Here is a 144,179-nt window from a genome sequence, read left to right as displayed (position 1 = left end):
ATGTCCGGAACGGGTTCGTGGAGCACCTGGTTAATTGGAAAACCAGAGGCATGCTATGTGATAATTACAAACTGCTTTAAAATGGCAAGCTAATACAAAATATTGATGATCTGGTCACCTCTAATGGGATGACCACCTATTGGAAGATGATCAATGATCATTCCAGAATAGAGGGGCCAGACAAAACTGGAAATGACCTAGCCGATCAGTTGCCCAAAACCAGAGCCATCCAGGGGGATCTCCTTGAGATCGAGTCCCTGTTGGTGGAAATCCAGGTCAATGCTGTCACTAGGTCCCAGACAATGCTCACAATGAACTCTCAACTGCCCAGTGGAGTAAGGAGACCCCAGATGCTGATTTAATCAGGGCACAAAAACGGGATCCAATTATTGGAAAATGTTATCAACACATTGAGGACCCTGAAAACTTTCCTCTGATGGATATCGATTACATTCGGAAGGAGGAACTCAGAGTGTTGATGAAGTGTCCCAAAATGTTCTGAATCCAAGAGGGTTTGTTGGTAAGGAGATCCATATCTGGTTGTGACAAGTGGGTGGTACCTACCTCATTCCGGCGCCTGATGCTAAGTCAAGCTCATGATGCGGCCACAGCCAGTAATGGGGGTTTCACACTACTGTAGAAATCTTGCGAGAGGATACATACTGGCCACACATGGGGCAGGACCTCCACCAATATTTGAAGGGGTGTCTTGTGTGTGCACAATTTCAGCTAATGTCACTCACACACCAAGCTCCCCTCCAGATGAGGGGGATGACACTGCCTTGGTCAGATTTACAAGTAGATTTCATTGGGCCTGTGATTCGCTCCTCTAGGGGTTACAAGTACATGTTAACAGTAGCATGCTTGTTTACCAAATGGGTGGAATGTTTTCCCGGCCCCAAATTGCAAGGCAGAAACAGCAGCTGGCCTGATGATCAACCACATCTTCTCGCGTTTTGGCCTACCCCAAAGCATCGAGTCAAACCGAGGTAGTCACTTCACCAGTGAAGTGATGACAAAGATGTGGGAGATACTTGGGGTAAAAAGGAAACTTCACATTGCATACCGCAAGTCCTCTAGTGGGGGAGTTGAGAGGTACAATAAAACCATTATGAACATTCTAAAAAAGTTAGTGGCAGATTCGACCCCTTCTGCGACCAAGATGTCTCCATTTGAGCTAATGACTGGGCGACGGATGGTGCTACCACAGCATCTGCTCTACAGAACACAAGAGCTGACATTAATAAATGCCTCCACAACACATGAGAATGTTGGGAATCTAAGAAAACACCTTCAACATGCTTTTGCGTACGCTCAGCGGAATCTGGAAAAATCTGCAGAGGGGATGAAGACTCAATATGACTTAAAAACCACCAAAAAGGAATACTGAGTAGGACACAGGGTCTAATTGTACAATTTTCAAAGGAACCAGACCGAGGAGCAGAAATTTCTACTGAGCTGGCGCGGTCCTTTTGTAATTGTAGACAAAATTTCACCTGTCACCTATAGAATCCGCATCCCGAAAGGAGAGTTGGCAGAAGAGAAATGTGTCCATATTAATCAGCTAAAGAGTTGTCACCCCAGGCACACTTTGGAGCTAATTGAGGAGCCCAGAGAAAATCAAACAGAGGAGACATCTGGAGAATGAGAACCAAAAAAAGAAGAATCAGAAGGGAAGAGGTAGGTTCATAGAGATATTTATCTAACAGGGAGTATATATTTTTTTCATATCACCAAAAATTCCAGTAAACATCAATAATAATCTGTGTCTTGTGAAGAATTATGTGTTGTAATCAGCTCCATACTGTAATGATCATAATGTATGAGTGTCCCACTGCTGTCAACCTTCCGGGAAGGCAGTCAGTGGGAAAATGTTGTAACTGGTTCTTATTTATTCACTAGATTTGCACAAGTTCTAGACCAAGGAGGACGTCCCCAGGGACCTGGAAAGGAAAGGCTGGAGGAAAAGCTGGGGGTGTTGCTCCACACCACAAAGAAAGATCAAAAGAAAATCTGGGGGTGCCACTCCACACCACAAAGAAAGACCTAAGGGAAAGCTGTGGGTGTCGCTCCACACTCCAACGAGAGACAATGGGAAGATCATGGCGTACCGCTCCATGGTGGAAGAAGGACTCCACCTGATTAACCCCACTTTGCCCTAATGATGAATCCCTACCCTCCTTCGACAAGAAGTTTCAGAAGAGTCGGGGGGATTTGTGGGATACATTGACCCACTCAGCAGAATTCCAATCCATAACCTAGCTGCACTTCAGCAGTTAACAGTAAAATGGCTGCGCTGGCTCCTTTGAGCATCACTGCTACGCTTCAAAACGGTGTTTTGCAGCTACAAAAGGATGGCTGCACTGTTTTGCCAAGCACCATTGAGCAAGATGGAACCGGGAGCACACCAAGAAAGGCTGCCAGGGTGTGTTCTGGTGTGTACTTTAGAAGCGAAGTGAAAAAACAGTGCTGCTTTGCTGCTTGCTGAAAAGTCCCATTGAAAAGGGAATATTTTACATTAAAAAGGATGCTGCCCTGATGCTCTTTTCATATGTTCAACATCACACTGCTTTTATCAGTGAGGCCCTGCCATGCCCATCCATATTCAGATTGTGCTCCAGCAGAAAAGAGCATTATGCCTGAATGGCAGGCTGTGTCAGACCAAGTCTGGGAAATCAACAGAAGCTTTATTTTCACCCGCAAGGGAAAACGCTTGACTTTTGGGCTACAAAATATCAAAAATCACTGCTTCAAAAGAAACCCCAGCTCTAAGGGCACATGTAAATATCAGTGGACCTGTGTCTTAAACCGATTGCTGTATAAGTGAAACTGACTAGGGCTGCAAAACAGTGTTGGGAAGGCAGAAGGAAGAGAAAACCTTTTGACATGGCTAGCTCAGCAGACTTCACCATGTGTTAAAATGCATTTTTGCAAATAAAGAAAAATGCCTGTTTTAAAAGTGTAATGTTGAAAGAAGACCCTGGCCCTCATTAGGACTCCGGCGCTATTAGCACCATGGTCCATGCCAGAGTCCGCCATGGAGAAAGAGGAATTACCACCCCATTCCAAGGTTGGCGGGGCGGTAATTCTCCCTTTCTCCATGGCCTTTCCCCATTGCCATTTTTGCGGCATAGTGCTCAATGGGAATGGGGAAGGCGGCAATTACGGTACCGCAAATTGCGGTACCGTAATTGCCATCAAGGTCCCTTTGTGGGTCCCTACTTTAACGGCTGGTCCAGACCAGCCGTTCAGGTCGGGAGCCGTAAAGGGACCTCGTAGTAAGGCGTTAAGGAGTTAACGGCGCTGCAGCCTTTTACGGCACCGTTTACCCCTTAACGCCAGGGTCCTAACGAGGGCCCCTGTCTTGGCATAGCAATGTAAAGGGATTTTGCAGGGAAACTATATGGGATGTGTTATTTCAACAGGCTTGCTGCTGATTCAAAACAAAATAAAATAAAATAAAGAAATACATGTTTTTGGCTGTACTGGGAAATTTGACAAACAGGGTTCTACTATGGCTCAAGGGACAGTTGGGGGCTAGAGGCTTCCCCCAACAGGAGCCAAAAGGGACTTCTGGGACACATACGTGTTAAGTGCCGCCTTTGAAAACTTTGAATAGACCAAGAGAAATAAATTTCACATGCTCGTCAGACTTCTGTCTGGGCTTCTGCTTGAGACAATAGATCTGGGACACCTACACATGACTTCTGGAAGTGACAACAATCATCTACTCAAACCAAAGAGCTCCAAAGAAAAACTCCATGACAACCCTGGGCAAAGCTGACATTTGCTGGTAACCTGAACAAAAATGGTCCCAGGTGAAGGACAAAGGCCAGCCCCATTTGGCTCAAAATACTATTTGATGAATAAACTTTTAAGACTGTTAATTCTGTAACCGCACAGCGCAGTAATGTAAAAGTTGTACAGTTTAAATGTGATTTTTGCGGCTTCTAAACAAGATGTTGTGGCCGTCCATAGCATGTATGGGACTCAAACTCAAGGAAAATGTGAATTATGGTAAAAGCACACATGGTGGAACATTAAAAATTTATAGAAAGATGCCCTATGATAATATGCACACACCTACAATTGCGGGATTTTGGGTGAAGTATACCTCACTAAAATCACGAAAAACTATTAAAAGGGTGAAACAATGGCGTACAGACCTGGGAGTGAGAACACCATGCTCTGTATAAAATATGCTATCTGCCTATGGAATTTGCTAACGTGCCACAACTGTACAAATGTGTAATTTATGTTAAGAATGATTTTTGGCAAAAAGGACTGTGGGAAGGCTTTGCACCTCATAGAAACACAACCCCATAAACTGAGTCCCCTCCTAGAGGAGGCAACCAACATTGGCTGATCTATCTGGTTCTTGCGGGTAGGTCTAGCTCAGTTCTGCTCATCAATAAACCGGTGATGTCACCCGCTTTTAGATAAATGGTGGGAACTCACAAGGGGGGGACACTCTCTGCTGAATTTCCATCGCCTGCGTATCCAGACATTCCAGATCCACCTTTGCAAGATTCCAGACCCTACTGCCAGGCCAAAGCATTGCTGACCCTACCCCGGCAAGGCCATTGATCCAGAAACCCCACTAAAGTCCCAATAACAAAGGGGAAAAGCTGTGGTACCCTTTGGGAGCATCCTGGGACCAGACCGGCTTTTTGCCCACTACCTGCATGCCCGCTGTACCCTTGCCATCCAGTGACCAGACTTGCCCAGCTTTTTGCTTTGATGAGCACCTGCCGCGGGGTGACCAGAACCCAATTGGCTGTCCCAAATCCCCAAACGCAAGTGTGGATTGTCAGTATTTCTCCATCCCTTAGCAACACATAGCCTACCCCATCTTGATACTTGTCTTTGTTCCACTCTCTAAGTAATTCTATTCATACCCTGATAACTTGTTTGAAACTGTTCTAATTCTCTGTGCATCTTGTCCTTGATTTCCTTGTGTTAGCGGCATTCTTTCATTCACCCCACCTTGTAACTCCTTAGCAATATTTTGATTAAATTAATTAATTTTCCATCAAGAAAAGGGGTACACTGCTTGACAGGTTACAACTGCAGCATATCTTTTATATTCACGGGTGGCGTTGCCATTTTCTAGCCATTAAATCTATTGTAAGTGTAATTTGTCTTTTTAAAAAAAACTATTTTCTCTCATTAATTGCTTCATTTTACCCAAACCGAACCTCCTTTCCCCTTGAAAATCTCATCCAATTATGCAGCTATAGTCACTCTTTCACTTCTATATTGTTCCTGTGATATGCATCAATCACCCAGCCTAAAGACCGCATTCCGATTCTGTGTTTTTCACCCATTTTAAAAAAAACGTTTTGACATTTAAAACTGCAAATGTGTAAATTGCAACTTTTTAACATGTGAATTTGGCTGCACTGTGTTTTCATTTCAAGTTGCTTTTTGAACTGTATGCCTTTTGAGATACTTCATCTTATAGTTGCTAGTGATATAGCATCCCTGAGACTGTGATCAAACATATGTATATCATTATTTAAACACACATCTAATTAATTATTTGCCCAAATCTGAGTGTCATTGTAGGCCATTGCGAAGGGTTTAACATCCTATTTTGTGAGGGAAGGTCGGATTTTGATTCTGTTTGCTGCCTCATATTCCTGATTCCTTGCTGCTTCTTTCAATCCACTCAGAATTGGATTTATTGTGGTTTGAGCGAACATTGCAGGGGGAAACCCTAACTCGGATGCTATCTACCCTAATTGGAATAGTGCTCCTATTAATTTGTGCTTTGGATATGTTCTTGTAGAGGGTTAACCAAGTGTATCTCAGTAGTTTTCATTGTAATTATCACCCCATTGGTGATTGCTGCCCAATATAAAAATTGTGTGATTTTCTTTGAAATTAAAATAAATAAATATTATATTACCACCCACCGGCTTGGTTCCTGGTCCACTGTGACCCAGGGTATTTGTAAAAGGGGTGTGAGACGGGTTGGGTATCAGATCAATTCGAATGTGTAGAAAATAAACAAAAAGTATTCTAATTGAGAACTACATCAGAGGCGAATGGCAAGAGTCCTGGTCCGGTGTTTGACGCCCGATTGAACTCCTTCACAAGGTGAATGTCATCACATATTTCGTTTCATTGGAGAGTCTGCCTGAACTCTGGTTTGGGACTCTTTGTCATAGAGGGTAGTAGGGATGACCCATCGCTAGGAGACAGAGAACTAACAGGGGGCAGGACCAATACTAGAATCACAGGTTTGACAGCTGGTGTCTGAGGATCAGGTGGGTGGAGATTGGAGGGAGCAGAGTAGTTTCAGATAAAAGAAGATTTAAAACATCTACCAAGACTATGGGCATCACCACTGTGGGAGTTCATGGGGTGCCCTCCCAACAGGTGGGAGGGGGACCTCAACATACAACAACAGATTATCAGGGTACAGCCTCTGGTGAGATGCTGGTTCCAGAGAGCTGTGGGTTTTGACTTGACAGAAAAAGAAAGGGGGCCACGCGAAGCAATAAGCTCTCAGGGTTACGGTCGAACAGACCCATAATTCCCTAAAATCTATAAAATCTATATGACATGATAAACCCCTGAGGGTAAGGGTGCAACAACTGCCCTTAACTGTTGATGAAGCTCTAAAACATGTATATGAGGGTCCAACAGCCTCATAACAGTCTTAAATCACTGTTGACCAGAAAACTATGCGGGTCAGGGTCCAATGATGCTGTGATGTCTTTAACTCTTTATGATGCTTTACCCTTAGGGGTCAGGGTCCAAACAGCCCCCATATTGCCTGCACCCTTCATAAGGTACCAATGCCTGATTCCTTTTATGCAGCACTCTGAGGGTGTAGGCAAAGCCCTAAATCGGCTACTTTCAGTGAGAGTTGTACACGAGTAGATACAAAACAACAGGAGTTGCCCAGCACCACAGGGAGGACATAATCACATTTTACCCATGTGGGGAGTGGGGGAGTAATGTCCCTCTTTTATGTTAACCTTGTGTCTGGTTTGATGATTGAACCATTCCATTTCCATTCTCTTTCAGGGGGAATTCTCGAGGAGCAAGGTTTGAAATCCATTAGTACCCCAATCAGGGCCTACATCCCACTGCATCCTTGAGTAGAAGATGTACACCATCAGGCATTGCAGTGCCACACTCATGCACTGCTCAGAAGGATTGTTGGTGAGTATTTGAATATTGTGTGAATGAGTGGTATCTGTGCCTCCTTTTGATCTGCCCATGACATCCGGACTGGCATTGAGGGCAAAAAGCGTATCAGATCTCTTCAGGATTCTTTTCCTAACGTGGTGCTGCCCTTTGGCTTCCAGATAAGCGATGGGTTCTTAGCTCTTGTTTAAGTCGGAGGAGTTTATTCCACAAATGAGCGTAAATTGCCCGGACGGGACGGCTTACATTTTCACTTAAGTTCAAACAGGTCCATTTTAGCAATTTTCGTCATTTTCACTATAGAATGCAAAAGGGAAGTGTAAAAGAATGGCAAAAGCACTTTTACACATCCCTTTTGCACTCTGCACTGCAACATGAGTAATCACCACGTGCCACATGCGCATGATGGGAAATCTTTACAATGAGAAAGCATGAGATCCTCATGATAGCGAAAAAACCAAACTATTTCTGAAGATTGAGGGTAAAAGGGAGACAGAAACGTACTTCCTACTCCGCCCGAGTCCTCCGCCTTAAAAGACAAACGGCACCCCATTGTCAGTTTTTGTGTGTTTTATCACTGTTCGATTGTATATTGCTGAGTTTTCAGTTAGTCTTCCGCAGAGGCATCTGTGATTGCTGGCCCCCCTCTGGGTGATCCCCTTCACTCACTCGGGGTTCCAGGCGATCCAGCCGCGTCTGAGCGGTACAGACCGGTTAGACGGTCCTTTTCCAAGATAAGCACTTTAATTGCGATGCACTTTATTCTTATAAAAAATAAGCTAATATTCAATAAGAGCTCATGCAGATTTAATATGTATTTCTTATTTAATGTTGAAATGATAATAAAACGATTATAGTTTTTTAAGAAAAACAATGTCTTTTCTGGGTTGATCTGTTGTGTATGTTTTGGGTTTCTTCTTTTCATTCTTGGCGGTTTTGCCTTGTTTAAGGAAGTATTTGTTCCGCTTGACATGACCACTGTTTGAATACCTCCAGGCCTTAAAAAAACAATTAAAATGTCCCAGCACGTGAATGGGGGCGATAAGGCAAGCGTAACACCTCCACGCCTTTCTTTTTCACTGTAATTCATGCTCCGGGACTTCCAAAAAAAGCATGAAAATGTATTTTTAGTTTTCAATCACACCCGAATCCAGGATGCATCGTTTAAGTTAAAACAAAATAATGAACTTTAAAGTTTTCCGAATACATTGTAGCTGCTGACATGTATAAGGAGATTGTGGCGTGGTTCTGGGCGTGCTTTCCTTTACTGTTTTTATTAAAAGGCATCTACATAAACAGTACACAGGGAGTGAGCTCCTCCTCTTACCTCGCCCTCCAGCCCTGCCATTAGGTAGGTGTATGGTATGATAGATTATTTATAACGCGCTGAATACCAAGTGGTTTCTACGCGCGGACCCAGGGGGGAACCTGTGTTGCTCCATGACGTCTTGCCTCCAAAGCGAGCACGTTGCCGCTGAGCTATCTTCCCGAGACCGTGGCACGTCTTATCTAGGCATTTGTGGGGAGATCATTATAGAACTCAGCTGGCTTTTATCCACGATCTTTTCCTGAAACCGCGGCAAGCATCGTATGTTCGCGTACATCTGTGAGAGCAGAGTAAATAGCAGAAAGCAGGGTAATAAATGGGTTACCTGTTATGGTTGCCCATATGCAGCACTGGCGATCATTGCTTCGTCCTAACATTAAATAGGTGGGTCCATTTCTCCCGCTAAGAACTGATGCTGGCTTAAAAAAAGTAAGGCTTTTAGTTTCCTTAGGGTGGGCATCTGCTGCCCCCCCTTTAAGAGCAGGTGTGTGTTCCTGCTCCCTGCGCAGTGCGCAGGTTGAATGCCACCGAGCGCATGTAATGCCAGGTGCTTCGGCAAAAATGTGAGATGTCAGCCACTCACATTTTCTGAGTAATGTTTTCGGGCTCAGCATTGAAGCAAACTGCCAGAAGATTGATGCGCTGATTGTGCCAGCAGGATAGAAACTGTCCATCTGCGTTCAAATCCTTCGGCATTTTTGCTGGCACACGACCGAGTCAGCCTCTCCTCCGTGTTTTTGTTTTGCATGCGATTGCTGACGCTATCAGGTAAACCTTCACCACACGTGTGAACCCCTAGCCTGTTGAAGCACGTTGTTCTCAGGACAGGTGACTATCCAAAACAACAACCAGCAGTGCGGTCATACGCGAGTTGGCTTGAGCCGGCCATCTTACATAATATCGAGCACTTAGAAGATTTGTTCTGTGGTAGGTGCGAGCGTGAGGGACTTATACTCGAAGAATGAAGGATCATCCGACAGCCAAGGAAAAACGCAGCAGCCTGGGCAGATAACCGGGACAGGTCATATTACATAGGGTGACCAGATTTCCAAAACGAAAAACGGGGACGACCAACAACATAAAAAGGGACTACCGCATTGCAGCCCACCAATTACTGCCCCTCCACCAAAACGCCCCACAACCACCACCTAATCATATTTCCAGCACTTTTCCTTTCTATACAGTGTATATGATCTAATTTCTGCAGTTTTGCCTGTGAATTTTGCCATTATCACTCAAAACAAGCATTTGCTCTAATTGATATCAAATGGCTTGCTGTACACTCATTTCCAAGCCAGTCTCTGTGGCACACTCAGTAAGTGTTGTGACTTGTTCGACGGTTCGAGCCAATCCTCCAACTTCAAATACTGAAAGTGTTGTGAAAAAAATGACAATTTTAATTACCGTAGCTACCCAACCATGCAAACACCGGACGGGGTTTCTAAAATTAAACAACTCCCGGGACCGCGGACCGAGGGCGATTTCCCCGGACTGTCCTGGGAAAACCAGGACGTCTGGTCACCCTAATATTACAGGAATCATTGGTGACCAACATGCTTGAGAATAACACACGTTAAATATTCTCTATTGACTTTGGGCAGGGCCTGCGACATTTAAAAACAAAAAAAACATTACACTCTGTGAATTGTAGGGCTATAGAAAGAATCTCCAGGAGAAAGGTGCAGCATTTCACAATGTGGATTCAAAACCACCATGTTTGCTTGAAATATGTGAAGGGAAGGAACCTTTGCATTGGTGAATGCTAAAGAAAAAGAAAAATAAACTGTGCATTAAATACAAATTAAGGAAACCAACTTTGGTGCCATGCTATAAGTTAGGTACTGGAACCTTGTGGTAGGATACCCCAAGAATGCACAGCTGGCCCAAGTGTCTGCCTGAAGGGTGAAGAGGAGGAGACGATGCACCCACCACAGAGGGGCTTCTTTCGGAGTGCACTGGGGATTGCACATGAATGCACTTACATGCAGACAGCCTCATCCATGCAATTGTGATCATTTGCATTCCCAAGGAATAATCGTGCATGGAACTTGCATTCGTAATGTGAACGGGCGGCGTTTACACGAATTGCTATGAAACCCGCCTCCTTTGAGCAGGTGCCAAAAGCAGGACGATTCCATAGGATCCGGAGCACCTCCGTACATATCACAATCACGTGCAGGTGGAGTCGCTGTTGTATTTGTGTTGTGGAGTGGACGGGGTGGTGAATTTTGAAATTACGATGCCATACAATTCACCGAAAATCAAATGATGCCTAAAAGGTGCACACTGTGGCGTACACAAATCCTCTTCCAGTTGCGGTCAAGCCTTCATATAATCAATATGTATGTTTATGTTTATGTTTATTATGTTTATATAGCGCTTTACACCAAAGCGCTTTACATTATAACAACAAGAATACATTGAAAATAAAAACAGTAGAAGAAAATTACAACAAAACATGAATATCATATGGTCTATCTCAAAGCAACATACTTTGACAAGAATGTTTTTCGATGATTACAATTAAGGATCAAGGATACAATTAAGGATGGATGCCTTTGTGTGCTACGTTGACCTCTGAGTCCCTACAACATGTATGCAGATCTCTGACACAAAGACATAATTTGGTCAAATATACGGCCTCACTCTATGTTCCATTCATTTGTATTTGCATTTCCTGCGTAACAGAGATCTAATTTTGACCAGAAATGATGTACATAAGAAGCGATCCAGATATCAGTGGCAATCCCTGGGTAGGGCGCCTTTACAATGGGGTGAGGAGAATGTAGACAGCAGACATGCATACACTTGACGAGAGGGGCCTGAACATGGTGGAATCTACACATACTTATATTGCTGTCTGGTCAGCTCTATGCAGCTCTGAGAAATTCCCTAATGATCAGTGTATGAACAATTATTAACTTATGTTGATTTACTGATGAGTCTTATTTTGATCACATTGATTGCCTATTTCCATAGGTAGAATGCCTGCTCTTAATGTGTGCAGATGGCGACGTAAGAGATTCAGTGCAGCAGCAATCTAGATCCCATGGGTGGAGAATTCTGAATTTCCAAGGATCCACTTTTAGAGAAACTGTCAGCAAGGATTATTAACTTACCAAAATATATATTTGTGCATTTGCGTCCACGCGCTTTCATATTGCTATTATTCCATTGTAGACTTTGTGAAAGTGAAGGAGGGATGTGTAGGAGGACAATTGCCAGGGACGTCATTTCACCAAAATGACAGGAGTAGCAGAAGTGACATCACACGACCCTTGACCCCCTGATGGCATCACAGGAAGTGATGTCATTTGAACCCCGCCCGAAGTGATATCGCGGGTAGTGATGGAACACGACATTTCACCCGTTGACAAAATAGGAAGTGGCATCACATAGCATTGTACACTACGAACAAAATAGTTACGATATCACTATTTGATGTACATTTCATACAAGAATGGATCGCCATATGCATCATTAAGATCAGTGTGTAGGCCCATATTACCAAATTACTGTGTATGCAAGCAGACGTCCATGACCAAATGATAATGATGTGTTATTATATAGCACTTACGCTTAAGCGCTTTATATAGACAAAATATACACCCAATATCACCCAACCTGTGTTGGTCATTTATCAGCATCAGAAGGATGAAAGACTGAGTGAGGCGTTTAAGAACAGACTAAATCAGTGACTCACTCCCTGAAGTGTGCCTGAAATAAACATTTAATGAGCCTAGCAATTATTGTATAGAATTCCAGAAAGACACGGGTCAGTGCTGAAAGTGTTAACTTGTGACACCCCTGTTCTTATTTTTCTTCTTTTTTTTAAAGGACCTGAACAAGAAAGCCAGCCACCCCAGAAGTAAAGAGCCACAGGCCAGGAGCTTGCATTACAAAAGAAATTAAAAATAAATATATATATATTTTTTTTAGAGGTCGCAGGGGAGACCACAGAGGTCGCAAGGGATACCTCAGAGGTCGCAGTTGCGACCTCTGGCGACCCCTAAATGACGTCCATGACAATTGCTATACATTGCCTGGTGAATAAGGCATGTGCCGCACATGGGAATGTCCTATTCACACCTAGGGCCTGATTCACAGAAGCATTTTATAATGGTGCAATCCAATAGGAAACCGTTCTGTGAATCAGGCCCCTACTCTCCCTTATTTGCACACATTAGCCATTTTAACATTTGTAAATGCACATATCCAGGTATGCATTTGAACATTGTGTTTGAAACAGACATTCGTTTTCAGGGGTTAATCAGAATTATAGATGTGTTGGTATCGTCAATGTAACCAAACGCCGATATCGATTTGGGTTCAGGTCAGTTCATGGAAATCGTTAATTCACAGTGCTGCAGAATACACGGCCAAGAAAGACAAACATAGACACAGATCCCTGTACAATTTCAAATCATGCCTCCAGCCACCTAACACCGCTCTTTACAGCATTTGAACTCTATTCATGAGAATAGAAGCGAGTGAATATGACCCTGATGTAATGATGCAGTGTCATTGAAAAATGCTCTGTGAATCAGACCCTTCACCTTCTTTAACTAATATAATACCTCAAACTGTGAAGCCAGACCATCCCAGAAAATAGAGGACTAGAAGCCTAGTCTATGTAAGTAAGATAACCATGCATCTGTGATCAGTGAATACAATTAAACATTGAAAACTCTATTGGAAGCAGTAACTTGCTTGGAGGCAACTTATCACTGTACACGTAATACAATTTGTCAGCAAAGGCAGTCTTCTAAAATGATAGTGCTGGGTCTGCTGATTCAAATGTGTGAGTAAATGCTTCATTATTCTCATAGCTTTTCATGTTATTTTCTCATGTACCCGTTTGCCAAGATGGTTTCCATTTTCGGACTTATTCAGGCATTGCCTTTCCAATGAATTACATTTCCCATAATCACATTATGTGGACGTATAATTATATTCCATTTGCCTTTGTCTGCCATAGAAACCCTCCTTTGGAGGTATCTTCGATCATCCTCAGACATCCTCTTCTTAAAATATCCTGAATAGTGTGATGCTGGAAATGCATTGGAGGGACAGGGCCTCATGTGGGACTCCTGGCAGTGCAGCTCTTCCTCTTGTTGGTTTGGTGTACAGACCCTTGGGATACCATTATGGCACCCATGGGTGGGGGGTACAACCCTGTGCCCCTAGTGTATGTTTTTGGGCACCTTTGTGTGGCCCACAGACCAGGGTATGAGCTGGTGGCACCTCCATGCTGAATTTGACCGGTGCTCTGAGCATCCTCCATTTTGGGATACCCAGGCCCTGACATTGGAACCAGTTGGTTTCTGATAGGAGACAAGAGGCCCCTGTGGCCTCTTGCTTTCTATTGTCTGTTACCTTGTTTTTTCAAAAGTCCTGAGAAGCCCTGACTCTGTTCCTTCCCCCTGACTGGCTGTTGGGTGGAAGTTCATATATGGTATTGTGGGGAAGTCCAGGCCAGACTGGCTGGATCCTTCCCAGTGACTGTATGTTGTGGGTACACCCTTGTGGTAGGACCTGGGTGAATAGAGTGCATGGCCAATATGCACTTCTTGTTATGGGTGTCTAGTTTCTGGAATGTGACACAAAAACTGAGACAGTCCTGCCCAAAACTGGTATGAATGCAGTGTGGAGTGCTGAATGGCTGGGTAATTGTCCCAATACACATTCCTTGTTGTGAGTGTCTGAGAGGGAGGAGAATGGCCTGAATGCCCTGTGAGCCTGATTGGCTGCCTGCCTGCTGAATGCCCTTCTGAGCCATTGGTTGCCTGAGTGTGACCCAGCAGAATGAATGAGAGTCCAAACAGTATATCTGGGGGACTCTCACTGCTAGAAGTTGTTGAGAAGCTGAAGTCAAAACTGATGCTTGATATCGACCGCTGAGCCCGAAGAAGAGGGTTGACTGCTGTTACCTTCACCACAATCTGAAAGCCAACGTGATGTCCAGACTGATCCAAGAGAGGACCTGGCTAGGAGACCTCTTCCCGAGCTACGAGGGACCATTGTGCACCACTAACCTTCGCCGAAGCTCCCCGGAAGTCAGACCATCGAGAGTCTGCCGACCGGAGACAGGGACTGCTGAGGAGAACGAAGATAAGCAACGGACAGCCGTCCACCATCGTCAACCAGAGTTCACAGGTTTGCTATAACTGCAGGAGGCCCGTCGAAGCCTTGTCGCCCAGAAGCGGGAACCGCTTGGCGCAGAGCTGCCGAAAACCGGAGCCGCAGCGCTCCACATGATTAAGACACTTTGAATTCAAGGGAGCTCTCTGCACCGTTGACCGCTTTATCCCACTGGAGAAAGTCGAGGTCGCCGACGCGCTGAGGAGCATCCGCCGGTGGTTTTCCCACCACCCGAAGACCGCAGAGACGCCGGACGACTCAATGCCCTTGTTGGGCCAAAGTTCTTCATGGACCCTTTTGCAGCAACAAACTGTCATTGTCGAGGTACACCGCATACCTCACCTTTGCAGGACGTCCACAACCGATCATTGACAAGCACTGCCAGGACCGAAGCTGATGCCTCAATGCCATTGTTCACCATTTCTTCGAGGGATCTCGACGGTCCGTGGCTCCTGCCTTAAAGGGAGCCGCTCAAGAAGGATCCATCGACAACCCAATGTCAAACTCTACTATTTCAGATACATTGGGGTTGTAGAACTATTTAGAAGGAAATAAGACTCTTGTGAAACAATATATGGACTGGTCTTGTATTATATCTTTATTTACAGGTTGCCCAGGTGGCGGGATCCTCACACAGAACTGTGTCTAGGTAAACGGGGCCAGTATTCTGCCTATTGTTCTAACCAACTGCTTTCCTCCTATGTCTATTGTTGGTTCCCTTTATTCATTGATTTGTGTGACATTTGACCAAAGTACAGTTAATGCACTTTAATTAAATCTGATAATAATTGTGGTACCACGTAGAACTGTGTATATATTTGCCATTGTAGATTAACTGAGCACAAAATGAGTTATTGTGATTGTGTATATAACCTTGAACCTTAGTTATATAAAAACTGTGTTTTCACTAATACAGTGTGTGGACATACCTTTGTGGGTGCTTGGGGACTACACTGTGCTTAAGAACCAGCCTGCATCACCTCCTGAGAGCTAGGCCTTGATTTTACCAAATAGAGAATGTTGGCTGGGGTCCTATGTGCCTCTCCTCTGCCATATAAAGAGCAGGAGTACCGACACCCCCTCCAGTCTTTACAAATAATCCATTCTAAATAATGATTGTCCTTCTCAAAAACTCTTTCTGATCCCTTCATTAACATCAAACATCCTTGAACTTTCAGAGTATTCATGCTGTTTTCACAAAGTCAGTTAAGATCATATTTGATCAGAACATACACATAGTAGATTCCCAGGGTTCCCTAGCAGAACTCCATAAATGAGGGATGCTCCCAGTAAGATAATTGATTCAGTAAATCATGATCAAAGAGACAAACAAATGTAAGAATTTTCTTTATGCAGAGTAGTGGCATATTTTCTAATATGAGTGTTAAATCTGCTCTGGGAATTGCATAATCAGGAATAAATAAGCAACATACTGATCCAATCTAGGCACACGCATGTCCTTTAAAAGTCATATTCGTGTACAGGGGGATGTAATTTTGTTGCACCTTTATTTACAAGGCCACATATCTATGTGGTATCAATGACAAAGAATCTGACATGTTATTAGCTACTTTTTCTAACAACAATGACAATTTAAGAACTTTATCACAGTTCAGTTTGATGCCTACTCTTGGTTTCAGATAACCCATGGCATTAGCAATTCTTTATCTTCTATATCTAGAGGGAGAATGGAATTTAGTAAAATTCCTAATGGCAGGTAACAAATAGCCCCTACGGCAACTTCCGGGCCAGTTTGAAGTCAGCTCACAAAAATGTATGATAATATGTGGCATACCCTGAATTTTCTAAAATAATAGGGCACATCAGTAATAGTATCATTTCTTTCAGTGGGCAGGAAATATTTGTTGATACTGATGCCCATGAGCAATTGTCTATGATTAGTGTAACAGAGGAGAGCTTTTGCAGTAGATGATAACTTAACAGCAGCAGATTTCTTGTTAAGTTGATCTGTTAGGGAAAAGTTCAGTAGACTTATGAATGCAAGCAATGAATGAGTACCAGAAGCATGTTTTAGACTGTAAGACCCGGATGCTAATCTCTGCAAATATCTCCCCAGTTAAAATGGACTGGAACTGCAGGAAAACCTGAATCTATATAATGGGGAAGGTGCGCACATACCAATTAATCTGTGACATTCTGGACACAGGCATATTGCAAAGTAGCATGCACAAAACTGTTTTGCTCTCGATCCAAGGGTGTGTGTCAGCACTCTGCGATGGATGAAAGCACTTACAGTCAATGAAACTTTATAATCAGTAAGAAAAAGGAATTCCTAATGGCCATTTCAGCTCTGCTTCAGGTTCAGATCTTGCACAAGACATTTGGTAAAGTTCAAGAGCTCAGACAATCTTTATAGGCTTTCAAGAATTGACGAAAAGCATACAAACTAACAAGTAGAAAGAACAATGCAGAGTTAAATAGGGATTGCCATGTGGGTGTTCAAGTAGTGATGTAGGAGATTCAACAATATCCTAAAATGTTCATATAGGTCCATGAATATGCACCAAGAATAATTTACCAATATTTAGTAAGAACACCTTACTGATAATGTTATGTTAATGTTAATGTTAATGTTAAAGGATATTTGTACCGCGCACTATCACCACCAGGAGTGGTCCCCTGACACTCTAGCAGGTCTGAAAAAGGGAAAGGGGGTGGGGGGAGTTAGTGGGAATGAGCTGGAAAGTGCAAGAGAGCAGTGATGTGCTGTTGGCAGTCTCAGCCCGGCAGGTCCGTTGGCTGGGGTTGGGGTGTTTTACGGTCGGTAGTAGTTGCGAGTCTATGTGTGGTTTGTTTTGTTGTTACAGTCTAGTGAAGTTTTTGTGGATTGTTTTCTAGTAGACTTGTGGTTGTGTTTGGTTAGAGTTTGAGAGGTGTATGCAGAGGGGTGAAATTGTTAGTGGATTGGTTAATTGTATTGCTGTCCTTGCAATTATGTCTAGGTGTGATGCTTGCCATCATTCACTATTCCAGCTGAATGTGTCACTTGCTAATCTTCAATATCCTATCTATATGTGAGGCAGGCTAGTGATCAAGATTCCATCTAAGTGTGGCGCATGCTAACATTCCAATCCTATCTAGATGTGACACGGGCCAATCTTCACAGTTCTCTCTAGGTGTGGCACTAGTTAACATTGGCAAGTAAGTTAGTGAGTAATGCAATGCAACATTTACAGTCCAGCCATGAATAGATTTAGGCTGGTGGTCACAAATCTCTCTAAGTATGCATGGTGTAAGTCTATGGCAGTCTACGTTATGGAAAGGTGAAGTAGAGTGGTGGGGGCTTTCTGGAGTACAGTAATTGCTCTACACCCGACCCATGCAACACTTGCAGTTTTTGTTGGTGTCTGTTGACTTCCCCTGCTGACACCTGCAGACACGTGTTGGAGCCGCCAAAGTAGGAGCTAAAGGGGGAGTAAAGGGTGATCTTATGGAGACCAGAGATCTCAAGTTTCCAGTGGGTATGGGTGAGAAGGCAATCTGTTCCTGTTTTTTTGATTGGTAGTTTTCCTAAATTTCGAAATGGGAGGAAAAACTACAAGTCTTAAAATCCAAAAGAGAAAAAAGCATGAATGGATGACATTCTCACGCGTGGCCAGGGGAAACATCGGAACGATAAAGAGCCTGAATGAGGAGTAAGAGCGAGGTGGGGTATATTTAATTTGAGGTAGTGAACGTTAATGAGGGAAGAATAGACATTTGACAGTAAGGGGTAGTAGGGTGGGCACGATCAGGATACATTATATTCGGGAGACAGAAGTCGATTCCTGTGGTTTTTTTTCTGTCTTTTTCTAATGTGAATTGGTTAATCAAAGTTGGCAACACATACCATAGCCATGTGAAAACTTTGCATTCAGAGACTTTGTGTCTTGGGTGTCTAATGGGGAAACCCAGGACTACAAGTCCCAGAACGCAAAGTTAGTAACAAACTGGACTACTGTCTCCCAAATGGAATGAATAATGTTGGCATGTATAAATTGGCATGCTTGGAAGTTATGTGCAGAATGAAATGCTTGGTTTGACTAGTACGTGATAGCCGACATCTGGATCTCTAGAGTCCAGTAGTCCTAGCCAAAATTAATGGTGATGGGTCATGGAAATCGTTGGTCAAAACATCTAGAGAGCCATAGGTTAACTACCTTTGGTGGGTGTACTGCAAAGAGGCTTACATACACCACACCCCATTCAGTGATGCTGTCTTTCTGATTAAATAAAATGTCTGATGCACTTAGAAATGCTTAATAAGAGATTGTCTGGAAAGTTACTGGTATTGGTGCATCCTCCCAGAATGTGTGCATGACATGTAGACAGCATATTGTACATGCAGGTATTAAAATATGTAAGTACCCACTAGTATTTTATTTGGGTTTTCTGTGGTCGCGATCACATAGTCCTTTAAACGGAAACACTGTACATTTATCACAACGACAGGCAAATTGGTTCTCGGCATTTTAGCCTATTTTAATATGACAACCTGTACCATCTAGCTGAGGAATACATTGGCACAGTGTCAAATGACAGTACAGTATTAATAGCTATGCCAACACATTTTTCTGTTTATAAAAAAAAGATTTACTTTGCTGAAATATGTTAAGCCAGTAGACTTGCCTACATCCAAGGAATGGCAATCCAAACCAATAGACTGAAAGCTACTGTTATTTCAATGTACACTTAGAAACTGGCTGTTAACTCGCCTTTAGACAGGAGGCGTTCATGGGCTCGTGGCGTGTGTATGTGGCAGTGCGAATGCAGTCGCTCACTTGCAGCACCAGTATCTCACCCTTTCACACAGTCCTTCCATTAAGCATGAGGTTCACTTTAACAGAAAGGTGAAATGTGCAATTCTTAATATCAGTGACGATGTCCCGCGCCGATAGGAGCTGCGTGTCCCCACGTGCTCTGTGATACAGAACCTGGATTTTGTGTGGGGGAGTATTTCCTTCTTAATACCTGGCCCCCTAGTAAGAATGTATAACGCATTGCTGTTGGTGGTAATGAAAATAAATCTGTGACCTCTTTAAGAAGGCCACCCACCCTGCCCCTCCCCATGGGTCGAATTGTGGTGAACTGTTCTGCTGACTGATGTCATGGCTGATGTCACAGAATGCAGGGAGCACCTTTTGATTCCAGGGTTCCTCTAGTGTCAGTTGGATGGTGATCATCCTGGGCGGTGGGCGCAGCTGGTTTTCCTTACCTGACACCATCACATCTTCCATCATCTGTTATATTTAGGACTGTTACTAGATGAATAAAGAAACTTACCCCGAAAAAACTGCAGTCCTCTTCTTTGATCCACATTCCAACATCTCGTCAATCACAGGGAAATACTAGCGACTGCAGTGCAGGAAGTTCAGGATTAACACTCCCTGGCATACTGATGAGGAGAGCGTTCTCTGCAGCAGCTGCTACCTGAACGGTGCTGGTTCTGCTTTGGCGAGACTGGCCTTGTAGGGCCAGTCCAGGAGAAAGCGTGCAGCCCCTGCTAGCAAACCAAAAGCACTTTAAGTAGGAATTTAATTAAGATAGTAGCACTCAGAATCTTAAATGTGTGCAGGCCCTCTCACTGTGAGTCTGGCATAAGTGGTACAGACCGGGCGTATGAAGAGGTCCAGAGAGTGTGTGGATCTGGAGCAAGAGAGAGAGGGATTTCAGAGCGGCTTGAGAAAGGCGAGGCTGGAGGCGATGCGAGACAAGAAAGTGGTGGTGGAGAGAGGCTGAGGAAAGTGGAGGAACGGCTGAAGAGCACCAGAGGAATTCAGAACTCCAGGGAAGGTGTTGAGAAGGGGGCATAGGAAAGAGAAGCAACCTGGGCAAGACCGGCGACGTTCATAGGGGAGGAGGAAAAAGCAGGTGATGGGGCGCCCAAGCCAATCTGTACTTTCCTAGTCAAGAGATGGGAGACTTGGAGAAAAGACCCATTGGGTACGTGCCCATACACTCAACGCCCTTGAGCTAATGGAATATCAGGGCCCCGGTGGGTGCTCCATCACTGAAAGAGAATTGTGATGTCTGTTCTGGCAAGAACTGTGAAACCACGTGGCAGTACCGCTCATGTTTCTCGAGAATTTGATATGCTTGCCCAGAAACAAGCTGAGCTGGGGAGCTGCAGCCGTACCCAGGACCCTTCAACCCTGAAGTTTATAAATCTGCCAGTTGGCAAACTGTACGATTTCCCCAGAGACCATAAGTGACACCAGGGAGATAGCTAGATCATTTTGAGACATTACTTATATTTTGGGATAAAGAAAGGAATAATTTGTAGAAAGGAAGAGAGAAATAGCTCAAATGGAGACTCTCCTTGCAACTTCACCATCTTTCTCTAGCACTTTCAGCCACTTCTACTGTGATCGTAACATCCATCAGTAAGGTTTCTTCTAGATTTTGAAGTAGTTTAGCAATTTCATTCATCGATGGAACAAAAGAAACAGGTTAACTATGCCCTGCCAGGTTGGAGATTGTACTTGCAGTTAAATTCAGGATTAGGTCCTTGGAAAGCAGACTCTTTTCGAGGCTCAAACTCCCCAGCAGTACCAGCATTCACTGGGGGTGAGACTGTAGTACCAATAGAAGCTGGGAGTAAAATCTGCATTGGATATGTATCATGATTCAGAACAGCAGAATTGTAATCAGCATGTCTCCTGTGCGTCTTGTAGCCACCGAGGTTGAGTGCCCCGTCTGCCGAGTTCTCTTGCTAAACCTCTGTGTGTTCTTCGCAAAAGGGTCAGGCTCACCTGTGTAGTAATGGTTATTCACCCATTCTGTATTCTGTTTCTCTCTCTACTGCAATGGACGGTGAACTGGGCGCGCAACCTAGTCAGCTACAAGGCGTACAGGCAGCATGCTCGGTATGACTGCTTGGACAGGATATAACCGGAAGATTAATGTCAAGAGCTGATGTAAATGCAAGCAGTATGCAATAGAAATAAATAGTAACAAAAAGGAATCTTCAGGGAGAAACAGGGCCAGTCAGACATTGCTTATGTGGGGCACAATGTATGCTTGCTTGTTGAGTCAAATTTCATCCTGATGAAGGCCAGATTCTAAAATAATAGATGAGGGACTATTACCTTCTACCCGTGGGACCGGAACACAGCATGTCGACATGATTTTCTTATTGTGGAGAAGACATTAGATGCCATTGCTAGGAGTGTCATATCAAACATAAATAAAGAATGACCAGGAGGAGAGGGGACGACAGGGCTTGTATTGCGGATGAGTAAAAAATATATAAATACAAAGTGGATTACTCCACATCACATTATTGTATGACAAATTAAGTATTGCTTCCAAAATGCACTGTTTTGACACTTTTTTCACATTTAGTAACGCCACAGGTCAAATATATGTATTTTTAATGTGTTGCTGAAGACCTTTGTAGTGAATCCATAATTTCTTAAAGAATAAAAACATTTAAAAGCCTTCTTACTATGATTGTGATGTTATTTGTAGGTCCCGATGTAAAGGTGGCTTAGCAGGATTTTTCCCAGTGTGGTCAAGTAGTAGTCTCTGCTTTCAGCCCGTACGCCAAACTAGCCTCTGTTATAACATCCCTTGGGACTCACAAGGTAGGTACAAATGTCGCCTGATAGTTTTGAATTATGTGCGAAGGAGATTTAAAAAAAAGAAACCAAAATAAAAGATAAAATAACAAACACTAAATTGTATGAAATGTTCATACAAGAATACTGATTCCCTATGCTAACAAACCTCACTAAGCATAGTGTATAGATGCAAGTGCTTGGTGCTGTTCCCTAAACAGATGTGGCTTTAAGGCCCTCTGCGTGAAAACCCAGAATAAGCGTTAACAGAAACAGACACAATAAAAGAAGTATAGACCAGTCACAAATGTCAATATTTTCTTAACTAACCTCTGAATAAAACATCTTTATTAAAGTCACACGCAGCCAGTACTGGAAGCAAGAAACACCCATAAATGGGGGTGTGACTCCACCGTTGCCTCTCTCTGCTTCTTTATTAAAAGTCAAATGCAGCCAGTACTTTAAGCAAATCATCCATGAATCAATAAACAACCCTGAATGGGGGTGTGACAACACCGTTTTTAAACAAACTCACTGTGCCACCATTTCCTAATAGAGGCACAGGTTTGTTGTAGTGTATCTTTTTGTGCCTGTACCGTTTGAATCTGTCAGCACTGACATAGTATTTGTGCTTTACTTGAATGTGTAGTACTTAGCTGTGTGTTTGCTACCTAGCCTACTCTTTGTGAGTGGTATGTCATATCCATATGATGAAGCAGAAAAGCTGGATAGTTCATGCAACAGAAGCAAAATAATTAACCTGGCACATTTGGCCTGAGACATATAATAATGGAATCACCCAAAAAGACCGTATTTAAAATCCCAAATGGAACATTTGGCCGAATTTTGGCACTTTGAAAATTCTGAACGGCTGAAAAGTTCGACCAAATCTCCCATTCGGTGGCAAGGGCTATGGTGGGTGTCCCCCACACCCTTATTCACGTTACTGTGAGTAGGGGTTGCAGGGGTGTCCCCCACAGTCGATCCGGTAAAAAGTAAAAAAACATTTTAAAAAAAGAAAATGACCCTGCGGGAACAGGTGTTGCAGGGACACAGCGAGTCGGCGGCACACAGCAAAATATGCCGCCGCAAGGTAAGTAGGGGGGTGGTGGTTGGGGCGCGGGCAAAGTCACAAATGTTCTGGGGAGAGAAAACTGAAAGTTATTTTGGTCTTTTCTCCCTCGAACATTTCAGCCAAGGGCTTCCAACCACAATCGATAATAATAGCACAAGAAGGAAGATGTACTGTATGGGTATTTGGGTACCAGTTACTGCATCTTAGGTTTGTATGCAAGGTGTTTGAATAACTCTGAGTCAGAGAAAATATTCACTGTACCTTGAGATATAGTAAAGGTTAATTTCAGCGTGAATCGCGATACAGATTCTTCATACTTTGGATCGTGGTTAAAGATTTACTGTGCAAGGGATCAAGTTAAAAATTCAGTGCACCTAAGAAAAAGGCAACGTTCTACTGTACCAAAAATTTGAACTGTACCTTGGGCTACAGCAAAAACACACTATACCTTGGATCAGGTTAATGATTGCCTTTACCTGGTAGTAAAGAAAACAGTTCCTTGTACTCTATTCTATATCTGCTCTATATCTGCACCTCTTGCCATTGTAAAGGGCAGAGGGTGCATATTTACAGCATGCTGGGCGATGGTAAAAGATTATTTGACCTTGTATGAATGTTATTATTTATTTCGCTTGCTTAGAGTAAGGTTTTACTGTGCATTGGACGAGAATATTTTACTAAACCCTGTAGTCGAAATAACTATTTGCTTTTAACTTGAATGGAGATTAAATACACACTGTCGCTTGGAAAAATGTAACACCATAATTTCGACCAAGGAAAAACACTACCAGACCTCAGAGAAACACATGTTCATTCTACCTTGTTTCAGGGTAATGAAGTAACTTACTTTAAGGTCAGGCTAAAGATTTACTCTACTGTGGGCAAAGTATAAAGCAGTGCTGTCTTTGGTGGCCATAATAAACATGGATAGGAATCTTGTTGAATTCATTGCCTCATTTTAGCCCTAGCTTTATCACCACTTTTTGATACAACTTGCTTTCCACCAGGTTGGAAGACAATGCTGGAAGATCTGAATACCTGCACTACCTCATGCTGTGGGTGCCAGCCATACCATGGTACATCCCTCTTGCTGCATGGAACCCAGACTCTTCCATATTGCAGAGTCTAAACAAATATCCACACAGCTGTGTCCATCTTACATTAGCATGAAGACCAGTGCCCTGATACATGGTAGTGGGTTTTGGTGAAGTTGAAGGGGACACAAATGATTGCCATCGTGGAGCTATGAGTGGGGTGAGCTTTTGGCTGCACTATGGGGATATAGTGAAATGAATGGATAGTCAGAGACCTGACTTTGGGTATTTCCCCCACGGTCCTCTTCTCCCACACCAAGATTCATGCTCCCCCCACTTAATGATGTGCCCTATTCTTGCTTATGAGTACGTTCTTGAAACTAGGACTAACTTGTTCCAGCCAGCGACACCCAACTCCTTATTCCAGAAGATGAATATTTCAATCACATCAAGAAAAGGGTTCCCTTTCAAAATGTTTGTATCTCTGGGGATGCCAACACAATGCTCCATATTTTCTCTGCACAAGGACAGTTGGAACATATAACCTTGCTGTAGAGGGTAGGTCCAGATCATTCAATGGGAAGAGGTCTTGGCCAGAGGTTAAGGGCTGCACAAAGACATGGAAGATAAAGAAAATACTAGATAGCACTGAGCGACCACAAGCTTTAAAAAGATCTATATCAATAAAAAGGGCTGAGAAATCTTTAAAAAGCAGCACTACGAAGACTTTACATAAATAAACCCCAACTTGAGTCCACGGCAGTCGATACTTGGATACCTGAATGCATTACAAATGGGTCAAATTGAGTGTTCATTTCCAAAGAAACTTTGAAGAGGACCACATGGCACACCCGTGGTTATCGCTCTTTACTGGGGAACCCCACTAGCCTAGAGAGTATTGTGTTGAGTGACGTTTTCCTATTACAAGAAACTTGGTGCACACAATCTCTTGCCATAAATGGCTTTCAGATCCTCCATAAATTCGCCAGACCATCTCAAAGAGGTCAGCCAGAGTTGGTTTGACGATTGGCACTAAGTTGATACACGAACTGACTTGCTATATACAAACCTAAGCAAAATAAGTTTACATCCATATTGATTATTAATGTTTATGATCCGCCTAGGGGGCATCCAAACTAAATAGATACAAACTAAAAACAATGACATCATTTTAAGATGGCACGCCATCTCATCTTCTGGTTTTATTATCATGGCTGGTGATTTCAATACGGGGAGTTTGTGTACCTATGTCTCTTCAAATCACATTTCTAAATCTCTATAGCCAAGCTTTGCAAAGGCCCACTACCTGACACAATTACCCCTTCAAAATCACTTTGAGGGACAAACTAACTACACATGGACAAATGATGTTAACAAGCCACACTTGGATCATGTCATGGCGGACTTTGCTTCAATATCCAAGTGCGGTACGATCCAAATTCACTTTAGTAAACTGAGCGAACATGCAGTGCTAAGCTGGGATTTCAGCTTTGATGCCGCCAATGTAAATATGATACAGAGCGTTTGCAGAGTCGTTTGAAGTGTCTTTCTGGTCTTTGGCGTTGTGAAGGAGGAAAGCAGTCTTTTAACACTGTTTTGTTTACCAAAGGGGAGAAGCAACCTGCATATAGACACAGACTCAACGCAGAGCGTTCGCAGAGTTGTTCAAATAGTCTTTCTGGTCTTTGGTGACTTCGGCAGGTGAGGAGGCAACCAAGAATTCCAGCGCTGTTGGGGGTAAGAGGCGCCAAGAGTTCTCCATTCATACATCTTCATATCCTCAATGCACGAGCTGTCTTGCTCAACCATCTCGATCATATAACAAATGAAGCGATCAGCCCTGTGTGTGTTCATCAGTTCTGTTCTGAGTGTCTGAGACTGCATTTGTCCTATTTGGACTTGGAAATTGGAACGCTTAGATCCCGGGGACTGTAGGGCAGTACATTCTTCTAGCATCTCTTGCTGTTGAAGCCCTTTGAGCCAATGGCATACTTGGGGTATTTGGCATCGGCAAGTGTTTGGATGACTGCGGAGTCGAATACACTATCATTCCATTTGAACCCTGCACACACCTCACGATTAGACAGATATCTGCTACGCGCGCTCACTGTGAGAAGGTGCCATGTACATTGGACAATTGGAGGGCTGCTCACATTCCAGTTTGCCCAATCGGTGTTTGCGCGAACAGTATCTGCCGTATAGTGGCTTTTCTTGGATTACGGTCTCTCTCTACTGCCAGAATAGTGATAAATTAGACATTTTTGCGAGACCTACCTCTGGCTTCGATTGCATAAACACAAGTGAGCCCCCATTTAAACGTAAAGGGTAAGTAACACTCCTCACCACCAAAAGAACCCTGCAACATTTTTATATCACTCCTTCATCATAGCTACTGTGTAAAACGTAAGAAGTGCTTTAATGAAGGATGATTTGCGAGCACCAAAATTGGAAATTTCACCAAATAAGCAAATCTTGCAAAACAACATACTCAAGCCAGCTCCTACTCCTCCCACAGCATCCAATCAGAGCTTAGTAAGCCCTTTTTGTCAGACTGAAAACATTGGTCCTTTTAATGGAGACAACAGTGAACTTGACATACGTGAAATTTCTCCCATGCCGAGACAACTGATTAAAGAAATCACCTCTGTAAATCTAGAATATACCATCTCAACGACTACTATGAAAAACACAATTTCCAACTTAGCTGGAAGTAGACTCCTGACTAGGAGTCTCGATATACCAAATAATCCACCATGTGAAACTCGACCATCACAACAATGTCCGCCCACCCGCACAATGAAAACTAAATTCAGATGAATAGAGGCAGATGAAGAGATCTCTACATAAATATCCCTGCAAGCGTTTGATATATGATGCAGAAATTGGAAGCTTACCTTCGCTACTGAAAACACCACAGAATATTCAGTCTTTACCTCTGAATAGGAGCACAAATTTGAGAGAAAGCCTCACGATATCAAATTCTCAATATACCACTTCCCAAGGTCAAACCATAGTAGAGAAATCGTATGATTCTACCTTGACAGCACTGACCCTTGTAATTAATTCCATAGTCAACATGTTTGACTAGTTGAAAAAAGAAGTCAACACATAATCAGGAATTCAAATGGAACTATCACGAGAAGTGGGCTGTTGTGAGTCATCCTTGGTAGGCCTAAACATGGCAATAAATACTCAACTAAAAAAAAAACATTGATACACTTCAAATAATGGGTGAAGAACATACATCAATTCTACAGGATTTAAAACTAGATCTTAATTCTTACCAAGACCGCAGTAAGTACATGGGGGAAGATCTTGAATCCGCATTATCTGAATTTAAAAAACCTGCCAATGAAGAAAAATAATTTGTAGCATCAACCTGTGATCAACAATTCTATGGAGATGATACCCCGCTATCGTCTTAGCGCTGGAAGAGTTTATGAGGTTAGCTCAAATGGTTTCCAATCAAGAACTAGAGCAAATAAGTGAGCAAAAGGCAGGTGCAATTATTAATACCAGGCAGTTAGAACAAGATCCTGCTCCCGCAACTGATGGAGCAACTAATAACACAAAGGCAGCGGAAAAAAACCCAGAATGGAAACAAAAAAATGCACAAAATACCACAAATGCAAGGCAGCAATCAAGAAATAATATAAAACAACAGATCACAATAGAAGACTCAGACGATACCTCACATTTCAGAGATCAAATAAAACCAAGAAGAAATGGTAAGAAAACAAGTAAATAAAATGTCTTTAAAGCCTTGAATAAGTGGACTGAATCTGATCAAGTAAAAGCAAATGAAAACAAAACTACCATCACTATAACAGCTTTGAAACATGCAGAAAAAATAAAAGGTGCAATTCAAGATGACTCTACAAAAAGTATTGATGTGCATCCGATTTCGGCATTATCAGAAAGATCAAAAATAAGAACTAGTACTGGCTGCCAGACAGAAGAGTTTGCGATAGAGCCAAAAGCTCCAATAAAACCTTTGCGTTTGGCTCCAATCTTCTGAAAGACAAATCAAATTAAGGCAAAGGATCTAGAGGAAAATAAATTGTTCAAACAAAGCCCTCTGAAGTCCTACCAGAATTTCTGTATCAAATGGGAATAAACTCAGACTCGATTCAACCATCATGTGAAAAAGAAGCTAAATTGATGCAAACATCAATAATAAAAAAGCCATTCGCTGCACAATAACTATGATTGAGACAACTAAATCAAAGAACAGGACAAAGGGCACTTCATCGTAGTAACCTTCTGTCATTCACCAAACAAGTCCCAGACCTTTACTTGTTTTCAAGCAAAGACATCGAACGCATTTCTTTTCCACACGAAAAATGCACATTCATTGTGGAACTTATTTCGAAAACAAATGAAGGAATGAACGCTTTACTAACATGTTCTGAAGAGCTAGTGTACTTAGGCATTGAAGTATCTAACAGCTTACCATTGGTAGTATCCCAAGAATCTACAAATAGATGACAATCTGCACCAATGACCAATTGAAATCCCACCCCTCTAGGTGGGGAACATCAAATTCATCAAAGAGAACTGCAAGAAACATCAGTAGTGATAATTCGTCCAAAGAAAAATCTAAAATGTGAACGCTACTTCCAGAAATCCTAACAGAAGTTCTACAAAGGCTAATTGTCACTGAGGAATTACTCTAGGAAAGAAAGGAACGGCAGATATTTAGCTGGAATTCAAGAGACCCTTCACTGTATAAAGATTGTGAAACGATCAAGGCCATATTTAATAACCACGACCTGATTTTTCTCGAAGAGACATGGTTGATACAAAATATACACATGGATGGATTCTCTCTCGAAACCCAACTTTCCACATGTCTGAACGGTGGAAGACCATCAGGAGGTCTTGCGATAGGGACCAGAAACACCATCGCCAGCAACATCAAGTGTCTGAGGTCCAATATTGAAGGCATCCTGATAAATGTGGTGAAAATTCAAGAGGGCTGATCCTGATTAATGTGTACTGGAATCCAGTATCTAAAGGCATTTTGACTTTAAGAGAAGATCTTTCTACTATTCTTACTAATATAAACATTTCATTTTGTGAGGATCTCTTCATCCTTGGAGGTTAATGCCTATTGTTTGGGTACTGGTAAACATAGACCAAAATCTAGAGTGAATTGCTTTAATGGCGATTTATTAGAGAACTTATTCCCTGATTGGAACCAGACAATTCTGAATGTCAGTACATATGCAGATTTGATACATGCTTCTATATGGAAAAACGGGAAAGCAGAATCCATAATTGACTACATAGTAGTATTTTATGAACTGTTTCATAGTTTTATACAGTTCACAGTGGTCCAGATGAAATATAGTGACCATCTCTTGCTTCAGGCCTGCTTTTCCCTCAACTGCTCGCACATTCAAAACTAATACCATAGGAAACTGCAAGTACAAGGTAATTGTGCAGTAACTTTTCTCAAGCAAGGGAAAAACTTAAATCTTAAACTGGGTGAGATAGTAAACAAAGGTCTTACCCTTGACACAAAAAGCCTATATGTTCCCAGCAGTTATGTTGAATTTCTATGGGATCTAGATCCCCCCAAGCAAAAAAGCACCTAATTGTTAAGTCCCATCTGCACAGTTTCGACTCAATAACCCATATGAAAAAGAAAGAACTAAATAAAAATATGTCAGCTCTCAAACATGAGGGGTTAGATAAAACCATCTTAGAAGGGAAAAAGAAGGTGCTTCGCAATAGGTACCATCATTGGTCTCGTACCCATACAATAGCTCACAATATCAAAGAGGGCCAAACCATGCTCCAAGCCTCACTGCCAACACAAACTAGGAATTTTTGGTTGTTAATTAATGACCAAATCATAACTCAGAATTTGTTGGAAACAACCACAATCACAAGTGATGTGTGGGTGGAATTTTTTACAGAGACCAATATTACACCAAGTGGGAAACTAACAGCCTGCAAGAAAGGAATTATATGGTCTCTCACGCTGTCCATCGAAGAGATAGAGTGTCTCATCACCAAATCCTCTAGATCTAGAGCCTCTCGCCCTAATGGCCTAACCAACACAATCTTAAAAGTAGACCAAAAATCCTGGTCTAAAAACCTTTATGGTCTCTTCCAAAATATACTATATACTTCAACTATACCCGATTCGTGGCACCATGCCATCATCATTCCTATTTTTTTTAAAAATGTGATAGAATGTACCCCATAAACTACCGTCCCATATCCCTTCTAGACTGCGATAGTAAAATCTTTGCAGGTCTAGTACCAAAAGATCTTGAAACATGGGCCGATAGTAAGTCAATCCTTGCCAAGCAACAAACTGGCTTTCGCAAAGGTCTCCCCACCACACTCAATGTCTTCATTCTTTATACCATCAAAGACCAAAGCATATATAATAAATCTAAGCCTGCATATATAGCACTCATAGATCTAACGTAAGCTTTCGACCTAGTTCATAGGGCCAAATTATGGACAAAATTAAAGACATGGGAATTTCCGAAGGATTGCTTGCCATTCTAATAGCTCTTCATCAACACACCTTAATTCGGGTTAGATTAAAGTGAAGCAGAGAATTATCTCTGGATATTTCCACCGCTAATGGAGTCAGACAGGGATGCATTCAAGCTGCCTTCCTTTTGAATTTTTACCTTTCAGATCTTGAAAATGTTCTACTTACACACACGCTTGCATGCCCCAAAATAGGAAAGAGCCCTGTCCACTTCCCAGTCTATGCCAATGATATTGCCCTGATTGATCACACTCCGATCAGGCTGCAACATCTAATAAAAGCAATAGAACAATCTGCTGACATAAACTCATCAGTAATCAACCCGAGTGAATCGAACATAATGATGCTAGGATCAAATACAAATCAGAAAAAAACTACTCAAATGGTGCTTGAAAAACCATACTCTACCTGTATTAAACAAGATAAAGTATCTTGGGTTTAATTTTAGAATAACTAAGTCATTAAAAGATCTTACTGTGGAATTATAAAGTTAGATCCCACAATTTTTGAGTCAGCAAAAAAAAATTACTAAACTCTTTGTGTAGATTCTCGAAAATACTGTTGCTAAAATTCTATAAAGGGAAGGTAATCCCAGCAATCTTATATGGGATGGAACTAAATCCAGTTGCCTGGCAACTTAATTGTTCCATTCTTGAAGGCCGTTTGTGGAAAAAAACTTTGCCACTCTTTATGGCATTAACAACAGTTAGTCTCAGATATGAACTCAGATATGAACTGGGCTTACATTACACTCATTACAACCACAATTTGATTGGAAAATATAACTTTTACACAGATCTATTTTAAACCCATGCAAAAACTCGTTATATGAAGATATACGAGATCACACAAACTCACAAAAAAGTCAATACTTGAAACCCTCATTGAAAATCCAGACAAAGCAAAACATGCGCTAACGAGAACAGATTGGATTATGACTAGAGCCTCATTCTGCGATCTTAAAAACACTAGAAATGTTTCTGTCTGTGAAAAACCCAGTAAATATGTTTTGGCTTATTTAAGGAGATTTTTAAACCATATATATATATATATATGATACGTCGCCCTGAAATCATCCCCAACACACAGGGTAATCAACTTTGTTGGACAGAAACTGTCATTAGGGATTTAAATGTTTCCTTAGATCATGCCCAAAAAGAATAAATTCATATTCTGTCCACTGCGAACTGGGATTTAGAACATATTATCCGTATGAGAACACAAAGCATTAGTAAAAATGTAAACAAAATGGTAAATTACAAGGACACAAGACCCTCTTTGATCCCTCGATGGTGGAACAAAAACAATCATATTCCAAAACAAGTGAACTAATTAAGAAAGACCCTTTCCCGAGTGATGGCAATAAACAGGTCCTTATTAAAAAAAAATCAACCAGATATAGAAACTGGATAAAACAGCATGAAAGTACCACGAACAATGCAAATTGGACATTACTGTTTGGGTGGCTTAAAATGAACAACACCCAAAAAGGTTGATCCCATTTTATTGATCATAAAAGGAGTCTCTAACCTGTTGACCAAAACTTTGTGCCTGAGGACACATGGTCTGCATATATTATGGAAACATATAATAAATGTATCTCCACTAACACAAAAGAGACCTTGAAATATGCAGACCTAGAATTGACTTAGTTAGACATTGAGGAAGATACATTAACAAATATCATCACTAAGCTAAAGAGCTCTTGTGCCCCGGGACCTGACGGTATACCTAACATTGTGATGAAAGCGAAACCCACTTTATGGGCGAAAATATTAACAAAACTATATACGAATGTAGAACAAACTGGTCTGATACCGGCCAGATGCATCAAATCTGTGCTGGTGCCAATCTTTAAAAGGGGTAATAGATTGGACCCCGAAAACTATCACCTCCTGGCTATGAACGACTCCAGTCAAAAAATCTTCGCCACGGGTTTCTGAAGAGAATTCACCAGCTGGGCTGAAAGAAACAACCTTTTAAACTCATGTCAGACAGGTTTCCAAAAAGCTTATAGCTCGCTCACCGACATTTGCACCCTTCAATATCTGATTGCTGAAACCAGCAACAAATTCAGATCTAATTTGTATTGCTGTTACATCCATTTCAGCAAAGCGTTTCATTTTGTATCCTGTCCTTTACTTTGAGGAAGTTTATGGATTGGGGCATAAATCCAACACTATTAGTTTTCATCCAGAAACTATACGCTGACTTCAATCACAGTTCGATTAAACTGCTGGGCTACATACAAATTATTATTGTACAAACCGCGGATTGAAGCAAGGCTGTGTCCTTGCTCCTATAGCACAGCTAACATGGCCCAAATTCTCTGCTCAACCCAAAACTTTCCTCCTAAAATGAACGGGGTACATGTACAAGGGCTTTCCTACACAGACCAACATTATATTGTTTGACCAAACACTGATCGGACTCCAGCATTCCCTGGATGCTTTGGCCGACTATGCTGCTAGGAACGACATGATTATTAATATGCATAAACCATAAACAATGTCCCTAGGAACAAAGGGAAGCAATGGATGGAAGCTAAAAGAATCCCCCTCGGAAAATGTTAGAGAATATATTTACCTGGGCTTCCCCATTAGAGTAAACCCACCCCTCCATTACTATGAGGAGCGAGTTACTGACATAATCTGGAAAAAACGGCTGGCTATAATACATTAACTAAGGCATTGCAGCGGTTATAATGTGCATGGTTTGCTTGAAATCTACTGCACAGCCATCATACCTGGCATAATATATGCCCTAGCGGTGCTGCCATACGTACAGATAGAGTGGCTTGACAACCACACGGGTAGGATTGTACTCACTGTTATAAATCTCTCCAACTTTGTGCCGGTTGAGGCACTTAAATTGCGATTTGGACAGATGTCCCTCTTGACCTCTTGGCAAATACAGAGAGCCTTACCTTATGCTAAAGTCATGCAAACAAATCAAAACTCGAACCAATTGTACAAACTTTTGAGCCAAAAGATTAATACCAGTGAGGGGAATGGCTTCATCATAGAGCGGAAACGCTCTGTTATGAACACCTTGAGGCATTAGACCTCAAGATGGACATTTTTTCCACTAAGCCAAATTTTGAAATGATAATTAAAAAGAAATCAAGTGATGGGATAGGGCCAGAACCATTGATACGTTACACATTAAGAAAGGGTATAATTTATTCTCTCATCAGAGTTTCCCCATATATAAACCATGCAGCTATTTGACTAAGCTCTGCTCCATGGAATAAAAACGTTTCTTATTGCAATTATGACTTAATTTTTTACCAACAATCGAGTATATCGCTAAATGGCAAAACATCAATTTGGCTGACAGTACTTGCCGTTTTTGTCATCTGGCGGTGCAGACCCGTCGACATCTATTGACAGACTGTATACTTTTAAAAGAACATTATCACAAACATTATTTTGAATAAGTATATGAGGATATCAGCAATTGAAGCAGAGTCTATAGTTATTTCCGCAGTGGCACTTGCAATATGGAAAGAAGCACAAAGGAGTTTTTGATTTTATATATCCTAGATCACTATTTTAATGGTTTTGTATATTTGAAATCTATATGTATTTTTTCTTTTTTTTCTCTTTCACTCTTATTCTTGCTGTTAATATATGAATTGTGTAGATTGTTTTTCTTTTAATGATTATTTTATATGTGCCAAAAGTTTAAAATGAACTATTGCACAATAAAATAAAATAAATATAAAACAAAAAAGACATGGTGGTTCTGGAATCTGTGTCAGAGATGTGTTGTGTAGAACATCAGTAGGCTAAATCACACACTTTAGTTTTAAAACATAATGCTAACACCAACAAGGACATAGCTTGATCACTATTGTGCAGCCCTTTCCAATAGTCAGCAGACAGATTGTCGTTACACAAATGAACCAGAACATGGCAGTTAGGCTGACCACTGGCATTACAAAATGTGATCAGGTATCTGTGGCCTTTGACTGGTTACAACTAAAACACATTATTCAGATCAAGATATTATGCACTCTGGGGCACTTCCCCTGTTTATCTGACCAATCTGATTCACCCTAATCTACATTTTAAAGCACTCTGTTCGATCCATTCAAGGTTAATCTCCACCAGCGATGTCCAGCATGTCTCTGTATGGCGTCCCACACCCTGGAATATATTCCCTCTCTACCTAAGTCTTGAACTCATCCAACTTCAGTTCAGAGTTCTTCTTAAGACCCTTTTGCATCAGGTCAATTAGATGATGACCAGCATCCAGAGGAAATCTAGTTTGCAGTTATTTTTCAAATGATCACACTCACTCACTCACTCACTCACTCACTCACTCACTCACTCACTCACAAGAGACAAAGAAGATGGCAGAATCATTTTGACTTGATCACACTGATTAGTCCCATTCTATTGGCCCAAATACTGATCATATCCGTGCTTAATCGCTCCTTCCTGCTATGACTTTCCCGTGTCCGTAACGCACTATTTAGTTCTTGACATCACAATCCTTGCATTCTGGGATGCATTTCAGATTTTGGCCTATTCTGTTCTTAGTCCTAAATGCTGATACTTATATCTATGCAGTAGTTCATCCATTTGCCTAATGCTTCTCTGTGTTATTTTCCACATAAGAGTCTCTATTTAACCCTATCCGTCAATGTATACTCCTGCATGGTCTTAATTCAATACTGTACTCCAAATGGGAATTGTAACAAATGTGTAATTAAGCGGAATGCAGTAACAACGTGGAATGCTTTACCTTAGGTCACGTTAAAGACTTAAACAGACCTTGCTTTTTTGTAAAGTTGTACCTTCACGTCACTGAATGAAGAGAAACAAGGTAAATATCTGATTTAAATGTCCCCCAAACAAATCTAACCTATGACTATGGCTCGGCTCCAACTCAGTTGTTACTTCCGATTAGCACATGTATGCTGCATTTCATTATGAAATACGATTTACAACATAATGCATCTATCTCTTTGTTTTTCACATTTGGAAAAATATAGTTTAAACATACGGATTATCGACAGCCCATCCATTAACACGATTTTCAAATTCAGCACAACCACTGATTCATTGCGTGTCTCAATCCAAGCGTTTATCTTTCCACTTCAACGTTTCAGCAATCAAGAAAAGTCCTTTCTACTCTGGCAAATTCATGGCAACTCTGTCTATAGCTTGGTTGTTTAACTTTATGGCATCTGATGGTGTAGCTTTGGGTCCTTGATAACACTTGTGTGCAGGCGCGTTATAAATGACTTATCATATCATATCATAATTGCAAGTCCTTCTGCAGAGATATGGCACTGCTTGTGGAGTAAGAGATTTAGCACACAGGGATAACGAACGCACCAAAAGCTCAATAAATGTTGTTCCATGGATACATCACATTGTGGTTGATTCCTGCTAGCATTTCTCGGTGACCACAAACCATATGTGCATAAAGCATATCCAAGAGTCAGTGGAATGTGTCCACAACATTAGGACGTAAAATCACATCACCCCAAGGGAATCATTTTTGCCTAACTCGGGGGCACTTGCAGGTTCCACTTCTCCTGCTTTCTCAATCACTGTACTAATAGCTGGATATCATGCTTCTGCCACGCATAGCCTTGGGACTTCTGTGAAGAGATCAAAACCTATTTTTGTTTCTGAAAGGGTAAAACAAGTCTGTACTTTCCTTCTATGCCACTCCCTGTTAAATGTGGGTGACCTTTCTTACTCGCGGGTGCTGCAGGGGCCCTCATCAGGAGTTCCCTGGGTGCATGTGGAGAAATCTAGTCCGGGGAGTCCCAGTTCTGTTCTGCTCCTTGTCTTTGGTCCTGAAAGGACATTGGCCAGTTTCTCCAGAAGCTCCCATCCAACCTTTTCTTTCAATCTGTGCACTAATTTGCAGATGTTTTATACTTACTGGTATTCGCTCAAAGCAGAGTGGTCTCTCCTCACTTTCTCTTATCTCCAGAAAAGTTATTGAACCGTTTCCAAGATGGCAGGCCTCTCAAGCATGGCCAAAGTATTTTGTGTATGTTAAGTGTTCTACATGGAATTGACACCCTGAGAGATGGCTGCCATGGCAGATGGCTTGCTTTAGGGGATAATGTTGCAGCAGACCCCCTGGATACCTGTCTATTGCAGCAGGAGTGATACAGGGGGTGAGATAGAGGCAATAAGGGGGTGGTGATCATTGCGGTTGCGATGAGGGTGTGGGCACCAGCGTGAGGCTGGAGGGCACACTGGGCATGAACTAAGCACCTAACAACCAGCCATTGTAAGCCGCTCCGCATATATATTCAGCAGTATGATGGTTTTCACAAACCAATTGGTAACTGGAATTAAAACAGCTGCTCGGGGACTGTGAGCTACTTCACAGATTTCCAGTCCATTTTTAATCATGTATAGAAGCGGAACCTATGTTCAGTCTCCTTTAATTCCACTGAGAACGGTGTCCTATTCCTTGCTACCAAAAAGTAAGAATACTATCAATCCATTGGGCAAGTCTGAAGGTTTGTTTAGGCTTGGATGACGTCTACACCCTATCTTCTGCTAAATCAGGGTGAGTCAATCTGTCACCCCAAGGAAAGATGCTGTATTAAAGACACATACTTTGTGTCCGGTAGACGACTGAGAATAACACTTTATTTTTGGAAATATGGTCATGTGAAAATAAGTGGAACCACACCAACTGTATTAGGGAGATGCTACTCAACCCAGAAGGAGTGATGGGAGGAGGACCCGAACAAAATGGCTAAACCCAATTGCTTGAGAAGATCTGCACCAACCACGAGGTTCAGGCGAATCTTTGTATTATCGGAGGTAAATCATTTGGAAAGCTTCTCAAAGGTAATCAATCACCTGTATTGGCAGTAAGATGCAGGAGCAACCATGAACCTGATGGACTAGGACATTGGGGTCATGGAAGACCTGGTGGGCTCCCTCATGTCTCCTGTGTAAGTGACTTTTTCCTCACCATGAGCAAAACATTTTCAGTGATGGCTTCTAAGTGACACACCTTTAATTCATATAATTCTTTACTCCAAAGGAATCTGATGAAATAGTCTCAGTCCATATATTCGTATTTCATGTGGTTGTTCACCTCCTTGCAGAAGGAGCAAGGCTTTCCTTCTTTTTCAGATTTATCCTGTAACCTATCTTGTCCAGCACTAACTGGTAATGTTGAAAGAAGTGCTTCCAAGGAACCGTCTAAAGAAGCGAGACACATCCACCATGGCGTGGTTCAGCTCATCGAGGCCCCTCCCAATACCAGCACCCTGACCATCAGCACTGCAGTCAGGGGAAAGTCTATTCATTGATGCCCTTTGTTGGCTTCTGCAGCTAATCTTGCTGAAGGGAAGTTCTTGCACAGTCTAAGTGGAGGGTCCCCTTGGAAAATCTTCTAGTAACCCTGGGGAAGGTAATGATGCTATGTAGAAGATCTGCAGTGCTGTAACGCCTTACCTATGGGGCTTGACAGGAACACGGTGAACCCCTCACTAGCTCTACCAGACTGCACACTCTGGTAATAACATAGGGTACAGCCCAATGGAGGGAGTGGGGCTGGTGTGTGGAGGGTCCACTGCTAACACGCAAATGACCTTGGTCCATCAATATGATGGTACCAGCAGCCGGATGAGAGAGGGAATGGTATGATAGCTGCTGTCACACAGTACCCCACTTTATACCCCCAATCCCCTGTGTGTATGTTCCCCTCTGGCTTTCTGTGTGTACCCCTTCCTTAAATACCTGGAGGGTGGAAGAGGTGTTTTGCAGTTAAAGGCAGTTAGCTTCACTCATTGGCTGAAGAGATCAACTTCTTCAGGCGCACCCTTCTGTAGGCAGTTCAGAGTTACTTCACTGAGAAGTCTTGTGATGCTTCGGTTTGGATATGATGTGTTCTGTAGTTCTTACAATGTTCTGTTCTAACATTCGTTTTGTCTTCCTTACAGGTGGCACAAGGCTGGCGAGCAGAGCACAAACACACAGTGATGACCACAATCAGGTAAGCAGTGTTGTGTGTTGATGAGGAGAGTAACTCCTAAGGAAGCACTAATCTCTTTATTTCCTTGCATGTGGATACGCTGCCTGGTGGTTAGCGCCACAGGCTGCAGCAAAGGAGCAAGAGACGCTGTGGTGCAGAGTGGACATTGAGTGGAAACGGGTAAGTCCTTGGTCTCTGGAGTTTTGTTGTAGGTATGTCTCAGGGTCACGAACAAGGGCCTGCAGTCGTGGAGTGAAGCACCAGCACATCAGCAGAGAGCTGAAGTGGCAGGGCATCTGCTTTGACGTTCCTTGCTCTTGGATGCTAGTTGATGGTGAAGTCAACATCTGCAGAGCAAAGGGTCTATCCCAGTTGTTGTGCTGACAGCACCATTGTTGATTTCTGGGATTGCAAGTTTCGATGGTCTGTGTAAATTCTAATATGATGTTGTGCACCCAACAGGTGGTGTCTCTATTCTTTGAAGGCAGTCTTAATGGCTAGTTACTCTTTATCCATCAGAGAGTAGTTTTTTTCCAATGGTGAGAGCTTCTAGGACCAGTAAGCGACGGGGTGTAGAAAACCATCAGTTGGATCTCTTTGGGACAGCACAGCTCCCACGGCAATGTTAGAAGCGTTGGTCTCAACCACAAAGGAGAAGGCAGGTCATAGGTGGGCCAACACCGGGTGGTAGTGAACTGGTGCTTTAGTGAATCGAGGATAGCACAAGGGCAACATGCTGGTCTTGAAAGCATGACCACACAGAGCAAGATGTTAGAATCCTGGATCCGTGATTAGAAACCGAACTCAGGTATGGTATTAGGCGCGTGATTAAAAAAATTAAAATAAATAAATAAGTTCAGCAAAGGCTTCTTGTGCTTCCGAGTCCAAAGCAAACGTTTTTCCTTTTTTTAACAGACTAATGATGGAGGTACAATTTTTGGAGTTGAAAAAACCTAGGAAGCTTTGAAGCCCTTTTACAGATGTTTGGCAAGGGCAATTGCACAACGGCTTCCATCGTTTGGTTATCCATGATGATTCCCTGCACAGTCCAAACGGCATCACATGGTATTCGTATAGTCTTTATTTTGTACACAAAGTCGTTTTCAATTTATCTCCGGCCTTGACACAAACTAAGTGGTATGCCCCACGAGTTCCAATTTGGTATAGATAATAGCGTCTTTCACCTGGTCCAGTAACACAGGGATCAAAAGCAGGGGGTACCAGTTCTTTGCTGTTATCTTGTCCAGTGTGCCGTTGTTGATGCATGCCCTGAGGTTCCCTTTCTTTTTTTGGATGAAATATGACAGGGAAGCTGCCAGTGATTTGGAGAGTCGCATTAAACCGTTTGCCAAGTACAGGTCTAAGGAGATTCTCAAGTGTTTGTTCTCTGGAGCAGTCAATGTTAGAGGCAACTGCATGGAATCGGGGTGTGAGGGATTAGGTCTATTTGGCATCTGTATGGTTGGTGAAGAGGTAGTATGTTGGCTGTTCCTTCTGAAAAACAAACTTAACATCATGGTATACTTCTGGCACGTCTCCCAAGAATGCAAGGGGTGTGCCTGGGGTTTCCAGGCAAACCGAGGAGCAATAGGCTTGTGTTTCACCTGGGGTCCCGGAATAGAAGTGTTCTTTGCATAACATCGGAGAGAGGTCCACCACTCTTTTTTGCCAATCAATAATTGGGTTGTGTGTGGATAGCCAACATATACCCAATATCAACCAAAATTGCGGGGTGTCTATGAGGTCGGATTGGATCTCTTCACAGTGTCTGTTTCCATAGAGGAAGACAAATGGTTGTGTGCACAACGCCACAGGCCCAGAAGTCAGTTCTGAGCCATCTACGGCACAGACGTTTTCAGACATCGTCTCCTTCTGGGTGGGTACGTGCAGATGAGCGATGTAGTTTAGAGCCGTGTAATTTCTTTTGGCTCCACAATCCACATTAGCCAAAACACACACCAATAGGGCATTTTGTAGTGCCAGGGTCACTGGTAGGGTGAGATGTGAGGTTTTACACCGAAGCCCAGACAAATCAACCTTCAGCGTTGTCTGGCTTGCTAGTTTTCCATCTCTTAATGAGAAACGCAGACTGGTCTCTAACGCCCAGATTTTTATGATGCATTTTGTGTTTCATGAGGCAGTCACGCAGGAAGTGACCCAGCTTCCCACAATACAACAAGCACAGGTCTAAGTGCAGATGTCTCTCTCTTTCGTCCCTTGTAAGTGGTCCTTTCACCCCACCTATCTGCATCAGTTCTCCCAACAAATCGGGACAAGGCACAGAATTTTCCTTAGGTCTCACATATAATGGGTGAGGGGCTCCCCTACTCCTGTCGGGCTTCCGTTCGTTCAACTGATGATCCAACTGAACCACCAAGTAAATGAATTCCGTGCAATCGGTGGGTGGATTTAAGATTTATGCTGTGACGTCCTTCTGCTTGATACAGTGTCCTTTCTAGAAGAGGGAGGATTTCTTCTCTTCTGGCCAATGTGTTTCAGTAACCAACCTTTTGAAGGTAGCGATGTAGGCTAACAAGCCTCAACCCCCTTGTCAGAGAGTGAGCAGCTGGTTGTCTAGTGGTTTTGTGTGGGCCTTCTGCACCTATAATTTCTCCATGGCGATCTGGAAGCCTCTATGTCTTGTAGGATAGGGTCCTCCCCTTCCACCAGTGGGCGGGACAGCTCAGCTTCATGATCTCCCAGGTACGATAGGATAAACTCCACCTTGTTACTGTCATTTGGGAAGGCATTGGGGCAACATAGGAAGAGGAGTTTGCACAGATTTATAAATATGGGATACTTCTGGGGTCACCATGGAAATGTGCGAGCAGTGCCAATTGTACCTTAGGTGGTGTGATGAGAAGAACATCCGGGGATGGGAATTGTCATTTACTGTTGAATGCACCCACTCCGTGGAATAGAACACATCTTGGACAATTATTGTGTTGATATACATTCAATGTGGATGAAATGAAATGATAAAGACTATGTGGGGCTAACTAATGAAGTGCTACTACATATATATTGCACCAATAGTTTGGTTCAATTTTTATTGTGATTGAATGAGGTTGATTGACATGAGTTGCAAATGATGGTTTGATTGTTGAGGAATGATGGTTGTGTTAGGTTGTTTTATAATCTGGTGTATTATGCTCTCCTGCAATATTTATGTAATTTAATGTGTGCATTCATTGATGATTAATTCATTGTGGAAAATAACGTATCTTAGCAAATACATTTTGATACCTTTATAAATTAAAAAACAACCTCTGGACAATTTTTCAGTATACTTTGTTACCTATTACCCTGGTCCAGGGTGTGGGGTGTTCCTGCGCCTTTCAGTATGCACACTTCTGGGGTCACCATGGAAACGTGTGAGCAGTGCCAATGGTACCTTAGGTGGTGTGATGAGCCTGCAGGTCATTAATCCTTTCGGATAAGGCATTGTTCTTGATCTGGCTTGCCTGGAGCTTGGTCCAACGCAGCCGCAGAAGGATCCAAGTAAAGCATGGGCTTAGCATTCTGTAAACCGTTACCTGTGGGGTTTGATGGGAATGCTGTGAATCCCTCGCCACCTCTACTGAACTGCACACTCTGGTGATAACAGCCCAATGGAGGGAGTTGGTTGGTGTGTGAAGGGTCCTCTGCTAACTCCCCAATGACCACAGTCCCTCTATACAACGGAACCGGCAGCCCTATAAAGGAGAGGGAATGGTATGAGTGCTGGTGTTAAACAGTGCCCTTCTTTTCACCCCACCCCCCTCAGTGTGTCCCCCACTGGGTTTCCTGTGTGTACCCCTTGCTTAAATACCTGGAGGGTGGGAGATGTGTTTTGCAGTTCAAGGCAGTTAGCTTCACTCCTCGGTAGAAGAGATCAGCTTCTTCAGGCACCGCCTTCTATATGCTGTTTTCCCAGTTCCTTCACTGAGAAGTCTTCTGATGCTTCGTTTTTGGATATGTGTTTTGTAGTTCACACAATGTTCTGTTCCTTTATAACGTTTGTTTCATCTTCCTTACAGGGGGCACCAGGCAGGTGAGCCGAGCACGGACGCAGGTGATGACCATAATCAGGAAGGCAGGGTTGCACGTTAATGAAGAGAATAACTCCTAGGATACATAGCACTCATGTGTTTTCTTCCTTGAAGGTGAATGCACCTACACCGTGGTTAGGGCGACACGCAGGGGCAAAGGAGCGAGAGACCTGCAATGGTGCATAGCGGACCTGTAGCAGAATTAGGTGGGCCTTTGTTCTTTATAGCCTTGTTGTAGGTGTGTTTCAGTGTCGCGAGCGAGGGCCCGCAGTCATGGAGTGGAGCACCGTGATGTCAGCGGAGAGCCAGAGAGCCAGGGCTGCCTCCAAAATGAGAAGGTAAGTGAGACTGTTTATCTGGAGTTCCTGTGACAGCGGGAGAGAACTGGGGCATGGTGCTGGCTACAGCGGGCAGGAGTCCCAGGTAGGTCCGGGGCGCAGGAGCATCTTGGAACTGATCCAAGGTGCAGGAGCAGAGCGGGGCTGCCAAGCACGTTGGTTCACTGAACACTGAGCACGGGATTCTGGTGAGCCTGGCTTATATAGCTTTGCCTACAATATGGCCCTTTGCTACCTAAGCATGCTGGATCATGTTGTTTGGTCACCAGTTCTCAACCAAGACAGTCTGTCTAGGAGTACCTGAGCTATGAAGGCCCTTGTGGTGGTTGAGTCCAAGGACAGAGGGGGAGGAGGGCATGACAAATACCTTCAATGTCTTCATACTCTGAGCATGTATTGAGAGGTTAAAGGTAAGCACACCTTGCGGCTATCACCACTGTACCATTCTAGGCACAGGCCTCCAGCAACAAAGAGTCAGAGAATTGTGGTGGAGAAACGCACCTGGGTAATATATCCCAACTGAAATGTTCAGACAGCTCAACCCACATTTCCATCATGCTTAATTGTATATGATGATAAAGACATATTGTTGTCAAACGCTGGTGGAATGGTGGTGCCATGGATTTTTTTTATTTTTTTTTTTATTTAAAGTGTAGTATTTTAGTTTACATTTAAACTTTTATCACACTTTCCGTTTCAATTCTATTCCTCTTTTTTCCTTTCGTTTCATCGTGACTATCTTTACGTCCGTCACCTCCTAAGGTATATGTTTGTTTGTTCACTTGATGTGTCCAGATGTTTGCAAGTTTTCCTCTGCTAGTTCATCATCTTTTTCTTTGAGGATTTTATCCAAAAAGTTTATACCCGCACATGAGAATCGGGGATTGTGTCCTTGAATAAAATAGTCCCATCGTTCCTCATCGTTGCGTTGGGTTGTTTTTGACATATACCTTGATAACAAACGCTTTCTGTCCTTTGAAACGGTGATGCAGTTCATCATGAGATGCATCGGAGTCTCTAGTTGCCACTCTTTTTGACAAAACCTGCAGCGCCCTTCATTAATACCTCTTCCTCCGGTTCTATTTTTATATTCGTTTGTTGGGTAAACTCCCAACCGGATTTTTAATAATGTTGCTCTATGTGCGTATGATGGAAATTTTACTAGATACTCTGGAAGCACATTTCTTTTTCTATGTTCGACTGCCATGGTGTTTATGTTCGTTAGCTTCATTTTGGCCTCTCTTGTTGCAATCCAGTCCTGTCTCATGAGCTTTTCTTTTACTTTGTTGGGGTTTGTAAGCAGTTCTTCTTTAGATGAGTCCATTTTTGTTAGTACTTGGGACCATTCTCTTTTCCAATGGTTAAGGTAAGTTGAGCTTTTGTCTACTCCTTTAGTAGCCAGTATTTTATAGCTCTCGGCCGGACTGGTTTCACATATTTTTCTCAACAGGCATAATGATTTCCATTTCATTATGGCTTCAAGAGACTCGAGGCCCAGTTCCGCTCTTATAGCCACTATCGGAGTGCACCTTGGAAGCTTCAATACTGGTTTCCAAAATCCACATTCCAGTTTCGACCATATTTTATATGATAGATTCAGACCGGCTTCACTTCCGTATGCTAAGGACGGCAGGACTTTTTGAACATAGAACAATCTTACTGGTGCCAATGAAAATTTTCCATATTTGCCATCTAGGACCCTTCCTTGTGCACTTAGATTTCTGACTTTTACAAGCAGAGTTTCTACCCAGCTCTTTTCCACTGTAGAGGCGTTGAGTCCTACTCCTAAATATTTTATCGTCTGTATTCATTCAAGAGGTTCTCCTGCTATATGCCATTTAAATTTTTTCATTATGGCGTTGTTCTTGCTGTTTATAGTCAGGATCTTTGATTTTCCCACATTGATCATCAGGTCATTTTTTTGCATGTAGGTTTGTAGGTTGTTTATGAGTCGTTGCAGCCCAATTCTTGTTTCATCTAGTATTACTATGTCGTCTACATAGCATATTATCGCCACTTCCTGATTGTTAATTTTCGGACTGAAATGTCTTGTGCATGATGTTATTTCTGGAATGTCGGCTATAAACAGTTTGAACAATGTTGCTGCAAGCGGACAACCTTGCTTCACTCCCTTGTTGATTCTGATGTTGGCCGTCAAATCCCCTCGGTCGTTTACTCTGATTTGGGTGGTCGTGTTTTGATGTAACGCCCTTATTGGGTTCAGTAATTCCGCAGGGCAAGACCAGGATTTTAACTTTTCCCATAGCTTTCTTCTGTTTACAGTGTCAAATGCTTGGCTTAGATCAATAAAGGCCAAATGTAGTTCTTTTTTGAACTCTATTGCGTTGGTTTTTAGCATAGATATGATAAACAGGTTTAGATCCGTTCCTGTACGCTTTGTGAACCCTGTTTGGCGCGGGTCGATGATGTTATTCGTCTCTGCCCATATTGTCAGGTTTTTCTGTAAGTCTGCTGCAAAAAGCTTTCCTGTTGATGCTAGTAAATAGGTCGGTAATTTATAGGCAAATCACGTTGACCCTTTTTATATATAGGCACTGTTATGCTTTTTGCCCATGTTTCTGGGATCTTTCTTTGTAGTACAATTCTCTTGAATAAGATGTTTATTATCACTGCCCATGATTTTGGGTCTTTCTTCAGGTGGATATTCGTCAGCCCGTCAGGACCTGCGGCGGAGGAGTCTTTTAATTTCCGAATTGCAATTTCAATTTCCCTCTCGTCCATCATTTTCATCCAAGGAAGTGTTGTTATCTCTTCAGGTAAGTATATGTTGTCAGCCCTGGCAGCGAAGACTTCTGTGTAATGTTTTATCCAATCATTCTCAGATACTCCACATATTAATCTACTTTGATGGTTCAGGGTACAATTGTTTATTAGGTCCCATGTTTCTCTGGTATTGGACTTTTGTAGGGTTTTTAGCATTGATTCCCCTTGCTCTTGAAGTCGTCTTGTTTTAAAGTCTGTGAGCCAGTTTTTATATTGATTTCGGAGTACTTTGATGTTCCTTTGTTTATCTATATTTGAATCTTTTTTGCTTTTTTTACAAGCTCTTGTTTCCTTTCTTAGTTGTTTCCTCCTTTCAACTAATTCTCTGCTGTATTTGTGCTTATGTGTTAATGCGTCAGTTTTAAGTCCTGAGCTCGTTATTTTATAGGCTTCTAGTAATATTTCGTAATTGAGGTGTCCCGTCAAATTATTTTCTGGTTCTACGAAGACCTCTTTCAGCGAAAGAATATTTTTCATTGTTAGCCTTATTCGATTTGCCGACGGATTTAAGGCTAGGTTAGTGCTGTTCCCGTAAGATTTTAAATTTTTCTCTCTCCTCCATGATGTTTTAAGGATGTTATGGTCACTGTCATTTTGAGGTAGTATTTCAAAGTATTCTATTTCCAACATCAGGGGTAGAGAGACCCAAATGTAATCTATTGTTGTGGATGCTTGGCCATTCGACCACGTGTGTTTACCTGGAATATCGCCACGTGTTTGACCATTTAGCATATGCAGGTTAAAACCTTTTGTCATCTGTGCCCATCTGGCCGCGTTTGAGTTTCCCATCTGCAGTTCTTCTAACCGCGGAAGCCCGTTTTTTGTCAGACATTTTATATTTAGATCACCACATAAGATTATTTGACAAGTTGAATTCTGTTCCCTTCTTTTGACTATAATGTCTGTAATTGCTTGCAGGAACTGGATGGTTGTTGTTCCTGCTGGGTTCCAATTGGTGCCATGGATTTCCCTGAACCATTAAGAGTAGAAGAGAATATCAGATGCCACCCCTGCATACCCTTAGTACCCTGGTGCGATCTTGTGTCCCATTGGTCAGACTTCGCAAGGGCAGCAGCAGGAAGTGAAAGAAAACGGTTAAAAAGGAATGAGCTCCCCTGCCGGCCAGGTACCTTCCAAAGAAAGTACATTACTTGAAGTCTTTAGTTCAGCCCAATTAGCTTTCAGCATACAGTGGCTCCCAAAGTTGTGTGCACCCCTCCTTCAGCGTGGCACGGTCAAGGGAAATAAATCACAGCAACACAGAGAATCAGACGCGGGTGATGTGTGTGCGTGTGCGTTCTGTGAATCTATTTAAATGTGTCTGTCTCATTAACAATCACGTTCTTCCACATTTAAAAACAAAATGTGCAACAATGTTTAGATATCCAATAAAAAAATATTCATGGGCTTTCATTTAATCGTGTATCAGGGGAAAATATTGGCAGGTGGGATGAAGCACTAAAATAAACATTTCTGTAAGGAAGAATGTTATTGCGCCAGAAAACTGGGAGGTCAGATAATCCTTCGACCTTTTGGACACTTATAAAAAAGATGACACCTTCATTAACATTAGTTACTCAAACTCTTTAGTGCTAAGGGCGAGTATGTTAGTCTTGAATTCCCATAAGAAATCATTGTAGGTTGTGCCCACTCCTGCAGTTAATTGTTAATAAGTGTCCCATTTCCGGGTCTGGCTGCATAGCTGCCAAGTGTGTATTGCATGTTGGTACTTGTAGTCATAGCATGCAAAGAGCAATATGAGGACTAGATGAAGGCGTCATGCGTTGCATGGGGCCATGTCGTAGCAATGAGTCTCTAATCCAATATGGCAGCTTCACAATACGTCATACAATACATTGAAGCCAATGGGAAAAGAGTCAAGTACAGCACCAGAATAGGTGCAACCAAAGGACCTCTTGCAAAGTACAGTACATCTCATTTATAATGTGCAATGATAGATGTAATGTGGATGGGTGCTTTGAGATGGTGCCCCTGCTTTCCACAATTCATGATTTTTGACATTATGTCCATCCAACTTATTGCTAGGTGCTTTGTGCGGCGTCCCAAGGATGAGGGTTAGGAGGTAATTTATAGCAAAGGTTTTGGCCTTGGCAGGGAGGGTATGATGGCGTCACCTAGAGATGAGTAGCTGCATCTTACATATAATCACTAGAGCAGTGTATGAGGCCTCATCTGGTATTAGATAGCGGTACTGGGGCACTCGTGGCTACATTTGCATATGATGGCAGCACCTGGACAAGTGACGACGTGCCTTACATATGGCGACTACAAGAGACATACACTGGTATCCGAGTGTTACCGGGACATTTGAGGCAGCACCTGCTATATGATGATATGATGTCAGCCCTAGACAAATAGACATTCTTAATGAACCCTTCTGAAGGAGCGAGAAGCATTGCACTGCCACAAGAAACTCATTTATCCTCAAAGCATTGAGTAAACAGCGTAGAAAAGCCCCTTGACCGTGTATTTGGGTAATTTCCATTTTCCATCCCCGATGCATGCCTGGGTATGGCTTAGTAAATCCTTAAATGAGGGATTTGGGAAGCAGATTCCTTGCTGAGTCAACACTTAGGAAGTACCTTGCGCTTTGACTAGGAACTAGCAGTGCGTGTGAGTGAGTCTGTGCTTTACACATGGTGGGACCATACCAGGCCGAAGAGGCCGTGCCTGGCGTAAGATCTCACTACTGAGGCATTTGTGGTTTGGCTTGGCATACAATGGCCATAATGTGCAACGTACCTTATACATGGCTTGTGAGGCTGCACGGGCATAAGGTGGCAGTACCCACACATAGGAGGCAATGCTTGGCAAAGTGTGAGACAGAGAGGAATGTGGGGCTTTTTTAGCATACGATAAAGGTATAAATGATATAAAATGACAACAACTGGTTCTGTACAGCTGTACTACTAAGTCAAGGTAGTGCCCCAGGGATACGTTCATCCTGGTTAGTGTTTCCCTGGCATGTCATGACCACACTCAACACAGATAAAAGGCATCACCATAGAGTTAATGCATGGTTGGAGACTAAAGTAGCCTTTTACCGGCTGTTGCAGCTCTTTGCTATTGTATTAATTGTATGCGCATGTTCAATGTTTTTATTGAGCGTTCTGAACTTCGTTTCCACTGATGTCATCGGGGTCAAAGGTCACGCAACCTCACTTCCCGTGGCGTCACTGGGCAGATATTTGCCCTATCCCTGGCATTTTGGTGAAGTGATGTGCCTCATCTGAGCTGTTCCTTAACAAAGCCCACTTTCCTGTATATTTGCAGTTAGTAAGGTGAAGCGTTTGAGATGTGTTCTCAGAAAAAGCGGCTGACTCCTGCCAAAGCACGCGGCTGCTCGGCGAATAACATATTCCTGTCTAACGCCCTACCCTTTCTGCACACTTAGGTTGATCCTGTGGACACCTGTTTGATTTGGCACAGAAAGAGACATTCTTTTACCAATACCAGTAAACAATGTAATCAAAAGGTACAATCATTTAGCAGAAATATACGTCAATCCTGGCATTCGACAGTAAATCATGCACGTGGCCCGGCCCACAGAGCCGTGCTGTGTCCAAGAGCTGGGTAGGACATAAACCTAACATCCAGATTTGTTGTAGGCTGCTCTGGCACACATATTGGGCAAGGATATGTTGGTTTTCGCAACTAAGTTGGCAACTGGAAATGAAACAGCTGCTTCTCTGTGGAAAACAGGCTTTGCTTCAAGTCCAAACTTCGGCCAGTCATCCTCTGGGAGCTTCAGCATAACTCAAAAACCTGTGCTTTCCCCGGTCCTGCGACCCATTCTTTCACAACAGAATTTACGTGAAAAAAAGAACAGGCGGCATATACAAGACGTCCGGTATGAATGTGCTACGTCGCACACATGCTGCTGCCCTACCTTCAAAGCTTAGTACATAAAAAAAACAAGTGTGCTTCTGAATACATTTAATCACTTGGAAAATCATGATAGGCACGGTGCCATTTTACGAAGTTTGCAGTAAAAAGAAACCTCGACAGTGAAACAGCATTATATTGAGCCAACAAGAAGCAGACATTTTAGGTTTTTAAATAAAATTTGAAAAAAGTATGTTCCTTTTTTAAATATTATATTCGCTTTTAATGTACTGGCTGTAAACAGCTGAAATATGTGCTGACAGCCAGCTACTGATCCCTCATGCTGGGGCGTATTAGGTGGAGCTGCTGTAGTTGACCTACTCTACAACAAGATCCTGCATCCCTGTCCATAGTGATCAACATGAGCTTCGCCTACCCCCCGCCCTAGGGTCCACTTAAAAAAGAAATCAAGCCTTCACATTTCAGTCTACTTCAAATTTAAAAAATTGTGCCACGTGGAACTGTTATCTTCAACACAATCCTGCACTGAGTTTCGACCTCTGCATTTATAGGCAATGGCAGAGTCGATGGCCCGGCTGCTCCGGGACCAGCCCTTCTCATAGGCTTCACAGGGTGGGCACATTTGCCGGCGAGAAGACTTCTTGACTCTTGAAGGAAGGAACAAAGAATAAACAGATTACAACAGAAAGCAGTGTAATGAAAAATAGAACCAATTGGAAACTAGCATCTGGAAAGCCAATTTTTTAATTTTTTTATTAAATGATTTCGTTTGTTACAAACATTTCATTAATTGCACTCAAATTCTTAGAAAATCAAAACAAGGATACTTTTCATATAAAAATCTATCCCACACGTCGCACTCTCAAGTGTCTGTACATCTGACAAGAACATCATTTCTCTCCAGAACTGAACAACTCTAAAGATGAGTTTTTTAATGGTCTCCAATGATCACAATAGCCCAACGATCTTCTAAGGATAAGGGAGAAACATCTGCGGGTAGCATGGCAGCATATTTCTTTCTTATGGGTCATAACGTGTCACAGACCATCATTAAGTGGTGTCATGTTTCTTGTTGTGTGCTGTCCTTACAAAACCGACAAGTGCTTGGTTGGTCCATCAGTTGTTTTGCCTTTGCCAAGGCCTCTCTCGTTGGTAGAATATTGAGTCTCATACAAAGGAACAGATCACGTGTCTGCGGACATGGGAAGAGCTGTAAATATACAGGTAATTGGTTCAGTGCCCTGCTTTCTTGGTCACAGTTAAGTGCTAGTTTGTACTGACTCTTTTGTTGTTGAGTTTGAATCCAGTCATTACGCTGTATTTTTATCTTCACAGATTGGGGCCGTTGGATTAGCACTCCAAGTGAGCAGTTCAAATTTTCAATCCATTGTTCGCATATTGTTTTCCATTTGTCCAGGATTACGTTTTGTGTCGCAAGAAATCTTCTTTTCAATGTATCAATTGACTGTATTTTATCTGTAAGAATGGTTTTCCTAAAGAGATCTAATGATTTCCATAGGGTCACTGAATGAACGGATTGCAGTGCAAGTTGGAATCTTATTTTTTGCACTGGGTACGTTTTTGGAAGAGATAGCACTTTCCTCCAAAATATGTCTTACAACAGATCCCAAGTTCGCGGGGTCAAGTTAAGCATTGTTTCGGCTCTGTAGGTTAAAGATGGAACTACTTTTTGTTGGCAGTATCCAATTAGTGGATGGAGTGAGAACTTTCCATATTGTTTATGTAACATCAAGCCTTGTCGGGCTAGGTAATCCGCTTTTATTCTGACATGTTTCTCCCACCCATGCTCGCAAACACTGGGGTTCAGCCACACTCCAAGATATTTGATTGTTTCGACATGTTCTAGTTTTTTGGAGTCAAGGTAGATCGCAACAATGTTCTTCTTTCAGCCTCTCTGGCCTAAGAGGGTCATTGTTTGGGACTTTCCAATATTTATAGTTAAATTGTTGGCTGCGAGATATATTGCTAATGCATTTACTCTTTGATGAAGACCAACTTGCGTTTTGACTAGTAGGACAAGATCGTCCGTGTCGATAATCCACGCGATGGTTAACCCATTCAAAATTGGAGGGAAAGCTCTTGCTTCCTCTTATCTGTCTGCAATGTCTGATATTTATAGGTTGAAAAGGGTAGCTGCTAAAGGGCAGCCCTGTTTCAACCCACTCCACGTGGGTATATCGTTTGTGGTTTCTCCTCTTGTTGATAGTGTCACGCGTACTGAGGTGTTGGAGTACAACGCTTGGATTCCTGTGAGCTCATCTGGTGGACCATTCCAAGTTTGCAATTTCTTCAACAACTTGGTGCAATTGACACTGTCAAACGCAATGAGGTCCACAAAGACAGCATGTACTTTAGAGTTCGATCTTTTAGCCTCTAAATTTAGCAGATTCAGGACCATGAAGTTGTTGTTTGTACCCACTCCTTTGATGAAACTAGTCTGACATGGGTCTCTTCTGTTGGATTGAATTGACCAGGCAACAAGCCGTCGTAAGAGGAGTGTGGCAAAAACGTTTCCTATCGGATCAAGGAGGGCTATCGGTCGGTAGTTGGCCGCAGACGTCCTCTCGCCTTTCTTAAAGATAGGTATAAGAACAGCGGTTTTCCATGAACTGGGTATCTGTTTAGATTCCATAATTAAGTGGAAAATCAGATGGCAAAGGTCGGCCCATGCGTCTAGATTTGTTTTTAGAATTGTATTTGTTAGCCCATCAGGGCCTGGGGCTCGAGATGTGTTAAGTTTTCATATGTGATTGTATATCTCGTCACGATCCCATTCAATGTCCCACTTGTGTGTCATTGGATTTCCGCTTTAGTTCGTTGAATTTCCTATTTGTTCTTGCCAGTCAGGTTTTATTCCATAAATAGTAGTGAAATAGCTCACCGAAGCTGCTTCTGTTACATCCAAGATTAAAAGATCAGCATGTTGCGAGTGGCCATTCAAAAGACTCCAGAGATCTTGCGTGTTATGCTGGGATAAGGCATCCAGCATACACTCAGCATCTTTTTGGCAACGAAGGGAACGTGAGCTAGACAGCCAGTTTCTATGAGTTTGTTTGAGTTTTTTTACTCTTTTCAATCGCTCTTCCAGCGGTAAAAATCTCACAGCTTTCTGTTGGATTTGCAGACTTTTTTTCTTGTCTGCAAGTTCTGCATTTTAGGCATGATTATGTTTTGCCAGCTTATTTGATGGATTCGAATTATTTTTTTTGTAGGGGGAAAGGAACCAATCATAATTAAGCTTCTCGCTCCCAACTCTCGAGGTATTTGCAGTAGTTGGGCTTGCTTGGAGGAGATGCGTAACCAATTTTTCCCATTATTCAATTGAAGTGTTGGTAAGCTACACCCGATTGGTCTTTCTTGTTGTTCATTCCAGGTGAGGGTAAGCATACAATGATCACTGTTAATAGTAGGAATGATCTTCATTGAGTTCAGGGTTCTGGCTATTGAATGTGAGGGAATTTAGTCAAGATACGCTTGTGCATGCCCCTTCTGCCAACTTGGTTTGGGTAGAATATCTTCCTTCATCTGCCCATTTAGTAGTAGAATATCTCTTCACTGTAGTTCTTTCAGCCATATTTGGGCCTTAAGCAGGAGCAAAGCTCTTGGTATTGGTGTTCCTGTTTTTGTAAATGAATGAAGGTTTAGATCTCCACAGATTAGGAAATTCATAGATGTGTGACATCCATGCAGATCATCGATGATTGAAAGTGAGTCATCCATAAAAATATGATTGTTAATGCCTGCGGGGTTCCAACATAAGTTGCAAATTCCTTGAATATTTTGACATGAAGAAAGAGAGGGAGAGGTAACCTTGCTCTCTTCAATTACCGTCACCTCTATAAAAGGGTTGGAGTTTAGACACTCAATACCTGAAAGGTTCACTGCTGCTTTGATTAAAGTCAATTGCTCTTTTGATCGCTGGATTGAAGTACGACGTGTATCCATCACAAAGAGGTTTATTGCAGAGACAATTTTCTTGTAGACATATAATGTCACAGTTTAGTATGACTTGATTTCCTTCCTTAAAAAAATGTGTGAAGCCTCTTCTGTTCCATGAGCAGAGCCTCCATGGAAAGGCATCTGGTGGACATAATGGCTAGTGTGTCTTAGCCCCCCATAGATCTGAATTATAGATTTTGTCTTCCGTCTAAGTGAAGGCTGCCTCTCCCTAGTTTTTACTTCTCTAGGGATGCTTACATCGTTTGAGTCAAATTGCACTTCTATTTTTCCAGGATATATAGTTCTTTGACCCTGTGATTAGCTATATCTCTAGTTTGTTGCCCATTTGGCATATTTCACTTCCGGTGGGTGTAGGTATCACAGTTCATATTCATTGTATCCTTCATATGTTGATTTCGGTGCAACTATGTTGTTGAACAGGTTAAATCAAATCCGAGGGGAAGGAAAGCAGCCATGTGATCAAGTATTGTCCTTTAGATCCTGGATGAAAACAAGTGTAGAACAATGAAATCTGTTCTGTTTTCTTTTACAGACTCGACAATTTTTATATCAAGATCTAATATTGTGCAAGGTGTATTACATGTAACAGTCTTAAGATGTTAGTCCGATTGAGGATGAAGCCATCCGTATGGTCTGTCATCCTTTCTATCATGATAGTATTTCCTGGAGTTTTCCTCTGTGGATCCTCAAAAAGCAGTAATTTTATTACCCCCTTCCTTATAGGACTTGTTAGCTTCATCACAGATGGTTGTTCTTGGAACTTCGATAGCGAGGTTCATTTCTAGGCAAGAGTCTGGAAAAACGGGCCACGTGAGGGAGACAAAATATCAAGTGGATATTCGGTGTCTATGTTTTGAGATAGATCAGTAGCTGAGCATTCAAGCTCTTCATCCGAAATGTCTTCACACAAGAAATCTGTAACCAGTGTGGGTGCTGTCTTGTCACGAGAATCTTCCTCTGCTTCATATACAGAAAGGTTTAGAAGGATTTCTCTTTCTTCATGTTCTTCTTTCAACAGTAGCTGTTTTCCCCCTTGATTATTTTCTAGAATATCCAGGATTTTTTCCTCCACAAGAGCTTTATCAGATTTGGATGGATGGCTGTACAGGGGTGGAGCTGGAATTCTTATGGTTCTAAGAAACACTCTCGAACCCTCAGTTCTTGATTTGGCATTCCTGGTTGATTTTTGCTTTTTTGTTGTGCAGATTTTTTTTGCCTGAGGATCAGTTGTGCTCTTCTGCATTGGAAGGCTATGTAATAGAGGAAAAGCATGTTTCATGGCAACACTTAGTGGAGCTAATGGTCGGGTGTTATTTCCGTTAGCTCTTATTTCTATCATCTCCATATTGGGCAGCATCTGAATGCCTTCTGCTGTAAGCAGTGAAGAGGGGGTAATGTTAGGTACCTCCTCGGTTTGATGTGTATCTATGGATGGATTCAGTCTCACAGCCTCTGGAATAATTGATGAAGTATTTTTCGCCATTTTTGGTGGCGCCTGTTTGTAAACCTGTGGATTTTCTTTCCTCCGTCAAGGATCTGGTAATTTCTGTCACTGGAATCTCCGAATTTAGTTTCTTGGCCCCCTTTGCAGTAGAATGTTTCTCATGTTCCACTCGCAGGTCCTCATTAACAATCACTGTATTCCTGGGCCTGGATGGCCCATCTACATTCTTTTGTTCTAAGTGCAGATTTTTAATGATTTCCAGCAGTGTTGTCATCATGCTGGATTTGTTAGCATGGTCACTCCTTGCTGCATCAAAGAGCCTCGCCTGCCATTGTGCTGAGCTCTCAGCTTCTATGTCCAATCTAGCATGTGTTTTGTTGACAAATGTTTCCATATGGATCTGCTTTGTAGGAATCATTGCCAGAACCATGGCTTGATCCTTCATTGCTTCGCTTTATGATTCATAACGTTTAAGGAATGATGTTAGTGAGATTGTAGTAATTACCATTAGGCAGTTTTGTAGGTCCGTCATTGTTGTAGGGTAGGGATTGATGGATAGGGTTCTGGCTCCTTGGGTCGGCAGTGACAGGAGGATGTTGAAGTCGTGTTCTTCGTTTCTGCATTTTGAACTATTTCTGAAGTGGGGGACATTTTTGGGTTCTGAAAGATGTCTTCTTTAGTTTGAAGTAGCTCTTACTGTATATTAGCTTTCATTTAGCCAATTGTTTTCAATACATGGTTCCCTCCTACTTTATGGACATTTCTCGCTGTTGTTTGCAATGTTATCAATGGGGAAACAGAGGGCTTACAGCCAGCAGAAGTAGATATTTGAAGAACAGACCGATTTCCTCTTTCATTGGTCTCATGTAACGCTGGAGTCGATGTCAAATCATATCTTTCCCCCATCATAAGCAAAGGTAAAATAAGACCAAAGACTGGTTGCCTCTTTTTGTGATTGGACTTCAGAGGTTCAATCTCTGTGATGTCCAAAGAAAGTCTTGCAGCATGGCTACTTGCATAGCATGGGACACGCTGGACAGTCTCCACATGATTTCCAGGCAATGGATTATATTGAGTCCCCAGGGAGTGCATTAGTCTCAGGAGATTTTGCACAGTGTCGTTAGAGAGAGGAGGCATTTCTTCCACTGACCAATCCATAACGTGGTCCTCAGTATCTTACCCCACTACATTGGTTTTGCTTCCATCTTTGACTTCAGAGTTGTTTCCCAGCTCCCGTGATGTATTTAAACCAGGGGGCGTGTTTGCACTCTGGTGAGGGGAGTATAAAGCATGCTTGTCCGCTTGATCAGGCTCAAACAATGGTAGGGGCGCATCGCTGTTCATATGCAGAGCGGTGTTAGCCTTGTATGTCTCAAGACCATTCTGGGTGAGGTCAGATACATCTAATTTTTGCCCGGGAGTCAATGGATCATTGTGTTCTGATCATCGTGTGCTAGTTTTGGCACTTGCAGTTGTTCTTTGCATATTACATTTATAGTCATTCATTTGTGTCTGCCCTATGAAGAATGGGCACGGCTCAAAGAGCATGCAAACTGAAGGGTGGGAATCTCCCTCGAACAGAAGAGACAACAACCTAAACATGGGCACTTATTCCTGACTTTCTGAACCTCAAAACATCATCTTGGTGTTTTAAATAGCAGCATGCTTCCACTTTTGAGAACTTTCTGAGTCTCTACCAACAAAACACTCTTAGCTCAGACATTGCGGCAACACTACCTTCATTCCGGTAAGAATCATGACCGTGCCCCTGCCCCTAAGGAGAATCTCTCCTTAACTTTGGCAAGCTACATATTTGGCAGCCCCTCAATCGCCTCTGAGCCACAGCATTATTGTAAATGCTTCTTTTGTCTTCACTGCACTGTTACAGCGTTTTTGGGTGAGCTGCCTTTGCATATATCCACCTTTGGAGCCCCTCTCTCCCATGGAGCTGTTTCTTTACCTCACATCATCCAGCCCAAAGATCACATTACTCCCCGGCTTCAAATTAGTATAGGTGGCATACTCGATAATGACACCTGGTTACCAAATATAATATTGCACTCTACATTTTACTCAGTTTTCTTCAGTTTCTGGCATACTACAACTGCTTCTTACTCACAACTATGGCTGCTAATACCAAAATATTTCCCTCATCAGATAATCTGCCATTTAACTCTGCATGGAAAAGAACTTAGAGGAATTCAGCGATATTTGTTCTTCCATTTCCACACTTGACTGCCGTTTCTCCAACCTAGAAGAAGAAATCAAAGGCTTCAAAAATGAAATAAAAATGTTTTCTGGCAGATTAGATGAAGCAGAAGAAAGAAGCTCTGTTGTTGAGGATAGGGTGGAAGGCCTTGAAAACATGCTGTAAACAATTGCACAACTAGAATTTGATATTGCAGAATTAAAAGACAGAAATTGTAGAGATAATCTATGCTTCTATGGGATCCCTAAGAAAATGGAAGCAGATGACCCCATACATTTTCTTACCAAATGGATCCCTTCCACATTAGGTATCACGTTTACTCCTCCATTGGAACTGCACCTTGCTCATCAAATAAGGCCGTGTTTCTGTGGCAACAACTCTACACCTAGACCATTAATTGCTTGCTTTCTAAGACACAAACAAGCACGCCAAACTCTATTAGCTGCTAGAAAGATTCCCCCATTCTTTTTCATAGGATCCTCATCTCTCCAAACTTCTCCAAAATTACTCAAGCCAAGAGGAAAATATTTCTTGATATGAGAACTCTTATGAACACCCTTGACATCAGATATGTACTACCTGAACCTGCAAAAACGATAATCACCATTCCAGATGGACCTACTAAAGAATTCATGGAACCCAGCGATCTCTTCAATTTGCTACAATCCCTTCAATGTACTCTGATGGATACTACTTCCTTACATTCAGCATCCAACTCCTATTAGTCAGATCCTCAACCTCAATTAGCTTCATTCAGAAGGGCAAAGAATCAGCATACCAAGTTCATCTCTAAACACGGCAAATCTGTTTCATCAATCCCTCATGATCCTTCCTCTAATCCTCCTCATCTGAGAGACAAATTGAGATCACCCATTGAAACCACAGATCCTACTCTTTCTACCACACAAACTTAATTACAATACTATTCTTGTTAGACTCTGCCATTATTGAATCAAATCAACAACTTGTCTTATGCATTTTGCTCATTTAACTTTGATATTATAACTCAGTTACTTTAATTGTCACCCAATGTGCCCATATATCTATAACTTTGGACATTATCTTTATCTCCTGTTCATTAGTTCTCCTTCACTTTCGCTCCATTCGTCTCTGTGCACTTGTATCCCCCATCATATTCCTTTTTATTACTGTTCTAACTAAACTCACCTCACTCCTTTTGCTATTCTTCATGTTTATATCAACCTTAATATATCCTCTACTTATTCTTACTTGTCTTTTTCCCTCTTGTCATGATCCCACCCTTTTGTTCTTCCCCACATACACCGGTGGTACCACAAAATATGGACGATTTTACTCCACTGGTTCATTACTTACTTTAGTGGCATATATATTATCTGTCTCTTCTAATGCATTCATTTCTACTGCACTCTTCAATTTTGTCATCTACAAACCTTTGATTGCTAATGTCTATTAAGTTTGTTTCTTCGGAATGCATCAGGGTTGATTTTTTTGCTCTACAATTGGAACTTTCCTGCTAGTGAATATTTGGTGCTGGATTACATATGCCAGCTACACTTGATCGGCAGCTGAATGGCTGCATGACTTCATGGAATACTCTAGTGCTAAACTATGGTGAGATGTATTTGTTACTATCTGTCTGTAACTGGGCTGTGAGTCGAAGAAATTGATTCTTGCGCCCCTTATGGACCCATCAAGATGTTCAGGTCTTCAATCAATCAAGCAGGAAAATTATGTAATGTGATATATAAGACCTGAATGTCATTATGTGTCTATATGCATTCCTTTTATTTGGATGTCTAACATTGGAAGTTATTTTCTGTGTCCTGAGGAAGATGATCATCAGTTCTTGTGAATGAACGTGGCACTCACCTTGTCTGCCCAAGCCTTTGGTATACCCCCAAGGGTGGTGAAAAACTGCCACACCCTTGACTCACGCCGGGTGCTGGAGCTAGGCTCTTCCTCTACCTCATCTTCCTCTTCCTCTTCATTCTCTTCTGCATCACCACGCTTGTTCCCCTGTCTAGGCCCTCCAGGTTGTTGTGGTGGCCCTTTGGAAGGAGGAGGGATGGCCATGGGTGAAGCCATAGATGCAGGCAAAATTATCTGCAAAGCAGCTGCTCCTTTTTGGTGCTTGCTCCTGGTCTGCCAGATTGAGAATGAGTAAATGTAATGGGTGGGTCCATTCATAGTAACCGTGTACAGATGGCGTGACTGTCTGCGGACTATTGTGTTTGAAAATAAGCCATGAAAAGTTGTATAAAGTTGACACATCAACAAAGAATGGGTCTAGGAGCTCTGCAAGGATACACATTCCACTTGAAACATCCTAGATTGTCCAAAAATGCAGTTTTAAACTGTCCGCGTGGATGGACACTGTTCACTGACACACCGTCATGCCACACGGGTGCGGTCACATGATGACGTCCCCGGACATCCGCCGAGGGAATGGCCATCTGTGGATACCATCAGATGGGAGAATGCCGGGCGCATGTACATGGCTGTCTGCAAATGGGTGCACTGTCCACAGACTAATTAAAAGTGCGTTATGCGAGAACGGACATGTCCAGACATGGCACGATATCTTCAGACACCCTATTTCATAAACAAACACCCCGACAGACTTATGGACTATTCATTGGGGTTTTAAAACAAATTATGACAAAAAATACAAGATATTTATAGGATAAAAATAGATGTATTTATGAAAGGGATGGGTACCGGAATTGGAAACATAAATGGGAGAATTTGGAATTTCTATACAATAATACAATGATCATCAGGGGAGGAAGGGAGTGAAGTTTCATCAAAGTGACTGTCCTTTATATTTTGGGAATTTGATGGGGCTGATTGCTGGGTGCAAGTGGGACAGGTACAAGAAGGACAGTGATAATCAAGATTTCATATAACATGATTTTAAACATTATTTAAAAGTTCCTTAAAGTCATTGCTAAATTCATCGAATTTTGCAGACAAGATCATGATTTCATTATGCACAGTTGGGGAGAGGGATTGTCTTTGTGATTCTTTGGATTCTCCATAATTAAATTGGGGTGTTGTTTCTCTTGTAAAGTATGTGCTATAAGAAAAGAAGAAATTATTATTTGTCTGAGTACTGTATAAATTACATTGTTTGTTTATATTAAAAGATGTATTGTTTACCATTAGAGAGGTTATCATCACTCATTCTGGTAAGTTTTCTTCCAACCACTCTAGTATGTTTGCCATTTCTGTGAATATTAAGTGTTTTGCTTAAAAGAAATGGTTATGTAATGAATGGTAATAACACAGAAACAAATACAGTCTACTTACTATTTCATAAGAGGTTGTTTTGGAATGAGCGCCTGGTGTTTGTGAGTCTGTATGAAGAGTTGTACTGAAGTGATAATGTGAGGTGTACAGTTATGGTTTGTGCTTGGTACATTCCATTATATTGTGTGCTAAATGAAAAAATAATTTCTACATTTTCAAATGATCATTTTGTACAAAATAGTGTATTTGGGTGTACTAGATATAAGTAATGGTGTTTTATGTATATGTGTTTGGTGTTTGAAGGGTAAAACATTTTTTGTTCTCCCCTGTGCTTCTGGGCTTTGTGAATGCTACCTAACGTCCACAGACTTTCGTACTCTCCACGGATTCTGGAGCTGCTACATTGCGAGTGAGTACATTATAAGGAACTGGTAGCAAATTAAGGGTACGCTGGTAAAAACCTATGAAATTCAGTGTCAAACTTTGGTAAAGGGAAGTTATGGTTACAAGTAAAACTGAAATACCCTTGAAATTCACCAATTATGGTAAGATAAGCAACCATAACTTGCGCCACCACCATGCACTGCTAAGAGTAACAACCAGGACATCAGTGATGACATCACAAATGCCATGGATGACATCACTGATTACGTCACATATGTAGGCCTCTTGTTTTCATTCACTGACATATCTAGGCCAGGTGTTTTTGTTCCCTGACAGTCAGAACATTAAAATGCAAAAAGGTGCTATATATGTAAATGTAAACCTTGTCGTATGTTCTTAAAGTACTTTGCTTAGGGTTTGGTCTCAGCTGATGGTGCATATACATGGGGCAATAATCAGGCCTCAAACACACAACAAATTTGTGTGCATGCAGATGAACTTTAATGTTATGAAAATGTTCTGGTGATGTTGTTTCTTTCTTCCTTACTTTAGTTTCCCTGTATGTGCCTTGGATTTGAATGCATTGTGGGTTTTTATATGTATTGTTTGTACTAACACAAATGTGTAGTAAGCCTTGAATTGTTAGCTATTTGTTACATGTTTAACATTACAAAAACTCTGATTTGGTACAATTTGTTATTTTACTATCCACAATTACCAGCTCAAAAATATTGTACTTCTAATGCAGCCATTGCCTATGTGTATGATTGATTAGGTTCCTGTATTAACAACAACACTCCAGTATAATGTTTTGTTTAGATGACTACATTCTTTAATACATTAAGTAGTTCATGATAGGTCTCCCAATCACCCCTGACATATTGTTACCAACATTAAAAACACAACCCCTTGTAGGGACTTTTCATCACAATTAATTTCATATGTGATGTCATCAATGACATTTGTGATGTCATCTTTGATGTCCTGGGTGTTAGTCTTAGCAGTGCACGGCGGTGGTGCGAATTACACTTGCTTAATTTACCATAATTTACCACTTCCTTTGCCTGGGGTATCTCGTCATAAAAATCTGAATATGCTATGCAATCATGGACATAATCATCATTGTGTACTGGATCTGCTATGAATTGTGTGGGATTCACTACATGAAATCTGACAATAATAAAAAATGGATTTGTTAAGATGACCTCATATCCTGTGGATCTCTGTGTAGCCAATATGCTCTTGGGTTTTCTCAAGTATTGCAAAAAAGAGCATGTTCAACATATGATATTACCATGCAACCCATACTTACTGAAGACAATGTCTCAATTGCAAAAGCTGCTGCAGCTAAAGCCTGTTCAGTTGGGTGTTATCCTTTCATTACTGGGTCTTAGAGCCCACTGTAATATGCCAGAGGCTTGTATCCCATTGACATATTTTGTGTGACGACAGTCTTCATCACTACTCTATTATAGTGGGAGAATACAAACAAAATCTTCTTTGTCATCTGGAATTCCTAGTGCTGGTGCTGTGCTTATAGCCTTTTTTATTCATCAAATGTTACCTTAATTTCTCTTGTCTGCCGTATAGGCTCTTTGTCTTTCTATGCTTCCTTTAGCCCTTCTAACAGTGGTCAGATGTATGAGCTGTAGTCAAAAACTATTGTAGCTCCTTTACTTTGTTCTGGCATGGTGTGCTAGTGATGGCTCCTGCTCTTTCAGGCATCACTCTCCTCCCTTCTCTTGATATTATCTGGCCTCAATAAATTACTCCTCCTGCCAGTATTGCAACTTTCATTTTTGTAGATCAATCACTGTGAAATGGGTAGCTGTGGAAGATATGTTATACAATATCATGGCATTATTGGGCGGTATTGGAAATTCAGCCTCAACAATATTATTCAAAGGGCGTACATTTGTATGAATCTCCACGAGCCTCCCTTTCTTTTTTTCCACTGGGTAGACAACAGTATTGAAAAGGTACTCAGATGACATGATAACTCCCTGCTTCATGAGGGCTTCTATTGTTTCATACCTGCCCTTGTCCTCTTCTTTCGACATTGGGTACTGCCTCACTCTTGGAAAAAAATGCCCCCTTCTTCAGTTTTAATTTCACTGTTCCAATCCCTTTTAACAACCCCACATCATAAGGGCTGGTTGTCCATATTGTGCTAGGGACCTTTGCCAAATCTTCCTCCATAAACAATGGTACTTGCTTAGCTACCATTATCCTTTGTGGCACTTTCTTGTGCTCTATTGTCAACTGGTAAGGTAGGTATGGAAACTTCAATAATCACCTCATCTTCAGAGTCATTGGGCCTCATTACGCGTCCGGCGGTAACCGCAGCGGTAAAACCACCTGGTTACCGCCGGACTCGTATTACCATTCCGCCTCCGTGATTCCCGGAATTACCGGGGCATTACAACCCCGGTTTTCCGGGAATCACGGAGGCGGAATGGTGTTAATCCCCATTCCCATTGAGTCCTATGGGACTCGACGGGAATGGGGATGATGGAAACACCGGCAGCATCTCGTAATGCTGCCGGTGTTTCCTCATCCGCCTGCAGGCGGGCGGTGTTAAACCCGCCAGGTCAGACCTGGCGGGAACATCACCTCCCGCCTGCAGGGGTCGGACTCAGGCGGTCCGGAAACAACGGTGGCGGCGGGTTTACCGCCACCGTTATTTCCAGACCGCCTCGGTCGTAATGAGGCCCATTGTCTTCAAACAATTGATCGTCAGTCAGTCTGTGTGTCGCTTCAAGGGCTCTCACTGTGTGCCAATTCATCCCCTCCTCATCAGTTCCCTGTAGAATCACCAGTTTATAGTGATTTTTTTGAATTACATTTTTTCGAATGCCAATATGTTGAAAACAGTTTGCCTAAAAAATATTTCGAAAGTCTTTTTTTTGTATTTTTTTCCGCCAAACCCCATGTTTTTTTAACCCTTTTTTTACTTACGAAACAAACAAAAAAACTATAAACTAAAAAAAACATTAAAAAAATTCAAAAAAATGTTTTTGACATAATTGTATTTTGAAAAAATGTTTTTTGAAAAAATGACCCGATACCAGAATCACCACGTGCCCTTTCACTACAGTCACTTCCAATTTGATTGTGATCATTTTTCCTTCTCCTACATCTGTAGGTACCTCTGTGCTAAACAAAAATTCTGTGTGTAGGCTCAATAGGTGTCCTGTACCATTAAGGAATATTTCAGTATTTGCTGTCACTCCCTTTGCACTTTCTGCCCATAAAATGCTCGTATGCGTTCTCTTGCTGTCTGGAAGTGTATGCCTGGTTTTGAACATGTTACCCAGTCCTCTGTGAATTATATTGTCATGTTTAACTTACTCATAAACTCTCTTCCCAATATGTTAACAGGTGTCTTTCAGGAATATAAACATGTGATAGCTACCGTCTGGTATCCTACTGTCACAAGCAAGCTTTTAGTGAATGAAACCATACTTATCCCCCCAGATAATCCTTGTGTGTCCAAAGATATTCCTGACATTAGAAATGTCCCCTCTCTGACACAAGATGTTGTCCCATTGGTGTCAACTGAGAGATAACCCTGTCCCCTTTATTTACTCCCACCCTCAGTTCCTGCTCAGTGTCTGTAGTTACTGATAGGATAGGGAATATCAAGTCACTCTTTGGGCTGCCCTATTGTGGGTACATATTCAGTCCTGTTCCGTGAAAGGATTCCCTCCAACTACCGTCACTCCTCCTATCCGTGGGGTCTGTGCCTCCAGTAAAATGTTTCCATCGCACTGTGTCATTGCTTGTTGTGGTTGTACTATGTTCTGTGGTTGCTGTGGCATCTCTGTCTGTGGTGGCACTATCTGTGGCTGTGTCTGTGGATTTGTGGTTGCTGCATTTGCATTGGTTGCATCTGCTGTGCTTGTGTTGGGTCTTGTAGATGTTGTGTGTAATCATAATAAGCACAATTGTGCAATGATGCACCATATGGTGGTGTGTATGCCACCCCCCCATCTTGGCCTATATAGCCTCCCTCCTGGCTGCATTGCCCCTCTATTTCTGCACACTTGTGAAATGTGTCCTACATTCCTACATTTCAACATAGTGCTCTGTGGGCCCGCAGGCTTGCCGAAGTGTGACTTTCCCCACCAAACCCAAATCCTCTCCCTCTCAGGCCAAAACATCTTCCTCCTCTGGGATAAAAGTTGTTCTCCCCTCTTCCTGCAAAATGTCCACAAATGCCTTGCTGCGGCCTGTCAGCTCCCTGCCCATTGTTCCTTTCTACTGTATTTGTTAATACCGCTGCTAATAACCACCATTTTAGATAATTCTTTATGTAGCAATGTTTCTTCCTCTTTCTTCCTATCTACAATTTTCTTTTGGTCTTTCTCCAGCCTTAACCTTCAATGGTGGACAATAGCCAATTTTATGTCTGGCCACCGTCTCATTTCAATCCCCAGAATCTTTTTTTTAGCTGTCTCAGTACTTATTCGGGGAGGCCCGGACATAAAATATGATGGAGCACATGTATATTTTAGTCCCAATGATCTTTTGTGTCTAAATGCCACTGTTCCTTAATATCCTGAATATATGCAGCAGGGTCTTCACTAGGTCACATCTTTCTAGTTATTATGGTGCTCATGTCTGAGTGGTCTGGAAATAGCATCCACAATGATATCCATAAATTTGCTCTGCAATTATTGAATGGTGACCCGTCATAATTAGTGGTGTTTTGTCCTGTCACTGTGGAATAGCCTGCCTGCTTCACATGTCCTCTGCCTGCTCAACTAAAATGGACGCAAATAGGCTTTTCATGTCACATATAGCTAATACAATTCTAGCTGTTTCTGGTTCGAGCTGGTAGATCCATTTGCCTGCCACTGTAGTAGGTGATGCCAATTTATCCATTACATTATTTGTATTCATCCGGTGCCATGGCGTATAATGTGGCATCCCCGATTCCTTATGGAGCAGCAGGAATTGTGATATCCCCTTTATGCGAGTGGGTGCAGCTGCGCCAGTCCTCCTTCTCAAAGTCTCAGCTACATGGCTTCACTGGCATGCTGACAAGTCTTACAACAAATATGGTGATCTACACTCTTCGTTTATTGGGAGTACTGATGTGAGGGGTGGGTATATGCTTAAATTTTTCCCCAACAAATCTGCCATCTCCTCTGCTGCTGGTCCTGTGGTATCCATTGGTGTGGCTTGCCCTACCTCTCCTTTCTTGTCATCATCACCACTATCGTGTACGCAGTCTCTCTCTCTGTCACTTTTTCCCCTCCTCCCATCCTTAATTATAGCATAAAAGCTAACTCTCTTAAGAAAATATCTTGTATATATGTTCCACTCATTATTTCTGGCACCAGATCCCTACCTCTTTTCTCTTGGGTTTCTGTCCAATTTTCGTCTCCCAAAAATCCTGGCATTCTATTTCTGGTCACATTTTCACTCATGTCCTTCTCCTCTGTTCAATTTCTATCTTTTCTCTTGTCATTTTCCTATATTTCTCATTTAATCTTTTACAGACTCATACCTTTGTCTTACCTCCCTTTAACTTCTCTGTTTTTTCTGTTCTTCTCTCTGCACTTTCTCTGTCACTTCTCTGCATTCCATCTTGTTCCGTCTCCTTGTATTTTGCTCTTTGGCCTCATATGTCTCTCTTCTAAACTCCCCTCTCACGTCTTCCTTCCTTTCTTCATACTCTACTACCTTCACATAATTATTTTCTAACTCCTTCCCATCTAGTTTGAGTATGATCTTTACTCCTACTGACTTCTCTCATTCAATTGTTTTCTCTCCACAATCTCCATTACCCGTTGGTATGCCTCCCATCATTGATTTCTCCCCATGCCCTGTCTGCGTGCCCCTTACTCTCTGGAGCTCTTTCTTAGCTTCTCTTAGTTGTTTTTCTAGGCTGAACAGCACTCTATTCGCCTCTTCATCTTTTAGCTGTGCCTCTAAGCTATGTTGTGCTCTACGCTCCATCAGTGCTAATGGCAACCTCCTTTTTACCACTGTTACCCTCCCCCCTTGTGCTCTCATCATTGTCAACATTGGGGATTCATATCTGGAATTGCTATATCCGGCTGCTGCCTAGTTTAATGGGTATATTCCTTGGATAATTGAGGCCGGGAAGTTCTCCTCATAAGGAGGTGGCACTGTGGGCTGTATGCAAACACTGGCTTCAGACGGCAGTGGTGGGCTGGGGGCTGTACATGAGCACACTCCTTGGAGGGAGGAGACAATGGTGCTGTGGGCTGTGTGCACCCTTCCTGATGGACATTAGTCATCCATTCCTTCTTAGGATCCCTATTTCTTCTTCAAATGCTCTACAATTCAAGTATGCCTACCATGTTTTAGAGCTTCGTGCCCTTCTGTATGGCATGTAAGTATGTGCACATATGCTGTAGTACATACTCTGAGCTAGTGCCCTCTTTTGGCCATGGCATAAACAGTTTACCAGCTGTTCTCTCACCCACACAGTATGATATTTGGTGATTTTTGTGTGTTATCTAGGAAACGCCTTGTATTGGTGTAGGATAGGTGTATCAGAGCGCTGCTATGGGCAATGCACAGCTTTGCACTACATAAATAAATAATGCAAACAATATTCAGCTTACCAATAAACAGAACAACATTTTTTCTTCACAATTCTATCACACTTATCCCTTACACCCCCTCTCCTTTTCAAATCCCCATCACAGTTCAAACAATCGTCCAAGCCTCAATGCTCCAATTATGCTTTAGGATCCTTGCTGCACAGCCTTTTCCAGGCCTTGCTGGAGGTTTTCCCTTATTCATCTTTTCACTTCTATATTTTATACATAACAACACTACTGGACACCCCACCAAGCATATAACATACTCACATTTGTGGTTCTTTGAGGGTTCTTGGCATCAGGGTTTCCCTGAATCTGCCTGCTCCTCTTCTGAGTCCAGCAATGGCCCATGACTGGGGTAGGAATTCATTCCAAAGCAGACTCATGCTAACCTCCTGTTCAGGTTTGCACAAAACTCCATTCTCTAGACTGATCCGCTGTCCACAGGGAAAGTGTGACTGGGGCTCCCAACAATCCACCAAAAAAATGCCTAAAGAAACATCTGTTCTGCTACCAAGATGTACAACAGGGCCTAAAAGTGACACAGCCCTTGATCAGGTATTTATCAATAAAGCAGGTGACACAGAGGGGAGGGAGTATGCTGGATGCAAGGTAAGCCCCAGCTTTATTCCCAATACACAAAAAGCTAGGAGAAAACAGGATTAACAGGCATGCTCTCACTCAACTTCTCCACGTTTTCCATAGATGACAACAGTTTATGAAGTGCTGATTTGTCAATGCTGATGTCATGATGACAAACACGTTGCAAAACCTATCACTAACAAACATTGGTTCACACTATCAAGCTACATATATTTCATACTGCACGTGTCCTGATTGGAGGGCCCCTTTCTAATAGCTCCAACCTGGGGGTCACCCACTTCAGATAACACATGTGCTACATAACCACTTATAAGCTCCATTGGTTGGCACTAATCTGGGTTAGGCATGGGCCTTCATTGGTAAACAGTGTGGCCAACCTTGGGCATTGACAAGGTTCGATAAATCCGGGCAGAGAGATTATTTCCAATTAAACACCAATTTTCATTGTCCCTGTGCCATGTCTGCAAAGATCAAAGTTTGTCCTTGGAGGTCTGACTGTGAGGCACCCCTTGCAGGTGCATTATCTCATTCTATGTCCCTTTTAACTAACAGCTGCTTTAAATCATGTGCATCTGGACCGTGTTTCAACTTTGATTTATTTGGATTTTAGCTACCTCTGCTCATCTGACTGACAACTTGAGACATCCACCATTGTGTCAGCAGTTTTTTTTTATTTACTTGCTCATGTGTGCACCTGGACACCAGATTGTTGTCTGACTTGCACTGCAGCTAATTAAATTTAAAGGTCGAATACTTGCCAGCCTGTGATCAGTTTTCAGTCTTTGGCGGTCCTGTGAAAACATCCCTTTTTGCTTCCTGCAACCTTGGCATTCCTTTCTGGTGAGCGGATTCTGAGATTTATTTGCTCCATCGCCCATTTGAGGTCTATCTCGATTTGTAAAGCCTGCCTGTCTTGCTGTTCGTTGTCAATGTATAAAGATGACAATGGCTGTATCACTTGTACTCTTCATGCTGATGTTTACTGCTTTATTTTCCTAGGATGTAATTCATTTTCTACCATATACAAAGTTTTCCCTGTAAAGGTATGCCGCATCTATCCCTGCATGGATTTTAATCTGTTCCTGGCAGTGAAGCGAGTCCCTCCCTCTTGTATGCTCGAAACTAGCTCCTCCCTATCCTGGTGTCAAAATACTGTGCTCTATTTTAATCTAGTTTTACTTACTAAACTATGTCTGTCTTTATGGCAGCTACATGTGCATTGTCTATTTAAATGCATCAAGTCATGGATTATACCTTAGTGCATGTTTTCTCTTCACCTTTATATTTCTGGAATGGATTAAAATTGTCTCAGTTTGTAATGTTTGTCACCTGCTCAGTACTGGCGAGTGTTAGGGGCAGTAGCTGGTACTTGCATGTTTATCTGTACCCTTACAGCAGATAGGAAGATAGATAGATTGATAGATACAAAGATAGAGAGGGGGAGAGATTGAGAGAAAGGGGAGAGAGAAAGAGAGGAAGAACTGGAATGAAGGTGATGGAGAAGGATGTGGATGATGCTGAAGGACTGGGATGAAGGAGAAGGGCTGGAATGAAGGAGAAGTACTTGTATGAAGGAGAATTTGGAATGGTATTAAAGAGAAGGAGGACTGGGATGAAGAACAATTAATGGAGAAAGGGAGAAGAAATGTGATAATAAAGAAGGAAAATAAGTAGGACAAAAAAAGGAGACGACTGGGGCACTTTGATGAAGGAGAAAGACTGTCTGGGATTAAGGAGGCACAGAAGGACTGGGATATAGGAGAAGAAGAAGGACGGGTCCAAAGGAGAAGGTCTGGTATGAAGTAGGAGTCTGATGAAGGAGAAAGTATGGGACAAAAGAGAAGTGGGATAAGGGAGAAGAAGAAATACTGGGAGAAAGGAAAACGGAAACAACTTTAACAAAGGAGAAGAAGAAAGACTGCAATGAAGTATAAAGCCTGGGATGACACAAATGGCGGAGGACTTAGATGATGGAGAAATACTATGAGGAGGGAAAAGGACTGTGAGAAAGCAGAAGGATTAGTTCAAATGAGAAAGACTGGGATGAAGGAGAAAGACTGTGATGAAGAAGAAAGACCTGGAATGATGAAGAAGAAAGACCTGGAATGATGAAGAAGAAGAGTGGGGTGAAGTAAAAGGATTGGGATCAAAATGAAAGACTCGAAGGAAGGTGATGGACTGAGACATGGGTAAGTGGAAGGATTGGTACAAAAAGAGAAGTGGAAGGATTTGGTCTTGGTAGAGGAAAAGGAGTCGGATGAAATAGAAGGAGGAGGTCAGTCAAACGTCAGTCAATAAAATTATACATCCATAACACATACAAGCTAGTATACAAGATTAAAATAATACCAGATAAAATGACATTTCTTTTAACATGTTATTTATTATCCTTAAAGCTGACTTTAAATAAGATGACAATGTCTTTGCTACTAAGGCACCATCAGCCATTAAACTATAATACATAGTTGGTCGACACTGTGCAAAATTAAAATTCCTCAATGGAGGCCTCAATGTATGCTTACAAATTTTTGTGTAAAGCCATTCAAAAGAACAAAAGTGCAGTAAATGAATGTGTGGCATTACTTAATGCACAGTTTGCCTCAGAGGATCACAAAGAGGACTATTTGACTGTTATAGCTCTCAAGGGTAAAGCATTGAACCAGGCTCTTGTAATCAGAGAGTATACATGAATGTTCCTGCAAATAATTTTGAATTAAACTAGTTGTTAAAATCACAAATTATCTATTAAAAGGTTCCATACGTTCTCTATATTTGATATCTAAAATAATGTCCTCCCCCATCCTAGCATTGAGAACAGAGACACCTGGATAATTGACAAGGCCAGAGTCTTTAAAATAAGGTGTAGCGTTAACCTGTCACAAAGAATAATTTCCAAAAGACAGCCATGGAATTGACAAGTGGTCCTCTTCTAATGCCATCCTGTGGGAAAGAATAGAGTGGGTTAAAGACGCTTTTTCATTGATCCATATTCTAAACTGGAGTGACAGTGGTACCATTAAAATGTCATCTTCCGAAAAGGCAATACCGAATTTCAGATGCACAGCAAAGTTTTCAGCTGAAACAGGACGCCTTCATCCCAGTCCTTCTCCCTCCTACCAATCCTTCTCCTTTTGATTAATCCCCATCCTACTTCTAGTTATTTGTCCTGGTCATTCACCCCAGTCTTTGGTTGTAGTTTTTGTCCCAGTCCTTTTCCTCATCCTAGTCTTCCTCCCTCATGCCAGACCAACTTCTTTGTCCGGATCCTTCTTCTTTCAATTCCTTGCCCTTCTTCCTTTTTTTTTTAGAATGGAAGATGAAAGGAACAAGCCACCTAGAGTGGTATGGTTTGATGTGCCATATAGACTGGCTAAATGGAATCTATTAGCATTACTGATGTCATCTACTAACAAACAATGAGAAATAATGTCTGCCTGGAAAGGGTACAAAAACACCATTGTAGCACGGATGAGTGCCTTGGATAATGAAGCATGGGAAGAATTGTTAATGGCAGCAGGTTCAAGTAACTCGACAGCATTCTGGAAACTAATCAGCCATGGCACTAAATATGTGTCAATTCAAAACGAAAGTAATGCCGAATGTACAAAACGCAGCTTAGATTGATAATTTCTCTGTTTTGTAAAAATTGAAATCACCGAGAAGGGTGCAGGGCCGGGGCTGGGCAGAAATCGTCCCTGGGGTGTGGGGGCCAGTTTCTGGCCACTCCTGGGACATTTTGGGGAAAAGAAACACCTGCAACGTGCAATATGGATCTATACACACAGATATTAATGATACATATGGTGATCCATTCTTGTATGAAATGTATATCACATTATTGAAATCATAACCATATTTTTCATAGTGTACTTAGGAACAATGCTATTTGATGCCACTTCCTATTTTGTCATGGGGTGAAAGGTTGTGTTTCGTGTATAAGGTTGTGAATAGAACCATATTGTCAAATTGCTGTGAATGCAAGCAGACGGCCAAGTCTGATACAAATGATAATATGTTATTGTATAGCACTTACGCTTAAGCTCTTTTTTTATAGAACAAATATGCATACAATATCACACAACTTGTGTTGGTACTCATTTATCGACCTAAAAAGGATGAAAGGCTGAGATGGCCTTGCTGGATTTTCGAACCTGCAGATCACATACACATCGCAGCAGCGAGCGCTCAACCCACTGAGCTATCATATTGGCTATAGTAAAATGAGCAATTATTCTGTAGTGGATGCCATTAAACTGGTAACTGAGATTTAACAGCATACAAGTTAAGTTAATCTGCAGGTCTGGTGCAAAGTTGGCCACATGTTAAGCCTGCATGCATCTACTTTCAGGCTTCCGAGGTTGGCTCAATATGGAAAGCAGTGCACTCAGAGGACATCCCATACTCTGAGCACTCGTTACCTCATGCATGCAAACAAACATCCTGAACAGCATGCCAGGGAGATGGGAAAGATAGACACATTACAACAAAGCCTTAATTGTGGCACAATGAAGTCAATGGCCACTTGATGTGCTATGGTCAAATATTTCTACACTGTACAGAAGATTTTAGGCACAAGGATTTTGTCAAGTGACCGAGGACACCGAGATGGAATGTCTTGTGATGATCGTAACAGAGACAACGGCAGAAAGACAAAAAACATGCTATTACTGCTACTTGCGAAAGGCAAAATACATAGTCTGAAATGGATGCTTATTCTACTCTAAAATTGGTATTTTATCGCTAACATCACTAATACATATTTATCACTAATACAACAGCACAGCCACTCCAGGGCACCTCAACTTTGCATGCTGCAGCAGCATGTGAATGATGCATGCATCATAATTTGTGATGCACACATCATGCATGCAAATCAATCATCAAAGCAAGGTAACATGTATTACCTTGCTTTGATGAATTATGCCGTTGCAGGTTTTTTTTAAATTCCACTTGATTAATTTTACATAACAAGAACACAATGATCAAATCTAAGAAGCATTCAAGGTCGCTTTTGTTTACAAAAATAATTCGAACAATTATACCTCATGGAACTTAAATCAACTATAAGCCTTTTCCCCCTACACATAGACTGAGTTAATTGTTCAGAGACCATGCCCACATTTTCACTTGATGTGCCATATATTATGTCCTCAGCTGCTCAACTGAGAAGAAGTAATCAGTCGTAAAGCAAAGAGCATAATTATTCAAATAATTGTAATACACGCAGCCTTTGCAGACATAATCCAAGCCTGTATTTATTCACCCAAAAATGTATGATCGTTCGCTAATCAGATGAAAACTGGGCCTATTGGCCCATTATTGAAAACGTAACACTTTCCACTGGCAGTAAGCCCCAGAGCTTCTGCACCCATAAGTTAAATGTATAAGCGTCTGACCTCTTTCACCATGCTGCTATCACCCTTCTAGCAGTAAGCACCAATGTAGCTATAATTTTCCACTCTTAGGTTGTATGTTCTTCCTTCTCTAGATCTCTAAAACACGTCATTAATATCACTGGATCCTCAGGCACATAACTCCCCAGAATGCTTTGGATTGCATTTGGAATCTCCTTCCAGAAAATGTTTAGGATCAGGGAATCCCAAAGATTATGAAACAAATCTCTAGGTCCCCCACATGTACTCCAACACTGATAAGAAATAATGGTGTACATCGGACGCCATTTGCTGGGAGGTCAAGTGCCACTGATATATCACTTTTATCCATGCCTCCCTGTGTTGCATAGATCTAGTAAACCTCGGATTATCCTGCCATAGTTGTGTGCAGATCTTTTCCTCAATACCCCAACCCAGACCCTCCTCCCAAGAATCTAGAAATGTTCATCTAGGGCAGTGGTATTTCAACTTTTTTGTGCTGAACCCTCCTTGAGTAAACCTTTTGTTGCCGAGAACCCCCCAACCCTGCCACCAGAGAAAATATATTGTTGCTGGGCCCTACTAGATGCATATCTGCTTATAATATCTATTGAAAGCAGACTCCATGCTCCCTTTTCAAGAGTTTTACCCTCCCGCGGACCTCCTCTGCGCCCCCCTATGGGGGCCAACCCCATAGTTTGAAGACCACTGATCTAGGGTATCTGACCCCTGCTTTCATTTGTTTATATAGAGCTGATAGCAGGCCTTTTTATCCTGAATCCGTAAGACGCAAAGTTGCAAAAGGCTTATTGTTCCTAGTGGCCACAGGCCTAACCATGCTGTGCGGTAACCACTGCCTCAGCTGAAAGTATTGGAATCAATCTTCTTCCCCCAACTTCGAATCCCTTTTAGAGCCCTTGATCCCCCCATTTGAAACATATAGGTCAATTTCTTACAACTTGATCGTCTTCACTTTTAAAAAGCTAGTTCAGTTGCTACAGCGAGAAACAGGGGATTGTAACATATAGGAGCAAAGGAGGATTGGAATGCACTCAGTCCATATTTAATGGGCAGTGTATCCCAAGTGTCTGTCACTAATTTTGGAATCGAATATTTATAGATATTTGGAAGCCGGTCCAATGTGTAGCCACAGGATATAAGCAAGCTACGAACCCATAGCATTCTGAGCCATCAATGTCCATATTTTCCCTAAGAATGCCCTAAGCCTGTCACAGATGGTTCCAAGTTGTGCAGCATCATAATAAGCTCCAAAGTCTAGACATGCAATTCCCCCTTACCTGGGTGCAGACAGTAGTTCACTTGAAATCCTTGTGTTTTTCCTTTCCCACAAGAAGGCAAAAAAGAGTTATTCTTAGGTACTGGGAGCGCTTGGAAGTAGTACAGCAGGGGAAGAAGTGTTACCATTTTGACCACCTCTATTTGTCCTAACCATGCGTTATCTGAAGGACCCCAGTTACAGAGCTCTGGTGTTTTTTTTCAAAACATTTGTTTTTTTTACATTTTTTATTTATTTATGTTTCTTGTTCAAAACCGGCCCAGGCATGGGCAGAAACCGGCCCCCCACTCCCCAGGGATGATTTCGGCCTGGCCATGGGCTGAGAGGCCGAGGGGCCAATCCGACCCTGCCTGGAAGGCATTCGAGTGTGATGTGAACAGTTCAGAGGGGCTGCAAACTTGACCAGGACCCTGCTCAGATGCAACACTGGTTAGAAACGTAAGCGTTGGACAGAGTCTCAGAAGTGAGAGAGCCATGCTGTGACCCGCCACTCCCCACACAAACTTCTTCTTGGAAAGGGTTTTGTGGAAGCTTCATTCATGGGCCAGTCCTGGGGGGCGGTAATTGAATAAAACACCTCACACATAGAGCTCTGAAAATCATAGATGTATTGAGCCCCAATCTTAAGTGAAGTGCAGCCCCCCCACACCTCGCCCCGTTAAAAAAGTATTGAAGAAGAGTCATGTATCAAAGCCTAGTACATTAAGCTGTTATGTTCAGCTCTGGGTTGTGGGGTACAACATGTGGTTGCTTGTCATATAACTTAAAGATAAATGCACATGGAGGCAGATGGCCTCAGCTTGCACCCGCACAATATGTTTCTTCTATTGTACTGGTAGTTGACTCATTTATAACCAGGGAATTTTAGTGATACGAAATCTTGGTCAATGATTTAATTTTCAGGCCTTACTCATGCAGCATTTTGCTCATAGGTAAGCACACAGCACACACACCTACCCACGTGCTTTTTTGGCTTATTTAACACATCAATGCCACAGAAAATGAGTACTTCTGTGTCCATTGATGTACAGATGTTTCATGCACTAGCTGTAGCCTGCATTTCCATTACTCTGTCACAAGTACTGCATTATGTATGTTTTACAGATAGGCTCTATGTCGAATCTGAAAAATGACATTGCCCAAATGTGTGATTGTGGGCAAATCTCGCCTCCCTCTGTGCCTTGGTTCTTATATCTGGCTAAAATGAGAGTGCCTGGAAACACGGGTGTTGGATGCATTTGAAGGTCATGTGCCATCACGTCATGTGTTGTCACTTGGGGGCGGGGTCAGATGATATCACTTTCTGTGATGTCATCAGAGGTCAAAGGCTGTGTGATGTCACTTCTGCTACCCGTGGCATTTTAGTGAAATTACACCCCTGCTCGTCAGTAGACTGGGAGAGGAGGCCAAGCAAGCAATCCACTTGTCGCCAGAAAGGAGGCAGTGCAGAGGGGAAATAAAGACACTGCCCTACACTGTCCTTGAGAGTCAAAGGAATATGGGACATACTTGGCAAGAGGCAAGGGACAGGCCGAACGTAGACAGGCTGCGGCTTTTTTTGCAGCTCCAGTGAATGCACTGACATTCACAATTGGAATTGAACACGTTTCAATTGATTTACAAGTTACAATTAGTTTCATCCGAGGACTTGTGATTCAAATGTTCACATTCCAAAATAATCCAGAGATATATACTTCAATTCAACTTCACGATACGCTTCTTTACCTTTTGCAAGTGATAAAAAGAAGCATTTCAAATCAACACTGATCAGTAATTATGTATCTATGACGCGCTCTGATGTAACGCAATTAAAGGGTATAGTATTGCCCTGACTTATCTTACCCAATAATACATAAATAAGTCTCTAATCAGCAAATGTGAAACACAGCATCAGTTTCTGTGTGAAAGATGTCAGTGTCGATCCAGAGATCGCGAAAGCATGTAAATAGATAAACTACTGGGCACTCTTCCAGGTTTAAAGCCTGCCAAGCAGACGCAAACTTTCAATAGCTATACTTACATGTACTTCCCAGCCAACATGAATGCCCTGTCCCCCCAGCAATGCAAATAGCTTACTGTAATAAGGAAACGGATGTTCCCCTGGGATCCAGGTCACATGATCATCGTTTTATACCAGCACCTGTCAAAATTAAATCCAGAAGATGGGACGGTTCGTTTGTTCAACTACTATTTAAAGTTGTGTCCGGAGCTCCTTTATAAATATTTGTCAAATTCGATTTTTCTTGTTTTGGGGCCTGAGCACCTTGTCGCTTGCCTAAGGGGTGAAGTCTACCTTTGAACCAGTATTGCATACCTCAGCACCATTATTGACCTCTTATTTCTATTTTGTGCACTCCCCTCCCAAAAAGGTCTCTGAAGTGGCTGCACAGCAGCTTGAAGCCTCTCACAAACCCTTAGTAAATAAATGATCAGGATTACATTAATTATTAAACATATGTATATTTACTCCTCCAAAATATGAACCACCAAATATACCAAGACAAGGCTTCAAAAATTCGGGCTAGTGATTTTGATGCAAAAAATAAACACTAACATTAAGACTAATGAAGTGATTGCATCCCACTGTAGGATCCTTATATCTTCTAAGCAGAATAAAAGTAAACTCTGAGGTTAAAAAGGTGGCAATTTATATGTTTAAACACACTTTCAGGCAATGAAATGGTCGCCACAGGGGACCAGCCAGCAGTTCATCCATTTCTTCTGGGCAATGGACTCCCCATTTGTATTTGTATTTATTTATTTGTAAAGTGCAGCCAAACCCCGGGGCATCTGGGCGCTGATCTTACAGGTTACAAAGGCATGAATATACTAGCAATCTTACAGGTTACACAAGGGTTACACAGGCATACATGTACAAGCAATAGAACTATTAAGATATATGGTACAAAAAAATACAGGCAGATATTGTGCAATTTGATACATATATACAGCAGGCAATGGCACTTGAATAGCACACTGGTAAGTTGTGCAGATTGATTTATGAAGCGGACGGGTTATTGTCCTGCTCATGGAACCAAGCTTTAACCTTGCTACGGAATAGTGAAAAGGAAGGTTCCTCTCTTATGGAGATGGGGAGAGCATTCCATTTCTTAGCAGCAAGGACTGGGAAGCGGACTCCGCAAGTACGTTGTTGATTGAAATGATGCACTTCTTAATGCTGGTCTTGGCATAGCTGCATTTGCTGCTAGGTATGGAGGTTATGAGATGGTCTGAAAGTCGTCATAGTGCAGGACTCCCAGAGCATAGTATACAGGACAGGGCCAAGAACCTGTTCAACCCGCCCACTTATAAATTAATGGATTCACAGGTTGTTGTGAGCCTCAGATATGAAGAGGTTCTAGGAGACTATGATAAATGAAATTAAATTGACCAGGTTAACCACCATTGATCCAATGTGCCTTAAATTAGACTTTACATATTCTCCAAATGTACATAGCTGCCAAGTGAACCCATTTCACATGTGACACCTTGCAGAAGAATTGGGTTTCCACTTTGCATGTTGGTACTTGTAGGCCCATTCGTTTAATGAAAAAATGAAACTACAAATCTAGCATGCAGTTAAAAAGGCAGGACTAGTTCAAGGTGCCACACATTACATGGGGCCACGTGGTAGCTATGAGTAATGGCAGAGTTGACATTGCTATAGACTGGTGTAAACTAAGTGTCGAACTTTGGCTTCAAGTAGTCATTCGTAGAATTCCAACTGAAAATATCTATTTAGCTTCTGCCAAATTCTTTAACGCTGTTCGATTTCAGCCGAATAGCGTTGTCCTTTCAGTTGATTTAATTGAAACAACTAGGAGAGGCAAATATGGATTTCAGACTGCAACATTGAAGGGAATTAAACATTTTGTGACACCACGATTGAATAAATATCGGTATCAGGTAATAATATCCCCATATATATGGTCGCCGTAAATAATATCGCCGGGAAAATGTTGTGGCGATATTATTTGGGTGACCATATATATGGGGACAGGGGCAAAAAAAACAAAAAAAAAAGTTTAGGGGTTGCAGGGGTGTCCCCCGCATGTTCCATGAAATAATGTCGCCACAAAAAACGGCCATTTGTCGGCGATATTTTTGCATGGCGAGATTTTTGTGGCAACATTATTACATGGAACCTAAATATCAGACTAGAGGGTTTGTGTGTTGGTGACAAAAAGCGGTGAGGATACATAAAAGACGAGCAGGGTTTGTTCCTATGGAGAAAGGCCTTAGGGGGTAGGGAAGAACTAGAAGAAGAATTCACAACATATACTAGTGACTAGTAGAGGGGGGCTAAAGTCAGTTATATGTTAGGAAGAGTAACATATCTGTTTCGAGGAAGATTCTCAGAGGAACAGCTTTAGTAAAAAGAAAATCTGCAGTTCTCCTATGGGGCAGTTTGCTTGAAGAGTTATGGAGTGAGAAATCTGTTTGCATGGGACATATTCAAAACGCCATGATCTTTTGGTAAAATTGGTAGAAGGGGGGCAAGCGGAGGTGGACTTGGATGTCAGGAATTTGAAAATCTTCCAAAGGTGATAGGGCTGGGTTGAAGATGTGTCCAATATTTTCTCATCCATAGGTCTATAGGAAACTGCTATGTTAAGGTCTGCTCCGGATGTGGCTGAGGTTCCCGGCAACTGCCGTGGCACCTGATGGAGTGGGGAAACTACATCTCCCAATGTGCAGTGCGTCAGTCAGCTCACATGACATGGTAGTGCTGCAGCATCATGAGCAGAGTCAGAGAAGGGGTTGGTAGTGTGGGTCTGCATATTGCAATGGATTCTGGTACCTCTGGTAAGTCTCTTGTGTGCCAGCCCCAGCCTGTTCGACCTGTTTTGCCCTATCACCTCCTGCGTCGTACTGGTCCTCTTGTGTGTATCTGCCTTGAATGCCTGACCTTCCATCTCAGACAACTTACAGGGTGGGTTGTATTTCGTAGTGTTGTTAGACTGTCTGTTGTGATTAATAAAGTAGATATTTGTAATACAACCTTGACAGGACACTCCTTTTAGCATTGGGTAATAATTGTCTTTTCGCTGTGTTGCAACTAACCAACAATCCACGACCTTTCAGAGATAAGCCTCTGCTCCATACACATTACCAAAATTGGACAAGGAGGTCTGTAATTTGCTTGTTATTCCAATCTGTTCAGATCCCTTCTGGTGTATCAGAGGTGTGGAGCTGGTTGATGGTTTAGAAATCAATAGTCATCCCTGGGCCACTGGTACCCTGGAAGTTGATTTGTCACAGTGGGCATGATTACGAGGTTGGTGGTAACCCGCTGGTAATACCTGTTTTGCCCCCTGAGATCCTGGTGCCACCGGGATATTACACGTCCCGGCGGCCGGTGATGTCAGGCAGCGGAAACTGTAAGTACCCATTCCCATGGAGTCTGACTGGCCAGCTGTGGCCGCTAGAACAAAGGGGAGACTGGGACCTTGCTGGCAGACCACCCCCCTGGCCGTGGCTCTCAGTGACAAGGGTGCTCATGCAACCAGGAGAGAGTCGGCCTGCAGCCGCGAAAGAAGAGAGGGTGAGTGCCTGCCCCTCCCACCCCCCGCAAGCGGCACAGTTGGTGGGTGTTCAGTAGAACTGCCAGACCCCCAGGAGCATTCCCTGGCCCACCAGCAGTGAGGGCAAGTGATAGAATCCCTGTGAGATCCCGAGCCTCCGGCAGTGAACATGATGAGTGGTCTGGTGTCAGAGCTGCAAGACTGATGCAGTGCTTCACGTCGGAGTAGGCATTTGTGAAGAATGAAGCCCTCCATGTCGGAGTGATGAAACATTAACTCTGCGGCTGCCCACAGACATGTGCAATCGACTGAGGCACAACCATATGCTCCAGCCATGCCGGCGGCCCCCACAGTGATCCTGCACTCTAAGTAAGAGGTGGAGTCAAAGGATGTAAGTGGCTCCCTGCACGTCCCAGGCCTTCAGTGGTACTGTGTTCATGCTCCGGACACCGGAGCGAAGAAAGTAAATGTAGAAACACCAATGGCCCCAAAAGATCACACACCATCGGCAGTGAGTTCCTTCTATACCTCGAGGTCGGAGTTCTCCACTATGCCAATAAGAGTGCGTGGCGGTGTCCAGACATTTGGTCGACCTAAAACTGGTCGAATGACATTTGGTCGACGCAATTTGGTCGAAAACCAAATGGTCGAATTTTTTTTTTTAATTATATATTTATTTTTCGGGTTTTCGTTTTTTACAAAAATGGGTTTTTAGAAAAAAAAGGGGGTTAGGGGGGACCCCCCCCCCAAAAAAAAAAAAAAAGGGGTGAAAATAAAAATAAAAAAAATTCGACCATTTGGTTTTCGACCAAATTGGTTCGACCATTTGTCTGGTCGACCAATTTTTTTCGACCAAATGTCTGGTAACCGTGCGTGGCCACCTGCGCTCATCATGACAAAAGCGTGCCCCGCACCAGTGACGATGCACGCCGGCATCTGTGGTCTGGCACTGTCCCTACTTCCTCAGGCATAGTGGCAGGGACCGTCAAAGAACAAAAAAAGCAGGTAGATAAAGGTGAATGTGCCGACCTGTGCTCCTGGGCCACGGCTGCAGTGGCATCTAAAGAACTCCGTTCTCGGCTATGCAAAAAGTGTAGTGCTTCAAGCCAGAGCGACAGAGTATCCATGCTTTAGCTGTCCATATTTCAAAGACATCATAGCCCACTATCACAGCTGTGCTGGTAACCCTTCTCGCAGGGTTCCTGGGCCAAGAGGCAGTGAAATGTCAAGCAGCAAACGGAGTGACTGGAGCTGTCAACACTCCATGTTGTCGAGGTGCAGTGTAATAAAGTAGATGGCACTGTGAAGTTACTCGGCCATGCAACATGGGAAGAAAGAAAATGCCCGTGATTGGAGATTGACAACTGGAACGCGTGCTTACCAAGGCAGTCCACAAGACCTGCCTGGGGGAGTTGAATTAAAGAACTCGGTGCGCACGTGCATCCTTGAGATTGGGAAGGGCACGTGTCGTGCTGGGAGGCTGACTGTTGAGAAGGGGATAGCAGCAGGTGAAAGAGAACACTGACAAGAACGTGGGGCCAGACGAAGTAGGAGCAATCTTGCTATGCCCCGGTACTGGGGTGTTCAGAATGTTATGCTCTGAATATAAAGACATAGCGGACAATAGCCAGTGCGCACCCATATGGCATACGGTACCATTCAATCACCAAGCCTGGCTTGTACCTACAGCGCTACAGGTATCAGCGTGAACTGCTGTCCATTGAAATCCAGCAGTGCTCCAGAGTCCCTCTGAGCGGCAAATTGTGTCAATGAAACAAGAACAGTGCCCTGAAGAGAAAATGAAGAACTGGACTAGCCCATTTCCAGGGCAGTATCATATGAGGGTTGCAGCACAACATTGCGTGTGTGTGAGCCCTCTACGGCTGGCAGTGTTTTGCCAACAACCCAGCCACCAGTGTTGCAATGCCTGCCGTACCATCCCAGGACTAGGCCGATGTGGTTTGGGTGCAAGCTGCTACCAGCCCCTGAGTTGGGACATCACCGCCGCAACAGTACTGCAAGGAGAAAGAAGTTGTGGACTTGCATCCTGCCACCAGAATAGGTTAGCTTCTTGCCCTTCCAGTGACCAGGTCTGCCTGCACCTACCATGCGAGCGCTACCCCTACACACTGGGCTGTGGATGATGAATGCCAAAAAGAGTAAAATGAATAGAGGGTGTCAGTGTTTGTCGAGGAAGGAAAAAGGAGCAAGCTGCCAACCATGGCCGGCAATGTGGCTCTGGCCTGGGGGAGTAGAAAATGGGCCTGACACCCCTGCCCTGTCGACATCCTGTGGTGAAGATTGGACGCCCGGCTATCTGCATCTCACTGCCTGCCCCAGTGTCAAGGGACTAAGCCAATGTGGCCCCTGGTGCCCCCAGGTGTGGTTTTACCAGCCTTTGAACTGTAACATCAACAGACCTGGACCCGTGGAAATGACTATCCTGAACGGACGCTGGAGCCAAGTGAACTGGTCTCCTGCAGTCCTGCGAGTGCTCGGAGAAGACCCTGTGGACACGTGATTAGATGCTGGGGGCCTGTGTGGAAAGTATGTGCTTAAAGTGGTCCCAGTTAAATGGATGTGAACCTGTGTTCCCGTATGTTTGTAGGCACGCTCTAAATGGTGCCAGCAGCTAGCAATGGCGTCATTCAGTGGTGGAAGTTCCACTGACCCCCGGTTAATAAAGGGTTGTTGTAACATGTGGTCGAACTGCCAACATTCCACCAGCGGTTTTCCAACCGCAACTGTCACCCGCGGGTTCTGTGTAGAGTGTGTTAATATGTGTAGTATGTCTGTGACCATGTGAGCCCCATGTGTGTAGTCATGGTATACCCTATTTGTTGTTGATCCTATCATTCTGAAGTAGCCCAAGTAATGTCATTGTGTAACGAGGGAGGGGATCGTTTATGGTTTAGTAATATTTGTGTGTTTATTATGAAAAAGGAGGAGTGTGGTGTGTGACGATCCCAAGTGTGGTGCCCCTTTAAGGGAATGTATCCCTCCCCTGTGATTTGCCCTTTTAACATGGGCCATGACTGTGTCATGTCTCAAGTTAATAAAAGGAGCCTCTGCAGACATGTGCACTAGAACAGCTGCAGACTCCCAAAGAGGAAGGACGAGTCCGTCTCTTACTTATTTAGGCCTGCAGGCTCACACCGTGGGAGCCCAGGCCTGCAGGCCGTGATGCTGTGGGACCCTCCTTCCAGTACTGTGGCAGAAGTCCACATGGTCAGGGGCCTGGCTCGCCCTGTCCCCCACTCCAAATGGTGCTGGTGTCCCATAGCACCAAGGGGCCTGCTGGATATCCGTAGCAGGCCCCAACCCCCAGAGGCACTGGGCCTCAATGGTGCCGATGTCCATAGCACCATGGGGGCGGCCTGCTGGATGCCCCTTTCAGGCCCCCCACCACACTACCCATCTCAGTTCGTTTCTACTGATAAACACAACCTGTCAGGTCGTGAGATTAAAAATATGGGCACACATATTTCCACATATTAGAAATGTTGTTTTTTTTCCCCAATTAAACATGATTGATGAATGGGAGGCTAACCACCTTGCAAGACTTCGTCCGCCAAGATATCGGTAAGCCTTTCAACAAAAATAAATATATCAAATTATGTGTTTGGGTTCACAGTCTGCCTATCTCAAGGCTGTAACTTCTAAGCGCCATTAAAACCTTCGGTGACCTTTGAAACTGTTGAGCATGGGAACTCCTTCAGAGGTGGAAATACCACACTGTTTGGCCTTTAATGATTAACTTCTTTCCTTCAAGCGCACGCGGATTTCGTCACCATGTCTTTAGTGCAGTTCGATTAAACCTTGTGTTCTTTTGGAGTGCGTCATCACTCAAGTAATGCGGCCTAGTCCTCGCGCATCTTTTCCTAGAGTTCCAACAGGAGAAGCCGAGCAGCAGAGGTTTGGCATGGCCTGTTAGTGTATGAATACAACTCGTCGCTGTGTCTCTCTGCCCCTTTCATTTGCTAGCAGGTGGCACACCAACTACTCTGTCAGGTGTGGAATATAAAGGCCGAGGAGTGGCTGACCTTCAGGCTCGCGCTTGCATAAGGCAATCGGGCCAGCGCAGCAATCTTAATGGGCTTGTTTTTTTTTGGGCCAACGTATGCCAGCTTGACGAATTACTGTCCTACTTGTAACCACATTTACTAACCAAATATGCTACACGATCCTCTATTCTAATTTTATGATGAAATACTGTGTTGTGTGATCATCGTATGCTTTGTTTTTTCATTAAGGTTTATGGTATTGGATACCGATACAAAGCTGTACTCAACTGAGCACTACAATGCACTATTTGTAACTAGGGTTCCCAAAATCTCCCCATCGATTAGTGCTCAGTCTGTCTCTTAAAGGAACATGTTGCAATTTGGGATTTTGGACCACTTTTTCATTGGGGGCCCAGGCCAATTTTATGTCCTAGTCCAACTCGACTGCCCCTCCATGAGCAAACAGCGAGCATTGCTGCGCAACGAGCAGACAACTCCCCTTCAGTGACTTTTGTACTATAACGGAACACTAAGGGCATGATGTACAAACATGTCTTCAATGGGACTTTCCCATGTTCCCATCCCAGATGCACACGGGTTAGGCGCGCAAATAACAAAATAAATAAAACATGTTTGTAAATCAGGCCCTTACCCTCGTCATCTGTTACTATGCAGTTCAGTAAGTACTCTGCCCCAAGCATTGTTCCTTCAGTTATTGACGTGCAGAAGGGAAACACTTTCTCATGACTCAGTGATGAGACGCATCACTTGTGACTGAGTGGAAAAGTCAAACTTGCAAAACTGGTTTTCCTGCAAGAAGAAACGGGATTTTGGTGTTGAAGTCTGTTCTGTAAGGGATTCTGGAGGCGGTGGGAAGCCCATTGCAGAAAGCGGCCCCCAGATGGATAGAGTGAGCAGCCCAAGGCAAGTATGTGCTGTTGATAACTGCATTGCAAAACTGGTTGAACTGCTGACTCTAGTTGGGAATGTTTTTTGTTATGCATTGTTAAGGTGGATTTCTAAACTCTGACCTGCTGCGCAGAAGTTTAGGAGGCCCCCCTAGTTTAATGGACATGGGGAACCTTCTGGACACCAGACCAATCAATGGTAGCTTGCCAGGCGGTCAAGATTAAGTTACCATATCATATCATAACATAATGACCACACACAGTAAAACTCCACAGATTACTCTTAGACAGATATATCAAAAATACATTTATTATAGGCCTTTATAATCAAAACACAATTAGACCACAGTTATGAAGAAACCATACCACACACGATCATTCACTAACTAACATATATGCACTAATGCGATTAGGCTAAGGCTGATGATGGGGGAAGACAAAAACCACAACTTGTAACAGCAAAGGGGTTAAATCAAAACAGATATCAGTTTAGGCAGCCCTTCATAAACAGTCCCTAACATATGTAGTCTAGCCCTACATGTAGTCTAGCCCTACGAAGAGAGCAGCCTAGCACTCAAAGTACAGTTGTGCGTTAACAAAACACAGTCGTGCGTAAACGTAAAAGGGGATTCTCTTCAGGGGACTATAGCTGCTCAGGAAGGGACTTGAGGCGATGAAGAATAAGTTTCTATTCCTAGAAGAGAGTCTACCATTGCGGATAGAGTGACCTTCGAAGTTTGGAAATAGCTGGACAGCGCAGGCCATCCCAGCCTTGGTGAGTGTCTTTTGAAGGACACTTGTGCATACAAATGAATTGATGTGCCAGGGGGCCACCTGTAAGTTAGGAAAGTACTTACCGACCCTCAACACAATCCAGACCAAATGTTAGCAGTCTAGCCCACTTTGCCTGCTGGCGTTAACCCTGCAGTTTCAGGACGTTCCAGCTCTCCCTGGCTGCGGTACGGTACGAACTTCCGTGATGGGACGTTCGCTTTTTTTTCTCACCCTTGAAGGGGGAAAAATGTTCATTCTGGTGCGGCTCATCTCAAGACACAGTAAGCAAGAACTGCAAGCTCTTTCAGTGATGTTCACCACAGCGGGGCGACACAGAGACCGAATATGCTTGTGGCATAGCGCACTCTCATTTTGGCGGGTGAGGGCCCAGGACCACGAGTTAGCGATTCCCTAAGTCTTGTGTCTGAACTCAGGACGACTAGGTTCCTGTGCGCAGGGATGTTGCTAGGTCTGGAAAAGATCCGGGGCTATGCTAATGTCTGGATTTACAGGACTTGGGGCTAGCTGGCCTTTTGGTTGTAGCCTCTGAGCTCCTATCCGGGCTACAACCAAAAGACCTAGGGCCATAACCCCCTCAGCGCCCCCCCCCCAGCGACACTTCTGCCTTTTCGATACCCTGCGTTCAAGCTGGTCAGTTCATTGGATGGCCCAGGAACACTTCCAAAGAGGTTCTTTGCAAGGGTAAGTAGGAGAATCCAAGAGTAGTTGTTCCCACTGCTCCAAAGGGGTGAAGTGCCCTTGCAAGCCTTCTTGGTACGATGAATAAACAGGGGTCAGATGGAAAAACAGCAGGGTCAATGTGCCAAATCTTCGAAGCACGTTCTGGCAGTTCCTTGAGTCTGCTTTCTTATTAAGGATACTTGGCTCCTTATGGGGTTCGGTGTGAGCCTTAGTAGATCGACCTGGAATGACTGCAGAGCCCCTTCTCTTATCCAAGATTCAGTTTGTGCTCAAATCTCAGATAGCCAATTGATGATCTGCTCTCTTGCATGCATGCCAGGCGTGGGCCAATCGTGGCCCACAGTAGCTCCAGTCATTCATGGCTACCAGACATACTGGCACCAGTAGTGTGGATGGATTGGGACCAGGCAGTCCCAACCCTCTTCCTGGGCACTAGCACACGTGACATGCAGGAGCCCGTGAAAGTTGCGTTTTTTGCGGGAGGCTGCATGCCCAAATAAGGAATACCTGGGTCTCTGCCTTAAAGATAAGATAAGAAATGATTCTGCGACCCGCCTATCGCTCCCTGACCATTATCCCCAGTCTATAACCTTCTGCATGGCTTCTCATCATATCCTTCCCTTAATATGCTCTCTTTCCAACTGTATCCATATTATTGTATCCTACTGCGGTATCTCCTTGTTGCGTAGAGCTTTGTTGCGCGCCAGCTGGGTATTGACCATATAAAACCCAATAGATACTTGCACAGATACATAGATACTAAAGAAACAAATGCACAAAAAGCTGGGATGCACAGAACATCAAAATTACATAATGCAAGCACTCTCAATTGAAACAAAAATATTTTTACAGATAAAAAGCTAATGATAACTTATCACACTAAATAACCTCCACTATCAATTCACTAAGCTTTCAACCTGACCCATCTTCTAACCAAATCATGAATTTAGCAGTAGAGAAAAACAGACTTTGGAACCTGCATCAGAAATAGTGATAATTAAATCCTGCACAGCCTGAAAAATGATTAAAATATTATAAGCACCCCTGGCGGGTATGTCCAGCTATCACATTATTCTGAACCTGTGCTGAATCATACTATCAAAGAAACACTTGTGTACAGGCACATTATAAATGACATGTCATATCATAAAGCCAAGCATTGAAGACTCCTGCCACCATAGTCCCTCCCACTCCCTGCTCTCCCCATCAGCCAGCCCAGAACCACCCCATCTCTGACACCGTCCCTGGTCAGCACCTACTCACCTGATGTTGTGCCGCCGCACCTCCCCCTTCAACCATGACCACTATGCAAATTGAAGATGGGCTCCGTGTAGAGCCCTGCCCTCCATTTCCATGGTGGCCATGATAGGTGAGGAATCAGATGCCTTTATATGAATCAACCGGTCATGCATTTGCTATGACCCGTTGATTCACACAAATGTAATGCAGTTCACACCCCGAAGGTTAGCATTGGGGTGCTAATAGCAATACGCCCCCATTCGGGGGTCTTGGTCGGTGTTAATGGTGCTGGGACCCATTGATAAGGCCCTTGCTTAGCTAGGGCCTATAACGTATGGCCCCGGGCGATTATCACCAGATTTAGGCTTTCCTGTCAGTAGGATTTAAAAATAGTTTCTTTCTGCGTCAATAATTGTATCCAATAAATAATAAATAGATCATGAGTTATGGAAATATCACTCTTAGTACACAACCTCATTTACGGGTCCTAGGATTCAGGGACATCTCTTATCACCGCTGCACAAGATGGAATTGATAAACTTCTGAATGCAGATCTATTCATTTTAATTAATTTCGAATTTTTGTGAATACATTTGTCTTTTTTCAAAGAAACAATTTAATGAAATTAACCTATGTAGATTTCAAATATTTGATCACATGCCTGTGGAAGTGAGAAGGCGGTCCGTAACAGATGGTTGTTTCATTGTACCAGAAGCCCTGGTCCATGGTTCTGAAGCAGTAAAGGAACACACACCCATTAAATCCAGGGCACTCCTAAGGATGAGCATAACTATAATCCATTCCAAAGGTAGCAAAGGTACAGATATATTTGTTTGACTTTAAAAACACCAAAAACAATTTCATGCCAATCAACTGATTTGAGCACACACAATATATATATCAAGGTGGCTTCGATGCACTAAATGCATTTTGGAGAGTCCCAGAGCAGACATTTCCATACAAGAAAGATTGTAAAATGGGATGGGGAAAATTACTCATGCTTCTAACACTTGTGCTCATATTCAGTTTCTCATTGAACAATACATCGTGATATCCCTGCCTTTCTATCTTCTCCAGCCCTCATTCCATCCTAAATGGTTTTCTTTGTTAGTATTAAATATTTCCATCATTGTATTAGCATGGAAGTACTTGGCAAAGAATTTTAGTTCACCAACCTCTTTTATGTCACATACAATTTGAGAAGTGAATATGTTATTACCTGATCTGACAGACTGTTTATACAAAGTAGAAATATATTAAATGGACTCCATGTGTATTAGTTATTTTAGGCTCAGCGAACTGATGTCACCTATAAACAGCCATAATGCACTGAATAGAGTCACAAACTCAGAAAATATGTTTTCCAACATCAGCAATTGAATACAAATGGAAATGAGTACTCCAAAATCACCAAAGAAACTAAATACAATGCTATCATATTTGTACAACACAGAGCATGGTGAAAAAAGAACACAGATGGATTAGAGAGGTATATACAAAAATAGACTCTAGGGGCCTGATTCAGGTATATCAGTTCATTTTCCCGCAACTCCAGCGCGAGCCGAGGCACAAAAAAAAAATGCGCTCCCCTTGTATTCATGGATCCAAAGACGCATTTCTAGCCGTCACGCAAGTAAAAACAAGCTGTGCGAGGAATTCCCAAAATATCCCCCCACTCACACCAAAAAGCAAGCAAAATCCCATACCAGCAGCAACCCTCCTTGTCCACCCATTACCCACCATCTAGTACCCCTGCAAGAAGGCGCGCCCTTCCTCGCAAGCCCAGGCTGCACCCCAGCGAAAACGCGGGCCTTCCTCGTAAGTAGAGACAGCACCCCAGCGAAATCGTGCGCCTCACCTTGCAAGCCCAGGCTGCACCCCTGCCAGAACGCACGCCCTCCCTTGTAAGTGAAGGCAGCATCGCAGAGAAGTCTTGTGCTTTAACTCGCAAGCCCAAGCTGCACCCCTGTGAAAACACGCGCCCTCCCTCGCAAGCCCAGGCTGCACCTCAGAAAAAACACGGGCCCTCCCTCGCAAGCCCAGGCTGCCCCCCTGTGAAAACGCGTCCCTCACTCGTAAGTGGAGGCTTCCTCCTTATGAAAACATGAGTCCACCGCCTACACCTTAGACACCACACAGTAGCCCCCTCACCTCCAACACCACCCCAGGCAGCCCCCTCCAATCTAGACACGACCCACCAGCCCCCTCCAGTCTGGACACCAATCCCCTCACCTCCAACATCACCCCAGGCAGCCACCTGACAGTACACTTTCCTCACCACACCTCCCTCACCTGTGACATCACCCCCATTCAACCCCCTCCAGTCTGGACACCACCCACCAGCCCCCTCCAGCCTGAACACCAACCCCAGGCAGCGCCCTCCAGTCTGGACACCACCCACCAGCCCTCCTCACCTGTGACATCACCCCAGGCAGCCCCCTGACAGTACACTCCCCTCCCCACACCTCCCTGATATGTGACACAACACCCAGGCAGCCCCCTCCAGTCTGAACACCCCCTGCTAGCCCCCCCAGTCTGGAACCACCCCCTAGGCAGCCCCTTCCAGTCTGGACACCACCCACCAGCCCCCCCTCACTTCCGACATCACTCCTGGCAGCCCCCTCACAGTACATTCCCCTCCCCACTACTCCCTCACCTGTGACACCACCCCCAGGCAGCCCCCTCCAGTCTGGACACCACCCATCTGCCCCCTCCAGTCTGGGCACCACCCCAGGCAGCCCCCTCCAGTCTTGACACCACCCACCAGCCCCCCTCACCTCTGACATCAACCCAGGCAACCCCCAGCCAGTACACTCCCCTCCCCACACCTCCCTCACCTGTGGCACCACCCCCAGGGAGCCCCCTCTAGTCTGAACACCACCTACAAGTCCCCTCCAGTCTTGACACCACCCCCAGGCAGCCCCCTCCCGTCTTGCCACCACCCACCAGCCCCCCTCACCTCTGACATCACCCCAGGCAGCCCCCTACAGTACACCCTCCTCCCCAGACCTCCCTTACCTGTGACGCCACCCCCAGGCAGCCCCATTCAATCTGGACACCACCGCAGGCAGCCTCCCAAGTCTTGACACCACACACCAGCCCCCCTCACCTCCTACATCACCCCAGGCAGCCCCCTGACAGTACACTCCCCTCCCAACCCCTCTTCCATTTGTGACACCAACCCAGGCAGCCCCCTCCAGTCTGGATACCACTCACCAGGCCCCCTCACCTCCGATATCACCCCAGGCAGTCCCCTCCAGTCTGGACACCACCCACCATCCCCCGGCATCTCTGACATCACCCCCAGTTAAACCCCTGACAGTCTCCCACAATACCAGTGCAATGCATGTCTGCAGTTCACCTGAACCTATGTGGTCTGCCAGCACCATGAAGTGGACCACTAACATGTCGACCGCAAACACGATCATCAGGAAGCACCGGAGATCCATCCAGGACTGGAGCATCTGCTGACACACCCTGCCAGACCTTAATCTGCCCACCCCATACCCATGTGCCAGATCCACAAACAATGGCGAGGCTCGTCACAGCCTGAGCATCAGTGACCTGGGTAGAAGGGGTGGCAAAATCCCTGTCAGGGAACAATAACAATAATATAGTATTCGGAAGGGTTCCTGGTTACTGCCTTGCTCTGCCCAGGTCGGTACAATAATATCAACAAACGAATGAGCAAGGTCAGGTCGATCTCTGCTGAAGAGTAACCATTGCTACACCCTGAGTGGGTAACCCCTTGTGTGGGTGGTCACAGAATTCTCATGAAACTGTTCTTCTGCACAAAAGGGTTTTATTTTGAAGTGCAGTGTTGTAGTAATACACTGGTATTTTCCAAAAACATAGGACATTCACATTTGAGGACATGCAAAGTGTAGTACGAATGATCAAGTAGACAACAGGGTGTCTTCCCACATAAGAGCCCATCCGAACTTTACATATTCGGAAGACCATTGACAAAACAAGGCCAAGTGGCTCAAAAACGTAGTTTGGAAACCGAAAGGTTTGGCTCCAGCCAATTTCCCTGACATCAAGGATTTTCTAATGGGAAACCAGACAGATCACCGTCGTTATTGGGACAGGGACTGGCCTCCAAGGACACTCAAATAAAGTACTTGGCCTCTGGTAGCCCCAGGAAAAATCTCACAGAGTTTACCATATATACTGCTGAAGCAAAGAGTGTCTCTGCCCCAGAGCCCTCAAAGGAGCGGCAATGCCAAAGGGCAGTTGAGACGGGAGATAAATACCCCAAGTCAGAAAATGTGGTGATGACCAAACAGGTTTTTGGAGCACACCGGTGGCCCTGCAACCTAAGCTCAAGGTTCCATAACTTGTCCGGAAAAGGTCCCTGGTCGAAGACCCAATGCAGAGTGGCCTTTATGATACGGCCCACAAAAAAGCGAGAAGCTCTTCTGGAATAGGATACTCAATTCATACTCCAACTGCGAATCAGAGCGCAAAGTTTGCCCTCGGCCCAGGGGACTTCTGCAAACCCTTAGAGAGGGACTTGACAGATAAGGATCTCTTATTGGACTTGGCTGCAGCCTAAATTGAGGAGCAAGTACCACCGAAACCAATGATAGACACCTGACTCATAGCCGAATTTACCATCACGCTGGCACCTTTGATGAAGCTCTACGAGAGCTTGAGCAAATAGATTAAGGCTCAAACAACGGTCATGGTAATGCTCCATTCGGAAAAATTATATTCGTAGAGGGCTTCATCACGGCCATCCAAGGCAACTTGGAAAAGAACACTGAAACAAATGCCGAACAAATAACTAACACACTATGCAGTATAATCGAACCTTTATCAACCATAGGAACCAGAGAATAGCTGAGCTAGAAAAACAGCACAAGGACTTAGTCAGTGACTTGGATTCCTTAGGTCTGGACATCCCTGTCCTGGATTCCCTGACCCTTAAAAGTAATGTGGGTGATTGGGCTCATCCTTCGGAAATCACAAGGGAAGAGGACAGACCGTCGCAATTGGACAACCCTAATATTAGGTGCAACATGGATGAACATGTCCCGCCCCTTGAAATCATAAGGATTGAGGATAACTCACCACAAGGGACTCCTTCCCCCTCTGTTCTTCTAGAAGCTTTGAAGAAGGGAATCACTAACAACACTGGTCCCCATGATAAGGTCACCGAGCCCACAGCTACTTCATCTATACCGACTAGATCAGATACAGCCAAGTCAGTGCAAATAAGCCAGCCCGCACCGAAGGCAAGGGCCCAGGTTAACTTACCTAAACAATATATAATTATTTTCCAAATTGGAAACAGCACCTAAGACCACCCAAGGACCAAAAAGGTCACCTCACTCAAGAAGAAAGTTATTAAAATCTACCTTATGCAAACAAAATAAACAGTGGCAAGTTGCCGATGGTGACTCTCAGCCATCAAACAACTACAATTGTAAATTCCCCAAGACCAAAAACTCCTTAGTGAGAAACTTAACGATCCCAATGACAAATACTAAAGGCGATAACATGGAGCTTGCAACATCAATGGAACAAGACACGACAAATCAAGGGCAGGCGAGGAAGACAAGAAGACACGCTATTAATTAGCCCATTTCATAAAATCAAGAGGCTGAAGTTGAGAGTGGGGATCTAATAAATCTCTCAACGTACACATCAAAAGACGCCGTCAGTCCCCTTACCAGGGCAAATGAATTTGGACTATCCCAGCAGAGGGTGGACAGGTGTGGTAACCAGGAGAATTGGATGGTGTCAAGTGGATCTGAGTCAGAAGATGAATTGGAGGAAATGCCACTTGGAGAGGAGTACCAGTGGGGTAAACCCTCCAATACGCAAAATAGTGTGGCATCCCAGCAGAGTTCAGTGGAAGCAAGGCAGTTACTGCACTGGTCCATGGTGTGGAATCTTACCCTCTGGGAGGGTGTAGAAGAAACTAGCACAAAAAACAACTTTGTTTAAGTCACTCAAGCAGAAGAGACACGGGTTGGCTAATAAAGCACCAACAGCAACTAGCACCAGCCCCTTGGGAACAACAGGGGTGAACGGGTTCAAACACCAGCCGGCTAAGGTGCAAGCCAATGTTAAGGACACCTTTCGAATTTCACTGGAAAGGATGCTCTGCATAAAGGACAAACTCATCCTAAATAGAACAAACGTCCTGGTCTTGTCTTATTGTATACCTATACTTAGGGAACTCAAGTCCAAGAGCATTCTCCTGATTGAGTTTCCAGAGGAAGCAAGAATAGACAAAATGGTGGTCTACCTTGACTCTTCAGCTAAAAATCTGCTGCTACTTGCTGCGGGTGATAAACTGCTGCACATGGGCTTTTTCTTGAAGAAACTCAAAATACAGGAAGCCACTTTGCAGAGCCCCAAACAATTGCCTCTACGTATATCCCAGCCTAAACCCTCTCTAAGTGAATGTACAGACCTCCAAGCAATAGGGAAAGAGGGTTAAATCCCCAGGTGGGCGGGCCAAAAGGGCCCCTTACCATGGGCAAGGATTACAGCCAAACCTCTGGATAGTGATTAAACCTAACTGAGTCAATGTACCGGTACCCGGTCACAGAGGTTCAGAACCAAACCCAATGGAAAAGGAAGACTGGAGTTGGTTAGGTGGAGGACTGGCATCTGGTTCCCCTTGCTCATCATGTTTAAAATCAGGGGGGGAAGAGAAAAAGTCCAGATTGTTATTGGGAAGCTGGAACATGCAGGGTCGCGCCTTGAAACACTTGTGTATAGGCGCGTTACAAATGCCATATCATACCTCTTTGGTAAAGGGGACCTTGAATTTGACCAGTATGATATAATATTTCTCCAGGAAACCTGGCTCAGGGAGACCACTGCCCTGGAGGGCTTTACATCTCATCAGAACATAACTGAAAATGGGCATATGGGTCGACCACTGGGATATCTAACTGACCTTCATCAGCAACAACAGTGGTCTCAAAGTTGTTTCATCCAATAATCCATCACCCTTGACACAGGCTCTTACCATCAAAGAGGTTGGAAACAGGGAGTATCATCCCTGGGTCGGTCTGCTACTGAATCTATATTGGAACTGTGCTTCCTCAAGTGCTGGGGGATTCATTGAGGAAGTCATGACCCTAATAGATCAAGCTTTTGTGATTGTGTGCGGGGACCTGAATGTCCACGGTTTTGATGATAATTTCAACTTAATCAATGACCCACTTCCAAACGCGACTTTGCAAATTGTCAGATGCTTGCCATTGAGAGACCAATTAGCATACAGAAACATCAGGCTATTGAATGGGCATATCAATGGAGACTCCCCACCTGCAGCGACATGGAAGAGAGGGGATGACCTTAAAATACTGGATTATATCTTTGTTTCGAATAGATTTTTCAACAATTTACTACGCTTGGATACTCAAGTCTCTCACTTTAGTGACCACAACATCTTAAAATTGACTTCCAACAATTGGATTACCTTCATAAGGGACTTGACTGGGGTCAAGCTCAATGTGGCTCTGGGGATAAATAGGATTAAAATCAACCAGCTGGAACTCAGAGCATGGACTATCGCACTACAGGGAGAACCCTTTTATAATGTTACCCCACAACAATGGATTAATATGTAAACCTGTTAGCTTACACGGAAATATCATCTTTCGGGTCAAAAACACAGTTCCACACTCGTCACCCCTGAGATAGCTGCAAGGAAAAAGCTACTACATAGCCAAGTGAGAAAGTGGAGCAAGGTCAACTAATTGGAGGTTGTGGAATAAAGAAAACTGAGACAGACCTACAAGAACTAGTCAAAACAGCATAGATTCCAACTTCTCCAACAAGATGCAGAGTTTATGCTAACAACTATGGCATCTAAAAACACCTCACAAATGTGAAAGGTTCTGAATGACACAATGGCCCCTCAGAACGCCCTGATGGTAAATCCAATCTCAGGAGCAGTGTGGGAGGAGTATTATGGTTGAACATTTACGGTCTTGTCAGACAATAGAGAATATCAAGTTGACCCCCACCTGGGACATTGGCGGTTGAAGACGGAAAAATAGGATATTCTTGCCTTAATTTGATCTTTAAATAATTCTAGGGCACCAGGCCCAGACGAGCTTACAAACTTAGACCTCAAAAAGTACCCGGAAGAATGGCCCGTATTCATGGAGGTATTATTTGAAAACATTAAGATTATCAAAAACGTCCCACCATCATGGACGAGCTCCATAGTAGTCCCAATATTTAAGAAGGGCGATAGGGCCAACCTTGGCAACTATAGACCCATCCCCCTTCTAGATGTTATCGGGAAAATCTTCGCTGCCCTTATCATGAAGGAGATAACTGACTGGAGTACCCTTACTAAACACTATGACCAGTGGCAGGCAGGTTTTGTACAAGGAATCGGAACAATGATAAATCTTTTCATCATAAATGTCTTAAAGACCGGGGTCAAGAGCAGGAACCAAAATAAGATCTACTTGGCCTCTATCAATCTGGCCCAGGCCTTCGACATGATCGATGAAGGCATGGTCCTGTCCCCAAGACCTAAATGAATTGCTAAAGGCCTTATACTGCAACACGTCTCTGAGAGTAAGGCTAGATAACCAAGGAAATCTGTCAGACAACATTCAAACATCCAGAGGAATCAAGCAAGGCTGTCGACTTGCACCAACAATTTTCAATCTCATTATTTCAGACGTAGAAGCAGCGTTCAAGAATGTCAGATGTTTCTGCCCTGTCTTGCGGGTGTACCCTTTAGTAGGCTATTATACGAGGATGATTTGATTCTATTGGATCAGATGCAGGTAGGCCTCCAAGTTCAACTAGACGCATTGGCTGCTTACGTCGAGGCCAACTCCCTCAAAATCAACATCACAAAATAAAAAATCCTTTCTCTGGGACATAAACAGGGAGAAAGATAGAAACCGTACGCAAGGTGCTTACAAGGTTAGAAGATTCGGGAAGTCTCTTGCTTGACATACCTCAGCATTTGCCTGAGTGACTCCCTCAACAACTCATATAGAGAGACCACCTTACGTACCAAGGCTAAAAACTTGGCTTCTCAGGCTAGCCTGATACTGGCTTGTCATTGCAAATTCACCCTGTTACCAGTCGTGGAGTTGTACAGATTGAAGGTAACCCCGATTCTAACCTACCGGGCAGAGACATCAATTCTCCTTATCTGCGGATATCTGGCCAAAATTAGAAGGCCTATTTTGGAGAAAGGTTGTAGCGTTTCCCAATGGTACTCCATTCCAGGTTATCAGAGCAGAACTAGGGTTGACATCACTGTAAGCTATAACCGTCTGGAAATGATTATCACTTTATCATAAGTTGTAAGTGGTTTCAACCCAGCACTCCAACCAAATCAATGCCTAACATGGGATGCCCAATGGAAACCCTTATTTATATATTTTTATGTCAAAAGTTCTTTTATTTCTGGATGATGTACCCTTATATAACGCCCCTCTCTTTGAATCCCCCGGTCTCACTGAACCAAGAAGAAGGTTGCTTTGCAAAGTTAAAAGATTTATTTGAAGAATTGAACAATATATAGATTACACTTTGATGAATATGAATAATATCTGGATATCACACTTATGAATATGAACAATGATCAGCAATGGGTAATATTACAATATCAACAATCTCTTTAATCAATTAGGAGTAGGAATAGGAAGAACAATGTAGCAGAGAATACTCTGTATGGGTTCAAGAAATTGATAGGAAGGAATGCAACACAGAAATAAAACTTGATATGACTTCAATCAAAGACAAAGGGATCACTCTTTCCCTCTGTTACTACTCACTCCCCCCCAATATGCAATATGAAGAGATGGAATGAGAGCACACAGGTTTCAGGAAAAACAATCAACAATTGCAGTTTCAATCCCGATTCCCCCCCAGCAAGCTTAGAGAGAACAGTAATGATTTTAAAACAGGTCAATTGCTTTTAAATGTGGGTTGGATTAAATGAGAAAAATGCTAACAATGATCCTAGTTCGCTTAATGAGATTCAGAACTAGTGAGAGTTGCTTTGGATTGGTTCAGGGAAACACTAGCAATGATTGTAGGATGATCTGCAGATGGAAAACGAAATTCAGAAGTTGAAAGCAAGAAATAGCTATTTTATATGGAGCGAATATGGACACACTATAGGTCGACTGAAGGCTGAGGATGTTAGCTTCGGAATGACATTTAAATTTTGTTTCTAGGACGTACGGTTCAAAGGTTACAGAGGTTTTAGTGAAGGTAGATTTTTCTCAAAAAGGGTCAAGATTTTAAGAATGGGCTTATACTAAGGGGCTATGAAGATGCAAGATACCCAACAGCCAGCCTCCAGAGCAGCAGCGCCTCTGCTCCGACTTCTGTCTGCTAGGACACTTGACTTTCTTCAGAAAATATATTTAGCGCAAGGATGATTTATCGCTACAGTTATCGCAAGACTATATAATGAGAAGGATTCAGGATGGACACAAGATTCTATAATGCAGTTCTGGATAGGTTGAAATGGATTGAATAGGATTACTTTAAACTAAGAGATGACTATGGACAGTTCTATACTAAATACTCACTACTTTGGCTTTGGAATGGAATGGGCCCATCAATGATCTGGTCAAGGGTTTGGACTGGACTTCGCCCACCACTGGATAGGATTCAGGGCACCTGGACTCTGCTCTCAGCAAGGTATTCTGGTCTGCACGGCCTCTTGGACTGGATCTGATGGGTTCTGGGTTGCAGCTCTTCTGGACTGATCTGGATCTTGGGTTCTAGCAAGGGTTCTTGGCCAGAAGCAGCAAAACAGCTCAGCCAGGCTGTTGAATGGTTTAGGCCCCGTGGAAGTTTAGGGGTTAAAATCAGGTTGCTAGATTTTAAAGGCCTGCTGAAAAGGGTTCAGCTTTTTGGGTTAGGCCTCTGCTGCAGGGTTCTGGAGTCTAGTTCTTGAGTCTGGTTCTGGTGTCTGGTTCTGGAGTCTGGATCTTCCTGCAGGGTGCTTCGCCAGTATATCAGTTGATGAGTGAATGTGTGTGTGTCTGGGTCCTCAACAGTCCCTATTTATCCATCTTCCAAAGGGGTGGGGAGGCTGATTATACAATGCCCAACCCTCTAAGAATCTGATAGGTCAGAGAATTCCCCCTCTCCTGATTTGAGAAGGGAACAGTGTGTCATGATGTGTCATCATGTGTCAGAGTGACACAGTGTTTAGGGTCCAGAAAAAATTCCTCCCCTTTGTTCTTACCCTGAAAATCTATTTTTCCCGAAAAACACATTTCCAATATGCACAACTTGTTAATAATACATAATTACATGACAGATTGACTACGGTACGTTTCTGTCAAAATCTTATCTTCCTACGAGTTTTGGTTCATAAATGACAATTTTTTGCGCTTTTGGTTGGTTACACATTTTCGGATCTGTAACATTTTTTACACATACATGCACATACCATCTGGGCATATTCCTGTAGTTTTTCATGTTCCTAACATAATCACAATAGCTAGAATATGAACTTTTTCGTGGTTCAGTCTCTGAATGTCGCACAGATTCCATATTAGTTTTAAACTGTGAGCAAATTTTTCATTTTATTTTTGGCAGTTCAGTACAATTTGTTATAAGTCTTTTTCTTAAACATACAGTTTCTTCAATTTCAAATCCACATTTTCAGTCTGGCCCGCCTCCAAAGCTTGGCTGAGTCAGAGAGTCACATGGGCCTGTCTTCCTGTACAGTTGGTGTCAGTCACACCCGAATTAGCATTTTCATTCAGCTCAAGGGAGTCCTTTGTCTTCACTCAGAGCAACATGCCAGAGTGCTCATCCCATTTCCTTTCACACTTGCCTGTCAGATACTCAGCAGAGCACAGGGGAAAAGATTCATTTGTTTAAGGAGAAGGTGTGGAATGTGTTTGAAGCTCAGTGTGGGAAACCTCTTGGAGTTTAGCTGAATCAGGTTACCTTATGGTCAACTGTGACATTGTTTTTTGTGGAAATTAAAGTTACACATTTTTAAATAAGCAAACATATCTTCAATTCCAGCCTTTTTCAACATGAAAATCAATGTGTGGCACCCCATATTGCATTTGATGGAAGTCCCTTCTTTGGCATATTTAGCTTTTGAGACACAAGTTTCACCTGTCAGATTTAGAGATCGCCAGCGTCTGACAGAGGCGAGTAACGGTATTGCACCCATTTTTGACATATTTCTTTCCAGCAACCATCTTCAAAAGTGGATTTTGTTCTGATAACATATACTTCTGCTGACATTATATTTATGTGGATTCTTGAAGTAGAATGATGTTCAGCACCCAACAAGGAGGCTGGATCTTTTGGGTGGTTTGTGAGCCATGATTTTTGCAAATTTGACAACCAAGAAAAACAGATTTTCACACAGCTCTGTGTTTCTTTTGCAATCAGCCTTGCTTTTTCAAGTAGTTTAAGGCTGCTCTGTGGGTAGCCAAATGATGGGTTTTGGCAGCCGTCTCCTGTGTTACCATTGACATAGGCAAAGGTGGATGGCGGCCTATTTTTCAGATCTCTCCTGCGCACTTCTGGGTGATTTATAGCAAGCAGAATACTTTCCGGCGGCCATTCTGATGTTCCTGATGCAAGCAGCGCACAGGAATGTTTCAGGGCCTGGGCTAGTGGTGTAAAAACATCCCACAAAGTGTCTAATGGGTCAAATCGAAGGCGGCTTTGGTGCACTTAAAAGAGATTTGTCCATCAATAGAGAACCATTGTTGAGGATCTGGAAAGCGGTTTGCATTGAGATACTAACCAGTGTGTATCAGACAGCAGATACATTGATTATTAACCCAATGCTGGTCAAGCAAAATCTATTTGAGATGGATTGGACAGACACACTAGAGACTAAAAGCAAGTTCAAAGTTCTTGGCAAACCGTGTCTGGACGAGAGATCAAGTGGATCTCTTACCAGCTACTTAGTGAAATTTCCCTGTAGCCATCTAAGGAGCTAGTTTTTGCAATTCGGCTTGAATTTTTTCCCCACTAGACAAGTGGTGGAGCTTTTGAAAGACAAGTCACACCAAGACTTTTCCTGTACACGTTGCAAATACACCTGCAAATCTCTGTTCCACATTACTTTAATCTGTCCAGCTTTGAGTTCCCTTTGCTTAAAGAATTTGGGAAAGTTCTTCGAGGAAACAACTACCCTCTCAGTTGAGGAATGGTGGAACCTTGATCAGAGGTTCCAGGATTTCATTGACATTGGCCCTGCTTGTGTTCCTGAAGGAGGCATTTTTGATTTTGTAACCGGATACATGAAACATGACCGAAAGTCCTAAGCAGTCTTCATCATACATTGGAATGAAATGTTAATTTCTACCTATAGAATTTAACATTCTAGAATTCTGTCTTTGTTTTTCTGCTACTCCTATTTTTACCCTTGTAAATTTGTCTTCTTTGTTTTTCTTCTGTATTTTATCGATAAATAGCTAAAAGGTTTCAATTGTAAACCATGTGCTTAAATAAAAAAGAAAAGAAAATCGAATAATGTATCCACCACCACATGTTTTGCACTATTCAATCCCTCCTCCCGCAATCATCACAGCAACAGCCACACACACACAGGCACGCCACAACACACATGACCTGCAATGGAGAAAAGCAATGGCTGAAATGTGTGTCTACAACAATGAAAGTTGCAGACACACAAATGAACTGCATGAAGCGTGGGATGCAATCATAATAAATGTGTATTTACAAAAACAAAGTTGTTTAAAAAAATGAAAATGAAGGTCCAAGTCATCCATGTGCATGTAAATACAAATAACCTCACACCTAAAGAACTATATACCGGATAAACAGGAAAGGAAAGTCATAGTAGTCTGGGGAAAACAAAATGAAAACAAGAAGTGAAACCTACACCTAAAAACAATATACAAAGGCAGCAGGCTAGTCCTCATCTCCAATATCAGCCAAGCTGTCCGCCAGGGCTGAGTTGTATGCCCTCCTCCATCTGGCGGGCATCCATAGACTCCCTGAGGGCTTGCAGGGTGGAAAGCATTAGTTGTTCAGTCTCTCGCGCCGCCCTACAAGTGGCCTCCAGAACGGCAGCCTGCCTACTTGCGCAACGCAGCGCAACCCCAGCCCTGATCACCATCACTCTTGCTTCCCGTGCCCGCTGCCTCTCTTCCATCAGCCGCCTCTCATAGCCTCTGAACACGTAAGACACAGCACGCATCTCAGCCACATGTTCCTCCTGCCCCAAAGATGCAGCCTGCCTCCCTGGTGTTGTATACCCCGTGACTGAACTCCTGCCTCCTCCTTGTTGCCAGATGTTGCTGCTGTTCACGGTGCACGCTGCATAAGTACACCCTCCGACTTGATGATTGTGGGGGGCATACCGCACCAGCACTGCTCAAAGGTGCCTGCTGTCCCTTCAATGCCTGTGACCCTGTCGGTGCATGGGTAGGCACGGCGACGACCTCTGCTGCTGTGCCTGGGACTCCCACCTCAGGCAGGGATGTGAGCTCCACCAGACAGGGTGTTGTGGGTGATACTGGCGCACAGGGGGCCCAGCTGGTATGTTGGCCAGAGGGCACCCTGGAGAACGACTGGTGCACAGAGGAGGAGGATGAGGAGGTGGTTGCAGCAGTGAACAGCCCATGGAGTCCACAACGGAACAGGCCTGCTGCAATCAAGGCCACCGGGTGGTATAGCTCATTGTGGTGATGGGAAAGCAGACTACGAGTAGCCTGCCCATCATCACAAATTACACCTGTCTGTCTTGTCAACTCAGCCAGCAGGGGCAGCACATGATCCCGGATGGACACACCAGCTGGTAATCGGGTGTCGGTCTAGGTGGACACACGAGTCAACAATTAGGTGTCCGTCTGTTTGGAGGCATCTTGGCAGGCGCACACTGCTGCATTCGACGGCCCAGGGACAGGATTTTGCACAGGCACCTCCACGGTGGCCTGCACAGCCTCATGCTCCTGGGACAGGACTGCAGCAAGCACACCCACCTCAACACCCCCACCTGACCCATTGGGCAGGGCTGGGCTGAAATGCCCCCCCCCCTCCATCAACCTGGAAGGCTCAGGGGCGTCTTCCGCAATGGTGTCAAAAAATCCATGACTGTTTTACATGTAATGTTAGACAACATCAAAGGACTATTGCATCTAACCCTATTAAGTACCATAGGAGTGGTACCTCTTATGCTGCACAAAATCAGACCGTCAGTGGCATTGAAACCTATGAGGATGGGACTTTCTCCTTCAGGCAGGTTACAGTTGAGTATGTACTGTCAACTGTGGAAAAATGAAAGCCTACCTCTTGCAAGGGAGATGTATTCCCTGCAACCATGTTTAAGGAATTTTTCCTAGTATAGCATCTCCTATTACTTCCATTGTGAACCGCTCCTTCTTGGAAGGGGCTGTTCCTGAAGGCATCAAGGAAGTTTGGATCACCCCACTTTTGAAAAAAGAGTGTTTGGATCCGGAGGTGCCTTTTATTCTGAAAATCATGGACAAAATTGCCTGCTCACAATACAGTACATATGTGGAGGAGAAAGGCATTCTGTCCAGCAGATAATCTGGTTTTCGGAAAAACCATGGCACGCACACTGCGTTCATAAACATTATATCTATGCTTGCTGGGATAGTGGACCAAGGCTGAGTGGCTATTCTGCTGTTGTTTGACTTGTCCACCACCTTCGATCTTGTGGATCACGTGAGGTTGGCGGACAGGCTCATAGAAGTGGGCAGATGCTCTAAGTCTGCCGTTGATTGGTTTTAGCTCCTTTTTGGGACCTAGCAGGGCCAGGGTAGCTCACGGAGATTGTAAGTCAGAGGAGGACACCCTCAATTGCGGAGTGCCTCAGGGTTCTAGTGTGTCCCCATTACTATACAACATCTACTCCAAGCTATTTGTCGATCTATTGGATAGTATGGGAGTGAGCTATGCAAATTTTGCTGGCAACACACAGATAGTTATGGAACTTACAGGCTCCTATGAGGAAGATGCGTAGCTGGTTTCTAAAGTCTTGCATGCCATTAAGGCCTGGATGACTGATAATTTCCTAGCCCTTAATGACAAAAAGACAGAGATTCTGATTGTGGGCAGTGTGGCCAAGCTTAAGTCCCTTGACTCTCGTTAGAGTGCTTTTCAAGTTGGAGGGAGTACTGCTGAGGTTTCTAGTCAAGTTAAGACCCTGGGAGTAATCTTTGATTGTAATCTTAATTTCAAAAAGATATTGTGCATATAAATTCTGGCTGCACCTATACAATCCTTCTTCTATGGCAGATCAGATCCTTTCTTTCAGGAAGGAAGCTACATTGGCTCCCCGTGGCTCAAAGAATCCGGTTCAAGGCCTATAGTCTAGTCTATAAGTGTATTGCTGGCACTCCCCCCCATCCCCGCATTGAGAAACTACCCTTCGGACATACTGTTTGGTCTAATGACAAAGATCTGTTGCAACAACCACGATTCAGATTGAAGTCGTACGGGGACCTTAGCTTTAATGCTTGGGGACCGGAGGTTTGGAATGATCTCCCAACTGCCCTTAGGCAATTGCCGTCATATGGTTAATTTAGAAAGTCTATCAAAACCAGTTTGTTTGGCGGCAGAGTTGTCTAGTTCTAACCTTCTGACCGACACCCGGGAACCTTGCATCGATTGGCATCTGGATCAATCTTAGTATACTGTAATGATTGTCTTGTCTCTTCTATGTTATTTGTCAGTGCTTTGAAGCCTGTTGGTGAACTAGCCCTTTACAAAAGTTATATAGATTAGAATAGATAGAATTGATGGACTCTGTGTGGCATCACCTGGCCCCACCACTGCGGAGGAGTCCCCTCCAACCTTCACCTTCTTGGACTCACCCCCAGCAGCCATGCCCAATTTCACTGGTGCTGCCACAGCAACATCTCTCCCAGAAGATGAGCTGGCACAGGGGCGTGGCTCGGGCCTGTGCTTCTGTCCGGTGGAGTTATCCCTGCATCCATGCTCCACAGCACTGCTTCCGCCCTCTACATCAGATACAATTGTGGAAAAGGAGACACAGAACAGCAACATCAGTGAACTGCACCAAAGCTGGTGTGGCATCACCAACATTCACAGGAACATGATTGTCAAAAGAACAACCATCAACCGCCACACCCACACACATGGACATGCAATCCACATCCATGCACACAACAGCATGGACACAACAACCCAAGCACGATGTGAAAGACATATATAACACATCCCCATGTAAACGCAGCACAATGTGGCCATCGAACAGACACATACCAAGATAAATCACATGACCATAGGGGAAGGTTGACCTGACCCAACTGCAACCAGAGGCATATCTATGAGAGACATAGCACATGGGTGGGCAGGCAGCTAACTGGAATGACATATACACACATAAAACATTGGAGCACAGAAGTGGCCAGCCACCGCCGTGGACATACTGTGTGCAAGGCACACAGTTGAATCAGGGCCACGAGTGGCCAACCATACTGGCACCACTCCCAGCATGGCCATGCAGACACCTGGCTGGCCATAACTCCACACAATCACATCAAACTACATGCCACTGTCAGAACCAAGCAATTGTGCAAGCACATGTTGGCATGCCATAGCACCAAGTACATATACATGTCATGCACACACATCAACTTAAAGTGCCCAATCAGTGCCATTATCAATCACATCAGAGTCTCTGGGACTGCAATGCCTCAACGTGATGAAGCCAGATATCCGAATGCACGTGTTGCATCCAGACGTGAGTGATGCCCAGTCGCACATTCCCATTGTGGGCACATACACATGAGCATCATGCATATACATGACGTGGATAACACTACCTCAACTTGTACACTTGCCATCCTGGCATGTCTCAGACACAAGTACCATTGCATGTGCACGGTCTGCAAGACAACACTACAAAACACAATGCAAGTAAGAGCACATTTCAAAACCGCAGATGTCTGAATGCACACATGGGAAGCAATGTCTGGGGCATGCATGCAGACATCCGTCTCAGAAACATACTTGCTGTAAGCCTAAGGGGGTCACTGCCAACATGCAGGCACATGCACAACACAAATGCACCGTATAGCAGTGCGCAGCATGCCTACTCACCAGTTGACTCCAGACATTGTTGTAATTCGCAGACCTGGAATGCAGCAGCGGGTAGAACCTCTCCAGGACCCGGAAACTGTTGCTCGACAACCTGCCCCTGCGTGTACGGTGCCCCTCTGTGCTAGCAACAGCCTTGATGTAGCGGAGGGCCTTGCTGTGGGGCCTGGATTTCAGATCCTCCCCATATTTATGGTCTTGAATATGTGGACTGCCACCCCTTCTGTGTTGATGCCATCCGTGATCTCGTTCCAGATCTGCTGACGTCTTTCATTGCTGCATTGCATCACTGGGTTGAAGAGGGCGTCATGATGCTCCAAGACCTTCACCAACAGGTTGTCAACTTCACTGGCGCTGAAGTTAACAGCCCTCTGCCTCAATGCCATGTGGTCAGATGATGATGGTGCTGACATGGCAACCCCTGAGGCAGGTGTCGGTGGGCACAGTGGTACTGGAGATGGGCTGTGGAGCAGTGATTGTGGAATGGCACGGTGGGAATACAACAAACCATCTGAGATGATCACAGGACCAGAGACAGGAGCATAGGCAATGGCTGGACAGCAGGTACCCCAAATGCAGTTCAGGTGGGCAGCAGGTACACACACTGTACAGGCAGCAGCAGATGGCAAAGGTGGAGGCAGCACAGGGCAGGGGGAGGCAGGTAAAATGGCATGGAGGCAGGAGCGTGGGTCTTCCGTGTCCCACAACGAAGGCAGCTGGAAACAGAGTGAAGGGACTTTGAGCGTGAAAACGTAAAAACGGAGAAAAGCATGGACATGTGAAAACCGAGGAAAGGCCCTCAACGCGTAACTTACGTGACACGTGCTGGGCGCTGGCATTGACCACACCATGGTCAGGAATACATAAGACATGGAAAAGCAACTCCAAAGGGGATGAGACTGACGAGTGTAGTACATGTTTATTTTGGGGTGCCCCGTATTCTGTTCACTTCAGGTACAGTACTTACTTGTTATTTTGGGGGGGCTTGGCCTCCGCATATACGCCCATTTATTTTGTTTTTTGCAAGGCCCAGGTTGAGTCACATATGCATTCTTATCTCTGGGTCCCCCTGTGCATCGCGTACCACTATTTTAAAATTTCTTGTATCTTTCCGGGTTTTGCATAAGCATTTATTTTATGTGTTGGTTGGGTGCCACTGCGTATCGGGTAACTTTTTTTATTATTTCGGAAGCTATCCTGATATTGTGTACGCATTTTTGTTTTTGTTTTCTGGGTGACTGTGCATTACACGTACTGTACTATCCACATCTGGGGTACATTTGAGCATTGCTGGACCACAGTATACTTCTCAAATCACGTAGACTGCCCCCTCACTCATATTGCCCAGGACAATAACTTGGCGTGCCTTCCATATTTCAGTTACACCTGTGACATGAGTTGAAAGGCCCCAAGAGGGAAATGGGGCAGATGTGATGTGGGTCAGGGAAGTGCTTTAGAAGCAGCTGTCCAAGGCCCAGGGTATGGTCAGGGATGTCCTGTTAAAGCATTTGCCCACTCCACAGGGGGTCAGGGATGTGCTGTGGAAGCAGCTGCCCCAACCCAAAAGGGTAAGGATGTGCTCTGGAAGCAGCTGCCCCAGCCCAAAAGGGTAAGGGACATGCTGTGGAGGCAGCAGCCCCAACCCAAAAGGGTAAGGGACATGTGTGGAAGTAGGGGTCCCAACCCCAGGGGGTCATGCCATGCTCCAGGCCACATTTGGTCTGATATCTGGCCCCCAAAGTGGTCCCAGCCACACAGGGGTGGCATCAACACCTTGTGCCTCTCGTGACAAGAAGTAACAGGCTCAACCCCATGACATGGCACAGGACACTGGCATGTTGAGGAAAAAGAACTTCCATGATGATGAAGAACTCCATATCCTCATGGGCTACATGATCATTCACCAACTTGGCATGTGCCTGCATCCGGGGAGCACCCATACAACTGCTCAGCGTATGTGCATTGGCAGCATGTCACGGACGAGATCAACACCTTAGGGTTTGAGAAGCGCCCTGCTGCACAGGTAGTGAAGCACTGGAATGATCTCACCCGTTGCACCAAGCACAAGCTGAGTGTCAACCTGGGCTCTGCTATGACAACTGGAGGGGGATCACCAGAGTAGGAGGAACTGACACAGCATGAAGAGGCAAAGAGCCAATTCATGCTACTGGAGCAGGTGCAAGCCGTGGGAGGCCTGGAAAATTACAAGGACACGTCCAGTGAGTGACCAACATTGTGCATCCTGAGTATGTGAAGTAATGCATCACCAAGATATATAATTGTGATGCACACTGCCGTGGGTGAACCATGTCATGGGGCGGACTGACTCCTGTTCAGTGGACACAATAGTGAATACAAACCATGTGTACATCAGTGGAACATGTCAGTGTGATGCTATTCATCCCCCACAAGCATAACCCAACATCTGCAACATGATACCACAACGTGCAGAGTTGTTTGCTGCATCCTTGATATGAGTGACTATGCTCTGCTAGACATTTGCATGTGTCCTAAATCCTAGTTACACTTGATACCATGCACAGTATTGAATCTCTTTTCACACATGTGCGTATGTGCTGCAATGCTACATAGGCCATCCAAGCTGACACATAACATGCCTTATGGCGTGCCCTGAGTGAGTGTGGATATGTTCAGACTGCACACATCCCCGCTGCCCCAATGGCAATGACCCCAGAGGCAAATCATTGTGACGAATGCTCCCTGTTACCCTACAACACTCAGTCCACACTCCATGGGCCCATGCCCCACTCCCTCTTGTGGGTCACTGTACCTTGTTCCTAAATTAACAGAATGGTCCCATTTGCACCAAGGCCTGATTAATAATTAACTGGGCACTAATCATGAATTTCAGAACCACTTAATGTTTTGCAAATGTCTTTAATTTTCAAATATTGGGTGGGCTTTGCCAACACGTGTTTTGACCTTAACAATCAAGGTCCTCTTCAGGGCCAATAGCCCAGAATGCAAACGTTCAGGTGTAGATCACTAGTATTCAACAAGACTTTCAAAATTTCGAATTATCAATCAAAGTCGCTTTGTACCAAAACTTCCAATAACCAATCACTGACTTCAGAATAGTCCAAACGTTGCTTCTTTCTCACCAATCCTGTACAAATCTTCCCATTCCTGAGATACGTGTTTCAACCTTAACAATCAAGGTCCTCTTCAGGGCTTTTGCCACTACAACAACAGTAACATAATGCAAGAGAAATGTATAATCAAAAATCCAGACCAGTGGCAAACCATTGATGGGTTACAAGGTTGTGGAGCACGGAAACATTGCATGGTAGTCATAGTAAAAAAAAAAACACAAGAACAGACAAAATAAAAATGAATTGTAGGAGCTGGGGGACGAGTTTGATGCTGCTAGGGAGGAGGTTCCATAGTCTTGGGGGGTAGGCGGAGAAGGCTTGTTGTCTAGTCCTTTCCTTTTTGCAGCAGCAGATTTCAAGTCTGCACATGTCCTGTATGCTGGTGGTGCGCTGTCAGCTGGAGATGCTGATGTTCTCCGCAAGGTAGCTGGGTGACTTGAGGCTGACTGTTTTATAGAAGATGCAGCAAGACTTGAAGGTGATTCATGTTTGCAGTCGGAGCCAGTGAAGGTTGATGAGGGCTGGGGTGATGTGGTCATATCTGCATAGACCCTTGATGAAGCATGCTTCCACGTGTAGCACACGTCTCAGGGGCACAAGGGAGGACGACGGGAGGCCATTTGGCTTTTGCATCCAGAGTAGACCAAGGAATCGCCCATCTGAAAAATTCAAATCCTCAACTTGAGGTTAGAAGCAGCAACAGTTCAATACAGTTACATGCCAAATGCCAGAGGTTACCATACAATTCCATATGAGAAGGGGTGTCCCAGTCAGTATTACTATAGCATGCAAGAACGAGATCACCACAAGGCCAGCCACTCTCAGTGCAACATAAAACAATTATTGGTCACTCATGAGAGCGGCACCCATGCTTGTGAAGTAAAATCAGTCATGCTCTGGCAGAGAGGTTTGTACCCAGCTCCCATTGCTGCTCCCTTTTAGGGTTTCCCTGTAATGAATCACTTATTTTATATCTTCAATTTTAATTGTAGGGTATTTTTGATAGGTTACATTTAATTAATAAGATTATTACAAAAGTAAAGTAGAGCACTGGTTGAGAGGTTTGAAAATGCATCCATTTCTTCCATGGCTGCTCGCTTTAAGAGCTTCTCCGCAATGGGTCCTGATTGCATATCTTTAGTGCTTTTGTACTCTGCCAACCAGTTTACAGCACATATCAATCATCCGTGTTTTCCACAACATAGTGTCTTTTTATTGAAAGCTGTTTTAGGTCTAAGCGTTTATAATTACACAAGTAAAAGTAATAAAAAGGAAAGTACTAGCTGAGAGGTTTGAACCCAGATCAAAAAGTGGGACATCTTCTTGGGAATGGTATTCAATGCCTTATATTGCAGGACAGTACTGTGGATAATGGGGATTGCTGGGTCCGGCAATGCCTCATGTTTGGGGAGTATGGTGTGAAAGTAATCTCAAGGGTGAGTCCCTTTTTAATGTTCCTGTCGAGCTTTGGGACAATGCTGTTAAGTAGATGGCACTGAAGATAAACTGGCAGATAAGTGTTTTTTACTTAGAGCATGTGATGGAGCAGCGACCTGCAGCCTGCTCACTGGGTGTATCAGGTTTACTTTTGCCCAGCAAAATTATACCTGATACAAATTACAAATCCATTTCACTCATTTAGATATTTATAATCCACACCTGATTTGTTTAATGTAATATTTGAACATTTAGAGTGGCTGGAAAAGTGTTAAAAAATGGTATTTATATAAGAGGGATACACTGTTGAGATGCTCTTCTTTTGCCACTCACCAACAAAAATATTGTATGTTTTGCCAATTATGAGTTTTATTTTAAAACTCATTCATTCCACCTGCTTTTGTGTGAGGGATATTTCGTCCATACAAAAGCATTACCACATGTGGTATGTAAGCGTGTGAAAGGAGGAGACTCACACACAGGAGGCATGATTGTTATGAAAGACATTTATTAAATAAATGAGGGTTGGGTTCCTTGTCCCTAACACTAAGAGTGGTTTCCCTGCCTCAAAAGAATATTTTAATGAGTCTGTCAGGATAGTCCAAAGAACAAGTCCACCCTTGTATGAAAAATCCTATTTCCAGCACTCACACTGAGAACTCATACTAATGTGAACGGGGGATTTTCTTTAGTCTCAAGGTTCCTTTCCAGCTTACAAAACAAAGTTAAAAAATGGCAGGTAAACTTCAAAAGAAAGAACAACCTTACTCCCAAGGTTGCTGCACCCTCATAATGACCAATTAGGGTCTTCTTTCTTTCAGTGTTCCAAAATTGTCAACAAAACAACAACAGAGGGTCTGTGCTTCCCTTCCCTTGGTTTCCTCTCCTGCCTCATCCAAATGTTGAGGGAATATCTCTGTTTTCCTGCCTTTGTCTTGTATGCACAAATTACTAGCGAGGACGCTTTCCTTCCCCAAGTTTCTTCCCAGTACATCTGACAGTCAACCTGGCTCTTGTTTCTTCCAGATACAGTGACTGTGGAGATTCTTCTTGTTTTCTCCTTGGTTTCACAGCCAACCTGGCTCTTGTTTCTTCCAAATATTGTGACTGTGAAGATTCCTTATGTCTTCTCCCTGGTTTCACAGCCAACCAGGTACATCGTGCTGCCAGGTATGTGAGTGAGTCACATGCTTTTGCATTTTCTGCGCTTTTAATTGTGGTGTTCTAATTTTACTACTACTATCCTGCCAGGTACTATGACTATGAAGATTACTTTGGCTCTCGCTTCACATGGGTGCAAATCTCAGATTTGCTGTTTCTGTATTTACGGTGGTCTTCTTGCTTTGCTACTACTTCGATGGTCACAGCCAACCTGGCATACTATCCTGCCAGTTAGTGTGACTATGAAGATTGCTTTGGCTCTCTCTTCGTATGGGTGTGAATCCCAGATTTGCCTTTTCTGTTTTTTTAATTGTTCTTTTCCTTGTTTTAATACAACTTTGTTGGTCACAGACAACCTAGTACACTATCCGTATAGGTACATTGATATTGAATATTGCTTTTGGAGACCTTGATTAGGTTTGTGGGTGCAGGTCCCAGCTTACCGGTAGTCTTTGGTTGTTTGCGGGTGCTTTGGGCCTTCTTGACTTCCCGCTGTGGCTTCCAGGGACAGCAGCAGCTCTGCGCTGACTCCCAGCCTCTGAGCTACACATCCCAGCTTCACCACCTCCTCCAGGCTTCCCATCTGGCTGGGGTTCTGGCTTCTGCTCCTCTCAGGTGTTCATCTGTGACAGATGCCTTGGGAACGCCTCTACCAGTGGGAAAGCGTTCTGTTCCTTGTACCGTTAGTGTCCCGTCTTCTCCACTGCTGCTAGGATACACATCTCCCACTTCCCCCTGGGAGGGTTTCTCTCCTCATCAAGTCCATCTCCCCTTTTCATGTTCCATTCTGATTTGCTTGACACAAACTGACCAGTGCGTTTTAATGTTTCGGTGGCTTATTCCACATTACTCCACACTTCTTCCTCGTCCCAGTACCATAGTCATCCCTGTACTCAATGTTCTTCTTTGTCTCACTATTTTTTAGGAAGTGACACTGTCTACTCTTCAGACATACATGGACGTAGGCCATGCCCCCAAGGATCTGGTCAATGACCACGGCCATATTTATATGTGCATAGTAATTATAGGTACTTTAGGGGAGTATATAGTATTTGTAATATGGTGGACTGATATAACTGAAGTGTATATGGTATTTATGATTGTAACAGAATTGAGGATAGTGCTTATGTAATCTCTATTTGATTCTTTGTGAAGGACAAAAATAGGATAATAGTTACATATGGTAATAAAGCTGAAATCGCTGGATATTTTTTCTGTGAAAAAAGGGTAATTTGCTAAACAAGATAGTTTAAAACCTTTAATTGCATACAATTGTACATATAGATTTACTATTTTGACCCTCATTAATAGTACATTCTATGTACTATGTTTGGTACAACATTAGTGTCTGGCACACTGTTGTTGTATTGACATGAAATAATCATTGGGTTATTGGGAGAAAAAACATCCATAGTGGATTAAAAAAACCTTCGGTAATTACATACAGTTTTTAGCGTTTACATAGTTTTAAAGAATGGACCTGCGTATTCTAACTATATTGGACTTTACAAGATGTTTTGTAGTAACAATAAATGTGGAGTGTATTACAATTAAAGGTATTTTAAAAGTATTTAGATACCAGTTGGTGAATTCTAATTGTCTTAGATTTTGAAATTACTATTGTAGTATTATGGATGTAGTTAGATACCCGTTGGTGTATCCTAATATTCTTGAATTTTCAAATCACTATTGACATATTATGGATGTAGTTAGATACCTCTTGGAGTATTCTAACTGTCTTGGGTTATAAAGACTATTGTACTATGGATGTAGTTAGATAACCGTTGGTGTATTCTAACTTTGTATTCTACTATACTTTAGTGAGTACATTTGGGTTGGAAGAATATTAAGTAGGCATTTTTTAGATTTGCTGGTCACCTCAGTTTTGTGAAATTTATACCAACCACCTCTTCTTTTGAGATATACAGTATAGTGGCCAGAGGTGGTTGTGGCACCAGTGTGGTAGATTATGCCTACTATTGTGAAGGTTTTCTTGCCAAGAGATACTTGGACGTGTATAAAGCTAGTGAGCTTGCAGTTATTTGTGGTAACATCGGCATTGTATCTTAGAAGCATTAGTATGACACATTGGCCATGTGAGTTTATTTGAATACTGGAACGATTGTCACAATTCAGAAAAGGGCATAATTTGCCATGATTTGCATTATGCAGAAGCTGGTGAAATGGAATGGATTCACAATTTGGTATGGATACATACACAAATCGTTTATTATGGATGTGCTCTTGTGAAACATGGTAAGAGTATGTTCCCACAAGTTTGAAATCTGGAAGATTTCATTTACAGGGCTGTTTTTGGTTTGTAGTACTTGTAGTAAGTACATTAGAAATGTGTGTGGCTCTTCCTGTGTGTTTAATGTGAATTTTACCATTCCTGTACCGTAGTCCAATTCTTGCCTTATACCTGAGACATTGGCCCTCATTACGACCCTGGCGGTAAGTATCGGTCATTACTGGCATGGCGCAATTATCATGTCCGTGCTGGCAATAGACCGCTAAAAGCGTCCCATTATGAGTTCACGGGCACGAGCTTAGCGCCATGCCGGTAATGAAATCACTGCCATGCCGCTAAAGGCCGAAAAATCCCACGTAACGGCATCGTATGCAGTGCAAATAGCACCTCCGGCATCCTAGCTATCGGCTTTAGCGGTGACCGTAAAAAGGCGGATCCGGAAGTAGCGTCATCGCACAGGAACGGGAAAGAGCACGGCGGCCATCTTTAAAAACACAATCCATTGTCATCCACCACAACCAGGACACACCTGACCCCCAGAACTCCCACACACCACAACCACCACCTGTCTGACATCAGGATGCCAAAGGTTGTGAAGAAAAGTAGAGATCGGCTGCACCAGGAGCGCTTCTCAAGAGAGGAGCTGACCATGTTGGCTGAAACCCTTCAGGAGCATGCAGATGTTGTGTTTGCAACAGAGATGACCCGACCAGCGCTGCTGCGGAAAAAGCAGATCTGGGCAATGGTAGCCCAGAGGGTCAGTGCTGTCGGCACAACACCCCGCACCACAAAACAATGCTGAAAGCGATGGGACAACCTACGTCTCGCGTGAGGAGCATTCTGGCGGCAAAAAAGGAGTCTTGGGATGGCGACAGGTGGAGGTGCTGAGTCGCCCCTAAAACTCCAGCTATGGGAGGAGATATGTGCCTCCACCATAGGCATGGAGTCCATAGAGGGAGTTGGGGACATGGAGAGAGGAGCCCCGTCATCAGCCGATGCAGGTAGGTGTCTCAAATCTAACTATGCCAATACCACCACGATGATGTCCAGATGAATGGGAAGTGCAATGATGCACACCAGGGTCCACCAGACACATAAGCACAAGACTGCCTACAGGCAGTGCAGAGCATCACCTTGTCCACATGCATAATGCACCCCATTTCTGTTGCTACCCACATGCCTCCATGCATCACCCACCCAAGAGTGAGACAACCTGTATGTCACTCCCTCCAATGTGACTCGTCCACCGATCCATATCAATGCAGCCACTACAATGCATGCTCAATGCCCGTAGACCCATCACTAACCCTCTCCCTCCTTTGGTCCCCCACAGGCACTCAATCAGACAGCGCCGATGAAGACACCGGTGCCACCCCAGCTAAGAAGGCCAGGGCCGAAGAGGGACAACACCAGCCCTCCACTTCAAGGGGCATAAGGAAACCCCTACAACACAAAATGGCCAAGAGCACACCACAGGCCACAGCACCAATGTGCTCCACGTCCACAACTTTGGCACCAACAACAGCCAGCATCAGCCAAGTGTCGGCGGCCGAAGGAACTGCATCAGCTAGAAGCAGCATCATTGGGGAAACAGCTGCCACAGCAGCAATCTCGGATGACGAGGAAGGGGATGTGCTGCATGTTGATACTCCCCCCACTGGCCCCCTGCATTCCCCCCACCTGTCCCCATGCAGCCTGCCCGACACCAGCATACACGGGCTATCTCCGGTTAAACTCGTGGCCGGCAGCTCCCAGCCCAACCACACCTGTGCAGGAGGAACACAGTATTTTGGCCACCCCTCAACCATCCACCCCAGCCCCAAACACCCAATAGGGGATGCAGGACATTATAAGGCGCCTATAGCAGCTCACTGGCCTCTTGACACAGCAAATTACAGAATGTAGTAGTGCAAGGGAGGAGATGTGTGAATGTGCTGCTTCCCTGAGGTCAGCTATTGTGTGCGGCACGTACTGTCCGAGATGGTGCAAGCATCCATCCAAGCAACCGAGTACATCCTCGGCTGCCAGTTCCACCAGGACCAGCACCGTGCGCAGGTCGGGCAGGAACCTGCGGCGATCAGACAGGGGTGCACCTGGTGCTGGGAGAGGGGGATGCCAGTAGGCACAGCCTTGTGTACTGGTGCCACGTGGTCCACTGGTGTACAGTACTGCACACCATGTGTAGGGGAGTTGAGGGGGGAGGGGGGAGTGGGTGTGTTGGGGAGTTGAGGGGGGAGGAGGGAGTGGGTGTGTTGGGGAGTTGAGAGGGGAGGGGGGCGTGGATGTGTTGGGGAGTAGAGGGGGAGGGGGAAGTGGGTGTGTGGGGTGGAGGGCCTGTTCACTTAGTTTTGCTTATTCAATACACTTTTTGGTTAATCAGAATTCACATGTGTGGACATTGCTTATTGCGTACGTGTGCTTAATTGGTTAACAGTCTACAGTGTCCATGTCCTGGACACACCCTGTGCCCCGAGTGCCATCTCCATGTAACCCACCCCGTCCATGTCTGCTAGAAACATTGGTTGATCAGAGTCTGACGCATGGCACTTCCCTCCTGTGCATCGTTACGTCACTGAGGTGCTGCCCCATCCCCGACCTCCTCATCCTCATTGTCAGGTGATTGCAGTTCAGCATCAGGGGGCAAGGGCACATTCTGTCTGATGCACATATTGTGTAGCATGACACATGCCATGACGATCTTGCCCACCTCCTGATGCCCGTACAGGAGTGCCCCACCAGACCTGCTGAGGCAGTTAAAACATGCCTTCAAAAGGCCAAATGTCTGCTCAATCACAACACGGGTATGTGTATGTGCACGATTGTAGTCCTCTTCGTGCCTGTTCTGCGGGTTCCGGACTGTGGTAAGGAGCAACCTCTTCAAGAGATAGCCCGCATCATCTGCATGTGGCCAACGATGTATGTGTAAGTTACCACATCATATTTGACCTCATTGAGTGACAGCATGGCATGCATGTATTTCTTATTTTCAAGCCCATTTCCATGCCTGGATGGAGACACACGATGTGACTGCTAAGTGTGTATTCCTCTTATGGACTGGTTTGCATGCCATCTACTAGTGGGCGCAGGGGGTCAAGTTCCTTGTGAGTGCCCATGCACTGTGTTAGTGTACAGTGGTTATTTCTGTGATGTTGCAGATGTCCGGTGATTTGTATGCTTTCATCCTGGCACCGTTGATGTCAGCCTCATGATGATCTCACTACGCACAACAAAAGGTGTCGTTCAATTCAGTTGGGCCTCTGTGTCAGTGTAGTGGTGTATTGATGTTTTTGACCCTCATGTGACTCCTTTGTACGCAGTAATGGGGGACTGTTCTTTCAGTTGATGGTGTTTGGTGCTGTGTATTGGCCATAGTTATTGCTTGTAGCTGCATTTTGATGAGAAGGATGCAATCTGATTTCGTACAGTGCACATTGAGATGGCGGTGGAATGGTTGTGACACTGCTTCATTTACATGGTAGGGCTGCTTACATCTTGCATTATGTGGTCATGTGTCAAGACCAGTCTGGGCTGCTTTGGGGCATGAGCATGCTCCATAACCTCTGGCACTCGCAGCCAGGTGAAGTATGCATGTATACGTCAGTCACCTACCCACATCACATTACCATGGGCATGACATGCAACTCGCCGATAAACCAGGATCTCTGCCCTGCATGTTGCTCCATGTAGTGTGGTACCGTCGAGTTCCGCAGGATCATTGAATCATGGATAGATCCGGGGAATCGGCCACAACAATGTGTGCTGATCCTGTTTGAGTCACATACCATTTGCACATTGATTGAGTGGTATAGCTTACGGTTGCTGTACGCTACCTCCATGGCATGTGGGACCACCAATTGCACATGGGTGCAGTCGATGTCGCCAATACAACTAGGTAACCAGCCAGTGAATTGGAACCTACTTTGGTGTTTGAGATATCCTGGGCAGACCGTGGTAAGGAAATGTGGTCATCTGTGTGCTTGAGGAGGGCATCAAGCACTTGGTTCAGCATACGTGACAATAATGGTTGTGAAATGCCATGCAAGTACCCCACTATGTGCTAGTAGGTGCCTGTGGCCAGGAAGTGGAGCACAGCAACTACCTTCAGTAGGGGTGGGATGGCGGTGCGTGTTTCATTCAGGCTGACAATGTCGTCATGTATCATGTCCCCAATGGTGGTGATGGTGTCCCGGTCCAGACGGTACAGGGTGTGGATCTGCTCAGCGGTTAGGTTGAATGGACTGGCTCTGATGCGTGGGATTGGGGGCTGCCTGTGTGGTGCCACTGGCTGTGCTGGTAGGGCATGCTGGCCCTGCCTTGCCCTCCTTCTCCTCCTGCGTCTCCTCTGTGCTGCCTGTTGTTGTTGTTGTTGTTGTTGTAGCACTTCCACTGCAATCAGGTCCTCCAGCCCCAGCATTGCTAGTAGTATTGGGATCATTGTGGAGTGTGACTGGGTGTGGGAAGGGGTGGGGTGTGCTCCTTTTGTGCTTGCCCAGTCTGTATAGCCTCCACCTTTGCTGATTGTGTGTACCTGTGGCAGTTGGGAACACTGCACATGGCCGTTTACGGTTGGTCCACGATGGCGGTATTAGCACCATGGCGGTAAGGTACTTTACGCCCTTCACAATGGTGTTAATTGCATGTCCGCCCGACTCGTGATGTTCCCCATTTTGCGCCGGTTTTTATGGCATGGGAGGTTGCATGCCCGCGCCCTTGGCGCTTTTAGCGGCACCGTTAATTACGGTGCCGTTAATAGTGCATTGTCAAGTCATAATCGGCCGGAGTGGTAAACGATGCAGGGAATCCTTTACCGGCATCGTTTGCCACTTACCGCCAGGGTCATAATGAGGGCCATTGTAGGTGCTGTCGGGATTATTTGTGGCATTTCTATGAAGGATGAGCATCTGCCAACATAACTGGTCTGAGCCGTTTAAGTAAATGTTGTGAACAGTTGATGGCAATTGGAAGAGAAGATTGATTGCAACATTTGCATAGCAATTTACTCCAGTTGTGTTGCTGAATTTAAATGGACCATAGAGGTGTGCCTCTGTAGGCTTTGATGGGCCTGCAGTTGTTTTTTGAGAAGAGAAATGTGTCTCTTTGTCTTCTGATGGACGTGCAGTTGTTTTGGACTTGAGAGTTTTGTGGTTGTATTATTTGATGGAGGATCAGTTGTTCTTTGGTTTTTCAGCAGTATTGCTGGGAGATCTTTTATAGGTTCTGTTTGTTTTCCTTTTTGAGGTACAGGGTACATATATAGATGGGGGTGTACAGTGCACATAGCATGTTGCATTCTAGGATGCAAGGAAGTCAGAGTTGCATCAAAGTTAACTAGGAATACATTGTGCTGCCAATGTCAATCAATGCTTTATCTAGGGTTAGACCTTGTGATTTGTGAATAGCAACAACCTATCCAAGAGATAGAGAGAATTGTTCTCTACGTACGTGCATGTCTTTGAAAAGAAGGAAAAGTGCTATTGTGCTGCCAATTTCTTTTATCTTCTGCAGGGTTTGTCAAAGTGGATGTTGACAAACTGAATGTTTGTGTAAAGTCAATATGTTTGGAAGCCAACAACTATTACCAATTGCTCCTTTGATTAAACCTTGTTCTACATCAAGATTACATTTTAGGATTACTCTGCAGTTTAGACACAAAGTTAATACTTTTTCTAATCCAGCTGTGTTGGAGATACATTTTTCTAAGCTATTTAGTCACACTGTTGCTTGTTGACACATATGGAGTGACATGCTGTGCATTTCTACTTTGTCTGTGGAGCTGAATGCAGTATGGGTTGCATTTCTTTTGTCAACATTTTATTGTGAAATTGACTACAGCTTGCAAGCGTTGGCATTAAGGGCATGCATTTTAAATTGTATTGAGTTAATTGTTCCATGATGTCAGGGTTAGATGTCTTTTGCCCATATAGCTCATGGAATAGTCTAGTTTTTCAAATGGATGTTGCATCTTGAGTAAGCAGACCAGTTCTAACGCTTTTTACAATGTTAGCATAGGTGAGATCTGCAGAATGACGCATGTTTTGAGTTAGTTCTCTGTAGCGAAAATGCTGCCAGATATTTACAGTTCCAATTTTGCGTAGTGTTGTATGGCATTTTTCGTATCCTAATGTTTTGAAAATAGGTTGACTTTTTACTGGTGTTAACTGTAGGAGGTTTCAGAAAACAATAATGTGTTTTCCTCCAAACAGTTCTTCATAGTCGGTTTTTAGGATTTCTTGCTTTCTGAGATGAATTAAAGCCAACATGCAGTTGAAAACCATGCTTACTTCATCTATCCGGAGCACTTTCATTTGCATCTGAAATCTGCGTATGTCAGTAGCAGCTTCTTCTCATAATTTGCAGTATTTAATTTGTTTTTGTGTTCTAATGGGAGAAGAAGTAGTGTAAAGTTACACCTCATATGTAGTAGGCAGCTAAACCTGTGGGGCTGTTACAACAGCTGAAAAGTTGTTGTTTGTTAAGTGTTTTAGAAATGTGCTGATTATTTTAATTAAGAATATTTTGCCAGAACCAGTTTCACCACTTACATACAGGAGCATAGGTTTATCATTTGTACAGGTATACATTTTAGTTTCATGTTTAAAACAATGTTCAATTTCTTCGGTGACTTCTAGATAAATGGTGAGTTCATCATTTTAGCTGTGATTGAGCACTGACAAGTCTTATTCAGATTGTTTCGATTGATACATGGCATTTTCGACCTCAGTCATGGCTATTCCTGCTTCATTTAGAATGAGTGGTTCTCAATGTCTTCCTCTTGTTGGCGTTCATTGTCCAACATTTGTTTGGATTGTTTAAAATTGACATATGGTATACTGCTTTCAAGTGCATTGAATGCAGCTTCAAATGAGGCATGGCCACCTAATAATTCTTCTTCTTTACTCAAAGGTTTAAAAAGTTGCATTAGGGCCACGTAATAAAGTTCTCTATGTTGTGGAGATTTAAATGATATCTTTACATGATTAATTAGACTGGACTTGGTAAGTTTTACTAGGCTTCCTTCACAGGATGAGACTAAATATTTACCAGTTGTCTCATCTGGCGTGACATTGATTTTGTAGGATTAGTTTTGAGCTATGTCGTACAGACACGTGTTTACTAAAGCAGTACTTATATTTGGGTAGTATGTGTTAATTAAATATTTTTTTTTTAATGTCCTGGCTGTTGGGATCATTTGTGGCTATTGTGTCTATCTCTTGGTAGGATTTTAATATTCTTTTTTGTGATGAAGCTGGACCAAGGTTTAGCTAGACAATGTTTTCAAATTTCCCATATAAGGGTGCACCTGTTAAATTGTCTGCAGCTTCATAAAATCTGCATTCTCTATGGGAAAGCATGTTTATACCAAATCTGTATAATTTTTGCGACAGTATCTTTTCATAGGATATGTCATCCAGAGGTCTTTTAGCTCTGTTTTCTGAGCTCTGGTGAGATAGGCTGTGACAATTCTTGCGACTACAGTGGAATTATCTACCATGTATTGTATTTCTATATTTGCATTCTACAAGAGGGCAATGATTACATTGTAATCATTGATGTACTTGGATGCGTCATCCCTTTTAATTTGCATGTGTTTGTATGCAATTTCCCTTTTACACTGTGTCTAACAGAAGACATCAAACTATGTACTTGTCCTTTTGTGGAAATTGGTCTAGGGAAGACAAAGCACCATTTGGTATAGTATTTGCCTTTGTTTTTATATCAACGTCAATGTCACAGATAATGTATTTTTGAATAAATTGTAAAATAGTGACATCACTGTCATGGCCAAATATTGAGGGCATTTTTTATCCACAAAAGCATGTGGATATGTGGTGCGCCTCGGGTTTGGTATTCATTTCTCCAAAAGAAGTATTCCACTTCTTCGAGTGAAGGGGTATTTTTATTGCAGATGAAGTGCGGCATGGCATTAAAGTGATGGTGAAAATACCTTGAAAAGTTTACAGGGTCACGAGCACAGAGTTCTCCTGGTGTTTTTATACATATTCCCTCTTTATTTTGGTTTACAGTGCGTAGGAAGTCTTGCCATTCATCCAATGCATATTCAGCACAACTTAAAGTAACAAACAATGTGGGTCGGCCTAGGTTTCTTACAATACAACATACATCAGTGTGACCTCAGAACCAGTATTTGTTTGTACACTTGTTTGCCAAGAGATATGTGATACTTGACTGCAAAACTTCATCTTTGTCTTTTATCTTTTGAAGCAGTTGGGTAGCAGATATGTTTGAACAATTAAGTGCCTGTTTTCTATGTGTCTGCAACTCCATAACATAGAGTTGCTAATTCACTTTCAAACAGGAGGTGGAAAATGTACTCTACATTTTGTCTGAATCTGGTGTCTTCAGAATACATTTGTAAAGAGCGATATTCTGATGCACTAATTTGTGTGGATCTTTCTTCATATCTTCCTCCTTTTCTTGTGGGAAAGAGTACAGGAAAAAAAACGTGCTTCTACCCTTTTCTCCCATATGATCATTGGGGAGCCTTTGGCCTGAAGCATTTGATATGTTTCTAATGCATATTCTATGGTGCCTTTGGAGTGTAGTGGGTGAATTGTATACTATTCTAAAATATTAGCTGTAGTAACAGGATCTACACGTTCAAATTAGCCAGTTTGTGGTGAATCATGAATTATTTGGGTGGTTTCTCTTACGTTTTCCTCTATGTTTATATCAATGTAGTCTTCATTGTTTTCTGTAAGATATTGTAGGGCTTATCTAAGTTTGTTTTAGTTGACAAGTTGTTGCCAAATGTGTTTGTCTTTTGTTGGTAAACCATTAACTAATGTAATCAATCATTGATCTATTGGCCATTGTACTCCTAGAGTTTCCACATTTTCTTTAAGATCTAATGGCAAATAGACTATTTTGCCACAACTGCCTTGTAGTTACTCAAATGGAGGCAATTTAACAGTTTTCAGTTGAAGGCGTATTATAGATTGAAATGGGTGTTCCGATTGGATTATAATGCTCTCATACAAGTTAAGTTGTTGGAGATCTTTTGGAAGTGGGAAGATGTCTAAATTATTAGTGATAGCACATGATGGCATTTGGTTATTGTCAGGCTTTGTATTGCAGTATGTGCAAACTATTGAGGGGTCAGTTATTTTCTATTTATTTTCTGCTGTTAGGTATAAGCTAATTGCAACCATTGGGATTCCTCATTGTCCTCTATTTTGTAGGCCTATCTACTATTTTTGTGCACTTTTTATGAACGTTTCTGCGACAAAAGACACATACGTTGTCTGGTATTTCAGCAGATGTGATTTGAAACATAGCTATTTTTTGCATGTGTTTTTAAGGTGGCAGGTGTTTGTGGGGTTTTTGTTTTGCTAATGTTTTCTAAAGTTACTGAGTTTTCTAAATCAACTTCAGTTCCAAAATATTTAGTTTGGATGTGTTCTATTTCTCCAAAGGAGCTGTTTGTTCCATGTAGGAGAATGTTATTTAAATTCTGCAGTTCTAGAGCTATACATTTTGCATAGTACAGTCTATGCACAAGATTTCGTATAGCAGAATGGTGGGTTGCTAACATTTTGATGTGGTGGAAGGTGCCTTTGCAAACAGGCTAATGAATGTCTTTGCAGTCCAGTGTGGATGCACACTGGGCAGGAGTCCATGGTTTGTAAAGTTGTTATTCTACTTTTGTTTTTTAATTTCACATAGTGATTGAGTAATTGTCTTAAATATTTAAAGGATTGTTGGTGTACTTTACATATTGAGCTGAACATCCATTTGTACACTGAACAGTTTGTTTGGTCAAAAGTAACATTTGGTTGAAAGTTTGTTGGGGATGTTTTTTCTATAAGTGTTTCTTTTGCCGTAATGGTGTCCCCTACCATTTCATACTCTCTGGCATGATTGTCTATGGCAATTGTTTATTTTGTTCTTGTTTATTGTTGATTGTTTCTAAGTTGTTGGATTAGAATTAGAACCTCATGTGCACAAGGCTATGCAATATTAAGGAAGCAAAATTGTGGTATAGATGTTGTTGAGAGATGGTTGTGTTGCTGGGCAGTGAGGAATGGGTGGTTTATTGAATAAGGAGCAGTGTTTAGATTGGAATAGAAAGAGTGTGAATGTTGCAATATAATGAGTAAGAGTGAAATACAATGTTGTTGAGTATAACCGAATACTCTGGGCTAATATATAGTAAAGGTACATTGTTACAATTAGAGAGATATACATGCTATATTCATGTACTTACTTTGTTGGATGTGAAGAGTGTTCTTTATTCAGTAGCTGTCTTTATCAATCTTCAGATTTCTTCTAATTGTAAAAGAAAGTTGGTGGGTATATGTGGTACTGGTGTAGTTTTTTTTAGTAAGAGAGGTTGTTATTTATTAAGGTAGGAAACATTTTTGGTGAAAAGAGTTAATACAGTTGTGTTATGGGGGGTGTACTAAAGTATGTTAACTATGTTGTTAGAACAATTGTATTATGACTAGTGCTGTTTGGGACATTATAAGGGTCAGGGCAAAAATGGGTGTGTAAAAAATATGCATATCTAGGTTATTTTTGTGCTGGTGATTTTAATAGGAGGAGTGCTGTGTTTGTGGTCCAATGTATTTGTAATGTGTTGCAGTGATTTTAAAAGAATAGAGAAACTGTGCCCTAGTGGTAACACAATGGTACATTGTAGTTGTACCAGTATTTGGTCTCTTATAGTAGGGGTTGGATAAGAACAGTAGTTTGTATGTAAGGTTAAGTGTTGTATATAGATGTGTTGGCAGTAAATACTCTTGTGAGAGCAGGTGGAGAATGTTGGCACTATAAGGGATGTAAAGAGAAAGTTGGAAATGATGACATTTACCTGCAATAACAATGGAAAATGCTGCACGTTTAAAAATGTTTCTTTTTAAGAGAATTTTGTTGAAAGTTTAAAAAATATTTAGTGCATTAAGAGTACCACTGTGTGTAAATTTTTTCTGACAGAAAGGAAAAGCAGATGCAAAAGATTTGGAGAACATTTTAAGTGGCACTTGGTGTGTGGAAGTTTAATATGTTGATAGTACAACTGTCTCTTGATGTGACCGGTTGTGATGGTCTGGAGGGTTCCCCAGGGCAATGGCAGAGGTTAAGATTAATTCTAAACCTTCCAGCCATCACCTCTTTTGTTTTGCTTAGTCACCCTAAGTGGGACGGATATGCCCCGAAGTGGGTCCCGTGCCTGCTGGGCCTAGAGATCCAAGCTACTCCTCACTGATGAGGATCAACAAGGCTGAAACATTTTTGGTGATGCTCGTGGTCTCCTGCAGAAGGGATGTGATCAAGCAGTTCGGGCTGGCATGGCCATTTTGTGGTGGGACCAAGCCTGATTTGCCCGTGGTCTTTCCCCTTTTGTAATGGCTTGGCAGGTGAAGAACGATGGTCTGGAGTGTTGCCCAGAGCAATGCCAGAGGTTAAGATTCATTCTAAACCTTCCAGCCATCACCTCTTTTGTTTTGCAGAATGCAGTAATACATGGAATTTCATAGATTGGTAAAAAAGAGAACATGCTTATTGCAAAGGTTTTTGCGGTGTATGTGGCAGCAACCCTGTATATATATATTTGTAAAAGTGTTGAAAAAAAATACTTTAAAAAATATATATAAGGATACCTGTACTATGTCTTGTTAGATGCATATGTTGTTGAATCTGGAAATAGAAATCTTGGAAAGTTTCACAGTAGTTTTTTATGCAGGTGGCTGTGAGTAACTCTGAGGGTTCAAACATACATCTGAAGTGTTGAACTGAGATGACAAGGTTACATGTAGAGTTTTTGGATGTGATTGGTGGATGGATGTGTGACTGTTTGAAAGCAGCCAATAAGGGAGTGTTACAAACATAAAAATAAAAAGTGTAGAAGGGCTGCCCTGTACTATCGTGTCCACACATGCCATTCGGGATGCCAGGCTAGGAAAGGGGACTGCAGTGACCACAGATGACCACACAGAGGTTGGCAGAAATCGGGGGATTAGCCAATCATGTTTTGTAGTTGTGGTGTGCAGGAAGATAGGGTAGCAGATGTTCTCTTTGTTGTGTGCAGTGAAGATGGCTGTGGCTATGGCTATGAAGACACAGAGTGTGTGGATGGTGGAAGATTCTTCGATAAATTAACTGAAGGTTCACACGGATTTTCAAGGCATTTCTGCTACTATTGGACTGGAAGAAGTGGAAGTTTCATGGTATGCAGTTTGTGGGTTAAACTGGGTGACCTTATTACCATTTTGTGAGAGTATGGCTCATTTGAAATGGCCAGATATTATTATTGTGCATTGAGGCAACAGTTTGGGCTATGTGTCTCCAGTATCTTTGTAATTTACCATGAAGGATATGATGAGAAGCCTAATGGAACTGTCTCCAGCTGTGAAGATAATTTCTGAAATCAAAGGCAAATATAGAGACGTCCAAATTTGTTTTGTCGACATGTGGAAGAGGCTAGGCAGCATGTCAATACAGGTGTGTGTGCATTTTTATATGGTTTACGGATGGCATCTTTTGACAATTAAAATATCAAGTTGGATGTTGTAAATACTTTTCGGAGCAATGGAGTGCATTTGACTGATGTTGGTAATCAGATTTTCCTTTTGAAAGTTCAAAATGCATTGAAAATGTTTCCGTGAGCAAGTTAAAAGGGAAGATGTGGAGTGTATACTAAAGCATTTTTAGTAGGTGTAGGACATTAAAAAGGTTGAAGCAGTTTTTGTAGAAGTTATAAAAACAGCAAAAAACAGGGTATTTTTAAAGAAACCCAATACAAACAAAAAAGGCTCTTTTAAAGCAATGGTGCGGTCAGAAATATTATTGTCCCTATGGATCGGCCATGTGTTTTTAATCATAAGTCAATCGATCGTACAAAAATTTCCTGTGCACCTTACCAGAGTTTTCGTCTCTTGAACACAAGCGAAATCAGGCAGCAGGGAGCCGCCATCTTGTGATAATCTCATCACTTGCCACATCGCCCTGGGTGACCTGCCTTTGCGGCACTAAATCATATCCCCCACCCCTGAGCCTGACATCACCAAATCATTGATATTCTCCACCTCTCTGCGTGACGTTACTGGGCAGCATAGCCAAACGCGCCAAGTCGTCACCTACGCGACTTGACCCAGAACCCAGAAAACAACACACATCATCTCACAGCACAGCACGTCACAATTAGGAATATGAAACTGTACTTTAAAAGGAAACAGCAAGACTGTACAATTGGTAAAGTACATTTATTTTGCATTAAATGTTTCGATAACATTCGGCGTCTGACATATTCAATCAAAATGGAATTTTTTTCTTTGCTCTCGGTCCGCAAATCCTCAAATGTTTATCGTGAGTCACACGTTGTTCCTTTTTGTTACACAGGGTGTTCGTTTTGGGTCGCACAGTGAATTGCAAGGCTGGTACATCAACTTGGCACTAGACCACCGTAAAGGTTGTTATGTTGCTCCTAATCACTGGTACAGCGTACGGACATATTGGTCCTTGTCGATCGTCCCAAAGAATAGTCAAATAAATCCAGTGATTGACATATAGCTGATTGAAGAATCCATCCTTCGTGGTCTGGAATAGATGACAATCGCAGAATGACACAATGTACCTGTTTGCAAAACATAAAAATATAAATGTGTCTCAGTAGCTGATCTTTATTACAATTAATCATTTTCTTTATTAGCGCAGAGGTGACACAATGTGAACCGAGAGAATACAACGTGGAATATCAAAGTACTCCGCTATTTGCTTTCGAGGATAGTGCAATGGAGTATGTTGAGCTCTAAACATAATGCGTAAACTGAGGCATCAATTCGGGGTGTACACACAATGTAATGATTTATTAGCGTAGAACCAGGGGGAAAACAGTGGTGGTCTACATGCGTGTCGATGCTGGACTGGCCATGTGCCCGGTAGAAAGACCAGCACACAAAGGTTGTACTAGCACTTTGTTGCAATATGCCATACAGAACGAACGAGTACAATGTAACCCAGCAATATTGGTCGGATATTTGCATTTCGACTAGTTCTGGTATAAAATCATCTAAAGAGAAACTTACATTATATTCAGCATTTCCATTCTCTTGGCATAATGCAGACCATAATGCAGACTCCTCCGTTCGTGTCAACGATTTTTCATAAACTGAACTTACATCTAACTAGGTCCAGTTTCAGAATGGACAACCTTATCATATCATATGTTATTACACCCCTCCTTCAATTCAATCTCTTTCGAAATGGTCCCTGTCTCTCAAAAAACAATAGAACCTTATACTGTGTGCACGAGGCGTGGGCCTCCCCAGCTCCCAAGCAAAAATTCAAAGCTGGTGACCTTCACTCACAATGAACACACATTCTTACTTTACAACATCCCATGTCAACGCATCCATGAGAACTTGAATTTTAAAGCATGGCCCTGGAGGAAAAAATTGGGGGCTGTCACTGCTCGCTGTTCGTGGTGCTGCTGAGGGGTAGGGGAAACTTGCCAATGACAGAATGCCCCCTACTCCAAAATTATATTCGATGTAACACAAAAACTCAGTCAAAGTGTGCCTAGTAATAGGCCCACCTCTGCTTATCTAACAGCCTCCTACCACATGGCATGTTTTCACAGTCAGTACTTCTTGCGTGCCTAGTATGTTATGTAGCCTAGGTCTAATCCCTTTTGTGTGACGAGCAGATGTTCATCTTTTTCGGGAACTGTATGGCAAGGCAACAGCCAAAACCCAAAGATTCTTATACACTGTTCTCCATCGGCACTAACACGAAAAATTAAGGTGCCACAGTAGCTCGACTAAACTGTGAAATGTGAAAGCAGTGTTACATTGTATGTCAAGTAATAATTGTACTATTTTTTTTTAAACGGACTAAGAGGATAGATTTCAAAAGAAAATTTGCATACTTTATTTGGACACTTTATAAAAACATTTTTGGCAAAAATAAAAACAAATGGTAATTATTTGTACCGGGATTTGAACTGTTCAAGGAGCTCTGCTTTGGGTGGACATGGCACGTTGGCAATGTTTTGTGGCAATATATGTGTGCTCTGAACAGATTTGCGTACAATTCCATGAGTATGCATCTCTACGACATTAATAATAAGATCTTTCACAAAATCAAATTCCATTTCCTCATATACTGGTTTGAACACCCATTTTTTGCTTCTTTTCGTAAAGGCCATAGTGTATCGAAGCATCCCAAGATTCCTGCAGTCCTCGATTGTTCACGGCCTACATTCTCGTTATGCGCTAATACCGCTAGTAATGTCCTATATATCATCCCTTGAATGCCAAAATGCAATCTCTTTGGCCTGTACTTTAGGCACATATTGTGGAACACCTCCAAATCTTCTGTGTGACAGAATTCTGAGTCCCTTCAGATCTCTTGATAGAGTTTTATCAAACACAATCTTCTCAAGGGCTTTGTGTGGAGGGGAAGATGGAATCAACCACTTCTTCTTCCGTGCCTGCTCTGGGGACAGAGGGCCATGTTCACATTAGTGGAAATGTTGGTTTTCTGTCCAGTGGTGAACGTTGGAACAGTGGTGCATTAGTGACCGCCATTTCCCCAGTAGAATTTCCACAGACACATCACATGTTTTGGAGCTCCACCAAAGATGGTTGCTGAAAGACTGGGACCACTGTGAAATACTTTCCAAACCTTTTTTTTTTCCCTGCAGCTGAGATTTTTTTATCGATGGATTTGGCAACGTGCCATACATCAAATTGTTGGCGAATATTTGGAAACTGCTCTCTCATTGTCTTGGTTATTGAAACGTGTCTGTCCATGGCTATGAGGTCGATTTGCATTCCCCTCGATTGTAGATATTCCAGTGATTTTATAAAACCAAGTTTCTCCATGGCCACTGAAGATTTACATTGGGACACCTGCCCGACCACCGAACTCACAATTTTCTTACTTTCCATGTCCTGAAAATGGTATGTGCAGTACTTAGCAGAAAGTCTGGGGTTGTCACACTGTTCATCGCCAGCTAGCCTGAACCGTTTGTCGGAAAATGTACTTTGAATAGACCATTTTTCAATGTTCTAAGCTTCACTAATGGCAGGGAATAGATAATCATGTTGGTATTTGTAGTACTGCGCTTTAGAAATGAAATGGAGTCCCACAAACTGAAAGAAACTGGATAACTTTGTGAAACTAGAGCCACTGAAAAGCTGCTGCACACAGTAAATTGCCAGCTGGCAGTTTCCCCAGCATCGTTTCAGCGGACCATGGAAAGGTTTTAAGTAACTTTTCACAGGTGGCATGTATTTTGAGGTTACTGCCTTGTGTTAGACGAGTCACATTCACCAATGGCTTCCCACATACTTCCCCTCTCTCTGAATGCACACATTTTAGCATCTTTATAATCTCCATCAAGCTGCTGTCGAATACTATGTATTTGGCCTCTTTTATTAGACTGTCATCCTGCATCACTGTTGTTTTCGACTGAACTGTTGTGGACATATCAGCCCAACTGGACATACTATAGTTGATATCTTTGTCTATTTGCTCAGTTAATAGTTTAAATGCTTCAATCTCTCTCACATCTGTTACTTGACCATGTATAGGAGAAAACAGCAATGTCGACTGTTTTTTGGGGGGGATTTTTTTCGGCAGGTGTCGATTGTGTCAAGTGCTCTGTGAGTTAGTAAAACTATCTTCTATACATACAGTTTCATCTTCATCTGTCGGAGCAGTCGCATTGTAGCAATGGTCCAAAAACACTTTGCTGAATTCGCCGGTCACATTAAATTCATTTTCAGGCCATTGTACGAAGGCATCTCGAGTGTCAACACGCCGCGCCTCAATGAATAGTTCCCCCATGGTGAAAACAGTTTGGCAAGCAGCATCTCTCATTTGTGTGGCTGTCTGTATCTGCATAGTCTGTACTCCTTCAGGCAACTACAGGACAGATAGGAAAAGGGATGTTCAGTGTAAATCCAACATACGGTATTGTACAATTTACATTTTAAAAAAGCATATAATGAAGGCCTCAGCACAAAACAATTGCTAAAAATATAAACTGTTTATAACTAACCTTATTTTTCTTTCTTTTCTTTGAAAGCTTCTTTACTCTAACATCACCATCAGCAAGCTGGTGCACCAACTCAGATCCACGTGCCTCCTGTTCAATATACAGATCTTCTATGCATCCCTAGAAAAGAGTATCCATTTAAAATAAGTCATTTGCATTACACATAAAATTAGACCGACTTTCTTTCATTAGAGGGTACTGTCAGTACGCATACCTCTGGCTCCGGATCAACTAAAAGGTCTGGTTCCAGAACAACTACAAGGGATAATGTAATTGTAGAGGAGTCTCCGGCATCTCCCTGAAACACAGTACTTGCATTAGTATGGATCAAAATATTGGAAACTGGACACACACTTTGGGAAGACGACAAAGGTACATATCAATAGCAAACCACAAATGAAACATTGTGTAAAACAATGACACGATATGTAAATATGATCAGATTATCTCGTTCGATGGAACTGTCATAACCCATACATCTGGATCAACTACAAGGGATGTTGTAATTGTAGAGGATGCTCCAGCATCTCCCTGAAACACAGTACTTGCATTAGTAAGGATTAAAATATTGGGACACATACTTTGGAAAGATGACAAAGGTACATATCAATAGCAAACCATGAAATGAATCATTGTGTAAATCAATTACACGATATGTAAATATGAGCAGATTATCTCGTTTGATGGAACTGTCAAGACCCATACCTCTGGCTCCGGATCTACTACGAGGGATGTTGTAATTGTAGTGGATGCTTCAGCATCTCCCTGAAACACAGTACTTGCATTAATAAGGATGAAAATATTGGAAATTGAACACACACATTGGGACGCGGACAAATGTACATATCAATAGCAAGAAGGAAAATAAGTGGGCACCACTTGTTGAATTGATGTTTCTTAAAATTTCTGTATGTACATAAAAGTACAGAATGATCATTCACGAAAAATTCACGGGAGCTGGCTTCGATGAGTCTGGAGACACCCTGACTCGAAAAGTAAGAAGTCCAAAAGACCAGCTAAACAAACCTGGGCACGTAGCCGCTCTCCGTATGTGTCCAAAAGAGGACAATATTGTTAAAAAAAAAGGAGTTATGTTGAAAGTAGTAAAAGTTCACTTTTGTTTACAAAGCAGGATTTGGTTGCATAAATGAATCACCAGTCAAGGTGGAGGTGAAATTTGTTTATAGAAAGAAAATTTCAATAGTAATCACTAATTTAGTCTTAGTGAAGGTGCGGCTGCCTTCTCCCACAATTATAATCGACTTATTGTGCCAATGCATTTCGGAGCAAACTGCTCCTTCATCAGGGAAAGTCTCCAGGGAATGAGGTAGCCAGTAGTGCAGTGATGGACTAAGTCTGGACAATCAAGCACACGAGGGATCGGTGGTATGGGTTACAGACCCAGAACGGTGTGGAATATGCGCACGCAGTCCCTCGGGTGCACAGGAGCTGGAAAGAAACCCAGTTTTAACAATATTGTCCTCTTTTGGACACATACGGAGAGCGGCTACGTGGCCAGGTTTGTTTACCTGGTCTTTTGGACTTCTTACATATCAATAGCAAACCACGAAAATCATTGTGTAAAGCAATGACACGATGTGAAAATATGATCACATTATCTCAAATTCCATGCATAAAACAAGTCTGGAAAAGAATAGCTAAGTAAGATTACCTGATACGCGCTTGAAGTGGTTGATGACTCCAGGCAAGACATGGATGTTGAATCTTGTTGCTTCATATTCGGTGGATAGTCATGGAGTTGTAAAGGGAAAGTATTATTTGATTTAGAAATGCCAACATTAAGAAGTGGCATGTAAGGAGACTGAATACGAGAAAATTATGCTTATGTAAATGCATAATATAGCATAGTTATATAGCATAGTTATCTGTGCCCATAAATCAATTTTCTATGAGGGTTCTAAAAACAAGGACTGACGTTTAGCAAAATGGTCTTAATTTAAAAAGATATTCAATCATATAAATATCGAAAGTATTATAAGTGACATTTACACCTAAAATACAGGCCTAAAGCTAAATACGGAAGCGTGACTCACCTGTGGTGGCATGTGAATGAATAAAGTCGGAATAGCATTTGGGAGCAATTTTTGAGTTGTTCTCAGTTGATTCTTCTTTGTGTACAAGGATGTGTCGTGCATATTCGGGGTAAAGTGCAGGCTGCAAATGCGGTATCGATCACCCCGCTTGTCCTACAAGACTTTTTGGACTCTACTTTCAAGCTCTTCCAGTGGATATCTGCAATATCTGACCCATTCTCTTATTCGATCCACAGTCTTAGGGAATACATGCATTGTAATGCCTTCAGATTTGCCATGGGTCTTCGAAGGGCAACCGAAAACAGAACATGCAGGCATTGTTCTAAATTCTGCAAAATAAAGGTCAACATTATTCAAATTTTATTTTGCATAAAAATGTGAGGAAGAAGGAATTAGACCATACATTGTTCAATGCACGCTTTCTTTTGGGCACCAAGCAAAACCAGTGCAGCGTGGGCGGCTGTATTATAGGATAACTTTCACAAACAATTCATTGCTGTGTTGAAAATCAGGACATGTTACTCGTCCCGTGAATGTACTATTGTGCATTTAAAGGAAACATGCTTATATTATAGACACGGTCTGCGAAGGATGAAATTCGATGCCAATTGACACTGATAAAAATTGATATATCGATAACATAACAAATGAAACTCAAAGCAATAGCAATGAGACAAATGAACATAGCACTACTGAGTATGTTACTTCGAAATAGATAGAAATTTACAAATGAAGGATATATGATTAGGATACATGCCCTTACCTTGACCAACAAACAGTTAGGTTCAGCAAGCAGAGTAGTTAGTGGCAGGAGAACAGGGAGATGTTCACAGGTAGCACACTGACGAGTTCACTCGAAGCGGTCACAGAAGTTCACAGATAACACGACGAAGAGCAGATTAGCATCGGTCACCGGGATTCTCCGGTAGCACGTTCACAAGTTGACTTGCAGTGCTCAAAGATGTTCTCATGATAAATATCAAGTGGTTTATAAAGAATCACAAAAAGGGGTGTGGTTGTGAATGAATGATGTGTATATGTCGTGGTATTATGTGGATTGCAGGGGCGCGGCCTGCTTCAAGGGGAGCCTGCCTGGAGACCCGGGGTCTGAGGAGGCCTTGTGCAGACAAGGCACCGGAACACTGCTGAATGGAGACACACTTGATTCACTTGAAAACTGAAACAACCATTGATAAAAAATATGTTGTGTTTTATTTTGTTTCTTATTTTGATGGCACAAAACTACTATACATTGTAAAGGTCTGGTTACAGCACAGCGAGGGAAAATCCCCTGTACTGACCTCTGTCACTGGGGAAAGTTTCTCTAATGGCACCAACGACACAGGCGGGTATTACTCGTCAAATGCGGTGTCCAAGCCTCCCATGAAGCCACCATGTAAAAGAACGATAGGCCACCAGCCGGTACCACCTGTGAAAGAGAAAGATAGAAACTGTTTTTAAATTACCAAGATAAGTTTATTAAACCTTAGTTGTCAATGACAATTCTAGTATCCAATGGCATTTTTGCCAGAAGAAATGATAACTAGACGCTGCACAATATTGAACGACTTTTATACGACTATTACTAGAGAATTGCAAGACTAAATTGATATGACAATGATATATTGAAGTTACGAGAATATCGGAGAAACCCATGAAATAGTAGTGGCTTAACTGACATCACAACAAGAGTATACTTACTGGTTACTTGAATTACAAGGGCGAACTGTTGTGCGAAGTTCGTGCATAAGCACCATCAAATTCCTCAACACGGACTGTGTGAGACAGGCTTCCCTGAAGTCTAGCAGCTCGGTAACGCATTGTGGCCGTGGCTCGCCTTGCGATATGTAGGACAAGCATCCAGAGTTTTCTCGGCAGCAGCAGTTCTCCTCCTCGGTCGGCATTAGCACGCACCGATTGCAGGTACACCAGGTGGAGACGCCGTCCATGCGACTAGGCCCAGGCTCTTGATCTGTTGAATCATCCTCCCAACTGCCGTCCGAAGCCCCATCGTTTCCGCATCTTTCTCTTTTCAGTAATTCCTCCTCGGAATACTCGGGCTCGTACTGGTAGGGCATTATTGTTGCTATTGTGTGGTAAACATACGAAAATAATTTATAGTGATGGTACTGGTATCTGTTCACACGGGCTACAAGCAACGAAGGTAGCTGACCAGAGCAAAGAAACGAGTCACCGAATACTCAAAGAAATACAGTGAGAGGAATGGAATAGAAAATCTGCTGTTGTGTGTTGTGAAACGGTCGGTTTATACCTATTGAGGAAAGAGGCGTCCTGCCATTTCCATGGTGACACGTCATTAGCAGAAGAGCATAGAATGTTGACACAAGACGTGCTTTGGTGTTATGAAATGGGCGGTACGCGTCTAGTGATGTCAGGCTCAGGGGCGGGGGATATGATTTATTGCCGCAAAGGCAGGTCACCCAGGGCAATGCGGCAGGTGATGAGATTATCACAAGATGGCGGCGCCCTGCTGCCTGATTTCGCTTGTGTTCAAGAGACGAAAACTCTGGTAAGGTGCATACGAAATTTTTGTATGATCGATCGACTTATGGTTAAAAACACATGGCCGAACCATAGGGACAATAATACTTCTGACCGCACCATTCCTTTAAGAGCCTCCATTGTAGAATAAATTATTCGAATTGAGTTTAAACCTCCCAACCCCCTTCAACTGGCCATGCCATCCATGGACAAGGTGATACTCTGCAGACACCGAACATGTCATCCGGATCTTTTAAGAATGCCAGACATGGAAAAGGGACTGTGGAGACTGCAGTTAGGAACGTCCACGAACATCGGGGGTCAGTCAATCAGGTTTCATGGGTGTGGTATACCGGAAGACTGGGTAGCAAGAGTTATCTTTGTTGTGTGCAGTGAAGATGGCTATGGCTATGGCTTTGAGGAAGTACAGTGTCTGGTTGGTGGGCGATTTCTGGGTCCATTGGCTAAAGGTGTACTGTTAGCAATGTGGATTACCTGTGAATCTTGGATTTCAAGAAATTGAAGTTTCCTGGTATGATTTTCGAGCAATGAAGTGGGCGGAATTGCTCCTGTTTTGTGAGAATATGGTTACTTTGAAGCACCCGGTTATCATTGTTGTACACTTTGGACGCAACAGTTTGGGCTTTGTCACCAGAATTTAATTACAGTTTGGCATGAAGGATACATTTGCAAAGTTGATGGAACTCTTTCCACATTCAAAGATTGTTTTTTCTCGGATAGCTCAAAGACAAATGACGAAGCGTTCTAATTTATTTTGTCCACAATTCGAGAAAGCAAGGCTCAATCTAAACAAAGCTGTATGTGCTTTTTTGCAGGATGTTGGAATGACATATTTTCACAATATCAAATTTGATATTGTCAACATTTTTTTTTCTCAAAGAGATGGAGTACATTTGACTGATATTGGCAGTCAGACTTTTCTTGAAAATGTTAAAAATTCATTGAAACAGTTTCTGTGAACACATAAAATATGAATTGAAGTATTTTTTGTAGCTGTCGTAAACAAAAGCAAAAACAGTAAAAAAATCAATTAGAATCCCTTTGTATAAACCCCCCATTTTTTTTATAAAAAAAGGGGCTCCATTTTGGAATGAAAAACAAGTTAATTGATTTTAATTTCTGCACCCACCATCTGGAAATTTTCATGTGTTCCGTTAACTATGCAGGCTGTAAAATGTCCTGTGATTTTTTTTGTTAGTTCTATTTTTGAACTGTGAAAGGTGGCTCCAAAAGGAACCTTTTTTTTTGTCTTTCTGGCTTTTATTTTTTTGGAGGATTTTGTTTTTTGTGTAGGAGAGGCATACAAGAAGGTAAGGGAGGGGAGGGTAGGGAGGAAGGGGTACCAACCACAGATACAGCGGGGCAGGTGGGGAGGGGAAGATGTTGGGCGTGCCTTAAATCTAAGGTAGGTGGCAGTTTTTCTCATGTTCCTTTACTGCATCCTCGAAAGCAATCCGAAACAGCCCCCACCGCAGACTGTGTGTCGCAGTACAGAGTACTGTGATCCTCGAAAGGTAAGGATCAACAACATTCTGTATGGCCGGTGAAGCAGCCCATTGGGATCCTCTGCCCCACAGGAGTAGCCTGTGTGGTGGCGGGAGCCGTTGAGAAAGATGGGGTAGAGGAAGATAACCTATTTCTCCCTGAGAAAGGAACAGCCTTTCTCAGAGCACCAGGGTGGTTGGAGCAAGTGTAGTGGCGTATGCAGGTGGTCCCGAAGGAGTACTGCCCAGGTTGTCCACAACTGAGTACGACCCCGCACTCAGTGAATTTCACCTGGGCAGTCCTAGCCTTCGGTACACCCCCAACGGTGGTAAATAAACAACAAACCCAGGACTCTCTCGGGCGCTGGACGTGTGAAATTTCTCTACCTCATCTTCCTGTTCCTCGTCGTCCTCCCCTGCATCATCGCACCTGTTCCCCTGTCCAGGCCCTCCAGTTGGTGATGGTGTTGGCCCCTGAGAAGGAGGGATGGCCATGACAGATGCCATTGGAGCAGGCTGCAAGTTTGATATGCAGGTGCTCTTAGGTGTTTTCTCCTGGATTGCCAGATTGAGTATGGCTAAAAGTAATGGGTGGGTCTTTCAGAGGAACTGTCTGTTGACCGCGCAACTGTCCGTGGACTACCAAGTCCAAATAGGCCTTGGAAAGTTGTAAAAGGTTGACAGATCAACTAAGAATGAGTCTAGGAGCTCTGGAAGGGTAAACTTTTAACATGAAACATTATAGAGTGGCCAGAAATGCAGTTTCAAACTGTCCGCGGTCACAGACACTGTCCACCGACACGTCGTATGGGTGTGGTCACATGATGAAGTCCACAGCGGTGGTGGATGTCTGTGGACCCCGTTGAGCGGATGACGCCAGGCGCAAGCACAGCGATGTCCACAAACAGCTGCGCTGTCCACGGACCAATTAAAAGTGCATCAAGCGAGACTGGACTTGTCCGGACACGGCATGATGTCTGCGGATGTGCCATTGCGTAAACAGACCCCCAGACAGTCCTGATGTCTGCACACTACTAATTGAGGTTTTAAAAAAAATAAGAATTTATCACAGAATAATATAATATATTTATAGTAGAAGAGGATGTGGTATCAGAATGGGAAACATAAATGGTAGAGTTTGGAATTTCAATAAAATCATCGTCAGGGGAGGGAGGGACATAAGTTTCATCAAACCATCTTTGATTTTTGTTTTGTGAATTTGATTGGGGTGATTGCTGGGGGCAAGGGAAACAGGTACAAGTAGGACAGTGATGATCAACATTTCTAATAACATGATTTTTTCACATAATTTAGAAGTTCTTTAAAGTTTGAAGACAAGATCATGATTTCATTGTGTACAGTTGGGGTTTGGGATTGTATTTATGATTGTTGGGATTCTCCATAATTAATCTGTGGTGTAGTTTCGTCGTTTAAACTATGTACTATAATAAAATAAGAAATAATTATTTCAAAAGAGCTCTGTTTATACATTATTATAGATTATTTGTTTATATTGAAAGATGCATTGTTTGCCATTACAGATGTCATCTTCACTCATGTTTCTTTTGCCATTTATGTCAAAATAAGAAATGGTGATATTTTCTTATGAAAAATGTTTACAAAATGAATGGTAATAATAGAGAAATAAATATTGTGTACTTACTATTTGGTAAGAGTTTGTTTTGTAAGGAGCTCCTGGTGTATCTCAGTCTGTATGAAGGGTTGTACTTAACCAATAATGTGAGGTGTATAGTTTGTGCTTAGTGAATTCCATAATAGTGTGTGTTAAATGAAGAAATACTGTTTACATTTTGAAATGTTGAATTGTATAAAAAGGTATATTTGGGTGTATTAAATATCAGTAATGTTTAGTGTAAATGTTTTTGTTGGTTGAAGGGTAGAACATTTTCTGTTGTCTCCTGTGCTTCTGAGTTTTGTTGATGCTAACTGCTGTCTGCGGACATTTGTACTGTTCATGGACTCTATAGCCTCTAAATTGGGGTGCGTCTGATGTAAAGAACTTGTAGCAAATTAGGAGGGTCTTGTAAAAACCTGTGAAATTCAGTGAAAAAACATTGTTAAAGGGACGCTATGGTTACAAGTAAAATAAAGAAAATCCCAGAAATTCACCAGTTATAAGCTAAGCAACCATAACTCGTGCCACCACTGTGCACTGCTTAGACTAACACCCAGGATATCTAGGATGACATCACAAATGTCATCTTTTTGCTGATATTCTACAGTTTCCGCTGTATCTGTGGGCTCATCGCGGTAGCATTTCTTTGTTTGTGGGTTCTTTAAAATGATTGGCCTAGTTCTGTGTTTGGAACCTGAACCGATGTTGGGTTTTGAAAATCTGTTCCTCTTATAGATTTGATCACTTGCATCACACGAGACATATGGACTTCTGCGACCAATCTTCCCATTCCCCACGTTTTTTCTTAGTGAGCATGAGGTCCTGCCAATCAGAGCCCGGGAACTCACTTTTATACTTCATTGGAATAGCACAGAAAACGGAGACTTTAGTAATCACTCTACCTGTCCAAGGCAATGAATTCGCCTGCATGACGTTTGGAGAGTACCAAAAGCATCAAGAAGCATAAGGTTTAGCCCCTTTAACCTGGACACGCCCACTAGGAACTACAATAGCACATAGGTGGTAGACTATCAACTCCTTCCTCCTAACTGACCTCTTCCCTATAAAATGTGTTTCTGAAACATTCTCAAATCTGAAAAAGTTAATGAACCTCACACGTGTGATGCACTGGCACTTCACTATTGATGACACCATATATCTAAAAACATGAGTTGATGTTGTCAAATGAATGTGCTCACTAATTAGGTATTTGGTTGCTTCATATGTTTAAACTAAAGTCTTATGGCATAAAGCCTCGTGTTTTCTATATACTGCGCTGACAGGAGGTTTCTGAAATGATTAGTTTACTTTATGGGTCCAAAGTCTCAGTGCTACTAGCAAGCCCAAATTGTCATGAACATCTGTGAAAGATCACACAGAGCACTCCTGGGGCAGGATTGCCAAAAAACTGCACATTGGCAAATGCCATTTGCAACGTTACCACCAGTGTAAATTCGGTTCAAAAGCAATTGCACTGGAGCTAATGTGATTGCAAATGCACACATGTATTTGTACAGTCACAAATAGCATTTGCACACGTGCTATTGAACAGTAATGCCACACAGGTCTTGCATTAGCGACTGGCTGCAAGAATTCTGGGTATGATTCACAGAGCGTTTTCCAATGGGTTTGTGCATTATAAAACGCTTCTGTGAATCAGTGTTTTGGCTTCCTTCGGGTGACACGTGCAGTTTACGCTTCTAAAACGTGGAAGTGCCTCGAGACGTTTTGTGGACTTATATGACTGATTGACAGATTGCGTACTAGGGAGTCGCTTCGGCTTTGTCTATAGGCCCCACTTCCCTCATAGCACATATGTTTTACTTTGTCGCCCTTGTCTCATACTTGTCTCATATTAGTCTTAAATGTGGAAATGAAACCCACAAACACAATCACGTACAAAAGCAGAAGTGTGCGCAGACACACAGACACACACATATATATATATATAAGGCATAAGCCGCCTCCAGCAATGACCACAAAGAGACTCTGCTTCCACGCCTCTCAGAACACACAGCTGCACACCGTCTGAATTTGGTGTGGCAGTGTGGGCCATGAACGGCATGGAATGAGGTGCCAATGAGTCCAATCTTTTGAATTTAGGCCCCCACACCCTCCCCTCCCCCCTCAGGCCTGCTGGCTGTGCTACTCCCATATACGGTTGCTTTATGCTACTAGTCGCACATTTGGCCATTCCATGTTTCGTCACATGATTTCAGTTAATGCCTTCTCACCTTCTGAAACACTGACCGTGTGCATTATTTTTTGCTGTGTGCAGTGCCTACTAATAGCCGTAAATGAAACCTCAAGCAACCTGAGTCAAGATTATCGATTGTGTTGCTTTACGAAATACATAGTATGTGAATGTACCTGCTGTTATGTCGCATGGCTTGTGAGCATTTTTGCTTATAATAAATGGATCAGCCCTTCAGTCAGAGCATGACACTGGAACCATTACTTAAAGTACAGCAAAAATAACATTCTACGTGTAAAGTCAAATACAATAGCAACCGATTTTGTTTTATTTTTTTTTGGCCCAGCTTCTTAGTGTTTTTAAATAAGTGTGTGTATGATTGGGTTGGGCGTGGTGTGTGACAAGAGTAACATCTGTAAGCCACGGTAAACTTATATTTGGCCCAATAACGTTTTTGTTTTCGTGGTGGATTACCAAATTCTGGGCTTGTCAATCAACATTGCACATTTGATTTTCAATATAATGGTAGTTGCATACCGAAATAAATTTAGCTTGGGTTAAAGAATGCAGCAAAAGTAGACTTTTTTGTGAGCTGTTTCTGTTGAAATCTATTACATAAAGACTCAATGGCGTTACTCCAGTGTCTTTCATAATGTACAGCATCTCACTTAATTGGGGGTTGGTGTGTGACCCCAACATACTGCATCACAAAAGAGACCCTGTTCATGCGGAAGTTCAAAACTTTTTTGAAAAGGGATTTTAGCAGGGGAAAGGAACCGCATTCATTGTACTAGAGTAGCCAACTCTCCCAGCCTTGTTCCTGGTGTTAACTATGCAATCCCCTCTACACCTTTCTGTGTAATGAACTTAGGATGAAATCCAAATCCATGTGCCTCACGCATCGGCCAAAGTTCTCATCTGGCCCCCATATACCTGGATCTGTGTGCAAGAGTGTATTTCTCTTGCAGGTCCTCCAGCTCATCGGATGAAAACATCCTCCTCCCTTTTTGAAATTTAAGAAAATCCAGAGGTGACCACCCTTGGCATGCCATCTCAAATGACCTAAAAATCAATGCCAACAACTCTGTATTGTCACATAGAACTATGGAACGTGGGAATGGAGATTCCACAGGAGAATGGGCAGAGCGAGAGCCGCGGTTGGCGGTGAGAAGAGGAAGGATCTGGAGAGGCTTCATTCATATCCCTTTTTAATACATGTAACTGTGTTAAATAAACTCTGTGCCAAGTTTCCTCTGTGTCCGTGCACACTTCTTGCTGTGTCAGCGAGTACTTCAAGTGGCGACTAGGCGTTTTCCTGAAGGTGCAACGCCATACCAGCATTACAGAGAAGGCTAGAGCAGCCGTGGCTTCCCGACCATACAGTTGATGGGTCACCAGCTGCAATACCCACAGCATTATAAATAATCACGGGCCTCCAGGTACCCCATGTAATTCCATTGTGTGCAAAATAAGCATTTCCTCTGGAAAAACCATTACGCTTTCCCGCCGTTGGGACTTGCATTAGAAAAAAGGACCCGACAACCTGTTGCATCACGCAATGTGCAGCCATTTTAACAGGCCAGGCAATAGAGCATTTCAATAGGGACATCGTGCTCTTCCTCGTCCCAGTTATAGATGGTTTTTTATTCATTTTAATTTTTTTCCTTCCTATTTCTAATTGTCAAGGATTAAACTTGTGTTCTTTTTATATTGCCACGGATTAAAATTAAGGACCACAGAGTAAATTAGGTATACAGTGATGCCTGGTACAGAACACAATCTCTCTACCACGGTATATAAACATCCTACACAAGACTAATATAAAAAAGAGAAGAACTGACACATAGCATACAACTTAGCATTCTGGCCACAACAGCCAGTCTCAGTTGAGCAGGAGACATGTCCATGCATAGTGTTCCACCTGCATTGTTCCTACCCAAAGTGGGTGAACCTATATTGTCATGGAAAAGATGGATACTAACTTTTGAGCACTATGCCAATGTGGTTTGTGGCACAATTGACGGTGTTGAAAGAAGAAAAAAATGCAGCTTTTTTTACATTGGTAAGGCCCAGCTGGCCAGGAGAAATTCGAGGATCTACCTGACCTGATGGCTGCTGATTGTAGGGATATGAATGAATATGAGAAATTGATATTAAAAATGAACAAGCACTATGCGAAGAAACTAAGTACAATCTTAGAACGTTACACGTTGGAAAGAGAATACAATAGGAAGGAGAAAGTGTCGAACAATACATTAAGGCTCTTAGGAAGCTGGCCAGGACATGCAAATTTAATCAACAACTAGTAGAACGATTGAGAGATCAATTTATGTTGGAATGTAATAGCAATGTTCGAGAGAAACTGTGGACCGAAGACAACCCTTTAGAAATGGTTCTATAGATGGCCAGAGGTTGAACATTCTGAGAAATGTGGGAAAACTTTAGAAAACAGAGTGAAGCTAGTTGCAATCAAGTCCATGTTGTCAATACTCTGCAGTCTACAAATGAAAAACGAATTGCCAATGTAAATAACTTGAACGTAAGAAGAAGTAACAGTGATGGGAGGCAACCCATATCTGCTAGGTATAACTGGGAGAAAAGAGATTCCAGAGAAAATGAGTGGTCAAGGTCATACTACTCAACTTTGATGAAGTCAAAGTAGCCAATGAGGAAGGGGACATGCTATTTTGAGAACATGCTACAGATGCGACCATCCAATCCATTGGGCCAACAGCCAAGACTGTCCTGCTCTGAGGATAATATGCAAAAATTGTAATGGGGAAATGACTTCTAGCTAAATGCTGCAGATATAAAGGGACTAACATGAATTGGATTGGTAATGAAGATGGTGATGAAGGAGAAGACTGTGTGTCAGCAGCCGGCGGTCAAGATGAAGACTTTGAAAGCCCAAAGAACACTATAATAGTAAATGGCAAACCGGTTACGATGATGGTGGACTCGGGCCAACTACGCACTCGTTGCAGAAGTAGTGTGGAAGAGAATTGGACCAGAGTACTTGCATGAAGATGACATCAGGCCAAGAGCTTATGGTGGAGCAGAAATGTATATAATTGGGTGGTTCAAGGCTACACTAGGATTCCAAGACAGATAGGCGGGAGGGCGTGGATATGTCTAGAAGAAAGGATCATCAACGTTACTTAGTTGGACACACCAGAGATTACTTAAA

Source organism: Ambystoma mexicanum, chromosome 4p, assembly GCF_040938575.1.
Source record: "Ambystoma mexicanum isolate Mex_15411 chromosome 4p, UKY_AmexF1_1, whole genome shotgun sequence".
Taxonomy (NCBI): domain Eukaryota; kingdom Metazoa; phylum Chordata; class Amphibia; order Caudata; family Ambystomatidae; genus Ambystoma; species Ambystoma mexicanum.
This window is presented reverse-complemented; position numbering follows the sequence as displayed.